Genomic DNA, 144,179 nt, shown 5'->3' with positions numbered 1-144,179 from the left:
TTCGGCAATCTCTGCTCTTCCCAGACACTGACATGAACTGAGTATGTACCATTTTTTTAAAGAACAAGTACCTGAAAGTTTTACATTAGAAAAGTTTACATTGAGGGAAAATAAAAAATTTCTCACGGATTACATTTGCTAGCTATGAAAATACATGAAGAGAAAGATGTTACAATGCTGTAGCAAGAGCGGAGGCCTGTTGCACCCATAAAGTAGAAATATATTAAACAGGATACAATTAATATTTGCTTTTCTTGAATTCAGGCATAGGTATTCTAAATTTACATAAACATACACTGTCATCGTATATAAGCATTTTGTAATACAGCTAAGTGTAATACATAACAGCAAAAGGGACAAGGAATATAGAAACACCAACAGCATGAGAGGAAAAATAGGGAAGGAAGGCTTTACCCACAATGGTTCCATCTTCCCTTGTTGAAGAGCTCAACAGCCTGATCATCTCAACCTCAGCGACTAAGACCAAGGACCATATCCATCAGCACTAACTACACAACCCTGTAGTACTACCATTAATTTCGGATAAGTTTGTTAATAAGAATTGACTGCTTTGAGGTGGTGATAACAATTAATAATGTTTAAGAACTAACCACTGGCAATATGTATTGTTACTAAATGTCAGCCTAGTACAGTTCTGTTTTGAAGCTTCAAACTGGCCTGATTTATCAGATTCTAAATACTCTCATTGCTGCAACCTCTCACTCTTATTCTCTAGCTTGCATATACTCAAATTCACTTGCAGCTAAGCAGATAAGAAAAACATTGCTGCAAAATAAACTGTGAAAATCTTGAAGATGCAGGCTTGGAAACAAATTTTTATCTTGCCAAAGTTTACAAGTTTGCATTTCTAGAATTTAGAAGGAAAATACTGATGTTTTTTACCAGCAGTTCTGTCAAGTCCCAAGCTGTCAGTAAGAGACCTTTACTGAGCTCTGATCTTCTACCTGCAATATTGGCATCAACTGAATCTATAATAGAGTGCAGCAGTGTCTCTTGTGCTTTGGGACTCCACGCAACAGCAACAGCCACAGCCCAGAGCCACAGTACTGTGCAGCCCACTAGGGTCTGTGCCCAGAGGGGCTTTGCTGGAAAACACACCCCTTTCCCATCAAACAGCCGTATCTCCTTCCTCAGGCGTTTCTCTATCACACTCCAGGGCACCTCTATCTCCCTCCACACCTCCCCCCAGAACACAGAGTCTAAAGGATTCACAATATTCAAGCATCTGTGCTGTTATTCCCCACAGGTATTGCCTTATGGCTTGGCATAAAGTGGAAATTTTATATAATAGTCCATCTTGTTTCAGGAAAGTATTAATAACATTGTGGGAACAGATTTTTTTTTTTACCAGGTGGGTCCAAGGAATTTAAAAAGAGGAAAAAGATTATTGCTGATAGGTGTGTGTTAATTTAATCTCTAAAGGTCAGGTTAAGCCTGCAGGATATAGGATATCTGCTGCCCTATACAGCAGCTTACTTTGCTGCTGAACTTCTAATAGAGCATTTACCATGAGAAAAAGGAGAATGTATGTGCATCTGTGGCAATATAGAGGAGTTTCCTTGAAGAATGAAGTTAGACCCCAGACTTGTTCTGTGTTACACCACCAGTACACACTTGCTGTAAAACTCTGGAAATAATTAGCCAGTACTGTGACCCTCGCCTCTCCGTTTCGTGAGCATGCTCCTTCAACGTACAGCAGGCATAACCCTTTCTACAGCAATCACTCAATTTGCTACAGTGGTAGCAAAACAGAGAAAGGGCAAGCTGACTTATTACTCCTGTCTTGGGCTACGCGGTACGGCTATTTGTGGCTCAGACACAGTGTTCTGACAAGGGTGGCCTCTGGATACCTCCAGCATAGTGAAGGAAGAACATATGAAGCAGTAAAGAGTTCAAGGACACAGGGCTTTAAAAAGTTTGCACTACTGCTGATGCCGGTTCCTGTGCAGCCTGTATTTGATCATGATACTGTTTACCCTCCTGTGCAAATGATATTTCAATGACAACGTTATGAATAGTAAGAGTCATCAGAAGCAGAGAGAATAAATGAGTAAAATAAATTAATGAAAAAGCAAAGCCAAGAGAGAATTTCAGTGGCGAAAAAGCAGAGCTTTCCTTACTGATGCTTTTCTTTTCTAGGTGCAGGGAGTTGCTACATCACTTAATTCATTTTTAAATGGCCCCCAAAACACTGAAGAATAAAATGTAGAAAAGCTTTACCCTGGAAATATAGTGGACTAGTTGAACAGATGATATTTATTTCTCGCACCTGCTCTTCTCTAAAATGTCTCTTACATGTAATGTACTCAATCAATGCTGTTTACAGAATGCTATTGGGTTTTTTTTTTGATAAGTCTGCAAAGAAATTCTGTTTAATCCTAATGCCAATACAGAGCTCAGCAGTTTCTGCATTCCGTATTCCTTCAGCATTAGGTTTTCTATTTGAAGCAGAGGAAAAACTGTTAAAGAGAATGCATGTTTCCTGCTTTTCGAGGTAGTCCTCCCCATGCAAGGCAGCAGCAATTAAACAACAAAACTCAAACAGGCCTAAGGAACTGTGGTTCCAATTAAAATTGCATCAGAGTGGCATTGAGAGAGAGTGAGATAGCATGGAGAGCCCAAGGATATAGGAGGTCAGCTTATACATAATTAATCTGTTAATCTTCCATGGCATTTTACTGAAATGTGTTATTTTCTCAAATACATGCAGAAGGATGACAAGCTGTCTTTTCAAGTGGTTTCATGTGCATGTGCTCTGCATTCCATATTTCGATAATAAATACAATAGGATGACAATGTTTTAACCACTTTTTAATCTCTCTCCTAGCACTCTAGGATTTGTTTACTTTGCCATATGTTACTTAGTGGCACATTTATGATCAATCAGAATGTTCAATTCCAAGAATCTAAAAATACCACATGGCATTTTTTTTCTTCACAAAGAAATCACAGGAAACTGACTCTTCAGAAGTAATTAAGTGTGATCCTTTATGTTTGATGCTACAGATATTTTCATTGTTTGGAGTTTAATTCAAAGTTCAGGGATAAGAATGCAAGTCTTTTGATTCATTTAACAGATCTGCATTTTTTGTTTTACTAATTATAAACTAAAATGTGTTCTAGGTGTGCCTTAAAATGTAAAATTCGATAATTCCTTAGCACAGCGGAGTGTTAAAACTCTTTTGTGTATTGAATACTGTAAGGGAATCATCACTTATAGTGAGACGGATTTTATGAGGAGCACTTCCATAAATGCATGCACTCCTGGACCACTTTGTTATTTTGTGTGACACCTTGCTGCATTCTATTTCCCAAAACCTCTCTGAGAAAAGAATAATTATCAAGATGCTTTAAAAAAAAAAAAAAATCTCTGAGGAAGAGCTATATCATGAAGTGGTTTTATTGAGGTTGCAAATGGTAAAACACGTGTTTAACTGAAATGATACTCCAGCACACAAGGCTCTTGGTCTGCGTGTGGTGTCACAAAAAAATCTTGCTACAAATACAAGGAGCAAAGCCAGTGCCTGACTGAATACTGTGAACAACATTAATAGGAAGAACTCGATGCTGACCTTGAACACATAAAAACATCCAGTGCTGTATGTCAGTGCTGACTAGTGGGATGATGTTGACCTACATTAACATTTGATTACCTTTTGGCACTGTTTTTAAGCTGAGCCAAGGTAACATTCTGTCATTACTGATTTCTTTATTGTGCCTGTTTAAAATAGAGCCATCCAGGTGAAAATCAGGCAAAGGAAGAAGAAATGAAATAAACAACAAAATGTGCTTAAATTTAGATTGAAGAGATATGTTAAATATTCATCACGGAGTATTTATTTATGATAATAGCACATTTTTCTATTCTCAGCTGCTGTGATCTTTTGTTATGCAAAATGTGATGTTACATAAGGTTTTTATGAAACTCCTTACCAAGTAGCTATTTTCAACACTCCCTATAGCTAATACTAGAAGATGGAGGTAGTACAATTTCATATATATATATAGTTTCAGGATCACTTAGTAAATTCCCTCCTTCCAAGGCATAACATTTTGGATTCTGAAGCATCTTTAACTGGTTTAGTAAATTACTAAATGACTTCATACCTAGCATGACAATTGCATTACTGCCAGACTGTCAAGAAAGTGAAGAGCTTCAGGAAGCCAGAAGTCAATGTCCTTAGAAGCATACAGGCATTTAAGCAAAAGAGGGAGTCTAGAGGGCATAGTCTGGCCATCATCATACTCTGAGCCTAATGGTTTCCTCAGCCTGCACTCCAACGTCAACAGCAGAAAACTGTGGTCTGGAGACTTTTCCTCCTTCCTCACTGAGCTCGCCATCAAATATTCGTATCATTCTAGACTCAGAAAACAAAGAGGAGACTCAAGGAGCAAACTAAATAATAGCGACTAGGGAAAGTATATCCACCAGACATAGAATCCTAACCTGAAACCCCAAAATACTCAACACGCAGTTTCAACAGCCAACTGTCAGCTCCCCTGTTCTTTTAGTATAGCTTTAGCCCCTTCAGTGTTGAAACCATTGTTACATTTAGGCCTGCTTATTTAGGAGATATATGGTTCCAATGCAAGAGTGGGAACTTCATCTATAAACGATACTTTATAAGCCTTTTAAAGCCTTTGTACAGAAGAAAAAGGAACAAATGCTTACAGTGAGAAACTATGTTTTGCAAATGGAAGAGACAGTTTGAAATTAAAATTATTACATCCATAAATACATGAGGAATTACAATAATAAAGCTTTACAAAGCTTCTGTGATTGATGAAGAAAACCACTACTACACTACTACAAACATATAAACATAATTGGAAGGTAATTTTTCTCTTTTTTTCCTTTTTTATCTAAAATTAACTTTATAAGCAAATGGAGTGTATTTAGAATGGAAATAGAGTAAATGTAGAACTACCTTTGCGTACCAAAGGTTTTTAGTCTTTGTTAATGAAAGAGGAAAGAAGGCAGGAGACAAGAAGAAGAGTCAGGAGAGAGAAGAGGAAAAGACTGGGTTTATGTTATAATAAATGAACTTTCAGACAAATAATTTAAGCTGATAGCTGTTGAATTTAAATATAGGCAAACACGTTGCTTGGAGCCCTATGATCAGCTTCCAAATGATATGGTAGAATGCTAGGGTGAAATAGATATCAAAAACAATGCTCGGAGAGAGAAAAATCAATTCCCCTATAAGGACAGACCTATTACTTAGAAAACTTTCTTTAAAAGCCCTAGAAAGTAAAAAACAATAGTTCTTAAATTGCTGGATAATAAAAAAAATCAACATTTCAGTAGAGAATACAGCACTTTACAAAATGTAACTATTTCGAAGCTCATTCTTTGTTTTAGTCTAGTCTTGAAATTTGTAACCAAGCTGTTCCTTTTTTCTTTTCACGGCTACAAAAATATTTAATTTGTGAGCAATAGTTTATGTTATTGTAAGGGTGCTAAGCAGCTTTTTCAGTTGGCCTTTCCTACTGATGATACCACATAAAAAGTAAATTTCAACAGTCCCCTAAGTAGACTTGAACTAGGTTGTGGAAGATTAAACAACTCTAATAAAGCAGTTTTACCTCTTATCAGATTGAAGACTATTTCTTCCAGATTTTAGAGAAAATTACCTTGTCTTTATCAGGTATTCCCTTCTCTCAAATTTACCACAGCTGCTGTGCTTGTTCAGCAATGTCAGAGGAGCTGAACCAGAGATAAAAATGGTAGCCAATGGAAAGGGAAAAAGACTGACTATGCTAGATAGCTCTCAACTGCTCACACAACTACAGGACATAAATTGTAGGAGATTTTTCTCTTCTATGAACAATGAGAAGTCTCTACCGTAAATGAAATCTCTCTGATTCTTCTTGAGCATTCCAACTGAAAACCATTCAAGGAGTAGTAATATTAGCTTCTAGAAATAATTTCTTTGGAACCATATGAGAAAGTAAGAGTAGCTAAATGTATCTATTTCAGCACAACTTTAAACACCATACTATTCATCCCAAGTTCATTCAACTCCTTTATTCCTCAACAAAGTTGAAGGATAAGACTGGAATAAAGTATGTCTTCGAAATACCATGGGGCCTTCAAATACTGAGTGGTTAAAATGACATCCTTTATTCTAATAAAGGCTGGGAAACAGTGGCATTATAGAACTTCCAAATCTGGGCAAAAGCTGCCAGGAAACCATAATCAGAGCTGTCAAAATGAAGGGATGTGCCAAGTATCCACTTACCCTGGGTCTGAACTGGCATACTGTGCCCTTTTTGGAGCAGCACAGTTTAAGACATATATATCTTGGATCCAAAATAAAATGCAAAAATTATCACTGAGAAAGTTGGATGATGACACAATCATTAGGAAAACTGTAAATAACAAAGACACAGGTTAATCAATATGAAATCATCTGCATCACAAACAAAAGGTCCTACATCTAGAAATCACAGAATAAATGCCAGGTGATGAAAAAAACTACTTATTCTGGAAAGCACAGATTTTGAAAAGAAATTGGCGTTCAGGATGAACAATCAGCTGTATAAACCATCATGCCCTGTGTCAAATGGACTAACACAGTTCTAGTATCTGCAAAAAAAGAGACTCTCATGTGGGACTAGGCAAGTCTTATTCCTCTACTACAAGCAGAAGGAGCATGTATGTACATCAAGAGAAGTGTATGTGAGAGAAAAGAGGGGCCAGTCCAAAAGTGCACTTTCCCATAATCTAATTTTCTTTTATTTTATAGATGCTAACAGGAAAGTATGTAGAAAGATCTGTATTGAGAGTTGGTTCTAGTCCAATTTACAGTAAGTTGATATTGTAAAGCAAAGTACAGTCTTGCTGTATGTAAAACCCTACGGTATGTTCTTCAAAAAGGCACACAAGGGAAGGAATAAAATTGCTTCATCAAGCAGAAAGATTCAAAAGCTTAACAACTAGCTAATGGCCATCATTCCCAGATTTTCAAATACAAGGTCAAATCCAAATTTAGCCTTTCATCTTCTTCATAAACTCTGCTTTCTATGAATTCCAACCCTCCTTCAGTAAAACACAAAACTTGAAAGCTCTGGATTACTATCAGTACCACAACACTCCAATTTGCTAGAAAAGAAGGAAATTTATAAATTATAACAAGGAGCCACAGAATGTTGGCACTAGTTCTCTAGGGAGGCAAAACAGGGTACCCTGTTCCTGCTTTCATTAACATCCTTCAGGAGCTCCATTTGCATGCTAGTTGCCAACTTCAGAGTCAAAGGTATTTGGTTTTCCTCTCCACATCAGAGTAGCAATTTTTCCTCATCATCCTACACACAGTGAAGCATCTAGCTGCTACATCTAGCAGCTTTTTAATTCATTTACTGTATTTTGAGATACCTACAAGGCTTGTTTAGTATCCACATTCTCTTCATGTAATACACTACAGTTACAATCTTTGATCTTTACTACAGTACTGGAGTTGCTATAGGGGGTTGCTTCAGAGCACGCAATGTAAGTACCCTTCGAGTCTTTTTAAACTGGTCCTCAAACTGCGCCTATGTCTACAATTTTGAGCACTGGAATTGATGCTCCCTTCAAACAAGCTCTCTTCTAGTCCTGTGTTCCTATCAAGTACAAAGAAATAACTGAATACAATAAAAACAGTGATGTATGATTTTATCCCATCCATCTTCTATCCACGTTACAACTATGATTTTATTTCTTCCTTTCAAAGTTCAAAAATTATTTTAATAATTGTAAATGACAATGGGAGAACAGTAGGAATTGGAAACAATTTGCACCCCAGAAAGTTTTCCCAGCTGAGATAATCAGTAGTCAATATTTAAATTATAGATGTATTGCATATTCAAACTAATTAAATGATCAACACAGAACTAAGTTCATAATGAAATCATGAGAAACATAGAAGTAAAAAATCAAACCAAGAGGAACAGAACAGCATTTAATAAAAAGAACATTCTTCGTACTTATCCAATGACTTTTCAAGCTCAGAGACAACTGTCCTGCCATGTATATTGTAGTTCAGAAGTCTGGTATATCAGAGGCCAAATGAGAAGGAAGACATCAAAGCATGGACACCACAGTCAGGTGCTGTGACTGGAAACTGCCAGAGACAAAAACTTGGAAATAGTTGGACAAAGCAAACGAGGCAGGGAGATACAGCAGGGGCATGGACTGAGAAATGAGGGATGATTGACAGACTTTATACACTATAGTATATATAGGAATTGCCTAGGGTGACCTCAGGTATTCCTGAACCCCACAACATTGTTCCTACAGGAAAATAAGCTGCATGGTGGTATGCACCTTGTGGAGGTCACTGTAAAGTATATAGCATCCCAGTCTTATATATGCTGGGAATAGACCTTCTTTTCCCTAAGGGCTGAGTTGCTCCAGAGCTAGTACAGAGAATGCCCCTCAAGCAAACAGCCCTGGCTTCAGGCCTGGCTTTGCATCTATACACGCTGCCATTGTAAATGACTCATCAAGGATCCAGGGAGATGGTGGGATGGGAAACCAAAGCAGACAGGGAACCTGGCGCGGAAGAAAAACTAGAACTCAGGCACTAGCAAGTGAAAGAAATGTGGTTAGCCAAGAAGACTGAGCCCAGGAATCGACAGAACTTAGGCAGCAGTCAAGGAAAGAGAATAAATCTAGGGGGTGACTGTAATTCTGGAACAATGGACTACACCTGTGGGTAGAGCTCCTATGCGAGAATGTGCAAGTCACTTAAAACAGACTGTCACATGGCTAATAACTGCATACTTTGTATATTCTGGGTATCTAAATGCCCTGTCTTGAGATCTGCAGAAGTGCCAAATTCCCACAGCTGCAACTGAAATTCATGGGAGTTATGCTTTAAGCATACTAAGTGATCATATAATAAGAAGTCTGGAAATTAAGACTCCAGACATTCAAATTAGGCACCTACAGTAAGTGAAAATTTTTTACTTTCAAATTTCTGTATTCTCTCTTCATACTTCTACAAAAATGAGGTTAACAGTGCTACCCCACTCTGCAAGCACATTGTGGAAATGTATGTATTTTTAAAGCACTCATATTTTAGTTATGAACATCATTTAGAAGCTCATAAATAAATTACTAATAAAAATGTCATGTTTAAGTAGTGTGCATGTATGTATTTGGGGGAAAAAGAGATGCCAGAAATATTAGAGAAAATATGACATAGATGTTCAGTGAGTGGTATCCATCTTGCACCTTAAACAAGAAATGTGCTCTGCAGCTGGGTAAAGGAGCATAATGGGCAGGTATATCATACAATCATACAGTTCAGGTTATGCCACTTTTGTTAAGTTAGTCAGGTAGCAATACTGACATTTCCCGACTTCTGGACACTAAATAGTTGCAGTCTTAGTCTTCTTCTAATGTAATTTCTGGGGTGTATCTGCAAATCATTCATATTACACAGTGCTTCTTCCTTATGATAAACACTACCAGTCACTTCAAGAAAGGATCTCTTCACATCCATCTCTGATACGCAGATATACCTCTCCAAAGCACTTCTAACCTCCATCATTTCCCATGATATGTAACAATTTTTAAAAATCATGTATTCAAGGAGGCACTGCCAACAGAAATGATGATTCAGAACACTGAATAACAAGAAACACAAAACTTCCCTGGAAGAGAAAATCCATACTTCTGGAGAGACTGGGGCTTTTTTTTTTAATCTATTAAACTGTAGGAATAAAAATCTAATTAATTATGCATTTCTGAATGGGTCATACAGGCAAAGAATCAAATGCCTTGTTGCTTTTCATTTCTGTAATTGTTATGAATTAGTGGGGTTAGATATCCAGCTATAAAGACAGAACTTCTTTTGCATCAATGAACTGTCTGCAGAGAAAAAAAATATACAAAGGACTATGTATTTCATTTTACAAGTTGCCCTAAACAAAACAGAAAAAAACAACCCACCACACGTTTGTCACATGAAGATATTAAGGCAATTTCTCACAGGAGAAATTTTCTACCACCATCTACCCCTACACACAACTCCATGCAAACATCCCTTATGAAGAAAGTGGTATAAGTCTGCACAAAAGCAGAACGGAGAAGTAAAAAAAAATACGCAACAGACATATATACATATTGATACGGCATTGGTTCTTCCATGTAAGACTGAATTAGCACAGCTTTAAAGAATTCATAAAGACTCTACCACGCAGTGTATCAGAAATGTCAAAGAATATCGATGACAGAAGTAAATGGAAGGAGGGTAGTTTTTGTTAGCAGGTAGAATTTTAGAAATGACCAGTAGTCAGTACCAGGAGTGTTAGCATATAGTAGTATTAGTAGCAGCGACAGCAGCAGTAGCACAATATTAGTATATAGTAGCAGACGATCTCAGTCAGATCACTAGCATTTTCATCATGGGTGGATTTCAACTTGAACTACCACATGGCAACCAAGCTAAAGAACTGTATCGCACTCAGATTCTGCAACATAAGATTTCTAGAGTAAATGATGTTCAGCACTTGCTCACACCTACTTAAATCAATGTGGAGGCTGCTATTTGCTTCTTGGCACCCTTCGGTTGACCTCTTAAGCATAATTGTGATCACTCTAATCAACAAATATAAAAAGCACTTTCAACACCTTAAAATGCATTTGTAGACATTAGGCAGAGAGCTTAGCTAGCAAGCACACAGTACGGTCCTTAAGAAACAAAGCCTTAATGTTGAAATACAGAAATGATGAAGCAGTTTTAAATTAAAAAAAAAGAATACTAAATGATAAAAAACCTACCAGAAATAATACAGCTTACTTCATTATTTAAACCCTTTCTCTAATTGCATTCAGTGTAGCAACCATATATCAGGAACTGAATTTCTTCTGCAAGATCGATCCAAAACAACTCGATATTTGACTGGAGAAGATCAAGACTTTAGTCAGGCATTACTTGCATTGTATACCAGATGCATTTTCAAAAGAATTAAATAAAAGTTCATGAATCAAAAGTGTACTTAACACTACTATAAAAAATACACATTAATTCATATGGGATCTCAGCATTTAATGGTGTATTTGGTCAATGGATACTTAGGGAAGCAGGCATAGTTGCACTGCCTAATTTTACGTACTTAAATTAGGTACCCAGTTTAGCAGCCTAGCCTCCAAAGTTCATGTATATATTTATCCAACACAAAAAGGCTCCCACAGAGGACTGTACAAAAAACACAGATTAGCACAGATTGTTATTCCTTATGCTGATTTCCACAAGTTTGCCTTTAATACAGGCCAACTTCTGATTACCCACTATAGAAGCTCCAAATCATCCACGCAGATGTCTGGATTCCTTAAAGCAATGTTACACCAAATTGTTTGCTGAAGTCCTGTGCAGGTTCCTCTTTCCATTAGTAGGTTGGGTTTTTTTCTGATCTATCAGCTGGTCTGCTTGAAGTCTGACTAGAGACTGATATTGAACCATGCTTAAGGTAGTGAAGACAAGAACAGGAAGCAGAAAACGGTACTATAAGGTCTACTATGTGAGCTACTGCTAGGTAGAATGAACAGAATTAGTAACGATTGGCTATCAGGGGCATGTATAGCTGAAAATCAACTATAGTGGCAGCTTGGGTATCTTTTATAGCTAGACTGTTTAATGTGCTGCAAGATACTGATGTCTAAGTTTTGACCAAGGGAACACACTTTGAATATATATGCCAGATAATGTGAATACCTTTTTCTCACCCTTGGCAAAAATAAGAATGTTGTTGTTATGGGAGGATTCTTACAAACACTCATAAAATATGAAGTTTTCATTACAGAGGGCAGTCAAAGATTTCTTCTTCCATCTGTCATGAATGTCAAGCATTCCAGAGTCATTATGAGAAGCAACAATATCCTGTAGAAAAGGCAGCTAGTGTGTTAATCACACCACCTCCCTCTCTCAGTGCCTCTTGATCCTTTCAGAGATACCATTCAATTAGGTTTTTTTGGTTGTGGTTTTTTTTTGGAGAGGCATTGCTGTGGCTGTTGCTGGAATAATTAAGTGTTGAGGGAAGAGCACCTGAACTCAAAAGCCATTCTTTCAGTTGAAAAGGAGGCAGCTGGTACATGGTAACTAGGTAACTAAGAATGCATGAACATTCATTTCAATGACTCCATAATTTTGGGTAACATAAAACATATTGCTTTAAAGCGAACTGTCACTGTAATCTCTTCCTTATTTCAACCTAAAAAATGTTACTACCTGAATCACTTCTGTTTAGTCATTATTTTTACATTCTCGTTGTATGTGTACTTATGATATGCTTCAGATATATTTCCTTGCAGACAAGCAGAAAAACTGTGTGATTTTTTTCATAAAAGTATATGGAAATGACTTTTAAGCTTCTCAAAAATTTATCTTAGAGCTGTCTTATATCTGGACCTCTGATTAAAATTGGTCTTGCACTTTGGGGAATAATTTTAATGATGATAAGCTGCTTTAATTTTTGCAGTATGCTCCTTCTTTGCTTGGGAACATTTTTTTCTTTCTGCAGAAGAAGAGAGATGGGGATGAAGGGAGCAACATGATTATATTTAAATAATTGTTTGTATAAAATACTGTTAATGTTTATGGAAATATGACAAAGGGGATTTTCTGAATAATTAAGCTACTCAATTAAAAATAAGTTAATGTGCTGGATTAGCAGGGTGTTGGGAAAAGACTGAAACAGTTACCTGGCAATTGATCAAGGAGCCTTGTCTTATAGAACAACACTAGCATAAAAATAGCTCATAAATCTGAAAGGCTGATTACTAAAGCTGTTGTGGGAGCTTTATTTTTTAGAAGAATATTGAACTAATGAGAAATAATACAAAGGGGGAGTTTAATTATTCTGAATAGAATAATTTTCTACCCTAACCTCTCAGGACGGGTATGATTATGTAGGTCACATATCTAAAATGACTTTTATGCATATTTCATTAAAAGCCACATCTTTTCATGAAGGATAGCAAGCAATAAGCCCTCTTCAGATAGTGCCTCTCTCTATAGTGCTTTAAATGAAAGCTGTTTCCTTTGTGGTTATGGAGCTGTTAGGATGAGCAGTCAATAAATACAAAACCAGGCGTATCTTATTTTTAGGTTATTGTTTTCACATAATAATAAGTTGTTTTCTTTCTCACTCTCTCCAAACCCCCACCATCATTTTGAATGTATAGCAATTAGACATTGGCCAGGATTCCTAGTCTGCTTGTACTTCTGGAAGGTTACTATCAAACCGCTGAGAATACTAGATAAGCATTTTTGTGTTCATGCAAACAATGAGATTTTGGTTCAGAGTTGTTTTCTAAGATTCTCAATGAAATTTTACAAATGCAAATGAAACTAAGGAACATCAATAATGAAATTATTGATCAAAGATATTGAATTTTCTTAGTCGGCACCCACTTTTGCTGTTTTCAGACAGGAAACATTTTTACATCCCGTTTTAGGTTTTTTTTGCTTTAATTTTTAACTGGATTACAGATATTTTTTTTATTACAATAAAACATTCCTCACCACATTTACACACATAAATGTTTTCAGTGAAATATGTGCTCAGTCTTTTAATCATTGTTGTCACCTTTTCTTAGCTGCAAGACTGAGATTTAGTGTATTCCACATACAAGAAACGATGAAAATGTTTGGTCCATTAAGCATCAGAAAGACTAATTACAATTTAAATGATCATTTTCTGCTTTACCTTAAAAAGCTAATGTGCATAGTGCAGGATCAGAGAGTTTGTCAGGTACTGTCATACATAATACTAAAACTTGGATCTCTCAGCTCAGTAACTGAACGTGTATAAAGTCCTAGTTTATCCAACATATTCTACTGGTGAACTGAACTGTACTTCATTGCATGTCTTCAGACCTGAAGGTCTATGTATTGACATACTATACTACCATGTCCACTTAGAGTACTAAATAATTGCTTGTAATATTTAAGTTTAGGAGAAATAAATTCCTGGACATTCCTGTACTCCTGCTTTCATATACACTCAAGCCTAGATATAAATAACAATAAAGATAAAACTGTGTTCTTGTTAAATTATGAAGACACAATTTCTATCACATTTTGGTATAAGTCTTGGCTGTGGTACTTTTGTGTCTGAAATGTTTGATGGAGCTTCTGAAGTATTCTTCCAAAATTCAAATAATATCAAAATTAATTCCATGGCTATTTCCATAGCTGAGCTCTTTTAATCTTCAGTGAGTACTACTTTAAAGAAATGGTAGTTGGGGTTAAATTGTTAGCTAGACGTGAGGAAAGAAGGACAACATGCAAAGGATATAATTTAGCTAAGCAGAAACATTATTAATTCATCGGGGAACTACTCAGCACTGCCTCATACAGCACAGATCGTTTCCCTTGGTTAGAGAATTGCCGTCAGTCCCTTTACCCACTGCTGAGACTGCACGGCCCTCCCATTGCAACCTTTTACCCAATTCCTTCCCTCAGTGTACTGACTCTACTTATCATCATCTTTAATGCCATTGTGCTCTGGCTTATCAAGGCTCCAGATCCCTTCTGACCAAAGCGTGTCAGCCATCTGTTACCTGATGAACTGTGGCATTCTAAACTATCTTCTCACCAGACAAGATAGTGCTTTGTTGCCAACCTGCACTAAACTGGCCACGAGGGGAAAAGCTTCCCATTCGCCAGAGGGGCTAACACACTTGCAGCCGACAAAAAACCAAGACACATACTAAATCAAAAGGAGAAAGGGTGGAAGCTACGCTCTTAGTGTGGGATTGAGCTCAAGCTAGAGCGTGTACAGGTTTTGTACACGCTTCATCTTGTGTATAGAAACTTACTGGCCATATCATCAATGTTATTCTGCTTCCCCACACTACCAAATCCTGCCAACTCAGAGAAAAAAAGATGGAGAAAATGTTCCTTATCTACCCTTTACATCAATGACCTTTATATTCTTCTTCCTACAGAAGCATGCTAAAATCTTCGTATGTCTGCAAGTGTAAGAGCCCCTGGGACCGGTTCCCAAGCAAGAGGTGACATGTCTTCCAAAGGACCCTGGCATCTTCCCACAAGAATACACAGAGCAAAAATAGGCAGGGTCTACAGTTGGGTCTAATACAACCAAGTGACACTGGATTCACCACTTCTCCTGACCTATTTTTTCCCATAGGAATTCATATTACTTAGCAGATCCCATACTAGCATAGCCCTACAGTGATTCATATACAACACAGCTAGAACAGGCAAGAAATATGAACTGCTTCAGAGTTGCAGGTGATTCATGAGCTAAAGCTTGGCTCTCCTAGGATCATTAAACATCTACAAGAGTGAAAAATTATATGGATTTTCACACGTCTGCTAACACAAAGATCCTAATGCTATATGCTTAAGCTTATGGATATCTTTTGTGCTTAACTTTCCATTTTGCTTGTGATTATAAGTGTCTTTTTTTTGCTTAGTTTTCATATGCTGTCTGTATTTAGGGTATTTAATCTGGCACAGAAATTACTCCTAGTCTGCACAAGACCATATGCCACGCTTAGAGAGCAGAGCAAATACAAATAAGGAGCTTTCATTTAATCTCTTCTTTAATTTACAATGATCTAGACCACTGTAATCTGAAGGAGTACCATATCAACATATAAAATCAGAAAAAGAGTGCAGAGAGCACACCTGTTACATCAACTAGATTGTGCCTGACATCACCCATATATAAATTGCGACTGGATATGATATGGGCAGCTTATCACAGGGGTCATAGGAAATTAACATTTTTCCAGCAATTAGTCCTCTGAAATGAACAGACGAAACAAAATGATACGCAGGATCTGTGCACCCCACTGTTTTTAACTGGGAAAAAATATCCCCAAGTTCTTATAAACAGTTAAACTCAGTCTCAATGTTCCCAAAATATTAGCTTGATAGCTGTTAGTCTGAGCCTAGGAGAGAAACCAGAAGACAAACTGCACTAGCTCTTACGCACACAATTAAAAATGGAGAGATAAAATCATCGGCTTGGCACCACAGGTAAAAAGTAAGAATTAAGTAAACTTTGAATTGCCCAAATAGACATGGGTGAATTGCAGCTAGTTGTACTTATTCTTTGCTACACCTAACTGAGGTTTTTGTGCAGAGCACCTGCTTCTTCAAGACATCTTCTCAGACAGCATTTGTATTCTAAAAGACAGTCTTTGTTCAATTCTGACTATGACTCAAATGCTGAGATGTAACAGGGATGACAAAAACATTAACACTGGAATATTTTCCAGTATAAGGGATACTTAATCATCATCTGAGCAATTTAACTTTTAAGATTATTGTAGATTATGCAAGGAAAAAAAAACAAAACAAAACAAAACAAAAAAACATATCCTAAAGGATTGTTTTCTTCTGCCTGAAAGTTAAGTGACATTAAAAATTTCTAAGGCTCTGTGTTACTTATACAATAGACAGATGTCTCTTAGCCATTTATGCATGTTACATATGTCATTTACACTGAACGACAGTGACTTAAATGTCAGCAATAGGTGTATGTATACACGCAAACCAAGACACTTTGGAACATCATACCACTATCAAAAGGTTCCTAAATTTCAAGTCAGCTCGCCACCTGTAATTATTAAATGCTTTTTCTGTAGAAAAGTACTATGTCTATGCAACAGGGTTATGTCACAATACAGCAAGTCCTTGCTGATTAAGAGTTGATTAGAAATATTATAAATACAATGCTATGGGAGTATTTTTGCATTTTCAGTTCTAGTCAGCTGAAACTCAAAATGTATAACATAATTCAAAATAATATAAATTTAGTAAAGCATGTGTTTTTAGGATGTGCTGAAGGTTGGGGCTTTTTAGCCTAAGTAAGTAATGCGAAGTTAAGAAAATGTTAAGTAATTGTCTTGGATTTGTTTTGTTTTCTGTATTGCTTTGACACTCAACGTTTTTGTTTTAGTCGCTTTCCCTCTTTTTATACCTCTGTTCACCGTCCTTCCCCTTCTCTTACCTTCGTTCCCCTTCCACTGCTACATGTATAATTAATAAATACCTCCAGTGTAAACATTTTCTAAGCTACCACTCCAAACTTTCAAAAAAAATCTATAACTGACCAGGTCAGAAAATATCAGGACCAATAGGAAAGATTTCCTTCTAAGTAATGTTCTCTTAATTACCAAACAAACACCATTTTTCCTCACAAAGATTGAAAACTGTTTACCAAAAGCATGAAAACTGTTCCATTTAGTCTTCTCTGTGTGTACATAAGTTCTATATATACAAAAATAAATTAATATAAACAGTTTCATATGCAACTTTTCAACCAACCTATTATTCTGAAGACTACAGTTCAAAGCTCTGAAATACAAATAGCAAAAGTTTACATAAGTGCTTCTAATATCTTCCTTTACTAGCCTGGATAGATGTGCCATCTTTACAAATCTTTGTTGTCTTATGCAAAGCTTCTTGAGAAAGCACCTACTGATATCTGTGATTTTTGTCTTATGTGAGTGCCTTTGATCCTGCTTTGATCTTCTTGTTTCAGTCAGTCTCACAGAATGAGAGACTCAAGTCACGTTAAAATCCTTACTGTGTTTTTAACAGCTATCATTTAATACTTTGGAAAAAGCAAGACTGTTAAAAAACCTTTAGCAAGATTTCTGTAGAGTTTTGATTGAAAGAGGTAGTTTTTAACTTTTAGACTAATGTCAATATATTCCAAAGAATTAATTTTCTAAATCTATTTAGGTAAAACATTTTTTCACTTTAGAAGGCTGAATAATAAAATCAAGATCTTCTAGTTCAGTGTTTTCAAACACTCAAACTATGCAGAATGCCTGGTAATTTCATTTAGGTGAAGATAATTCATTGTGAAATTGCATTTTAGAACATAGCTAACCACATTCCTATAGAATCTACCGGAGTAGGGGAATAATGTCCATATGCTAGCCCAGTCAGGCTGCTGTTTCAAAGGTAATGTTCCTCTTCTATGTGAAGCATAAGTCAAAAGTGTTTGAACACAAATACGGGTCTATAAGGTAATGAAATTTAGTACTATATTCTAATATATTTTGTCACAGACCTACATAGTATACATAAAAGCATCTATCTGTTTGAAAACTGTTAAATTCCAGATATTCTTTTTACAAGCATTTGTACATAGAAACTGGGTTATTTAACGAGGAACCATCAAACTGATGTCATCAACTCCAACTGAAGATTTTCCTACCTGGAGACAGCATAATAAAAGATTAAGAACCTTTCCCTTTCAAAGCATGCTCTCCTTGTCCACGGACTTCTCAATATCAGATGTGTAAGAGATTCCTTTGGCCCGTGACTGGTTCAGAAGTAAATATATGCTGATCACCCAGCCAGCAAGTCAAACAGAACAGTAAAATATAAGACCTTTTCTCTGAGGGCAGTGCTAATGTAGGTCTGTCCTCTGTATCACCACTAATACTTTTTTCCCCAAAGCCAGTATGAAATTAATTTTTTTGACACATCTATCCCTCTCTTAAGTTTGGATGAAATTACCCAACAACTAATTTCAAAAAAATAATGGGAAGATGAAGGAGGGAGCAAACAAACAACGTGATTGCTTTTTTCCCCCCTGTAGGAAACAGGATCAAAACAAACAACAAGCTAGTCAACCCAAAGACTTTTCAACATAGTTCATCTCCCGTCAGCCTGTTACTGTCCAAGTAGGTCTCCAAAAAGCATCATTTTTTTTTCCCTGGGCAATTATTTTCAAGTATTTAATGTTCTGTTGAACTTAAGCCTCATACCTTAACAACAAAGGTCCTATAAGTGTTCTTTGCCAGATGGAAACAGCATCTTCTCAAATAATGATTCAGGGTGTTATCTCAACCCCTGTCAGAAGTTTGTCTGGAGCTATTGTATGCCTTCTCTGTGATTTCTAGCATCCAGTTATTAAATTAAACTAATAGATGCCCACAACAAATATTTTATTAGCACAGTAAGGACTTCAGTAACTAATTCACATACAGAATTTGTAAGCCATTACAAATTTATAAGCTTTTATCATTCTCTTCCTGGTTAATCTCACAGTTCTGCCCAATCAGAAATTTTCCTTCTTTTTTATACTATGCCTAACTGCATTGAAGTGTGAAATGTCTATGCACAAAAGCTGACTATAATAATTTGGACCGTTTTGATCATTTCTATAAGGTGAACAGAATTTCCACTGCAATAGATTTATATGCAAAATATTCAGTACTATTGCCCTAGACAGTGCCAATAACCTATAATTTGATTGTAAGCATCTCAGCACAGCTGAGTGACAGCTATAATGGAATCAAATTGAAAGCTTACAGCAGTCCAAACTGTTGGTTTTCCTGGCTGAATGAATTAGCCAAAACTGATGTTTCAAGTCTGTCTGTGAAAAGACTTTAAGACTTCCTAGTCTACAGACAATTGTTTTTCTTTCTTCAAATTATTCTTCTAATGTTACATTAATATTCTGAGCTGTAATTTTACACTGGCATTTATTTTGTAACAAGCTCAAACACGAGAAAGCAAATGTTTGCCTTTAAACACAAATAAAAGAAAAATAGAAGTTGTTATGTGAATAAAGCTTTCTCTCCAGTCTTCTTTAATCAGTTAAGAAACTAATACACTTGTAGAAAGACAGGAACACTGATTTGTGCACTGTATTACCTAAATCCTGTCAAATATATCATAATAGTTTGTTCTTGACTTTTAGAGAAGATCCGTCTGAACTCACACTCCATATTAACTGCAGAAATCAATTAGTTGGGGAAAAAAAAACCATTATATCCTGTATGACAGAAGCTAAGTTCTCAAAGGATAGGTGTAGAAGGGAAGCCTCCACAATATGAAGCACAGACTGGAAACACAGTGTGATTCCTTTATGACTGTGCTGGTTTTACTGGAGGATGGCAAGACGATTAAAAAAAGAGGATGCCAGAAGGCTTGCCACCGAGCTTTGAATGTGTCTATTGCCTAGGCTTAAAAGGTAAATTGTAGAATGCTCCCATTCCTGATGTGTCATTCATCATGCATGGGTTGGTTTGGTTTTTTCTCCTCTTGGGACTAACAGTTTTGAAATTCTGTATTTCTATTTCCAAATCATTTAACAAACAATTAGCAATGCTTCCTTAGCAGTGTGGGGAATATGAAGTCAGCAGAAATTACATTCTAGGGCTGCAAAACAAAGTACCACCAGAAGCGGAGCTAGCCCTTGTAAAATTTTCAGACTACTAGCCTAAGTGCTCATTTATTACACCATTCTATCTGACCTACTCAGCCACTGTGACTTACAGTACTGTTTCTGCTGTGAGAAATGCTTTCCATCTCCACATTCACCCTCCTAATCATTTGCCTGGAATGTTTCAAATATCCATTCAGGTCAGATCAAAGATTGCTTCACAGATCAGCTATGATGCTCTAGGGCATCTACCTTTATAAATCCTCCAGCTAGATTCAGGATGGAGCTTAATTGTCTTGCAAAAGGGACACATGCAATACTGGGGCCAGGATTCAATGACCTTTCCACTCCCACATTCCTCTTGTAAACAAATACGTCACTGAAAAATTGTAATTTTCTATGTTATTAATTATTGATCTTTAAATACTCACTTTGAAAAATTTTGATTAGACTTCAGCTGTTTCACGTAACTTCAAGAACACCATACACTCTGGCTTGGGTGTCTTCTCCAGGAAATCAGAATATAAGTAATTTCCAACAGGTTTGGAGCTGAACAAAGGATCACACTAAAAGCACTAGCCAAGAGCAGTATCTAATTCCAGGCTTAGCTCTAGATACTAACCAGTAAAAAATAGTATTTAATGCATGTATGTTCATGCATTAAATGGACATCACCAGTTCTGTACAACATCCCAAGAACCTTAACTGCAGTAAGATACACTCGCAAAGCATCATTGTTGATTTCAAAACCTAGCTGAAGGTTATACACATCCCTTTGAGAAGTTCTAGTCATTTCTCCATTACAGAAGTGTAAGGTGTAAAACAGTCCCATGTTATATTGACTCTACCAAACCTGCAAATATTTTAATATGACAACAAATAAAGCTTCAGAATAAAAAAATAGTAAGTTCTCACAATATTTGTATTAGTTGATATCATTGTTCACAAAAATATGGCTGACAAAATATTCCTGCTGTTTATTTAAATGGCCTGTACATCTGCTAGAGCCAACCTAAGCATTAGACTGTCTGCTAGATAAGGAGAGATGTGAATCAATGAGCAAATTACTTGAGCCACTGCACTGCCAAACTGGAACCAAGAGTGACCAAGTGGGAAAGTACATTATAGTTGCAAATATCTTCTGCATCCATACTTAACACAAAAAATCTGCAAGATGCAGTTGACTGCCAACACAAAGATGCAGGCAGTTCATGACAAAAAATGGTTGTCTGTACTAAAAACAAAACAAAACAAGAAACAAACAAACAAAAAAAAAACCTATTTCTTTTTTGTAATACTGGGAGGAAATTCCAAAACAAAGCAATATTATATCATTATTTGAACTGCAGTAGTGCTTAGGATCCTGCCATCGTTCTAAGTAGTATAAGGTACTACAGTGTTATCCCAGTTTCTGAATCGGTGAACTCCAAATTCAGTGTGTTTATCTTTTAGAGTTGGTTGAAATATAGGGAAAAATCATATGCATTTTAAAATGCATATTCAAATGAATTATTTAGGTTGTTTTTTTTTTTTACAGTAATAATTTCCATTTTACAAACATGTTTTACTCAGAGTTTGGAGGGTACTTTTTGATTTTGTTTTGTTAGGGTTAAAAATGTCACTTAACAGAATTTCTAAATAAAAATTTTAAAATATGTCACAACTTGACTGAAATGAACAATCAAAATTATCAATACAAGAATCAAAATGTTGCACAATCTAGCAAGCCAAGATTAACAATAGAAAAACTTAAAAATATTCTGCTGACACACAAAGTAATTAATCCACTGAAAGCTTTCATTAAAATCTTTTAAGATGGAAAGTATTATTTTAATTTTTTTTTTTTTAAATAATCGTAACTCACGAAAAGGAGTGATTTTGACAAATTTCAATCAATAGTAGCTCTTTCTCTCAAGTTCAACATATATATTTCTCAAAACTTTCATAAAGAATTTTAAAATACAGTATATATCATTACTTGTACTCACACTGTCAAATTAGCCTCAAATTATTTTTTTTATATGATATTCCTTCCAAGGTCAGTATTTAAAACCATAGCATAATATAATAGCTGGTTTTTTAATCATTACAGAGAAGAACTGTTTCAGCTGTTCTTCATCTTTACACACAGAACTTTACCTGAGAAGCATTATTAAAATGACAAACTTCACTGGAAAATTAAGGAATTAAAAGGAAGTGCCTAATAATACAAATTCCATGAAAGCTATTCATCTTCAAAAATTCTCAGGAATATCAACTATAGTATAAAATTGTACCTATTTGCTGAAACATAGTTTTGAATGAAATGTTTTGCATAAATTTTGACCAATTCAGAATGAAATATATGTCAAAAATATCAATTCTCCACAAAACAGAAATTCAAAAAGTTTCAGTTTGTTCTCATGTAAATGTCAATATTTAACGCATAGTGATAGCAGCAATGCAGTAAGACACTGAGATTTTTCATAGTGCTCTCAATTGCCTTTTCTGCACTATGAGGTCACTGGCAGATCAAAAATCCACGGATTACAAAAATATCATTAAATATAATTATGTCTCCCATTTTAAAGTTGCATTTTCCGTACCAATTGCAAATACTGAAGTAGGATACAGTGTGATTTACAAAGGAGAGGATATTAAAGTTACACACACATACACAATTAGAAACTTACAAAATCAATTTATATCCTGTTCATCAGGACTTCACCATCATTGTCCACATACTTCTTCATGAACATTGCAAGAAGCAACCATGCCTCAAAACAAGAGTAAGAGAGTCATTTTGGGGTAGTATTTTCTCCTGTAACATCTATCTTCTATTTCCATACTACAGAAAAAAAGTTGAGATGAGCAAGCGAACACAAAGTGGGTGTGAAATTCAAAACATAATGTGAGTTAAAATGAAGCTCTTCAGTAAATCATTCACCTGCTACCTTACTTGTCTAACATGTTAAATTGTATTTAAGGGACATATTACTCTTTAGAGATATTTAATATTTAGAATAGGGATCTTATAGTCTGTCACCTTACACAGTTCCTCCTACATTTTGAGAGAAACCCTTACCATAGTAGGCTTGTATTTATCATCAAGATCCTTAATCTTCCGGAGAAAGCCAGTTGTCAATATAAAGATGAAGCAAGCTAAACTTAAGTAGGAACTTAGTATGAGACAGGCATGACTTTATAAAAGTGTAGAAGAGTCTAGGACTAATATAAATCAAGATGCAAACAAATACTTTTTTGTCTGAGACAAGAAAATTATTCAAAAGTGAGGGGAAAAAAGGCAATTGAAACTTGCTTTTATGTTTAAGGAAAAGAAAGTATTGTGAAATTGAAGTTTACGTGGACTATTTTTTCGTAAGGTTCCACAAACAACATAGAACTAAGTGTGTTTAAGAGTCGGAAAAAAAACAAATTAAACGAAGACCCTACTTTTCCAAAGATCTACAAACACATTTCATTTGATATGTAATAAATGCCACCACTTCACACTGATGGAAATACAGACAGACAACATTCCTACAAACTTCAGTAGATTTTATCCATGTTTATAACTATGCATATAAATCTCTCCAGGTTCAGGAACTTAGGCTGCTGCAGAAAGTGCTTAAATTGCAATGAACATTCTTTTCAGCAAATTACTGAGCAAAATTAGCATTTTCCTATATTGCCGGTTATCTGTAACTAGATAATAAGATCTAGTCACTGGGAAATTTTCACACAGTTTTCTGAACAAATTTTAGCTTTAAGATTTCTTGTGAGGTACGCAGTACTTTATATTACTTAGTAATATGCACTAATAAATTAATAGTAGCCTGTGTGATTGTTTTTTTAGATCACACGATAATGATCCTCGTTTGGTAGATGATGCAATATTTCATTAACCTTTCTTAAATAAATGTAAGATAGTAAGACACCAATTTCTCTTCACATTTACACAAATATCATTAATAGGTCTTCAAATTCAGTTTCTACAAACTCACATAAACAGAAGAAATGCTGCTTTAATAGTTAGAAAGGAATAAAAAGAAACACAAAATTGGACATAGAAAATAATGGTGAATTCCATTCTTACAATATGTTCAGCTCTAAATAAAGTGCAAATTTCCAATATTCAGCAACAATCAAAAATCTGTCACATTTTTCACCCATGTTCGCCTTAAGAGCCCTGGCCAAAATTCAGCATAGCTGAAAAATTCAGATAGCATTCTAAATTTGTCTTCAGTACCCCATTACTCCTGCTTCTGCAAGTCTGGTAAGAGCACTATGATGGAAAACACCATCCTTGCAATCTCCTGTGTAGATCAGAAAATTGAGGTTTCTTTCTACCTGACATGGCAATTTGTCTTACATGGTTATCATATGCCTTCATTGCTCATATTCAAGGGTTTGATAATATGGCATCTACACCCCATTTGATCTGATATTATACAAAAAACTGGCCAAATTCAAAGGACGTTAGTATTGCTATTGGAAAGTCACACATACATGTTTGCTTGGTCATGGCATTATTTGTTTTTATTGCATGACCTTTCATGACCTAGTCCCCAGGCCCTGATCCTGGTACCACTCAGAGATGCATGTGTAGAACTGTTAAATCTGTGCTTTAATGTTTGAAACACTGGGGTCCTGAACTGCATTCTACTGGTTTTATATGTTTTCCTTCTTCCAACACAGTTGTATTCTAGGAAGAAAGCGATATAATTCCACAATTAATTCCTACCTGCTGTGACAGTGCCCCCTCAGGGTAAAGATGATTTTTTACATTAATACACTGAAAGCTTCCACTGTGATTGACCTTAAAGACACTGACAAATTAATTACTTTGCTAGTCAATATGGCATGGCAGCTTAAAAATTTGAGCAGATACCCAGCCAGTTAACATGCATGCTGCCATCTGCTGAATATAACAGCAAGGGATTTGTACTACTCTCTCTGAAAGAAAAGCTGTGTAGAGCCTTCCAAGAAATATGTTACCAAACCCCTCATTCATAGCTTATTTCACAAGTCAGGTAAAGACTGTTCAGGTTCTATAAGAGAACTGGTAGTATATCATGTTTCTTTGCCTCACAGGTTTAAAATGAAAAAGGAGACTATCTAGAGAATTCATTAAAGCTTCGGGTTTGAGCCCACTGCTTAACAGCTGGACCTAGGGTATATTCAAAAAGATCATAAGATTTATACGAACACTCATGCAGTGCAGATGTGAGCAAGGGAGTTCATAGTTTATGTACCTCACTGTCAAGCCTCAGTGTTACCCTTATTTAAAGAGCTTTCCTCTGGCTTGAGATAAAAAAAGCAGCAATAACGTAAAAAACTGAAGTTCCTGCAAAACAATGGTCAGGGGCCAGCACAGAAGAGTGACGTTTTTTAAAAAATTAATTATGAGAAAGCTTGATACCATTCTTACAAAGACTACAGCTATCTTCTGGAAAAAAGCGGAAGCGTACCAAAACTCCATACTTTTTTTTTTTATTTTCAATAAAACCGCATCAAATTAGAAAACTGAGTAATTTCTACACTACTGTTCCTATAAATAAAAATATACATCAAACTGGTCTAAAGCTATATATACACATAAATATATATATACACACACAAAAAAAACCCTTTATAATATACATCACATGGGTCCAAAAATATATACTGACGGGAAATACAGCACCTATTTTTTCTCAGATATTGTGAGGAATAAGATAGGTGACTCCAAGTCACACATACATCAGAAGAGGCAAGCCAGCTGGGCAGATCACCACTGTTCACATTGATACAGGATCACAGGATAATTCAGGCTGGAGGAGACCTCAAACTGCTACTCAAAGCAGGGTCAGCTGTGAAGTCAGACTTGATTGCTCAGTTTTATTCAATCTGGTCTAGAAAACCTCCAAGGATATAGATTGTACTACCTTGCTGGGCAACCTGTTCTGCTACTTGACGGTCCTAATACTGAACAAGCATTTCCTTATGTCTTGAAACATGTGGTATTTATAGCTTTTACGCTTCCTGAATATCAGATATTGTAGGTATGATTCACTTTTCAGACACATTAGTTGTAAATGAGGAATACCTGTCCAAAAGACCAACAAATTTACTGGAATGCAAACCACAGTATGAGGGAAAACAAGACCTTTTGCTTCAAAGCATAGTTTTATTACAATTATTTATTACGGATGATTTAATCCAGTTATTCCCTCTAGAAGTTACAAATGGACTGATATCCTACAGAAAATTGAAGAAAACCTTTATAAATTTTCTCTCTAAAGAAGAGATACTTTGTTTACTTTGACCAAGTATCACAGCCAAAGCTATGAATGAGTGGAATTGGAATAAATGGAAACATTTCATTTGTCCCTCTGTTGCTGCTATGCAACAGGATAGGAGTAAAATCAAAACAAAACTAGAGCCAACTCTAGTTGTTACCCTCTTTGGGGTAACACTGGGCAAATGGAATATGATAAAAATACAGATAATGTGTCCCACGTGCAAGTTATAGTTTCTAAATTTTATACTGTAACAAGAAAATAGAAAACAAATGACACTGTACATTGTGGAATACAGAATTTGCTGAGCTCTTAAGTCTACCCAGTGCAACTCTCAGTCAGTACACCAATACTGCTTCAACACTTGGATGGAGCTGGTTTGGAGGTCTCTTCACTCATGACAATTAGTATATAACCTGGACAATCTCCTCATAGATTAAGAAGAGCAGATACCATTTGATAATCGTGAAGAAACACACCTACTTATTTTTTAGAAAGACTTACTTTAGAACCTAACAAATGTTGTATGAAGTAAACAGAAATACCTTTTTTAAATATATCTCTTCCTAACATTTACCTTTTAAAAAGCTGTCTCCCTACTTCAACTGATCTCAGAGATAATACTGACACATACCTTTCACAGCCACCATCCTACATCAGTATTCAAAATCGAATCCTACAGAAGCACCAGAGGAATGCCAGTAAGCATCAGCTTAGATGATTACTTTTTTTCAGATTAGATATATTCTAGCATCCAGCTGGAATTAAAATATGTGTCAACTAACAAAAAATCATCACAACCATGCCTGAGTTTATGTCACCAGCTATAACAAGCATCCTTCTTGGCCATATAGGACAGAACCATGAATATTGCAGTTGTACCACAAATAGCACCATACTACTAGGTTCTTTTAAAAACTGAAACTAATTAAAAATCAAAGCAATGAACTACTGTATTACAGAAAACACCCACCTCTTAAGCTCATCTATCTTTCTGACAAGTTCTTATGCAAACTTTTCTTTCTCCATTCCAGCAGAAGTTTCTGCACAGAAGACAGACGTGAGATGCTAGATACGCTGATTCTTCATTTGGGGAAAAATATCAGGTATGAAGGTAACATTCACAACCTTAGAATAGAACAGAACATAAAATCCATCAGAGTGTTTGCATCATAATTTATAATCATGACCTAATCTTTCTTCGAAGTACTTGTGCCCTTAAGTGATTATGACAGAGACTGGTATTGCAATTGAACTTTTACTAGTGATTCCTTCTTATTATTTTTATTATTTTGAGAGCCAGTCCTATGGGATGCTGAGCCCCGGGAACTCCCCAATGATCAATAGTTGATGATACTTTGGTCCCACAAACATCATGTTGTTACATAGGAATATTGCAAGCAGCCTCTTTGCTATGACACTCTGGTCAATAAATATCCATATATATGCTATAAGACACAAACTAGTTCCGCTTGCATATAAACATTGAGAGAATTAAAATTACTATCAAAACAAATTCATAAATGTATCATCGCACAGCATACTGTTCTGTCTTTGTTACATTTGTGGTATGTATTTGCAAAGTACGTTATGTTCTAAATTAGAAGAAAAATTTAATACTAAAACATTCTACAGATTCCTAAGACTTAGCTGGGGAATTAATTTTCTGATCAACAGGTACTTAGCTCAACTTTAACCATGAATATTTTACTGATTAAAAATTATATTATTCCTACTCACATTGAGTAATCGTACCTTATTTTCAAAATCAGCCAAACCAAATTTCTATTAAACAACTGATGAGATTTTGCTATCCGCACTAGAATTCTGAAATAAAACATATTTCAACCTTAGTTCTTCAAGTGTCACTTATTCTATGTGATCGTGCAATTTTAACAACAGAGTCCATCAAGAATGCATTTCGTGTCCTCGTGATCTTTTAAAAGAGAATCTTAATCCTTAAGTTTTATGATACTTAAAATTATAAGAGTCACACATAACCAATAACGCATTTAAAGGCCACCCTGATGGGATATGTTGTATTGTACTTGTCCATCTTGGAAGGGGAAAATATCAGAAAGATTGTGAGCAGAGTTCCATAATTTTCTAGGAAAAGCACTTTTGGTAGATAAGCATTCTTCATATATGCTGTCACTTTCATGAAGAATGCCATTCCTACATTTCAAACAGGTGTAATTTTAATTACATGTTTTCATTTCTATTTATACAGTAATTTATATTTAAATATAACTGATTTGTAAATCTCAAAAGACTATAGCCATATGGTGCTCCAAAGTAAAGAGGATGTTAACTCCTAAAAGGCCAGAAAGAGAAAAAAGATTTATTTTACTAATTTGTTTTCGATGCACAAATGAAGTCCTGAATTAAAAAAAAAAAAGCATAAATGATATCTGAAAGAAAAACAAAGTAAACTGAATCACTTTATAGAAATATTTACAAATATTGATATTCATATTAACTTTATATAAAACTTAAATTTCCACAGAGTTATGTCTTTGTTGTACTTCATATGAACTCTAAATACCTGGCAATACTTTACTAGGGCAGTTTCTTCACCAATTAAAATTAAGGTCAAACTTAAACTTCAACAAAAGTAAATTCTAAATACAGATCAGTTTTAGAGAAAGAACTGGAGATCTGAAAGAGGCGCCTAACTCACCGGTTCTCTATTAAACCTGTCCACTTCATCCAGTACCTAAATATTTCTGTACATCTGTCACATGCAACTTTGTATACTTCAGAGAAGCCAGTAACAATTATGCTGATTCACAGCTACTTGCATCTACAGTAAGCTTCACACTGGCATTGACAGCAAGCTCACTGGGAAATAATATTAGTATTGCAGTTCTTCAGAAACTTGAATTTTAACTATTTCCAGTGCACTCTGATAGAGATATATACAAAGGAACGTAATTTTCAAAGAAAAGTTCTTAAAAAAACTCTGAGCAAGAAAAATTTGTTTAAAAGATTCACTTTAAGAGAGCAGGGAATAGGAAAAACATCAACTGCTAGATTTATTTTCAATAATTACTTAGTCACCTTTCAATTTTGATAATGTACAGAAAAACAAAATACATTTTTCAGGTATTAGTAGGATTTTAAAAAATAGTCAGCGTTGACCTAATTTTACAATTCTATTTAGTAAAGTAATCATCACTAGGACAGTTGCGCTGATAAAACTTGCTTCTAAAACCTCATTTCAATATTGTAACTAATATAGCAATGTGGATTAGGAAGTGACGTTATAGTATTGACAGACTCCAAAAAAGATGACTCTCCTTACATGACGGATAACTATAAAGTATATTTCAATCTGATAGCAAAATCTAGCCAAATATAAGCAAATCTAATAATTTACAGTAGTCCTGAATTTTGTCCCATATCTGCGATATCTCTGTACTTTATTTAACATCTACATACTCTTCACTGGCTAAATTAAATGAATTAGTATTTTACTGATTTTTCTATTCACCTGTTTTAACAACACTTCAAGCATTCTGCTTCTCTCACGTTCCTTACAAATTTAATCAAATATAACATCTATCATAAAAGTTTAGCTCTATACCATTGATAGCTTAATTTTGGTTTTATCTTTTTCTCTCTTTAGTCTCATTGAAATATCAAAATCTCTTCTCTAATGAAAGACACGTTTATGCCCTCCAAGGACATTTCAGCTCCATTAAAGTCAACAAGGGCCAGTATTCAACCCGCCTTCCCAATTCCCTAAACTTTCCATTCTCATAATAAATACGGAGAACGCCTAAAATTCCAAATCTGGACCACCTTCCTAACTTAGTAGAAAATTCAACACCCATGAAATATTAGGTGTAAGAATAAGACTGATTTCATGAAAAATTTTCTTGTCTAGAAAAGATATTTGATAGCACTGCAATTAAAAACAGAGTTTTCAGATGTGACCTAGTATACATAATTTAAAGATTGTCTTTCTACAGATGCCTATGTATGCTGTCTTTTATCATAACTCCCGTCAGTACTTTCAAGCTGTCAAACTCAGATTGCAGCACTTGGAACTTATTTATATATAATTCAGTACCTACATCCAATTTATCAACTTCAGTTTCCAGCGTACCCAAGTGAACAAGTATCTGTCTTATTCCAACTGCTAGCAATACGTCTTGCAATATGGTGTGAAAAAAAAGTTGTTGTAACTTCAGCCACACACTGAGAATATCCTTCACTATCTAGACAAGCTGTATTCAGCACGCCTCCATTTTGCTAATACTCTGTCATTGATGCCTGCAGGAAAGCTTCTGACATCTCTTTTCTTCTCTCTCATGACTGAGTATTTTACCCTGACTGCAGCCATCTCCACACAAAGAATTCAAAAAGAAGTGTAATTCACATAGAATTTCATGGGGTTTAAGGATGATTAAAAGCTTTGTTAGAGAGAGATCTTCAGAATCAGGTATTCCCTTGCCACTTCGGGGCACACAGCAGAAATAAAAACTTTTCATGTGGACTTGAATTTTGTTTAATTTTTCAGACGCATTTTAACAAACCCAATTATTTCAGGTACTAATTGCTAGTGATTCTCATCCACTCTTAAGACAGTCGTTTCCAATAAAAATGACTTGTCGGGTTGCTAGAGGGTAGAAGAATAAGTCTATTAAGTATTTTCTTTTTCTTCTTAATGGATTGTTAATATCAAGTGGAATAGAATTGGGTCACTTTATGCCATCCTTTTGAAACATGTTTTGGTACCTTTTCATATATCAAACAAATTATTAGTTTGTAACACATAAAAGTATCTGAGGAGTTCAGGAGATCTGAAGTCTCACTTTTTTCAAGGGCCTGGGGAACCATTTGTTTTATTTTTAACTTGTACTCTTCAATATTGTACTGATTTCAAAGACAGATATTCCAAGCAGCATCAGGAAGTGGACAAACATACCACATTGCTGAAGCTCTTCAAAAAGTTTGCATTCTATGATTAATTTAATAGTTCAGACATTTTGTCAATTTTATCTATGATAGACTGAAGAAAGGCAGGAAACTGTGGGGAAAATAAAGGTAGGGAAAATAAAGAGAACTAGTCACTGCAGTACTCCAGAAAAGACCTAAATACCTTCATACCTGCCTTTGTGGCTTTAGAACCTTTGTTCTTTTATCATAAGAAATTGTTTCTTTTGAAAATACCATTCACTTTATCCTTTGGAGAACCTCAGATTTTCAGTGCTTTGGTACCGTTACTTTACTTATGATTGAATCCATATTAATATATGCAGCTGTCCCTTTCTATATTTTTTATCATTATTTCATAGAAAATAGAGCTTTTATTTTTTTTTACAAAGAAAAAAATTAACTAGTCTCCTTTCTGTATCTTTTAATATTTTCTTTGTAGAAAGGAATTTAATAGAGTCTGTATCAGAGCGGATTCTCTTTCCATTGTAGACCCTGGAATGTCAATGGAAGCTCATTCATAAATTCTGTAATTCTTGTTATAAGGAACCACACTTTGTAGATCTACTTTCCACAGAAATGAAAAACTATATCTTTGTAAAAGATACTGCTGACCAAAAGGGGGCTTCTCTAAGCCATCTTAGCATAAAACATAAATTTTGATTCACTCACAAAAGAAAATCTAGTTATTTTAATCCTAGAAGAAATTCAGAACTCTGTAAGAAACCACTGCAGGAAAAACTGGCATTTTTGATCCGGGAACATTATGCCACAGATATGCAAACTTTCCAGATAGCACATGGGCAGAACAGTTTCTGCTCCATTTGTCTTTCAGCAGTGGTCTTAACTCTTGAAGACAAAAGACACCAATCTTGTAGACTTGGAGAGAGTAAATTAGAAAACCACGCCCTGCCCATACTCCTCCTAACAGACACTCAATCAAAACACCCTGCCCAAGCTTGGATTTTGTTTTATTTTTTTACACTGAAGTTTTGCTTCTTTAAGGATATTTTTATCCTATTTTTCTCTTTGTCAAGATTACATAGCACCTAAAAATCCACAACAACGTTGGCCCTTCTGTGCTAGCTGCTTAAAAGTACACAACGTAGATGCCAGAGGATCTAATCAAGACAAAAAAATTGCCAACTGTCAAGCTAATGCATTTTTACCATGGAAAGCTGAAAAACTCATTTATAATAAGCTTAGTTATAATCTTATTAATAAGTTTACCCTGACTGTAGATCATGAGCTTGAGTCTTGTAAGGAAAAATAATTGAAACTTCAACGTACTTGGCCTATGCTAACAGGATAGTACTGTTGTGTGATCTACATTTGGGCCGTACTCAGCCGTGCTGAACGTGCAACCCTGAGGAAGCCAAACCGCCTCCCTGATAGCAGCTACTCCTGATAGCAGCTACAGCGTGTCCTTGGGAGGGCTCCCAAAGGACTCTTCAAGCCATGACCTCCACCAGCCTTCACCTACACAGGCCTTCCCGCCACCGCTCCGGCCGAGGCAAGGAGACACGACGGTCCCTTGCTGGCCCGTGGTCCAGCTGGAAAGCAGAGTGGCGGCTTTCCCCTCACCGGGGCTCAGCCAAGCCCTGACTTCACTTTCTAGGCGGGGGAGCGAAAGGGTGGGATCCCCCAGACGAAACCCCTCTCCTCTGACCGCCCTCTCCCTGCTGCGGCGCCCGCAGCCCCCCAGGACAGCCCGCCCTTGCCCGTTCCCACCGCCGTGGTGCCAGGTGCTCCTTGCAGGAGAGCCGCACCTACCCGCCTGCAGCCGACGGGGGAGCGGTACCGGGCTGCACGCTGCCCTCCCTCCACGGAGGATGAGCCTCCGCCAGCCACCGCCGGGGGGGGGAATAACGCAAAGTTGGGGTGCAGGGGCACGGAGAGCCGCCCCGTCAGGCGGGGCACGGCGCGCTTTGGCAGCCCGGGTCGCGCCTCGCCTCAGCCTGCGGCTGCCGGTGCCCCTCAGCAGCCCAGCCCAGCCCGGCCCGGCCCGGCCCGGCCCGGCCCGGCCCCGCATCCCCGGCCGCTCCCCGCCGCCCGCCGGCGGCCCCCTCACGGCGGCGGTGATGTCACATCCGCCGCCCGCTCCCCGCGCCCGTCCCGCCGCGCCGCCGCCGCCCGGCCCGAAGTTGGGCGGTGGGCTGGCCGGGGCGGAGGGAGGGGCGGGGAGGGACGGGGCAGCGGAGCCGCTCCGGCGGCACGGGCAGCGCCGGCCTCGCCCGCCCTCCCCGCGCCGAGGCTGCCCGCGGAATGAGCGTCCCCCGGGCGGCTGCCGCTGCCGCCTCCACTCGGGCTCCGGCGGGCGGGCAGAGAGCGCGGCTGCCGGCGCCGTCGCTGCAGCGGGAGCGGAGTGAATGACCGAGGGGAGCGGCGCCGAGAGGCAGCCCCGGGATCAGGATGCGGGCGCCCGCCGGCATCCTCAACCTCCTGCTGCTGTCCTTGCTGGCCGGCCTCGACCCCTCCAAGGTAGGAGCCGGCCGGGCGCCCCGCGGGCGGCCAAGTTCCCCCGGCCCCGCAGCGGCGAGGCAGGGCAGCGCAGGCGGTGCCGGCCCGCACACGGCGGCTGCGGCGGCGGGCGATGCGGCTCTGCCGGTGGCTGCGGGGAGAGGCGGGTGCGTGTCCTTGGTCGCCCGACCGGCAGAGTTCGTGGCGGAACCGGCGGTCCCCCGTGCCGGGATTACCGGCTTCGCCCTGCGAGGCGGGCGGGGAGCGCGGGTGCGAGCGGTCGGAGGGGCTGCGGGCACCCCCGCACCCCCAATCTCCCCACGACCCCCGGCACCCCCCCACGCTGCACGGAGCAGAGCGGGCAGCGGGACGGCCGGGCCGAGCGCGGCTCAGCGGCCGCTGTCCAGCCGAAACCAACCGCGGTTGACCCGACTGGAGGCACGGAGGCATTTATAGCGCTCGGAGGCTGCACCAGCTCCGGGGAGCGGCTGGGCGCGGGAAGCGGGGGTCGGCAGCCCCGAGCGGCGGGGCGTCTTGCCGGGAGCGGAGCCGGAGGCATCGCGTGGAGACCCCGGTGTCCGTGCCACCGCCGCGCTCCGGCCGCTGCCCGGGCTCGGTGTTGTCAGGTGTGTGCAGGTCGCCAAAAGATCACATCTGATACTGAAATAACGGTAAAAGTAAGGAAGGTGTCTTAGCCGTGCAACCTGGCTTGTGAAGGTGATTTTAGATTAAGTCATTAAAAAAATCAGGATTGCACGATACCACTTCAGAGGAACGATGACTGAAACCCCCTAGGCCTGCAGATGTCTGTAGCGCTGCGTGTCGGAGGTGTAGAACTTGTCTCGTTTGTCTTTTTATGACACGCAGTCTTGTGACTGTGAGCATTATAAAAAAGTAACGGGAGAGAGAGAACGCTCTTATAGTATTGCAGTCCATTACCAGCAGTAGTTCATACCACGTTGCCAGAATTTATGTTGTATGTTGGTGAATGTCATTTTAACGATACCGTTCAGGTACCAGACAACCATATGAGGCAATGGTCAGCTCTTCAGGCAGGTTTTTTCCTTTAAAATAAAGAAATTGGACACATAAATTAATCATATACAAATATGTACTGAATTTCCAACAATATGAAAGGGATGTTCCTCTTTAAAAATATAAAGATAGAACTTCAAAAGCAATTCAGTGGAAATCTGATTGACAGCTGCAGTATTCTGACCGCTTTTTAATCAGTAAGGTACAGTGACAACTTAAAAAAGCAGCAAGTGATACAGGATTAATAACATTAGCTAAATAATTAACAATGTTATTAAATAGGAGCTATTCGAAAGCATCAGCTAGTGCTATATCTGTAAAGAGACTCATCAGGCAATGCACAGGAGTTCCACATCTGTGTGAATAGCAGCACCTGGTCACATTATAATTACAGGTATCCACACACTCTTTTTTTTTTTTTATTTTTCTATCTTCTGTTACACTTAGCAAGATCTATTGAAGTTAAGAGACTTAAAGAGACTGCATGAAAGCAGGAAAAGCAAAATTTGTATCACTGTCGAGCCACAGAAGAGTAAAACCACTAATGAAGCAAATGAGCTTCAGCTGGTAGAATTACTCTTGTAGTTCAGGTGTCGGAGATATGCCCCAAAATAACAGTGGGAAGAAATACTCCACCCAGCACTAAAAAGCAGGATGAGCCACTGGAACAAAATGGCATAAATTAACTTTTGAAACTTTGCTTCTAGCCCTTTTTGCTGTGGTATACTGTGCAGAGGGCATAAAAATGGCCTTTTATTTGTCGCTCTGCGTGACATTTTCAGGGATACTAAAATGTTCATTGCAGGCTCTTTTAACTTTGTGTAGGGATCATGAGCCAGAATGCTCAGAAGTCCTTAAGATTGTGTAAAAATGAGAGCCTTTAATCAAAGTCTGGTGTTTATCAGAGCTAAATTGGGTTTTCAGAAATGAAAACATGAGATCAAATGGTTACTCAGATCCTTGGTTAAGATGCTACACCACATTAAGCATATAAAACATGCCACATGGCAGATAATCATTTAGTTTTGTTGACTATGAACAACAGATTTCATATTTCTGTGAAAAATTATATACGTAAAATGTTTACAGGTTTTTTTAGCAAATAAGTACAAGTTGTGATTGAAATCTCACTTTATAAATGGAAGTAGGGCTCAGTTATTTATCTTGCTTTATGAGAAATTGAAATGGAATAGTAATTTTCTGCCCTGCAGGTTGGGAAGCAAATATATCATATGAAATTAATTGTAGGAAACAAGGGAATGTTAAATTCTTTCTTTTCCAAAAAGAATTGTGCAATATGCTCGTGACTAGACAGACAACTTTTTACATGCCCTTGACACTCACAAACTATTCAGCTTATGAAAATAAATCACATCAGATGTTTCAAAGTATACACAATACATTCCTATTCATGTCCTACATAATTAATATTCAAGAGAGAACTTATTTTACTGATCAACTACTTTAAAATAATGCCTGGGAAAAAAAGCTTTGGTTTAGTACCAGGCCATCACTGACTCAAGACTGCTGTCCACAGGCACTCTTATTGTGACAGGGCTTTTATGCTAAACTTGCTAGGTTATTTACTGACTGCAAAGTGTTTAAGTATCGCCATCTTATGGTAAAATATGCAACAAAAAACATATATAGTTTATTCTTGAATCTCTGAAACGTTAAGATTTTATTTCAGCCATAGTAATTTATTGCCCATGCTTTTGTATTTCTTTTTTTTTTTTTTTTTCTGCTAAACATGATATATTGACCAGCTCTGTAAATTCTTCTTTAAGAAATGGAAGACAGCTCACTACTGGATTAATTTTAAACACTCTTAGTGCTAATTACAGAATATCAATTTTAAGAGACATTAAATGTTTGTTAATTTGATTCTAATTTTTCTCTGTATTTACATAGAAAAATACAAGAAAATATAATTATTAAGGATAATATATTTCAGTAAAGTTTTATTTCCAGCAGGGTGGCTAGATATTCAGCAGGAAGACATCTATGGGGAAAGGACTTGGAATGTAAAATCTTTCCTTTCTCCTACACTTAAGTGCAGTATCTTGAAAGAAGGAACTATTAAATATTAGGAAATTTCTAAGAGTTACTGCTAGATGGCATCTCTGTCCTGCTGTTCTACAAGCCTGGAGTTTTTCTGTAATGACCTTCATAGTATCTAAAGTGGACTTCTTTTATGAGGGTTAATTTTGCTGGCCATCATTTGATAATCACAGTAGTATAACCAAGTAAGCATTTTAGAGTGAGGTAACGCTGCTCCACATAGAAATCAAGCCCAGCAGGTTTCAAAGTCTAGGTGGCATTTTTTAAGGTTAATTTTGAAAATGTAAATAGATCTGAAAAATATGTTCACTTTTCAATGCAGTGAATGAACTTATGCCTTTAGCTTTTATAATGGCTGTATGCCCTCCATCTGTTGGGTGTTAATTACTTGAATTTGCAAAAAAATGTTTCAGAATACGACTGGCAAGTACAATCCCAAACAGAAGTTCAGTATAGTATCATTAAGGACAGTTACAGAAAGAAAGTGTTATCTATATTAATTGCTTGGGATAATAGGATGTTTGGGAATATTAACATTAAAAAATAAAAGCCAATTTGAAACCAGTCATCTATTTTCAAATACTGAATTAAACTTTGCATTTTGATCTTTGGAATGGCTCTGTTTTTAGGTTTCAAAAATCTACAATTTCCACACATAATCAGACTGCAAAACTAGCCACTAAAATCTTTCTTTTTCCCAGATTTCAAGAACTTGTCAGTAGGAAGAGTGTGCTGCTTTAATGCTGCTTCGCAATACAAATTAGTTCATCCCTATTGTGAGATTTTATAACAAGAATACTACGTACAAACAAGGGTTACCACAATACACTATTTTTGTTGGAAATATGACTCATAGTACTACAATACACTGCAAAATTAAATGGAAATCTCATTAGCTACTTGGAAATTAATTTACCCTGTTTCCTACAGTATTAGTAGTTAGTCACTATGAAAATCATATATGATTATTTAGCCTGCATGACTTAAGAATGCTCCAAATCATTAATTGCTGAACATGGTAAACTCTCGCTTGGTGTCTGCTCTCCCATTTCTGAGCAACATGATTCAAGAGCCGTTGAAGAACATCCTATTGCTATGAATATATCCTGGGCCCTCTCCCAGGTGTCATTCCAGTTAGTTACTCTCAACCTAGTAACTTCAGTCAATGAGTAAAGACCAAAGACTGTTGTTGACACTACTGGTTCTTCCTGCAGTAGTCAATACAATGCCTTCTAACCTTTCAGTCCCAGAATAAAAGATGCTTCATATATTTCCTATTCATCCACACTCAAAGACACACATCCACCATGTGTTATATAAAATCACAGAAAGGTGTTCACTACATCATTTTAAGTAACATATATGAAGATATTAGAAGAGACTATGCAAAAAACACGCATGTGAATGACATCTGTGTGACTGCTAACTCTTCTGGTGCTATCAGAATTTAAGGTCTTTAAGGACTTTCTAAAACTGTTGATGCTATGTGAAGAGACCTTTTTTTACCTCTGGCTAAAAACAGATTCCTCTGTTGTTCACTACTAATATGACTGCTACTTCTTTGAATGCAGTCATACTCTGATTATATATATTATATATAATTAAAAAAAATATATATCTATCACAGACATACGTGTATACACGTACTAAGTAATTCTTTTCTCACAGGAAACCATTATTTTCCCATTAGATGCATATTGCCTTCAGGTAACCGGGCTTCCACCTTTCTTCTATATTTGGTCAAGTCATAAGCCAACAAACGAGGAACAATTCACAAAATACGCAAAGAAGAAAAAGCTGAAGCAGAGACGGTGACTGTCAGGACTAGGAAATGCAGTATAACAGCTATTAAAACAACATCCAGCTATAGCTCTAAAAATGGTGTTTCTAGTTGGCTACAGATTTAACACAGTTATAAATTTCATGTTCTAATCCATGAAGTTCATAAGGGGCCTATTAAGAAATGAACAGGGAGTCCTCAGAGAGGCTCCAGACTATTTTGGGCACTGAAATCCCCTTTTTCAATACCATGGTATGACAAAAATGCTTCAGGGCATCACTTAGGCATTCTTACTGGATATTCACTGAAAACCAGGTAAAATTCAAAAGCCTTGTGTAAATCTTTGTAGCAGTAGTCTGGGAGGAGTCCTCTCAAAGACCATCTTTCACAAGAACAGCAATCTATCCTACTGCTTCACTCCACAAGGCAGTACATTTCCTAAGATAAAACCTAGAGAAAGTGAGGACTTTGTGTGCCTGGGTTTGAATACAGAATTCTTTTCATGAGGGAGCATTCAGGAACAAGCAGAAAACTTCTCTTACTTATAGAAATGAACTGAAAATTTGAGGAATTCTTGCATTTAAGCCTAAGTGACATAAAAACAGAAAGAAAGAACATACCTCAGAATTACAGACCAGATCTATTATTCACATATTTTTAAACCAAGATGTGTGACACAAGCACGTTTCTATCCACATGAATCACTCCACCTAAGAACCTAGCCAGCAGAATTCTTAGTCCTCCAAGCCAGTAAAAAAACAGAAATACAGTAGCAGTATATATTAGTCTTAAAAATACTTCGAACGGTCTACAGCAAAACATTCAGGAGTTAAACATTTTAATGTGTTTCAGGAATTCTGAAAGAAGATCAAAGAGCTTAAATTGTACTTGTTTAATATAAGGATACAGCGTGCACTACTTCCCACGTGGTCAGCTAATAAGGGTGCACTCAGTGCACCTGCAGAACAGAACAATTTACTGTTCACCTGATCTGACCTCATTTTTCAAAAAGGAGTTCTTTCACAAAAAAAAAAAACAGCTCCAAAGCTGTCCCTCTTCAGTATTTTTACTCACCTTTTTTTACTAAGACAAAATGATCTTAATGCATTCACAGGGAGATCTCCTAAGAACATTTAAAGCACACAGCATCAATCTTCATGTACTTCGTCCTGGCATTAATGATGTTTTTGTTGAGTTTGCTAAAAAGAAAAAACAGGCGATAAATATCTTAACCATTTCTTTATTCAGTCACTGGGAAATTTTCCTAACACTAGAAAGAAAATAATTTTCTAGAGGACACAATTACTCTTACTTCAGTACTAAGTTGTCTTTACCACCAATTCAGAAAGTTGGTTCTTTTGTTTATCATATTTGCACTGGAACATTGAATATTAACCAGAAACGACAGTACATGTTATCCAAGAAGTAAGAATATAAATGAAACAGATGTGTAAAGGTGGCTGGTTTGTAGCTGCATAGAACTCTAATCTAGAAATGGACAAAAAGTTGGAAGGAGTTACCCTCATCTCAAGATGCAGGAATCAAACATGAGTAGTTTAGTTAAGGGAGCATTTGTCTCTGTTCATGAATTTAAGTTTCGTATTACAATGTTTGGGTGATGGTGAAGCCCAACCAAAGACAATTCTGAGATTATTTCTTAATGTTGTGCACAGCACAGTGTCAAGAAATGTATCTGGAAAAAAAAAAAAAGGAGATTGAACTTGGACATAACCTCTTATGTCACTGCATTACTTCCAAGAACCAGTGACACTTCACTGCAAGCATGGACTGCAGCTTCAGATTTTTTCATTAGTGACTCCAATCTCAAAGGCAACTGAACTTCTGTCAGCAGCATAATTTATCAGAACACTTGAAACTATTTCAAAAACATTACTATTTTTATTGTCATTGTTTTATTCCTGTCATTAAAGGATTTTAAAGTCTAGACTTGGTTTTGTTTGGAATTGGAGAATTCATATTTCTGTTTGAGAGAGACACCAAGACACCAGAATGCAAAATAACAAGTCCCCATGTATGGATTATCTTATCCCCGTTCGTAAGACCATCTCATTGGGAATAGTACTAAAAGATTTTTTTTAATAAATAGGGAAATAACCTATCCTAAAGGATACCACACATAGCATATACTTTTTTTCATACTATCCTATGCCCTCTTCAACTTCATGACAGAGGTTTACTTATCAGGAAAGCAAAAGAAACAACAAGGCGTATTTTTCATAAGTCAGTAAACAATCATAAATTGGAACTTGAGTTATAGCTAAAAGTAGGTTGAATAGGAAATACCAGGCCTATGGATATGGGATTTTGGCAACTCTTATCCAGCTGCTTCTGTATCTATGTCTTTTCACAAGAAAGAAAAACATACTATGTAATTATTCACAAAATATGCACTCCTATTTATTTAAAACTTTTTTCCTCAAGAGAAATTGAAGTAATTTTCATATTCTGACCCCTTCTGAGCCTTTCTCAGACTTTTAAATCACTTAAATAACTAACCTAAAGCAGCCCCAGATAACACAAATGTAATTTTTTCATCCTGCATTCCCCTCAAGAGCAGAGTCATCTGTCTGCTGCACTGCCTTCTAACCAAATAAATCCTTGTAACTGTGAATGCAGATTTAATATTTCTATTTACTGATTTCACTAAAAAGCATGTATCAGTCAGCATAACGGTGGCTTAAGCAAATTCTGAAAGCAAGTAGCCCTCTTCACGCCTGTGGTTTTGGGAAACAGTGTTCACATCCTCCTGAAGCTGTAAAGTAACCGATAAGGGGGGAGCCAGAACAACTGGAAAAGACTCACTCAATTCAGAGGACCACAGCTTCATGAACTCTCTTATCAAATGCCAATCACAACACTGTGAATAATATTACTATTATTTTAATATTACTATTAAATTATTGGTGCATGTTATTAAAAACCAGAGTTTTATAGAGATTTTCATGGACCTCCTTTTTTAGAACCACTCCTTTAGGAAAATACTTTAAAATGTGTTTCAGTATATCCCATTCAAGGAGATAACTAAGTGCTTAAATAGTTTTCCATATGTGAAATTGTAGATGTTATTTGAGTTTGGACTTCAGTTTTAAAACTGGATTTACAGAAATATGAACTTTACAGAAATATGAACTTTAGAATACATTAATACCTGTGGTGACAGCAAATATTATTGATCTGAGATCTCATAAACACAAACCTGTCACACACTTGCTTACTCATATTAAACGGGGTTGTTCAGTCTCAGCCTCCCTACTGCAATTATATTTTTCCTATTCATTTTGTATAATCTCTTACATATTATTCTAACAAATCTACCTTATAGTAACATTCTGTGCATTTTCAATATATGGTATTGAGACTTTTCCAAGAAAATACATAGAAAACAGTGTAGTTGTAACACTAAGCTACTGTATGGAGTGACAAACAGTCCATAGAATAGATGATAGCATGAAAAATTTAGATAGAGCTGTAGATACACGCACTCTCAGTTCTCAAAGCAACTGTGTGACAGGTTTGAATTTATAATGAGCTCTCAGATCAATATTATTTGCTGTCATCAGGTATCTCTGGGCACTTGCATGAAGAATACAGAGGTGCATGTCAGGCAGAGCAGCAAATGAGCATGTTACAACAAATACGCTTTTTCTGAAGCATAAAGTAGGGAACTTTGACTATTTAGTAATTAATTCATATTTGCAGAAATCAACTACCAATTATGTCTGGTGTCTTATTACAAAAAAGTGAGATAAGCTCAGACATCATAAAAGTTCACAACTATATTAAATAAGAAAAATCGCAGAGATTAAGTAATATTCAAATTATTGCATCAATAAAATCACTGTAGAAATGAATGACAAAATACTGGTTAACGAAATCAGAATGGCTAAGTTCTTATGTTTTCTTGGAGACCTGTGGCCTCCTAAATTATTTATAATATGCCCTGCCCATATTTTACTCAGAACGACAATGAACTGAAAGCTTTTTGGAAATACCTTATTCAGAGAAAAGGTTTCTGCAAAGCAAATATAAGTCTGAAAGTTACTTCTGTCACCTCAACTTAGCCAAGGAATTATTTTAAAATATATGTTTCAAAGGATGTTCAAAATCGTGGTTGTTTGCTTCAAGGTAAAATTACACTTCCTATGGGATCAGCATCATTCAACAGATTATTTTCTTTTGAGTTAGCCTTTCTAATACACTCAGTGATTTACTTTTTAAATCAGTAGCTATTTTTCAGATACACAAAAAGCCTTGTTCAACGTGTCAGTTACAACATTATATTCACTTTATTCAGCCTGGACATAATTTCTATTCTGATAACTGATTTATCTTGAACAGCAGTTACTTAACGTACTTTCAGGAATGAATTTACTAAGAGGAGTAAAAGGCTGCGCAGACTTCCCCCACTATCTGTCTCAGTGCATTCCCAGGATCTGTTCTACAGCTCCGGCTCCCCAGTCAGGATGTCTTCATGACAACAGTACAGTGAAATCTGCCAAAATCAGAACCTTGAATAACTATTTTGGAGGTTACCCCTCCTGGTAATTATTTCAAGACACGCATATATAGAAATTAAATGGGGGAAAAAAAAAAAAAATAAGTGCAACTTAAAAAAAAAATCATAGTGAAATGTAGTGTAATAAAACTTATTTTCCTGAGAACAAACACAGGGAATATTAACCTTTCAGTCAGTCAATACCAAATTAAAATAATACTTGGTAGTTTCTCATTCGTGGAAAATGCATCCTTAAATAGATGACAAAAACCTTTTCATGAGCTCTTTAATGGTCTGAAGCTGTTTTATACAAAACAGGTCATGAAACTTTATCATCAGTGCAATCGGAGACCTGTGGAGGTCTTCTAGTCCATAACTCCAACATTTCAGAGCCCCTCGGAACAGCAGCTCTGACCTTCAGCGATTTCCACTAATTTGGTGTCATTCTGCTCCATCATCCTGAAGATGTTAAACGGTATCAACCCTTCAGCAATGCTTCTCACTACCAGCTGCAAGTTAGACTTCAAACCACCACCCTTTAGCAATCCAAACATTTTTCTGCCTGCCTTGTAATCCACCCATCCAGTTCCTAACTCCCCAGTTTGACTACAACAAGGATGCTGTAGGATACCACGTCAAAAGGCTCAGTATGTGACATCCTCTGCTTATGGCTCAGGTAATCTGAGATATCTAGTGGTTTCTTTGATTCTGTTCCTATTTTTCAATCAGGCTCTGTGGGTATGGTTAAAGTCCATTCCTAGAGGAAAAATAGATTTATCCAGTGTTTACAAAGAGTAATTGTGAGCTCATACAACTTTGTTTAGGAGTTGGCTTTCATCGGGTCCTAAAAAAAAAAAATCAGTAGATACTGGACTTTATAAAACTGTACGGCAAAAAGAAACACTGGTATTTTTATACAATGATGATTTATGTCTACATCATTTTCTATATATCTTCACAGTGCAATGTTATCCTGCATAATAGTTTTCAATTGAGAGGTTGTGATAACATAATCTTATTATTTGTTTTCTTATCTTTTTTCATTGGAAGAGGAGATACTGATTTTTCCACATCACGGTTCTTATCCTAAGGCCATTAAGACTGAACTTATATTTCTCAAATTTTTCAGCAGCAGACTAAGGGCCACAAGTATAGACTTTAGTGAAGCTCTTGGATTGGTCAATTCAAAATGACTGGAAAATTTAATTATTTCATTAGTGAAATACTGAGGTATCTCCTGGGCATTTTTTTTTCCCCATGGGAGATGTAGAAATGTTGTACAATATACTGTGATCCATCTTCTTTACCACTTTTTCCACAACAGCTTTTAGTTAACTGACAGCCATGACTCTTAGTTAAACTGAATTCTACCTAATGACAGTGGTTTTGTATTATTTTTTATATTTCAGAAATAAGTATTTATTGGTATAAATCTCTCCTTTTTTAGACATAGGATATAATATCCTTGCCAACTTGCACTACAAGTAAATTCAGTAGAATAAACAAATTTACTTTCTGTAAATAATTTATTATTCTTATACTTCTCAGTCTATCCCCTTTCTAAATAAATTTATTCTAGTTCTACTACTCTCCCAGTGCTCTAATACATTTTTCAGCAACTCTTTAGTCCTCACTGCTTGTTCTGCTTACTCCTTTTTGAGGTATTCTGAGAGAAACTCATTAGATTTTTTGAGATATACATTACATCACATAGGGAGAATTAATCATATCTTTGTCCTATGTGTATTCCTGGTCCACATGGAGGACATCTGGTTCATGGATAGGCTTGTTCTCTGACTTGCAGCAATAGTCAGTCCTGTTTGAATGTATCCTAAAAACAGCTCAAGATACAAAGATTGCCACTGACCTGTTTTCCAGCTTGTCTCTGAATACATGTGCAATTATTAAAACATTAAAAACATACATGTTAACAATCTCCCATAAGGATCAGCTTTAGCCACAGGCAAAGAATATAGTCTCCTGCATTTCTGTCTTTTCAAAGCCTCAAGCTCCCCTCTGACTCTTTAACCTAAAGGCTAGTCCTACTTCCACCTCTGCCTGCCACGTAACAGGCAGGAATTTACTGACTCCCAGACACCTCCTTGGTCCCCAACTCAAATTTTGCAAGTGCTCTCTTTTCTTTCTCTTTGTGATTAATATGTTGATATGAAAATGGTATGGACATTACCATTTAACAAGCTCAGCAATACATACGTTAGTAACGCATGCAATTAAACTAGATATGCAAAAATGCAGCGGAAAGGCACATAGAATCAAAGAATCATAGAATGGTTTGAGTTGGAAGGGACCTTAAAGATCATCTGGTTCCAACCCCCCTGCCATGGGCAGGGACACCTTCCATTAGACCAGGTTGCTCAAAGCCCCATCCAACCTGGCCTTGAACACTTCCAGCGATGGGGCATCCACAACTTCTCTGGGCAACCTGTTCCAGTGCCTCACCACCCTCATGGTGAAGAGCTTCTTCCTTATATCTAATCTAAATCTACCCTCTTTCAGTTTAAAGCTGTTACCCCTTGTCCTATCACTATGCTCCCTTGTAAAAAGTCCCTCTCCAGCTTTCTTGTAGGCCCCCTCCAGATACTGGAAGGCAGCTATAAGGTCTCCCCGGAGCCTTCTCTTCTTCAGGCTGAACAACCCCAACTCTCTCAGTCTGTCCTCATAGGAGAGGTGCTCCAGCCCTCTGATCATCTTTGTGGACCTCCTCTGGACTTGCTCCAACAGGTCCATGTTCTTCTTAAGTTGGGGGCCCCAGAGCTGAACGCAGCACTCCAGGTGGGGTCTCATGAGAGGGGAGTAGAGGGGGAGAATCACCTCTCTTGACCTGCTGGTCACGCTTCTTCTGATGCAGCCCAGGATATGGTTGGCTTTCTGGGCTGCAAGCACACATTGATGGGTCGTGTTGATTTTCTCATCAACCACCACCTCAAGTCCTTCTCCTCAGGCCTGCTCTCAATCCATTCTCCACCCAGCCTGTATTTGTGCTTGGGATTGCCCTGACCCATGTGCAGGACCTTGCACTTGGCCTCATTGAACTTCATGAGGTTCGCACGGGCCCACCTCTTTGGCCTATCAAGGTCCTCTGGATGGCATCCCTACCCTCCACCATGTCGACCACACCACACAGCTTGGTGTCATCAGCAAAGTTGCTGGAGGTGCACTCAATCCCACTGTCCTTGTTGCTGACAAAGATCTTAAACAGCACCGGTCCCAATACTGACCCCTGAGGAACACCACTCGTCACTGATCTCCACTGGGACATAGAGCCATTGACCGCAACACTTTTGAGTGCGACCATCCAGCCAATTCCTTATCTACCGAGTGGTCCATCTGTCAAATCCACGTCTCTCCAATTTAGAGACAAGGATGTTGTGTGGGACAGTGTCAAATGCTTTGTGTAAGTCCAGGTAGGTGACATCTGTTGCTCTTCCCTTATCCACCAATGCTGTCGTAGAAGGCCACCAAATTTGTCAGGCACGATTTGCTCTTAGTGAAATCATGTTGGCTGTCACCAGTCACCTCCTTATTTTCCATGTGCCTTAGCATAGTTTCCAGGAGAATGTGCTCCATGATCTTGCTGGACACAGAGGTGAGGCTGACTGGCCTGTAGTTCCCCAGATCTTCCTTTTTTCCCTTTTTAAAAATGGGGGTTATGTTTCCCCTTTTCCAGTCAGTTGGAACTTCACTCACATGAGTAAACTGGAAGGTATATTCCATACTATATCACACAAAAATTAAAGTTTCCAGTCTTACAGAAGTCCCTCCTGGCCCAGAAAAGTATACGGAAACCAGAAGCAAAGAATAAGAGAAGTTCCTCTAAGGTAGGAAGGCATACAAATAGTGAGATTGGCTGTATCTTTACCCATCTACTGAATTTGCACATAAAACTTCTGGAGTTACGTATGCACCACATATCACATTCTGTGATATTACAGGTTCGCTTACGACATCAAAAAATCCGTCAGTCATGGCTGTCACAAGGTTAAATAGCTGATTCGCATTCTAATCCTTTTTAATAAGTTTATAAAAATAATTTTTAATGCCTTTCTGCTATACTAGTCCTGCAGACACTGCTAAAATAAATACTTCTGTATTAGCAGATGGTGTAGCAATACATCTCTACCTCGTTTCCCCTCCATACTTCCTGCTATGATCAGCAATCTATGCAGCACAATTCAAGGAGTTCAAATTTCTGTGCTGCAGTCGTTGTCTTTTGCTGATCTTTCTTTGCCCTCTGGACTTGCTTTCTTATAAACCCCTGTACATATTCTGTTCAAGTCAGCGAATGTGAATATCTTGACTGCAGTGACAGAGTAAAATCAGTGTATCCAAAGTTCCAATTATTGGCCTTACATTTACATATGGTACCCTAGTGGCTTTAAACGATTGCTGTTGTCCTTATCTAGAGTGAATTGCTATTGCAATTCTCTGAGATCTTTAGAGTTTCTTTCCATTTAAACAGCTTTTAAATATTTCTCGGCACCACAGCTGGAACATTCATTCAGGTGTCTCTTACTAAATAATTTTGTATGTAAGTCATTTTGGTTAGTGCTGGTCCCATGCATTTGAATGAGAAGTACTAGAAATTACAAAATACAAAGACCCCTACTACATCATTTTCATCATAAGCTCTTCAAAGTTTCAGAAAATCTACTTTTAAAGCGAATTTCAGCATCCAGAAAAAAATTAAAACTAGATATACAACTGTTTATGCTCCCTATGATTATTTTTGTACATCTAACTTCTGCTGAAATGTTACAAATTTATTATTAATTGTAATGATCTGAGACAGTAACTTGTTGTTTTGGAGAGACAAGAAGCTTTTTACAGAGAAATGCTCATGAAAGAGTAGCATCACAAATTCTCTTTAGAAAAGATAACTATCAGCCCATGGATTGCAGTTCTTTGTAAGATTGTGATTTTATTACCAAAAAATGCAGTGACAAAAATGCTGACCCTTTCTCTGGAAAAGGCTAAATATTTACTTAAGAAAAATAAGATCTCTATCTCATTTTACATCATCCACTCTATGCCACCAATCAATCTTTTTCATAATCTCTCATTTCCAGGGACAAGTTATCTTTATTATTTCTAATGTTTATTTCCTGCTCATTTATGAAACATGTTTAATTCACTATATCTATTTTTATTGATTTAAAGATATAGCTTCCATTTTAAATATTCATTTCTTATAAAATTATTTCTGTTGGGGTGTGTGAAGGATTAAGGACTAAGGGCAGAGGAAGTGGCTGGTTTATTTTGGTTTTATAACCTTTCTATAAATTAAACCTTGAGCATTTGTATCGGTCCTTTCAGCCAGAAGTCCACTATGGGAAACATTTATTTCAGAAGTGCAGCATCCCCCGTTATGTCCACTGTGTTTGCTTTGGTGTAAACCATTGCTGAACAATAAATCATACTCACATTAGCAGCAATGTCCTGTCCTTTGTTTCAAGCAGCAAAATACAGCTTTAGCCTGAGGACATACATGCTTGTTCTTCTCCTCTTTCTCAATGAAAAAGAGGATGCATTTGAAGAAAATTTTGAATGGAAACATTGACTGAAACAGTGTTCTCAGAATGTCCCATTTATTTAGACCGTGGTGGTTATCTTTTTTACATACTAAGCACTCCCTTCTCTAAGGTGGTCTTTCTCACCTCAAGGACTCAAGAATGAAAAACTGTATTGGCTGAAACACACAATCATCGTTAAAAGCATTTCATGAAGCGATAACTTTGCTTTTGTGAGTGCCAGCAGGGACTAGATTGTGGAATTTTGGAGTGGGCAGAGAAGTACAACTCCTCCTCCCAAAATGCCTGTATTTATACTGCAGTCAGCGGTAGCTTCCCCCTCTTCCTCCTCCCGCTCTGAGCTACCAGCTCCAGAGAGCAGCACATGAGGAAGAACACACACGCTACTTACCTGCTCTTCCAGCTCCTCCAACATCGTCTGTGTGCGGAGGGATGTTCAGGCAGACGTATTCCTCTACTTGTCAGACTAGACAATGAAATTTTCCCTGATGGATATGATGCACAAGGAGAGGGAAGGTATGTGTAGGCTTAATTTGTGTTTCCTCCGGCCTGAATGAGAAGAGACACTCTTCTTCCTTTGGAGATTTCAAAACACTCTCCAAAGACAGAATGACACGGCTTCCCTGATGTCTCTGATAAGGCCACTGTACAAGAAACCACCAAGAGATACTGAGAGCCTTGAATTTTAAATTTTTTGAGAAAATGAAAGGAAAGGGATTTTGATGCAGTACTGGCAGTAGCTGTAGTATTCAAATTTGCCCAGTTCTAGATTTGTCAAGTGACAAAGCTACACTAATGGCTAAGTTCACCACTGTTGTTCATACAGAAGAAAAATTTACCCAGCTGTTACTGGCATTCATATAACATTCACTGGTGTCTGTCAGGAATAGGATAAATTGCTCTTGCTTATAGCCCTCTCCCATTTAGAAATGCCACAGAAATTAAGTAAGGTTAAGGCTGGTTAGGTCATTGAGTCCATCTCTGTACAAGGGACATGACCAGTTCATGTTTTCTCATGTGGTTCCACAAATCACTTTCTAAATGGATGGTAATAGTGATGGTAGTTATTGAAAAAAAATCCTGAAAAGCCCTAACTGCCTAGTTCTTCTGTTAAATAGAAACAAGGCTGCAATTTTTTCTCCTTCGGAATTTTCCTGAACCATGTGCAACTAGATATTGTTTAACACTTACTTTCCCCTTCTCATTAGTATTCTTGGACACATGCTTTTTGTATTTTGTGATTTTTCTGTTTTGATAGCCTCTAACACTTAAGAACAACTGATGTTATCGTTTCACTTTCTAATTATTCTGGAGCTCTACCTCCAGAAACTAATCTCTTAGGCAAATTTTTTTCATGTTAAAATACCACTCTCTTCTTATCCATTGTCATAAATGTCAATTACAGTTCTAAAGCCATACTGTATCATGTCATCATTAGTTTCCCAACATTTGCAGTTTTTAAGAAAGTAAACTAGTAAATGTGATATCTATCTTTTCTAATATTTTTGCTTCCTCTGCGGAAAATATGCTATTATTAGCTAATTTCATACCAAAGTCCTTAAGCTTCTTCTTTCTTCTCCCTCCAAAATGGTAATTGTTATTCTGTACCCGCACACTCCTTGTTTGCAATCTTGGAGTGCTTTCTGGCTAGCCACGTCTCTTACAGATCCCCTTAACTGCTAGGCATTTGCTCTTGCCATATTCAGTTGTCTTTAGAGGATGGCTTCTTTTTCCAGGAACTTTTTTGATACTTGTCAGTTTTGAGAGATTCTTAGGAGTTTTGCTAACCTTTGACAGATTCCTCCAGTCCCCTCCATGTCACTTCATAGGCTGAATTTTGTTATTTCTATTATTATTTTTAATAATAATTGAAACCAAATCCACTGAGCTACAAGTAAGTGCATTTCAAGCCAAATGCACTGTTAACCTAAGGAAAACATCCCAAGATTACAAGAATTCACATGATTATGGTTCATGCACCATATAGGTTTGATTTTACTTAAAAGTCTATAACAGACAGATCTAGTAACTTGTTCATTGGACTGGAAAGACTTTGAGCTATCCTTCCAAGGGCATATACCCAAATTCTGGAACAGTTACTCCAATTAGTATCAGTTTAGCTAAAATGTTTCATGACAGGCATTGGGGGGAAAAGAAAAAAAAAAACACACCACAGCCTAAAGGTACCCTTTTTTTGTATATTGGTTGTTTTGGGGAGGCCATTTTTTAACACAAGTCTGCTCGAACAAAGCATTGACTGTAGCGGGAGGAACTAATGATTAACATACCTACCACCATCAATTTAAACACAAGCTTAAGAAATATCTTAAATAATCTACTTGGTTATTTTAAATTTAAAAAAAAAAAATCTAGTCAGACAATTCACATTTGGAGATCAGGCCTATTATTTCAGAGTCTCTGCTTTTTCTGCTGAAGTCTTCTTTGAATTCAGAGCATTTTAAAATCAGCAACATCCTGTTAGAGACATCTTTACACTAAACAAGCACCTCCTCCCCATTTCCAGTCAATAAGGCTTTGCACTTCTGTTTCCATTAGGACCAGCGTGCTCAGACACACAGTCATTGATGCTGGGGGAATTCCTGCCTGACAAAACGACAAGGCTGATTCCACAGTATGAGTGAGTGCCATGGTGTCTATTCATTACAAGACTCTACTTGAAGATTAACTTCCTTGAAGAGTAACTGGCTGCAAGGCCAAAGATAACACTGGAAGTAATGGGAACTTCAGAATAAGCCCTTAAATGCCTACCTGTGGATATAGGCTATGCCACTTTTAAAAGTGACCTCTAAATCCAATTCAAAGCTACCTTCTAGACCACCTGCAGTGTTTACCTTGAGGCACGCCAGAGGAAAACCTCTCCAGCAAACCATTGTACAGTCATGTACCCAGTGGCAGCATGGACATTCCCATAACCAGGCAGCTTAGGTGTAGGACAGAGGGAGCCATGCAGGCTTAAGAAAAGCTGCATATATATATATATGTATTGCTGGCCTGTAGTCTTTTTTTGTTGAGAGGCAAGCACATAATCATTTTCACTGGGCCTTTCTTCTCATTAATTTTTTGCACCACTGATTCTGAAGTGAGAACCAGCACAACAGGTATAGCTTCTGGTACAGTTCCCTTACAAAATCTGTTTTCTACAAGCGAAAGATCTCTTGGTGACATAGACTGCCTCTAGACTGAGCAGTAGGTACACGCTAGGGTATGTCTGGAGGCTTGACTTGTTCATTGTCCAGTCAGGGTCAGTGGGCACTGGGACTTCTTTGCAGCTCTCCTTGGGTTTGTCTCCCATTGAAACCAAGGTACGGGGGAACCTGGTTAGATGCCCATAACTAGCCTTGTTTGGGCTTATAGCTAAAGCCTGTACCCAGAGTTAATAGTTTGCAAACACTCTCAAGAGCCCAAGCTTAGAAAATGAGAATTGAGCAGATAAATACATCCAAATGCTTTTTTTCGCTACTTCAGTTGTCACATGGCACAAAAATTGTTTCTTCTGAATTGTGTTGTTTATAACAATGCCTGTATTATAAATGCTGAATGCATGAGATATCATTCTTATAGGATAAAATACAAAATCAATCTCAAATGAACAGACTGTGATACCATGATAGCTTGTGATGGGAAGAAGGATGGCAGTAATAAGGACTTAGCGGAATGTGCTAAATAGTGGGCACATTGTGAAAAATGTACTAGGTACTTTGAAAAGTGGAAAGAATAGGCTTGGGAAGATAACAGGAAACCCAAATGATATGATGTGAGATTAAAATAAATAATTCTACTGGGAACATCCTGGAAACACTGAAAACGGAAATATCTGAAAAAAACATTATAATATCTTGAGGAGTATTTTGTCTTTCATAAAGGTACTGACCTATTAATAAAAGAGCATATTAAAAATAAGACTAACAGTACCAACGTAGATTGCGACGGAGATCTATTTCATTAAAAAATACACTGCTGTTTGCCTAAAGAAAGCCCTACGGCTATACTGCCCTCTGCCTTCCACCGAGGACAAAACCAAGAGATCTCCAAAGAAAAAGTACTGGCCACAGCAGCGAAGCTAGGTTCATATTTCCCTTGCAACATCAATCAGTTGTGAATTGGAATGTTACCATACTTGTGACTAGGTCAGCAGGCCTATGCCCATCAAAGATTCTCCCTTACTGGACAAGAACATCAGTACAAAATGCCTATGAAGAAAATGAGGATGAAGAAGATTAAATGATTGAATATTTTTCTTTCCTAATACACTGTCCTTGGTAGATAGGAAAGAAAACAGAAATAAAATCTTCCACAAATAGTCATTCCAATTTTTAAACAAACGTAGGTTAAAAATTGTTTGTACTCCTTTTCTAGCAAGCAAAATTGATGACAGAGGAGAATGTTAGGTGAATATTGTAATATATTTTTGAATATGAGTTTATAATTTCTACTTGCATTGTATAGGATAACAAATTTTGCCTACTCATTTAAGAAATACCAATATATTTTATGGCTTATCAATCCAAAGTAGCTCAAATTTTAGCATTCAGGTTTGTGAATTACTCATAAAATAGCTATACACCAGGAACTATTTATAGAAATGTTGCTGAAAATAGTACTCTGTCTGTAGACTGATTCTAGTAAAAGAGGAAGCTAATTTTGTTAAATTGTTTAGATCAAATTATCTGCTTAGCCTTATTGTTGAGTATACAGTGCAGGCTATTTTTAACTATGCGATGGGGTGCTCAGCACTTCTCAGAAGAGTGTGGTGCAGCGCAGCACATTCCACTGCTGCGTTTTTTTTTCCTCAGTTCTTCATACTCGGATTCAGTCCCTACCGTTGTTTATAACAAAACCACCCAGAGTTAAGTAACGCTTACAAAGCTTTATCTGTTTTACTGATTACTGGGGAGAAGAAATATATGCTCCTGTTGTACTTTTTAGAAAGTAATTCCATACAATTATGAAAAATTAGAGAAAATAGGTAAAGGATCTCTGACTCATTGTATAGACCCAAGGATAAAAAGAGAAAAAAAGGCATCAGTCACTGAAGACTTACAGAAGAATATTAAATACTATTCAATGGCAGTGAAGAGTAAAAGACTAAAAGATGATTGATTTTCCTTCAACATATGTCTGAGAAATGTGTCAGAAATTAAACAAAACAAGGAATAAGCTACTATATATTTGAAACAGAATCCTACACAATGTGATTTACAGCTGTTCCCAGGTTTTATCACTCTTTAGCTAGCCATCAGTCTCAAGTGGTTTGCAACAAAGAAAAAAGCTCTTTCTTACTAGTTTTATAGTTTCTTGCAACATCATTTACTAGATTTTGAAGTCATTTATTCATACGTTTAAATAATGAGCACAATTACATAAATGCATTTTAAAGGACAAGGGGGAAAATTACATGCTTGGATTTTAAAATACTTTTTCAGTTTTATTTGCTTATTTTTGCTTATTTAAACGTATAGGTCTTTCCAAGATGGCTCTATATAGATAGGTAGATGGATGCGCATGAATAGAAGTCATTTTATTAGTCATCATCATAAATGAAAATAGCAATACTATTCTAAGGTGAGATTGCATTTTCTATGCTGCTACCAAGAGAGGAAATAGCATTTCTAACTCTTAGTATTCTCTCACATTGTACTAAGACTTAAACAAATATTATCAGGATATTCCACTAAGATTAAAAAAAAAAAAAAAAAACCAACAAACAAACTAGTATCCATACTTATGCTTTCACTTTGTTCATTTTCAAGACCATTTTTGGTATTAGATTTTCAATAGCATAGATATACGTACAACTTCACAGTTGTGAGCTTAAGTGTTTTCAGAAATTCATGTTCTTAAATTCAGACAAGCATTTACACTAGAAATACTTGTCCTGTCAGGATTCAAAACTAAGCACATATGACTAATCTGACTGGTCAAAATTAACCATATAAACTGGAATGCTGGATGCTTTCAGAGACAGATTTGTAGTGAAACTTCAAGGCAAGGTTTCAGGTGGGTCAATACCACAGCTTTTTACAAAGACACTTAAGGACATCAGCCTGGTATCTGGTTACTTTGTGGTTAGACAACGAGACCATGTGATATTTTCTGCAAATGGTCCACCCAGCTCCAACAGTTGTCTTTCTGACAGGTAACAGATACAGTATACAGAGAGACCAGAAGGTGCTTTCCAGAACTTCATGAGACCCTATAGCCTTTTAGTAATGTAAAAAATGTTACTAAAACTTCTCAAGGTAACGTCCATGTTTTCTTGTCTACCTGGGAAACAAATGTTCTGTAGGCCTGCTATGAATATGTATTTATGAATGGATCCAGTGTATGGATTTGCTTTGAACTCTACTTTTCAAGTAAATCTTTCATTGTGTTCCTGGGAACTGCTAAGCCATCCTCTTCTGTTTCTGTCCAGATTTTTTTCTTTTGAGGAAATCATACAGTAGGCAGAAGAAACAACAGATAACTTCCATATGAGTAAGAGTAAGCAGAGTAAACAAGATGACTGTTATTATGGGGTTCACAAGGGATTTGTATAGCACAACCTCAATGCACAAAATTTCCTTATTCTATAGCTAGAAAAGGAATGTGCTGGAGTTAAGTTAGCCTGAGGTACAATTAAAAAGCATCAGGACACCTAGGCCAGTGTTTCTGCTCAAGGATCAATGTAGCTGCAAACAATATCTGCACTGCAGCAGGAAAACAGAGGCAAAGGCTAAGGATTGACTTATGACCAAAGAACATCAGAGGGGCATCCGATCCTAAAAGTTCTGTCTTGCAGAACTGGTTTACAGTTTTTATTTATTCATGCTGCAGAGTTATAAAGACATTTTATCAGAAAAATACAGTCAATCACACTGCACTCCAAATCAAGCCCTTGGGGAAAAGAATGATTTTTTTTTTTTTCCTATTTCAGTACTCTTTTTCTTTTACTGCCTGAAAAAAAAACAGAACCCTTTTTGAAAGTTTCCCCAAGTTTGGATTTCTTAGCTATTTTTCTATTCTTGCTCTGCCATTTCCAAAGATTCATGAAAGGGAAAAACAAACTTCTGAAGCTGAGAACTGTAAAAGCCAATGTATGAGCTGCAGGAAAGCGAGAATGGGAATTAAAGTTAATTTCTTCATTAATACCAGACAAAGTGATTGTACTTGAAGTGGACGAGCCATCCACAGCAGATCAATGCAGGCAGCGTATTGCTTGGATGATTCTGTGGACTCCAGATATTTCAAATCAACAAAACAGAATTATACTGAGGATGCCAGAACTTGTAACCCTTCTGATAAGCCCTTTTGCTTTGGCCATTCAGGTTGTATATGGTGCACAAGGACAGCATAAAATTACCTTATCTCTGGTCTCTACTTCTACCTGAGAGATGCTGCAGCCCCTGAGCACTGTCAGAAGTCAGACAGGCAGAGTTATACCAGTTGAGGATCTGACCCTAACTAAATTCTTTGTCATAATTTTGTGGTGTAACTGAGTCCTAGAGTGATCCTGCCATCCCCAAGCCAGTAATTACTGGCTATGCCTGGGACTGACAAAAAGCACTAAAAAGCTAGGGAGATAAGACAGAATCCGGCCACCATTATTTAACAACCTTGCCCCCATTTTCCTCCTTCCCTCCTCCTCACTAAAGGAATCCTAAGCTGAAATAACAAGACATTTTTTAGAGTCATTTCTGTCACCAGAGGTTCTCAGAGAGGTCAGGCTGAGTCAGGAGCTGGACCCATTCTAGTGCTAAAGAGAAGTCTTAACTGCTTTATGTACAGTGGAATCCTCAATTGCCTTTTCTCCTCTGCTTGAAAGATTTTTAACAAAGAAAGTCATGCTGCTATTTATTCCCTGATCATCATTAGCTAAGTAATACTGCTGCATAAATATTTTATTCTAGTAAGACCTTAATATTCAAATAAATCAACACACTCCGACAAACACATCCGTTATGACAGGTTGCTCCGAGTTGACCAGGCATGTACAAAGATTACACACACACACACCAGACAATAAACAGAATTATTATGCTTTGGAAAGGATAGACCATCCTGAGTGTTTTCATTCTATTTATCTGATGAACCAATGAGCATAAGCAGTGTCCAGAGAACAAAATTCTGACATCCCTCAAACTTGGGTAAACAAGGTACTATTCTGAAGACAGTCACTTCAGGTTTACTCCTAGATATCAAAAGACACAATGGGGCTCAGTGCTTTTCAAGACTACAGCTAAACTTGCATAATACGCTGACATTTAAGACTCAGAGTCACCACTAACAACCACCTTAAGGCAGGCTCAGAGTTGCATTTTGTACACAGAAAGGCCTATGGAGCTAAACATCATTTATACTTGGTAAGGATTTTGCTCATCATTTTTCTATTAGTTATCATGCAGATGCCGTTTCATTATTTGCTAACACCAGGACTGGAAATCTACAAAACATAGATATGGTAGTTTTGAATCCATGTCTTTTTTTTTTAGCTCAATTTTCAGAGACTATTTTGAGAACAGTGCAATAGCAGAGTGTGAAGAACAGAACGGTATCTTTTGTTTCTGTACACAGTGACAGACTACATGATTTCTTTTACCATGCACACTTGCAACCAAGGAATTATCCTTGGTGAACCGACAATACGGAGCAAAATCCTTAATCCTTAACCTGTCTAACTGAATAAGAATTTAGGGATTTAGCTCTGCATAACAATTGCTTCGTATTATTAATATATGATTGCCTTTACCATGTTCAATGGTGAGATAATATGTTGTTACCTAGTGTTTAGTATTTATTGTATATAATCTAGCAACAAAGTGCATTTATGTGATGTTGTCTCACGCATGCACATATATTCTTCACACATTGTGAAGTGGCATATAGACATGCTACTGAGAGTCACACAGAAGGTATATTTATATCATATATAGGATATCCTTTTTATACCAAACCTACAGCTTAGGGACTAGATTTCATCACAGGAGTATTCAACTACAATCAAGAGACGTTACATTCAGTTCTACCTCTACTGCAGTCACTCCGGGTTTTTAGGATTTTAACTGTAGTTTCCTATCCATAACAAGCACACACACTGTTCACACTGTGTGGGAGGTAACAGGATTTTAGAACTCCTCTTTTTTGCTGGGCTGGACTGACTGTGTTAAAATACTATGACATCCTTAGATTAAAGTCTCTGTCTAAATTAAAATCATTATTTTTACCAAAGAGAAATTAAGGAGCCATTTGAAAGACAATGAAATGGAAAAGAGTTCAGTCAGACTTGCTCGGTACCTAAATACTTAATGTCTTTCTGTGAATTAAAATTTGATTGAACAAAGAACCTGAGCTTGGATAACCTACAATTAACCCGTATGAAGTAGTTTTGTGGAGTCCCTCTGAGGAGCTCCTATGGCACTTGGGAGATGGCTGATTAACTGCGCTGCTGGGACAGCTTCCACCTCCGTGGAGTTTCCACAGCGTGCCTATCAGGAAACCCTCACTGCAAAATTAGTCTGCTCTTCACTGACTGAACCTGAAAAGATGAAAGTGCAGTAGAATTATTTGCCAAGTGACAGAAACTGATCCCTTGTCCTTAATGAAAATTGTGTTCCAAACCCTTCAAGCTTTTCTAGTGTAGAGAGCACAAGTCATTTCCAGGTGATCTAAGACCATTCTTCCTCTCTTTATAAGATTAAGCCTTTGGAAACTATATAGGTCGTCTACCTCCAAATTATGCCCTGGGGATACAATTCTTAATGAGCATTAGATTGTTTTACTATCACATGAACAACACAAAGAAAGAATTGTTTCCCCCTTTCCTCCCAAAGATGTTAATTATTGCTATTAACATAAGAAAGTATTTACTATTCTTGTCACACTGGCTCATTTGCAGTAGCAGATATCTTGGGAAGAGAAGAGGCAAGCTTATATCTGTTTTTGTATTCCTCCCTGCCCTGAAATTCTGTATAGCTCTCTGTGGGAAGAGCAAAGAACAGGACTCATTCTTCCGTAGTTTCCTCAGCAGTCACACAGCTGATTTCACAATATAACGCTGAGTTCATAATGCTTCCAATGTTTACCAAAATAAGGGAGAGAATGCTGTTTGTGTGTTTGACTTCAAATTATGAGAGATTTCAGGAATGTATACTCCTGCGTCAGCTGGAGGAGGGAGGGAGTGGTCCAGAGCTCAGTTTGGTTTTTAATGTGTCTTGCTCTTCCCATTCCTATTCCATCCCTGTTTACTAAAGGAATAACACAGAAAAAATACTTGTAAAGGGACACAGGAGGGACCCTTGCTTTGTTCACTCTGACACTTCCTTGGCATTTATTTTATCTCAGTTTGGCAAAATTACATTGCAGCTGTCTGGAAGTGTTATTTAGTCTGTTATGAACTCTGCATGAAGTATTTTTAAGTTTGATTTTGTTGAGCCTCCTCTGTTTTAGTAAGTTATTTATGATTCATATGAGTTACATGAACCTGAAGAGCTCCATTAACCCTCATTATGCCATCTCTGCAGTTCGTAGTCTGAGCTCACACAAAAACACAAAGATACACATCCAGCAGTGTCTTAAAAAAAAGATGAAACATTTATCAAACGAACTACTGATTTAAGGAGAAGCTAAGAGGCACAGCTAGCTTATTTATACTAAGATAGCACAGTTCTGTTTGATTAGTTTTAGTAGACCAGAGCCTAGTCTATAGTTTCTGACTTTTGTGTCTTGGTTTCTTGTCAGCTGTATCAGGAGAGCTCGCTTTCTATCACTCTGCTCCCCTCTAAGAACATAGCTCATTTTAATGGTATTTTGGGGGATTTTCCCCCCCTTCAATCGCATATGAATAGAGGAAAAGTCCCTCAGATACTTCACAAACCTTCTCCTTCCCAGTTCACTCCCTCCACCCAGAAACAAATCTTGTGCTCCCCACCTTCATCAGAACTATCACAGAATCACCGAAAATAAACTATAGACAAAAGCTCAAAAAGACATTTATTCTATTCCTCCAAAACTGAACGATTTAACATACTTGCATGATAAATTCTTGGCCCTGCATCATCTTAGAAATACAGGTGAAATTGATTGCCTTTGAGTGCTTTATGCTGACAGAGGATGTCGTAAGAACTTTTTCTTAAATGGGAAATGAACAAATTCGTCTCAAACTAACAAAGACTTCAGGCCATGCGGCTCTTCCCTTTGGCTCTAAAGTCTTCAAAAATCACTTTCTGAATTTATCATCCAAGCATTACAAAGTTCTCACTCATAACTTGTAACGATGCATTGGGCTATCTGATCAAATGTGTAGGTGGGATTGAGCAGATCTAAAATACTGTGCTATGGAAAAGAAAGGAAAAAAGTGATCAAGTCAGTGCTGTGAAAAGTGTCATAAATTATGTGTGGCCTGAAGTTCAAGAATGTTATTCTGAACATAATTGGCATGCCTTATGTTCCCCTTAGGTTTTAAGTCACTTCCAGTTCATTAATTTCTTTCTAAGTGTTGCCTCAATTACAAAAGATGATAGCTTATACTGTATTTTTTAAAAAACATCGTACAAAGCAGTGAATTTCCCTCTGTTTCCCAAGAAAAGTTTCTTTGAGTACTTATATTTCAACTGATAGGATGTTACTTGTATTAAAACAACGTCAGCCATTCTCACTGATATATCCTCCCTCCTACAGCACTGCAAGGTCTTGGTCGGAAAGTGTGGGTGGTGTTGTCCTCTGGAAGTGCTCTTCTCTTTTGCATGGGACAGGACACATTTGCCTGGAAAGGTTTACCTCAGTGCTCCTATTTCAGAAACCCACTAAAACACAATTAAATATCTTTGAAGTCAACGATATTTGATCACGTAATGTTGCAAGTACCAAAGCACTGATGGAAATGATGACACATTTTTAGAAATTCATATTATATTTTACAAAACTCTTTAAAAAGTTGCAGTACGGTTTCCTCAATTCTAAGTGTACTTTTCAATTCCTGTGAGTAACCAGTAATTTATATATTACTTCAAGAGCAAAGGCAGAACTCGTGTTCGTATTCTTGTGCATATTCCTTTAATTACAGGATATCCATGAATCTGTATCATGGGCAGGAAAAAATAAGTGCTGAAGTAACAATCAGTGATTCTGTAAGGTGAAATAAGAGGGTTTTTTTCATAATTTCACTGATGAAATAGTCAATTTGTAGCAGGAAATTCTCTCCAGTTGTTGATTGGAATGAAAGACATTTCACTGGGTACTAGTCATAGGAATTTTTATTCATAAGTACATTCCTTTGTGTTTCAGTAAAACTAAATCAGACTTGGGTAGTGTGATTACTTCATGCATGGAATAAAAACCATCAAAAAACACCACTGTATACAAGATTTTTAGTGATATACGCACACTCCTTTACTATTGATAAGGAACTCAGAAGAAACAGTAATGCACCAGTCCTTTTCCTTTAAAACCGTATCTCGGTACTAGAGCCTGGCATTTCTGCTGCAATTTCCTAAAGACTACAGGTTCGTTCTTCAGGAACCGCTGACATGTATCCAGTAAAAGACCAGAGGAGAGGGACTAACATGATCATAAATCACTTGCAGTACTGCAGTCGTGGTGTTGTCAGGAGAACCTGCTCGTCACAACATAAATCAGAGCTGACTGAAGGCTATGATGCCAGCAAGCGATTGTCTCAGAGGTCCAGGAAGACAGCAGGCAAGAGTGTCATATAACCCAGAGATCTCTTCATGCCGAGACGTCCTTTCTCAGCCAGCACACGACAGCTAGAGAGTCCCAAAGCATCCTAACAGAAACCAGAAAGTGTCCGTTTCGTGATTTTTGTCAGCCTTAGCTCTAAATATTTTAAGCCCACCAGCAATCATCAACCTCCTTATATTTAGAAGTGCCTGAAAAGAATAGGTACTTCATTGTGTTCTTGAATCATTTCTCTATGGGACATTTTGAAAGTACTGAGTGATTCAAATATGATTCAAAAAGTATAACCCTAATGTGCTTTATTCAGCTCTTTCTTGAATTATGTCAGCCTTAGTTCTTACTCTTTTACTTCATTCTCTCTGTGAAAGAGCTCAATTTTCAGCTACAGTAGTTTTCTTTTGGTAGATTGTTAGCATATTACCTAGTAGGAACACCATACTAGACTGAGGAAAAATCTTATTAAAAAGGGTCACTGTAGAATAAGGAATAAAGAGAATATTACCCCACTCAGCTTTCCATAATAATGTTCCAGACTGATCGTTGTAAACCCGAACACCCACTGCCTCTCTTGTTTCTTTACTTTGACTGCCCCTAGTCTAAGGGACATAATTATCCATTAAATCTCAGGTTATTCTGTTACTGCATACATTTCCTTCTGTTTTAATCTGTTATTTTTATTTGTATAATTCTATTTTCCTTCTTCTTCCCTACTTTGTCATTTAATCTTGTATTAGCCTATGTAGTATTTTTGCTTTTTTCCTCTTTTACAATAGATTGCAGACAACTGTTTCCGAACCCAGAAGGCTTAAATTACAGTATGAATATAGATTGTGAATTGCCTTAGATTCTTCATAATTACTAAAGACTGACTTTGTGCAGTAACATAACTGTCTGTATGAAATGCTGGAAGGCTTTTATCCTAATGGTTACATTCATAATGCATAAACCAGTATACTATGTTATAGCTACATTGCAGTTCATATGCCTTTGGCATAAGTAACGGCTTTAAGTAATACGGAATTTATCATCTGTCCTTCAACATCTGATAAACCACATTCTCCTTCAGGGCTGCTTTTCTTTTCCAAGATACTGATATTCCCAACTGTCAGCCCTTTCAATTTCTATTTCATTTTTTTCAAGGGTCTGTATGGTCATCGCAGCCACACTGTTTTCTCCAGATTGTCTCAGTGATGGTAATATGTTTGATTATCTTCTCTACAGGTATTTAATATTTAAAATTTGAAGTTTTTCACATATAGGTTGTAGGGCCAGTTTTCTCTCTTTTTCTATTTGGTAAGTTCCTGGAGAATTGTTTTGTCTAATGGAGCAGTACTTGCATTTTGTGTTCTGAAACAATGTTGTTTCCAGTTCATTACATAAGGAGAAATGAGGCATCTTGTGAAGTAAGCATTAGAATATGAAGTCAGAAAGTCTGCATTGCTAAGCCAGATTGGTCTTTGGGGAAATTGGATATTTCCACCCCACTAAAAAGCTATTATAATCACATTCTTTTGACTGCCAAGCAAGCTGCACTAGAGACTCTATTTGCTCCCTCCTTAACACATCTGACTTCTTAATACCTCACTTTTGAGTCAAAGCAAGAGATTTCACCATTGTTCTTGTGAATCTCTTGCACCTCCTGATTCTCAACCTTCATTCCCATACTTGTTTCACTAAATTCTAGCACGCTTGCCAAGTCCAGGACGATGTAAACTTGCAGCAACACAGGAATGATATCTTCTGAATTAAACACGAATTCCTCCAAGGCCCAAAGTGCACAGAGGAAGAATAAAAACAATAAATGGCATTTAGATAGTATTTGTAACCTTTATAGATTCAACCTTAGCTTTCCAGCTTTATCTCTAGAGCACAATGCAACTGAGGTAAAATCTGAGGTTTCTCATCTATGTAAACCAGTCTTTCCCTACCTCCTCCACTCTGCCTCCTTGCTCTCGTGTTCGGGGTAGAACTGTCGACGATTCCACGTTTCAGGCTTGAGAGAAGTACTCCAGTCAAGGCTGCAAGAGTCAGACATACTTTCTTCTGTACTCATGATCAAGCCACTGTTATTTTAAACCACCTGAAGCAGTTTGCCGGGGCCTTCCTTACTTTTACCTCCATTTAATTTCCTGTATGTTTCAAGTTAACAACATGCATTGAGAAAGGATAGCGTCACACAAATGAGCTCATTTATATATGATATCATGTTATGTTTTGAAAGAAATATTTATAATTCCAATGTATTCTGTTTGTCTCGGGGACTGCTGATCAGCTCAAGGGATTTATAGCCATGACATTTTCCACACATCTGGGAATTCACAGCAGGAATGAAAATCATCAAGGAACACTGCTTGGGATACTGTGTTGTGTTTTGTTATCTGTTCTACACATACTGCACAGTCCAAAATTTATTTATAGGCAATTAATCATACCTGCAAGGAACTACTAGGAAGTCCATACTAGGAGGGCTTGGACTTCAGCAAATCTAAGTCTACAGTCTGATATCTCAATTTCTTAATAGAGGTACCCTCAACCTACAACTCCTAGGAAAGTATTTGAGCCTGCAAGGAAAGATGGAAAATCTGGAGCCAGATTACAGAGTTCTTCTGAAAAGAGATCCAGATCTGGGAATCTGATTCTGAAATCCATTGTTCTAAACCCAGAAAGCAAACTGTAGCCCAGAAAACTAATACATGGTAAGGGAGTGTTCTACATTCATGTATGTACATAAGCCATGTAAAATTTTTAGGAAGAGGTCATATCATTTATGAAACCAACTGATAGAGAAAACAGTTTGCTAAGAGAAAAATTTGGCCATTTATTTCACTTAAGAAACCATAACCATGAGTTCTGAAGAATCAAAAGCACACAAGAACTGCAAACAGCTGCTTCTGCACAGCTCAGGCATGTATCTTAACAATAAACAAACATGAAAGACTGCCAGCAGCAAGACATTCGGTTAGATTTCCGGATGAAAGAAGATTGCTTGAATGTCCCCAGTTCAGTGTGGTTTTGCAGTCTGCTTTCCCAGGCTCTAGATCGTCCTCATAGGCTGTTTTGCTTTTAGAGTATGGCTATATCCAGTACCCTGTTAAACAACAAAGTAAGTATTTTTCAAGTCTCTCTCAATTTTTCAAAAGAATTAAAGTGTCTAAGCTGGTCTATATTCTAAACCCTTTGAAATGAGAATTTGTTGTTCAGCCCAAAATATCCATTCATGTTACTAATGAACCATTGAATTTATGTAAAGTGACTTGATTGACAAGTTTTCTGTGGATCAAAAAGGTATTTGCAACCTAGGGACTTGTCTCTTTAACATATTAACAATTCATTAAAAGGAAGCATTCCAAAATGTTTCATTTTGTATCAAAGTCATTTAACAAAATCTCCAGCGATAAGTTTAATATTTTAAATTAATCAGAATATTTTTAATTCATCATACTACAGATAAAAAATGTGCGCGTCACTAACTTTATCTACTGTTTCCCTTTAACTCATGAAATAATTCGTCTGCATCCTTAGTACACTGAACAATGAATCGAAAATCTCTCAGTCCAGAGCAGAGCTTAACAACGTGAGTAAAGTTAATCTATCCAAACCAAAAGAATCGTGATACATCTCTTGTGCAAATCACGCAAGTCATGCTTTGCCTTTAAACTGATTTTGATGATTTGACTATAATGAGCAAAAACCATTTGCAAAGTGACTGTCATTTAATTAAGTTTCTCCAGACCTAAAATTTAGCACTTTATTTTAAAACTCCACTTAAATTCTTCCAGGAAAACATGGTATAAATTCAAGCTGGGTTTTGTTGAAGTGCCCTTCAGGAAATGGCTTGTATTATCTGTAAAATGTGCATGTAGCAGTAAAAGAAAAAGAGCTCCCAATGCAGATAATTTAGAAAAGTATTATTAACAGTCTGCAGCCTCAAGTGGTCATCCCTTGCATCAGATTTAAGATCTGCAGAAGTCTGTTTCCTAAACAGTCTAATATAGGCGAGAAGCTGCAACAAGCTAATTATTGGTTTATTGGGTTTATTTCTATTGACAAAGCTAATGACTTTAAAATTATCTGTTACTGTCTATCCATTAGACAAGTTTTCTTGTTATTACTGACTGCACACTGCTGAAGTCATGCATTAATATTTCTACTTTCCTTGCTCCTCTGACTCTTTCCTTCCCCCTTTTGACTGCAAGAAACCTTATGAGAAATAAGAACCCAGGTAGCAGGCATCTCCCTACAGCAACCATGTTCTCAAGCTAGAGAATGTATTTTTCACCCCCCTTTTTTTCCCTGCATTATATGTTACATTAAAGAAAAAAACCACCTAATTCTTGCAAATAGCCCTATGGCATCCCATCTGGCCCCAAAAAAGACAAGTATTTTCCCTAAGCACTGGCTGAGGTGGGTTCCATTTGTCACTTTTCTCCTTATTTGTGACAGATTGACTGTGTATTATATTCATAAGAAAACAAAGAAACAATAATTTGCTAGTCCATCAAATGCAAAAAGTCAATAAAAAAGTATATGTGAAATGCAGTTTCTTCAGCTTCCCACTTGTGACCTCTGCAATATTTTCTTCAGCATCTTCCTATTTCTGTCAAACCATCTCTTTTTATATAGATTTTAAATAATTTTATTCTAGTTATAGATTTAAAACTGGTTTCCAAGGCTAAAAATGATGGACCTTAGTGCTTTCTTATTGCTATTTAATTGCCTTAACACTTTGCCACCAACACTTTGACAAATTGGCTAAGATGTATCCATTTTTTTTCCAGTTTCGTGTTAGTAGTTTTTACTGTTATGGTTTAACGTCTTTAACGTGGATTAAGATTTTCAGAGGACAGAAAAGCAGCCAGATTTTTTTTTCACATGGATTTTGCTGGAAATATTAAATACTTCTTAATTTTCTCCTCCCAGGCTCCATTTGGAAATGTAAGCTCTACTTGTTTACAGCATTTTCTACCTCTCTCTTGCTATCAAGATGCTGAAAAAGACAGTTTCACCCCTCTAAACAATGTGTCACATTGAGCACACATCGCATCCCTGATGTTTTTATTAACAAGGGCATACTGGGTTTCCAGGTGAAAAATGAAGTGTTTCTGCTCACTATGAAGACCAAAATTATGATGCTTCATTTGTTTATGACATTATTATCATTCATGATACTACATGATGGTTCACAGAAATCATACAGCAAAATATTTTCTTGATTAAAGTTCACCTTTAGCTCCAGCAATAATGACAACAAAATTTCAACAGTTTTTCTCTGTTGACAACCAAAGTATCGATATTCTTGGTTACTTTCAGTGGATGAATGGTTTGGGTGCAAGAGGGCTATATTTATGTATCTGGATCTTGAATACTATATTCTATACTATATTATAGAACCGATAGCGGATTTTTTTCCTTTTAAATTACAGAAAAATGCATACCAGATAGTCTGAAACTTAAGCTTTCATGAAACCCAAATAAGCATCTCAGGTGAACTGTGTAACTGGCTGTAGTTTTAGTCATTTCAGTTTGAAGATATGGTGATATCACAGAAATGAATTAAAACTTTTCCTCTGCAGACATTCAGGTTTCAACAGACCTGAAGAATATAGTGATTTTCTTTCAAAACGCTGTGCACTGTTTGATATTAAGTGGGGGTCTTACCCTCATGACCTTTACAGGAATTTGAATTGAAATTTCCATTTCTTGTTTTGCGATCCTTGAGATGAGTTTGTGCATGTTTTTTAAATTATCTTTTTGGGTTGAAAACACTTTTCAGGAGATCCAGCACAAGTTGTGTCTCCAAAGTTGTTATTTGCCCTTGTGCAAATAGTTCCTTCACTTTCTGCATCACTGTTAGCCAAGCTGCGGAAACGAATTACAAGATCTAGTAGAAATCTTTTATTAGATTTTGCTGTCATTTGCTAATGAGTTAGTTAAATCTCCCTGTAAAATTAATATCAATCTCAAAAGTTATGTAAATGCCTTCATTAACCAAAATCTTGGCCCTTTTTTATTCATTAGATCTAAAAGCTTATGTAAAACTTCACCAGCTTTGCCTGTGAATTTTATTCTCCACAATCCCATTGCTAAGCAGTCCTTTAAAGACTCACTGACTTGGTGATTCTTAATTGGTGAATTCCCCCTACTTCAAGCTAGAAAGAAAAATGCCTGCACTGAACATCTTGCGGACAGAAACCTTCTTCTCTGGAAATTAAATCGTTGCTTCTAAGCATTGATGCCCGCTCCTCACACATTTCATATTTTTCTCCTGTGAGATAATAGTCATCTCTACAGTTTTTAATTTTGGTATTGTAAAAAGAGGATTACAACTGTACACAAGGATTAAGTGCTGGAGACTATAAAAAATAGCCTTAGAGTCAAACTGCTGAAAAGACATTTTAAAAATATAGGTTACAGACTGTATGGAGAGTGTCAGTAAACAGAAGGCTTCTGATGTGGTACTGCCTGAGTCTTCATCATTTATACTCCTCTGTTGTCAGCTCACTAAACCCCACAAAACTGCAAAACTCCAGTCATCTCGTAAATTGGGAATGACCTCGTTTCCTTTGGTCATAAAACGCGACTGTAAAAGAACGAGTATAACGTGACATGATGTGTCCCGTTATTTTTTTAGAATACTTTGCATTTAGAAGCTGAAATGCGAGCCTTTTGTGTGGGGTAAGTCATTGATCAGTTTGATGTCAGGACTGCTTGCTGTGCTATAAAAGCTTCGTTCTCTTTCGCTGCCATCGCCTGTAGTATCGGCCATTCCACTGCATGACTGCAAAGCAACACAAAGCCCAACCATTTTCCGCTGTCTCCTCAACGTTATTAGTGGGAGACCACAGCTTCCTAACAGGATTCAGTGCCTGTTTTAGAGGCACATGAAAAATGGGGTAAAGGATAACAGATTACAGGGTGAAGAATCACAAGCATTGAAATTATTAACCTTCAAGTGGCTTGCTGGGGTTAAACCACAACAACCACTATGCAAGCCACAGCTATATTATGAACATAGCTGTTAGACTATCTCTCCAGTTTTTATCTTCCACAAGATTCAACAAATATTCTACGTTTATCTCAGTGTTCTCATTGCCTCACAATTTTCTGTGCCTAGATTTACGAGAACTTTCAAAGTACACCACTCTTTTCTAATCAAAAAACATGGCCTCTCCTGAGTTGCTAACTATTGCATATATGGATTTTTCTGAGCATTGTGCTAATGCTAAAACTCTGCGAAGTGGTACATCAATCACACCTAAGTCAAACTGCTGGTAGAAATGGAGGAAGGAAAGTCAGAATACAAATGACTTCTTTCAAAATGACATGGATATCTGTGGTTGTCCAACACACTTGCTGAGCCTGGGATCCTGGAAAATCGTAAGCTGTATGAACAACAGTAGCCTTATTTGTCCCAAAAAAGAGGCAACTTCCAATATTCCAAGAATATTAACTAGTTCAGGATTTTGTTAATTCTCAAGGATATCAGCCCTCACACAGCAAGCAGTATTCCCGAGGTGACAGAATCACCGTGCTGCAGATGGGCACACTAGCATGACAGCCACTGTCCCATGCATAAATACTAAATTTATGAAAACATGCTTTGGATTGTCTGTCTTCTAGGTGTCTTTCTTTTGTTATATTCAAGTGACAAGTTAGGAGGAAAGAGGCAGCAATCCCTAATACCTCACCACCAAGTATGTCTCAGTACTTACAGCTCCATTTTTTTTCCCTCTCTCTTCCTCCCTGCAGCTTTCTTTTCCTTTCTCCTACTAGATGTACAAAGTTATTGTAAACTTCTCATGTTCAAACTAGCTTTTACAATCTTGCTTCTCACGTATATGCAGAAATCTCAATCATCCATATCAAAACTTAGAAAATTAGCATTTTGTCATTTCAGGAAAATGAAAAATAACAAGTGTTTGCTTTCTATACCCTTATTTAAGCGTAAGATTATTTTATAGCATCTTTGATCTCAGAGCATGCTTTGTGGCATATACACGGACTATTTTACCCACTACTGAAACGCAGCCATCTCTGAGGTGAAACACAGCACCTGTTTAATTGTCTTCAAAGCACTCTACAGCATTTAGAACAGGTTACAGTATCCAGCTGAAACTGCGGGAAGCATTTTGCTAGACAGAACATAGCTAACTCTACTGGAATTTGGCCATAGCGGTCTGTCTTGCAGGAAAGATCACCTGTGGGATTGTCTCAATATTCACTTATACTCTTTATATGCTTTCATCCCTGTTTAAAAGTGAACTAGTCCTTCCAGGTTGGTGCTGAGAAATGGTATACATTAAAAATGGATTCGCTTGTAATGAAACACGTTCAAAAAACCTTATTTTTTTGAGGATTTTGCAGGAAACACATGCAGTGCTTTCTGAACAACCACATTTCTCAGTCTTTCTGCCTACTGCCTCATATCTCAGAAGGGAAATGTTAATGCCACTGTTGTTAGAAAAGCCTAACAGGAAGATGCTACAGCCTTTAAATGCCATTATCAGTGCCATGCTGGTTAAACCTACAAATTTTTGGCTAGTATCTAAATGTACTGCAGCCTTTGGGGTTCCAGACTACTGGAAGTAAGCACTCGTTTAGACTTCTGAGGAATTTTCCCTGTTTCATCCTTATAGAGGATATGACAGGGATATGTTAGCAGAGGGAATCAGTATGACATGGCAGTTTGAGAAGAGACTTGCCAAAAGACTGTATGACACATGGTGGGATGAAGGGCAAGTCAATAGGACAACCCTCCCCATTTCACTTTTTCGTTCGTCAGTTTAGAGACTCTTGACAACCATCTGCATTAGGAAATAAAAGGAGGATAAAGCCAAGTGTTTCTGTAAGGCAAAGCTGTTAGTTTACAAAGAACATACAAGGACCTGTTTGTCAGAATACAGCAGAAATCAAACAACAGTAGATGGTTCCTTTGCTCTCAGTTCCAAAGACAGCCCTTAGCCAAATGTGAATACAACCATACTACTAAACATAAAGGAGATGAACTGCTCTCTTGACCCCGAGGCACAGCTCCTTTCCACGCACCAAAACCACTCTCTTCCCCTCCTGAAATGCTGCATCCATGTCCAAACTATCTAATGCTGAATCATGCCCAGGCATAAAAGGAAAAAGTAATCACAGGGAGTGTGTTAACAAGAAACAGGATTGTTTGCTACGGGCCAGTGTCCAACCCCATGTCCCAGCCCTGTTTTATTATGTGCAGACATATTTTATATTTTATTATTTTAATATTATTAATATTCTTTTATTATTTTTTAATTTATTTTTATTATTTTAAAATTTATTGTTATAGTAATATTCTATTACTATTATTTTAATATTTTATTATGTACAGACATAGCCCATTAGTCTTTTCCCAAAGCCAAAATTCCCCTTTTACAGGAAATTTTATTTTACAAACCTTTTCTACTTTTAATTTCTGTCTTTTTCGCACTCACAAAGATTCAAGGGGATTTTAAAAACGGACTGAACAAATTTACCTGTGGCTATTAAGTGTGACAGTCCACAGGCAACCTCCAGTTTAGGGGTCTGTGACCACTGTCTGCCAAAAGCTGTAAGCGTATATTAACCGGAGGAAGGTTCGGTTATACTGGCCATTTTCACAGAGCCGAGATGGACTTCTGTTCTAAGTATCTTATGTGTCTGTTTTCTGACGCCTACTTGCAGTCAGAGCCAGCTGAAACCACTTATTTTATTAAATTACAACAGAATTCACTGATTTTCATGGCTCAAGCTCTACTCCAGGATTATATATGATCTAACTTCATGGTGAATTTCAGCTTCTAGACATCTCGGAAGAACCAAGTTACTTTTTAAATTTATGCTCAATGAAAGCCAGCTCACCTGCTTCACCCGCCCTCAACAGAATAATGTGTATTTTGAGGATGGAAAAAAGACAAAGTTACACATGGTTAAAAACCCTTAAGCATGAGGATTACTCCAGGAGGAATTATGCATAAACCCTTTTATCCAATCCCTACAGTTTTCACAAGAACATGGAAACTGCAGTCCTGTGCGATGCCCAACCAATTCCAGACCCAGGAGCACCCAACATTGCACCCTGCCATTCAGTGGATGTTCACCGCAAGAGGAGGGATCCCAGGATTCTCCAAAAGCATGCAGATTCCCAGCCTCTGTTGAAGGGAAAAGGACTCTCTGCACAATCTTTTGTCATTCTCTACTAAATAGATATCTCTCTATATTTTAGAAAAGAAGCTTTTTAAGTAAGCATGAATAACCTTGATCACCCAGAGGACAGAACAGAAAAGGGTGGTTTCACTAAACTCTTTTTCTCCCATTAGATCCATCATCATATTACACATTTGAGGGAAAAGCTTATGAGGTTTTACTGAGTATCTGATATAAATGTTACTGAAAATTAAAATGGCAGGAAATCAACTGAAGAAGTTTTTGTTTTCATTTCAGTTAGTCCTTCCCTGCCCTTTTTTTTTCCCAGCTGTTTCAATTCACTGCAAACTTTCCTAAAGCACACTGCCCAGCCTGCTTCTAGTTTCTGGCAATTCTTGTCATGAACTAAGCCCACTGTAGATACGCTACTTTTTTACTCTGTCCACTTGGGAATTGCTAACAGCAGAACACAAGAGAATAGGTGGGAGGAAAAAAAAAAAAAAAACAAACACAAAACCACCACACAAACATTAAAATGCCTTCTAAGAACAATGTCTTCCTTCATTCAGGAAGCCTGAAAAATGAACAAGCAGATAGCCAAGACCACTACAGAAAGAATGTCACCTCAACAGCACTGGTACAGAAGCATGTAAGGGACAACAGACTTTAAAAATCCTTTGCTCAATATTTTTACTATCAGTGGAGATGCCTGACTGAAGAACGTCACCTTGTAGGCACAGATGAGCCGGCAAAAGGCTGTTCTCTAGAAAGGGCACATACCTCTCAATCTGTGCTTACAAAGAACTTGGATATGACTACTCACAGGTAACACTGCAAAGCCAGAGGGTTTTGTTGAACAAAAACATAGAGTTAGATGAAGAAGCTAATGTTTTCTCAGTGAATTCAGAGAATTGGAATTGAACTGAAAAGGCAAAGGTGTACTTGGTCAGTACACCTGAGCTCTATGCATTTTAATTGCTATTCAAATTCTGAGAACTTTGCTTTATACATGCATTAACCATACGTGAATAATAATGCTCAGGAACATGACTAATGTACTAACATACATTTTTTAAATCAATGTACTACTGAGTCACCTCTAGAATACACCACATGAAGAAAAAGAACTCTAGACGCTATAGACCAACACTGTAACAAGGGAAGCTTTGACTTTTATGCATGAGCTTACTTTCTAAACCTAAGCTGTCAAAGTACAAACTTACTGAGATTTAAGATTCCTGACTTTGCTCTGCTTCAAAGGAAGCTATTTAAAAGACAGCTGAGCCATGAGTATGCAATCACTTTGATCTCTATCTGCATAAAATGCAAGGTTTTAGGCAAAGCCTTCATAGCATTTACCCATGAACACAATTTTGAATTGTAAGAAATATTTAGGAATGAGGTAACTTTTTTTTTTTTTACATACATTAAATAAACTGACATCAGGGTTAAGTGACTGCTGCTGAACTTCACCATTTCTGCTTTCTTAAAATCACTGTTTGTTGTCCTCCAGCCAGGAGGTAATTAGACATTTTTCATGCATTTATGTGTATGTGTGTGTCTGTGTGTTTGTGTTCACATATTGCTGACTCTCAGGACATTTGCTTTGTTGATATTCCTAATACTGACGCTAATCACTTTTTATAGTACAGGAATTATCATACCTTAGTTGTGATAAGATAACATTGGGCTTTATTCTCATTTACATTAGACTTTATTTAACCCATATCAAAATGTAACAGGATCTCAAAGTCAAAGTAAACATCAGAGACTAGAAGAGCCTCCAACTTCTTATATAATAGTAAATAAGGGCATTCATAGAATACCTTAATAATACCTTTAATACCCCTGATAATTTATAATATAATAATTGAATATTACAGAACTGGTATACAGTAACTCTGCTAACAACACTGAAATTGTTACAGATTCACATACTTTTACACAAGATCAAAATATGGCACCTGTAGTCATTCTGTATAAATATTTTAGCTTTTACTGACTTTAGGAGAAGGCAGCTATGAAAAGAGAAAGTTATCATACCAGGAAAAATTTCAGGGTAATAAAGAGTAACGTTCAGATTTTAGAACTGCTGTTACTTTCTAGCTCTTGTTCAGAAAACTGCTTCGCAGTAGTTTATCATAGACTAGAAACGTGAAATTGCACCTTTTTTTTTAAAAAAAAAAAAAAAAAAAAAAAGGCAAAACACAGAGCTGAAATGAAACACAGAGCATAAGGTTTTGTTTCTACTTCCTAACAAGATGAGAATAACTCTTCAGTTTTTCTGTGGTTTTTGGTAAGATCTTTCTATATGTGATTTCAGATGTGTTTCTCACAAAAATTTTCTACTCATTTTTTAAATTCTACTGCCATTTTTTAATTTACTCAAATATTTATGGCAAAATACAGCTAAAATTATTTTTAAGTTTTAGTTCCTTAACAGAGAGTTTTTATGGACATTTCTACAGTTCTGATAAGACCACGAACAAAATATAGTTCCAGTGAGTATTTCCACTGTTCAGGAAAGAAACCGTTTCAGAGCCTATGTCTGTTCCCACATATGTCTTCTCTCGCAATACTCCTCTGAAGCAACTATTTGGCAAACGGGTGCATGAAATAAGGAATGTTAGATAGACAGAATATTGACTATTACACTGAACAAGTAATGCCCCGTCTAAGGGAAAGGTGTAGCCTATGTAAACAAACCAAAGTTTAGCATTAAATTTGCAGCAGTATAGGACACAGCTGCCACATACTTACCTACAGTCCTAGAAGAGCAGTTTTGCAGCTTTCCAGTGTCAGCTATCCTACTGTCAGTCCCTGGGCTAGGGCCGCATTAGCAGACTCGCATAGACCTCTACAACCTGCCATCATCCCTGTACTGCAGTGCAAATGTGCTTTGAAGCCCTTGTGCAGTTCTAGGGGATCTAACTTCAGCACCGTGGGGAATCCAGATACCAACTAGGTAGTAATTTTAAATTATATAGCCAGCCAAGAGTGCTAGAGGATTATCTCCTGCTATGCTCTTTAAAGATGTATCTAGCAGCAATACCGTGAATCACACGTCAGCAGGTTTTCTCTTTAGCAGGTAAACTAGTTGGAAGAAAATAAAGTTCTAAACTATGTTAATGAATACTCTATCACAAGAACCAAGCAGTATGTCATCTGCTAGGAATAATCATAATAACCAAACAAACAGCATTCTTTGCAGGAGTTGACAATACACTGGTTTAAGGATAATCAGCAGTAATTATTCATCTGGACTTTAGAAAAGCCTTTTATTGTCTTTTGAATGTACTTTGTCTAAGGTTAAAACAGTCAGGAGGGGACAGATTATGTTCTTTTGTGGAACAGAAAATGTTTAAGAGAAGACAACCAAAAATCTTAACAGCTGCAGCTCAATGTAGTAAAAAAAAAAAAAAAAAAAAAATCTATCATGACTAAGGAAATGTGTTGGAACTGGGGGGAATTAATGTGCTTATTAAACTTCTGAAAGAAGACAGGAACAATAAAGGTGATAAAACTGGTGAATGACAGTCTTTTTTGTATTAGGTCTAGAGAGGATACTGAGCTACTTCAGAAGAACCCAGTAAAACTATAAAATTATGCAACACTGCCAAATATTACCTAATCCATATTGGAAGTAATCAATGGAGTTACTTGGGAAGCTGATAAATTGCCAATGAAGTGCAACAGTTCAGCAAAAAGCCTGACTCTTGATGCCATTCCGGGCTGTTCGATATGCACATCTGTTCAGAGGACAACTTTGAGCCTATCTCCACAGAAACATGAACTCTGTTTCAAAGACTCAAACACCTCCACTCACTATGCCCTTCATCATGCTGAGGCAATGCCTGACTGCCCTCTCCGTCTCAAGACACCATATCACGGGTGGCTTGCCACAGGGTCTCTGTCTTCAGAGAAATATACATAATGGCCACCATCACACGATCCAAGCTATTACGAAATTTATCTTCTCAAATACAGAAAATATGCTGAGTAAAACAGCTGCCATTACAGAACTGTGCAATGCAGGAGCGCTTCTGAAGCTCTGGATCCAGCAGCACATCCCCGTACCACCACAAGCCGATACCGGCTTGAAACATGGCACATACCAGCCATACTTGCACTCTGGTTTTCACAGTAAGGAAACCCAGATGCCTGGCTGGAGCCACGGTATTGCAGCAGTTGCTTACTCCAGACAAGCAGGAGGCCAAGGCCCTAGAACACACCCCGGGGGTAAGCACAGACACCGCTACAAAAGGTGATTTATAAAACCTAATGCTGCTATTGACTCCTTTGGAATCAGTAGAACAACAGAAAGTAGAGTCACCACTGGCTCTCAAGAGGTATCAAGAGTGTTACGAGATTTAACAAAACTGAGTTGTTTCATGGGCTTGATTACTCTATTTGCAGTATCCAAATGCACCGATGAAGGGTTTTTTTTCTATTAAGTAGCTGAAAGCAATTTGGGTTGTTGGAAGTAGATGAAGGTTATAATTTAAAAAAAAAAAAAGGTTTTTCAGTGGAAAATTGCAGACTTGGATTGAACACAGCATTTCTCAAATTTGTTTTTCACACAAGACATAATTAAACTGTGGAACTCCATGCCAGTGGATGTTGTGCCTCCTAAAAGTACAGATGAGTTTAAAAGTTACTTGAGAAATTCATGGAAGAAAGCATCATGAAAGACTGTTGAACACAAAGTTACAACCTCTGGCCCAGTAAGTACCACAGGGTGCTGGGAGGTTACACTAAGAAAAGTATTACTATATGTTTGTTCTCTTCTTACACTCTTTTAAGCATCCACTGCTGGCCGTTGCTAGAGGAAGGAACTAAATGGATCAAGGAGACTGATACAGTGAAACATTTTTTTTACTGGGATACTTTTTTGGAACTGAGCAAAAAAATCGTGTTTTCTTATTCAGACATCAGCGTCATCAACTACCAGTTCGTATTCTGAAAGCAATCCGAGTTCGCTGGAGAAAATGGCACTTGTGTGTTATTTTGTCCCAGGAGTTTTGATATCAATTAGACAAAGTATGTGAAAGAAATCAAAATGCATGCAAACAAGTCCATGCATTCAATATGCTACAGGTAAATAAAACTACATGTTTAGTGTTTAATTGATTATCATTTTCATATTTAGGTCTTTTACTGCAATGTCTATATATACAGAGAAACTAGCAAAAAGCTTATTTTTCTGTGCAGAATCTGTATATAAGCAAATAACTCCTATTCTTTCACTGTTTTCAAAAGCATCTCTTCAGTGAATTAGTTTTTTTCAGTGTTTGAAACATTTCACAGCTCACCTTACTGTGTAACTCCCAGAAAACTTGTAATACTTGCGTGCACAGAATTTCGCTGTATTCTATTGCTGGAAGACTCCTTATCAGATTATATAATAGCTCGCAATGTGTTTTTCAATTTCTATTTAAAAAATTGATTTTCCATGTGTCCTCATTAAACTGTAGAGATTTATTGAAATAATTCTAAATGAATGCTGGAAGAGAAAAGTCTAACCTGAATTTGGTGTACAAGGTCAGAGAATCTGAAAAACTGTTTGCAGGGTTTTAGTATCTTTAACAAATGCATTCGTGATCACACACTCTTACAAAAATGCATCCCTTCAGTTTCACTACAGGTTTCCTTCATACAAACCACCAAAATTCCTTAAGAAAAATATAGTCTTTTGGCAGCAGATTCAGACACAAAGTCCATAACTGCCTCTGGGAAAAATACAGTAGTCTATCTCTCTGCAAACTTTTAAGCAAGTTCTCTCTAAAATAATGGCCATTAGAACTCCTTGCTCAGCATTTCTTCTTTTTAAAATAATTCTAAAAAAGTAAAAATCCCCCAATGGCACAATGATTTCTACACTCTTTTTTTCTGGATTCTTTCCCCCCCACACACACTCGCTAATTTATGATAAATTGCTGCTGAACCTGGAGATCATCTACAGCACTAGAGAACAGTAGATTTAACAGCAGATTAGAGCCAAAAGAAGGCTCAAAATGCTACATGAGCAATCCACAATTTGTCTTCTGTTCCCATCCAAACGGCAATGAAGACATACTGAGGCTGCCAGCCCTGGATGTAATGCAATAACTCTCAGTATAAAACCTTGTAAACTAACCAGAACATTGAGAAACGTGAATCTTTACTGCCTCAATGTTCTTTCATGAACAACAAATATCTTCATAACAAGCTGTGCAAATTATAAAGTCACCGATGTTTGTAATTTATGGGAGATCAACAAATCAAGGAATGTTCAGAAAGGTTTCCAAGATTGACAGCTTTTGTGTTTCCGTGGGCAGGCTGACAGTTCTCCCCTTTCCCATCCGCTTGGACGAGGCTGGTACCGTGTTTAGGAACAGACCTGAGCATGTTTCTGCCAACGCAGTGATGGGGAGCGGGGCGTTATTTGTGTTTGGGTTTGTGATTCGGCTTTTGCATTTCAGACAGGAACACATACCACTCTGCAGGGACTGAACTAATTAAGTGCTAATTGACTCTCTAGCACCTATAAAGAGGTAATTCACCCATGCCATCTCCCACTGGAAACTGCAATGATTATTAGCGTAGAAAGGACTGCTTATTTAGTGGTCAGCATAAGATAGTCGTAAGTATTTGTTAGTAAGAGCAGAAAGACAGAGGGCAAGTAAGGATGCGAATGTTTTTAACGGACGATTACATCTGGGTAGCTCGATCTCCTTTCATGCTGTGGCTGTTGTGTGCTGCAGTCACGCCTCTCACTGCCAGCCTGCGCTGGGATGATAATCAGTCACTATGAAAACTCATTAGCTCCACAGCAATGAGTCCTCCACTGCTGAAGCTTGGTGCTGTTCTTAGTACCATGGCAATGATCTCTAACTGGATGTCCCAAACTCTCCCATCTCTGGTAGGACTAAATACCACCAGAATAACCACTTCAGATACTCTAGTAAGTAGCTGTGATGTGTTGCAAGCCATCTTAATGCTGAAGTAGTATTTAAGCGCCAGCAAAAGCTTTAGTTTGTTGCCTCTTTGTAAATCTCTTTTTAAGCTACTAATCTTCCTATCATCACTTAATGCATGCTTCTCTTTGGGCATCATAGAACTGCACATTGGTTAGCATGTTGTGGTCTTACTATGAAAGGAAAGATTTTAAAATAGCATCCTTAAATATTTAAGAACAAATGCCTGCATCTTGAGCGTGAAATGCTAAAAATAGTACAGCAATGTCATTTTATTTGTCTAGACTTTTTTTTCTATGTTTACTGCTCCAGAAAAATGTGTTGCATTGTTAAGGAAAAAAAAAAAATATCTGGCAGTAGGTTTCTTTTTGTCTGAATAATGTTATCTATTAGCTGTTCTCTACAATATGCGAGGGGTCTGGTTCTGTCCTATTTTTCCTTATCAGAGTACAGTTAAGCAAATAAATAGCTGTTAGAAATAAAATAAAATTGGTACTAGGAGGTTGGGTACCAGAATTTTAGAAAGGTTGATATGAGAATAATACAGATGACACAAATATCACTTTGTATGGCTGATGCTTATATAGAGCAACCTCTGTTAATTAAGACCTACAGAAAAGCTGTGATTAACTACTCATGAGAAGCCTAAAAATTAAAGTAATACTTTAACTGGACAAGACGGAACACTATACTGGTATTCATAAATTAAACTAGAACACCATTCTCCTAAATGTTTAGTAAAACACTCCTCTCTGTGTATCTTTTTGTGTAACTGCAATCAGATGTTTACATAATAGTATGTTATGTAAAATGTAAATTTAACTATTTGTACAGTAGTACACTATGCTCCAAACTTAGATTTAGTTGTAACTAAAAATGATGCATTTACTAATCAACGTCTAATTAATTGAATATACGCATGCAGGAAAAACGTTACTGCAGAAAATCACTGCATTTAGACTTTAAATATTACTACTTTAAAATTAATGAAATGATGTTGTTAGAAAGAATTCTGTTGTGTTTTAGAGCAGCAAGAAGGTGAGAAGACAAGGAAAAGCTCTATTTTATTTTCCTTAAATGTAACTTGTGCTCATTGAACTACAATATATATTGCTAGTTCTTGTGGCAATACATTACAAGTAATAAAGTTCCTTATCACATTTAAATCCATGTTTAAAGTTGCAACTGAGTAACTAAGAGATGCATGCTAGTTATTATAACACACACACACATATATATATCTATTTATACACACACACACATATGTGTTTATATATAGCAACGTGTCCAGATTCCACGTAGTGTAAACTGTCACGCTTCCCTTGGCTACAACAGGGCACTGCTGATATAAATGCCTCCTAAGTATTATTTCAATAATGCTCTTTGCACGCATTGGGTTGGAGTTACATGCACATTTTGTGTTTCAAGAGGGGTGGCAGGAGTGCCTGTAGAGCTGGGGACACAATCAGAGAAACCTGATTATCTGAGCTTGGCAACATCTGCCAAGCAAAAAAAAAAAAAAAAAAAAATCTCAACTTCAATCATGTGGGGTTCTTTTTGCATAAAACCAAGCACCCCAAATCTGCTACCTTTTTCTAAACTTTAGATGTTGGCTGAGAGACTTTATGCCCCTGGTGCTCACTAATACTGAGATCATCACTGACTGGTTTTTATCTGCCATCAAGACTTATCCACTGGCAGCTTGTCCAGCGAACAGCGCAGCTAGTTCTCTCCTAGCACATACACAGCTCATAAACTGTGTATATTGTAGCAGGAAAAAAACCCAAAACTTCCCAATTTCCTCCCTTCAGCCGGAAGAATTGGACAAGGAGGTGGGGTCGGGGAAAGGGCCTCCTCTTTTCAGCTCTGTTACAGTCCCAGGATTGAAATTGCAAAACAAACTGAAAAATACTGTTTATAGTTAAGCAACCATATTAAGTATATGTATTGCCATCTGCCCTGTCACTAGTAACAGTAGAGGTAACTAGAACAGTTTTATCAGAATATATAAAAGTACAAGTGAAAAAATAAATCTTCTGGAGGTAAGTGAAGTGAGTCTATAGCACAGCAGCCTGCCAAGGCAATGATCAATATTGGTCTTTGTAGGGACTCCTCTGTTTTCTCCAGATTTTCAAGAACTAGCGTAATTTATTATCGTTGCTGTTCTCCACTTGTTATTTCTTTTCTTGTTTGTTTACTAAGGCCTGTCAGCAGTAAGCCTGCATTTGAAGAGTAGATTCAGTAGCTTCTGTAAGGTTTTGATGCCTTCTAGCTCCTTCCCTGCGCGGCACAGCAGGTTGTGCTTGAGGTAGGGATTAAATGTCAAACTGAAAAAATAACAGAGAAAAAAAAGCAAAGTGCACCTACACACACATGCTTGTTTTTCTCTGTGACCACTCATATTACCCATCCTAATTCATGAAGGAACCCTAACAGCCCAAATACAGGGAACTACAGAATACCACAAAGAACTGTAGCCTGAATTTAAGGAGTAGTACGTGAGTGCTTATTTATGCATGGGCAGCCAGTAACCATGCACTCGTATTGGGCCTGACAGTCTCTCACTGTGAGAAATATTTTCCCAAATAGCAGTTACTTTTTTAAATCAAGCCATATGTTAGACACTGTAAGAAAATATCTGCTAAGTTAATCAATAAGTTTTTTTTTTTTTTCCTTAGATAAAGCCGAGAGACACACTCATGGCAACACTAGAATATATAAGTACCTTTGATAACACAGCCTGGATTACAATGGCTTTACTATAGACTGTGAATGATCCTGATCTCTCATACATTCTCCACTGTAGAATTCTTACTTGAATGCAGTAAAACCAGTTGCTACCAATCTAAATGGAGCAGGTATAAGGCTCAAACATAAACCATTTTTCATAAACTCATATTAAGTATTTCTGTCCTAAAGGAATTACAATCACAAGCTCTAGGTTCCTGAACTTCAACAAAAATTCCATTTCCTTGCTCTTGTATGACAACACTGTCTGGGCATAAGCTCTACAGAGAATCATAGAAATTGCTAGACTGAATAGATCCTACACTTCGCAAGGGTTACCGGCCTCGATAGGCTTCACTTGTTCAAGCTCGCAATTTTAGTAGCTGCTCAAAACCAATTTAAATTGCCTCTGCAGATGCAATTTTGTTGAGTTTTTATTGTTCTGCATGTCTTAAACTAGATTCCCTTTGCCCTAAAAATTAAGGCAAAGAGAACACCATAGAGGCAGTATAATTTAGCACTAAACTCTGGATATGCCTTTCTAGCAAACCCTAAGGCAAGTTCAGCTGTCCTCTTTTTACACTCATCTCTGTTATGACACTGTTTTTCCTTGCAAAACAGGGGAACGATACCATTTTGATTTTTCAATTAACTCTGCAGTAGAAGAGGTCACTGCTACCTTCAATGACTTCTTCAGAAGAGTCATTGTTGTGAACAGTCTGTGCTCTTTTCTAACCTCAGTCTACAGAGATATTGCACCTCTTCTGAGGTGAGGAACTCTGCAGCTTACCTGCACTAAGCTGCCAGCAAAGCGTCAAAGCTTGCCGGTTTAAATAATCGCTCTGTGTGCTGACGCTGAGTACAATTTTATAATATAACTAGTAATCGATTCCAACTGCGTCCAGACCAAAACTACTTCAATGGCACCCATTAGCATCTGTACTATAAAAATCAGTAGTCAACGCTATATTAGAAAAGAATAATGCATAATATTAACTTTAAATTACAGATTAAAAAGAAAGTAAAATAATTACTTTTTGTGTCCATTAGTTTTAATTCTATCACCTGAATCTTTTCAATCATCTAATTTACATTGCTTTTGCTCATTCTTATGCTGTGTATTTCTATACATCCCTTTAAATAGACAGATACCTAGTCTCACAAGGTATCACACAAACTTTAAACGCAGCGCAGTGTTAGCCTGCTCTGCAAGCAAACGTGACTTTCTGCTGTTCTTTCTCGGTGGTGGTGGTGGTTGACGTAAAAAAGAACTGGTGAGGAATTTCCAGAATTCTTCTGTCCCAGTGAAGGACGTGCAATGTCTTAATTGCTCTGTGCCGTGCTTGCCATGACCCCCATTCACCTACGCTAACCAGACACTTTTCAGCACTACCGTGCAGCAAGCCTCTCTTCCCTTTGGTGCATGGGCAGCAGAAGTCAATGGAGAACAGTCTTCTGTGTGCTGCATCTTTAAGAGCAAATCCGCTAACCCACATCCCGACCCCTTCTGAGCCAATTCCCAGTGTGAGTCTCATACGCTGTGCTCTGTCTTTGGGGTTTTATATTTGTTCTTTTCTGTCTTTGTTGTTTCCATTAGTCTAAAGTAAAAGTCATTCAGGCTGAAAGGACGCTTGGTCTCTGCTGATGAAAAACTGTAACATCTCTTTGCAAAGAATTAAATCAACTAGCTTGTGCTGAATCACAAGCAGAAAAGTGTTCTCATCCACTCTGGAAACACTGTGTGCTGGACACTTCCAGAGAACTATTACAAAGGTGTGAGATATGACAGAACTGTGCAAAACTACCAATCTAATTAGTTAAGAGAGTAATAGGTGTTGACTAGGAGAAACCTCATTGCAAACATCTACTACAAAAATAAACAAAAATATTCCAAGGTAGTGGTTTTTCAAACAACAAAAGATGACTTCAGTTCCCTTTATTTTTATTTTTCTATTGTTACAGACTCAGATTAGCCCGAAGGAAGGGTGGCAAGTTTATAGTTCAGCCCAGGACCCTGATGGCCGTTGCATTTGCACTGTTGTTGCACCTGAGCAAAACCTTTGTTCAAGAGATGCCAAAAGCAGGCAACTCAGACAACTGCTAGAGAAGGTAAGTCTTCCCAACAAATTCCTCCTTTTGATCACTAAACTTCCCATGGAAATCCGCTCCTTTCCCTCAAAGTTTAATACATAATAGAGTACTGAAGAGTTATCTAATAAATATATTTCTTCAGGGTATATCCCCTACCTGTGTTCTCACCACTGATCATTATTTGTCTATTTTCCCTATATCACACCTTTCCGAACCCAAGCCACTTATCTAGCAAACTGACGTTGCATCTTCTCTCTTGTTCACTCCTCCCAAAATTCGTCCTTACACACAGACAGGACTGATTATTCTGTGTAAAAACAGTTACAAATCCCACCTCAAACTAGCTAGTTGCTGTGGGATTTAAACTACAGCTGCTTCAACCATATGAGAGTCTTGAAGGTTATTCCATGTCTCTTATCAACAAATAGCAAGATATAGACATGACAGCGCCTGCAAAGCAGACTGTACAGAAGAGAAACAGTTCTGATTTTCTTTCATTTGTTCTTTCCTCAAAGAATATTATTTATTCATTCTCTGGTGGTGCAAATTTTCCCCAAACAACCAGATTCTTATTTCCAGTACTATTGCACGTATAGTAAAACCAGTGAAGTGTTATTGTGCATCGACAGCTGAAAAAATGCTGCAACCATGAAAACACAAACTATTGTTCTGCATTCCCTGTGTAAGTAACCAAGGCTATAGTTATTGTATCACAGCCAGTGGTACAGAACCTGAGGCTTGAGAGAGTGTTTGAACAGTACCAGAAAGCAACATAAAATATAGACTTAAAAATACATTCCTTAGCATACAATTTTCTGTATTTTTCTAGCTGTAGAAAAATCACTCCAGTGCTAATATAGTGCCAGATCCCCGCAGAGTTTCCCTCCCTAAACCTGAATGAACTTCAGCAGGGACTTAGTTTCAGGTTGTGACAGAGCCCATACCATGAGAGGGCCACCGATGACCCAGCACACACAGGAGGAGCCACCTCCCCTCATGCTGTCTGTTTACCTAACAGAGGAAGACTTCATTCCCCAGTGTCTTTGCTCTCGCCTATGTCGCAAACACTAAAATATTAATGTAAAAAAGAAAAACAAAAACCTTACTTTCTTTTGGGGTGGGGGCTGGAGAGGCGTTAAGATCTCAACATCTCAACAGCTCTTCTCTGAGCTGCCGCAGAAAAGAACCTAAATCATCAGTCTCTAAAATTTATTTTCTTATGATTAGGACTGTGGCAATTATGGGAATGTAAAGTCATATTATTACTTCACTAAGTCCATGCACAGTCATTTAATTAGAGCCTCTATGTGAATACATCTTCTGCCAAGTGGAAACACTCAAAGTTCTTCCAAGACCTGAAGGACTTTATTTGCCTGCTTTCAACAATTAGAAAGCAAAGAAAAAAGAGACATTACTTTTTTCATTAAAAATACTTTCTAAGAACCTCTAATGGCAACTGTGCCATAACTAATGTGTACTATTTTTAGGAGTATTTTAAGAGCATTTCCTGAATCCACACATTCTGTAGGTCACAATATATTAGTTCCAGACATGAATATCAGTTCAAACATTGCATACTCTTGCAAACAACAGGAATACTGCTGGGTTTGTGTTTTATTAGGAAGGTAGAATTTTTTTTTTTTTTTTGCTTGAGCCAAAATTTCAATATGGTGCCTAATGCATTTACAGCAGTCTACCTTTTTCATGTTCTGGGAAAACAAAACGCTTACTGAAATAGAATAACTGCACTTGCAAAATGTGTCATTTTTATGACTGGCAAGAGCATTGCTTTTATAACAGATACTGTTAAAAATATATATAATTTACTCTAGATGACAGCTATTCTTGCCTCATTCTGGTAAAAGTGCTCGCTATAGCTATAAAGTCACTTGCTATAGAAAAGTTACCTGAACATTCACTACTTCTCATCTGTAAAAAAATGTGGTTTTCTACCAATGAGACAATTGGATAAAATTTCTAATTTTATATCTACTTACAAAATCATGAGCAAACACCTATTCAATGATGGGCACACCCCAGCTTATCTCTGGATAGTCTCATTAATTCCTTATACTGAATTATTATATAAAAGCCTACTAGCAATAAAAATCATACTCTTGATAGTAACCAAAATCTCCAAATCTAGGTCCTGTCCCTCCCAAAGTGCTCAGGAGAAAACACATGCTACATAGCACATCCTGAAGAACAGTCAGCATCTACTACAAGTGACGAAGTAGACTCCACTGCCTAACAGCCTTTTTTGAGCCCATTGATAATGGTGCTGAAAGGATCAATCTCTCTCTGCCTCAAAGAAGCTAGCCCAAATCATTTATGGCTTCACGGTCTTGCTCCTGATAGACCTCTGTTGGCCCTGTTCCCCAATTTTTGTACTGTCATGCAGTTATGGAATTTAAAATTATACTGTGGTATAAATGTCTCACAACTAAAGCATTGATATAAGCACATTTTATTGCCTGACATTTAACTACCTAACCGGAAAAAAAAGTAAAGCGACAAAAAGTGCATTTAGAGAGTGTTCTTCTTTAACAGGTTCAGAATATGTCCCAATCTATTGAAGTTTTAAATCTACGGACTCAGAGGGATTTCCAGTATGTTTTAAAAATGGAAACACAAATGAAAGGGCTGAAGGCCAAGTTTCGGCAAATTGAAGATGATCGGAAGACATTAATGACAAAGCATTTTCAAGTAGGTTTTATTTTAACACTAACTTTGAAAGCCTGCTGGAAGCAATGTACTAAGCAGCAATGCATGGACTGCTAAGATCTCAGCTTGAAATGCTCATACAAGAGCAACATTAAAAAGAAAAGCATAATAAATCTTCCTTTATGATGATAATCTTTTGCTCTGTTCAATTTAATTGTAATAGGGAGTAACCATTAATTATTAAGTCATTAGAGAAACATCACTATAAACAGAGTCTTGTTTTTTCTGTATCAATGTGCATGTCATACTGAGAAATTTATATTCATTCAAGCTCCAGTGATAAATGGGGAGATCCAATGGAATTAATAGCAAACAACTAGAGAGTTCTGCGCTTCTGTTGCCTGACATTTACTGCAGTTGAAGGGAAGAAACCCTGTAATAAATCAGGTTATTGTAATTTTTATCCAGTACAATTAAGATCTAATTTCATGTCTGAAGATTGGCTATTTTGAATTTGGGATAGGGGAGAAGGGCAATCATTCCCAGTCACATTTGTGTGATTAAAAAAAGACTTCCAAGGAATTTTAATGACAACAAAAACCACAAGCCAATCTTTTTGTGAGGAAGGAGGGTTGCAGAGATTACAAAATAGGATCATGTATTCTGAAAAAGCTATCTGAAGTACTCTTAAGGAAAAAAATGTTACAAGAACATATGTAAGTTCTTTAAATATCAAGTCTGATGAATTGATATTTCAAGACTGCAAGACAGCAAGATAGGATCTAGAAAATACATTCTGAGGATTACATTATGTTAACCAAATATATATTTTTTAAGTGTTTATGAAAGTTCACATAAAATGGACTTAATTTTCTAATTGGTGCTAAAGTTAGATACCTAAACAATGACATAGCTAAGGGGTCTAATTTATTTTTCAGAGACACTGAATATCCAATGGGTCTTAATAATATCAGGAATTAAGTACACTAATGATCTGACTACCAAAATTTATTCTTTATGTCATCATTTTAGTTTAGATTAGAGTTTGTGCACATACTTCCAGTTATTTTCAGGTAGTAAGAAATGTCTCCTCTTTTTTTCCCTTCATCACTCATTGCTACAACACCACCACATTTGTATAATGCCATTATATATTCCGTATTCTCATTATAGTTTTCCTTGGGAACAAAATACCAAAATTTGAATGTCTGATACATAATATCAAAGGTAGCAGATTTCTGCAGTACTCTAACCTTTTAAATATTCGATATTTGTATTGGCCAGTCATTTAACTTCAGTTTGACAGTTTGCCAAAAGTAGAAAACAGATTTCCAGCCAATCAAATTATAGAGTAATTTAAAAGGTCAACATAATACAATATGCTGCTGGCTTTCTGAAATTTGATCTACTACAATTCCACTGCTTTATCTTTCCTGAGACAAAGAAACTCGTTCTGGAGATAGCATAACCCCTCATATCAGCAGGCATGAGGTGCCAGAATATGTCTACCGCCTATCTGTGTTGCAATACAAATTAGTTCTTGTACCACTCATCATAGCAACAAGCTAGGAGTGTCAGCAGAAACCAATAAAATTATTTTCTTTATCATGAAAATGCCAAAACCATCTTTATATCATTTATTGAAGTGAGATATTCTAACACTGTGGTTCCATGTTGATGACAACCAAAGAGTACAAATTTGATCCAGATCACACTTGAGCATATGGTCACACTTCAGTCAAATCAGCATTTATGCCAGGCAGGAGATACCTGATCGCCACAAAAAGTTACAGCAGTTTGCTCAAATGATACCTCATCTGGCATAAATCCTATCAGGAAGAAGTTACCTTCACTAATTCTCTTAAACACATTTTATCTTCCTGAGTTTTTACAAGCTTTGCATTTTTTTCCATCATGGTTTACCCATGATTTTTGGCAGTTCACTGCCCCACAGAACCGAAGCCTAAGTTCATCATTTCAAAATGAAGTAACAAAAACTTTGGCTTCTGGAGCTCTGCTCTCTATGTCAGAAAGCCTACTCTCCTTGTCATCAAGGAAAAAATAACTGTTCATTTTCACGGGCATAAAGTAGGCTCAAGTTAAGTTTTTAATAAAAACAGTCAAATAAAAATAGTTTTAACTGTAGACAAAAATACTCTCCACTTCTGTCTATTTCAGTAACTCTGCTACTAAAATATAATCAGAAGACCCTTTGAGAATAGACCCAATAGAACTCCTAATACTCTCAGATCCATTTATAACGACATATCTGCTTATAGTTTAAAATGTAATTTTCTAGCTATTAAGATGACCTCTGTTCAAAATATGCTTCCTAAGAACACATATAAGTCTTTATTTTGAGTAAATAATAATTCCCATATGAAAGCAATTGTTAAAACAATATGGGTATATTAGCTAGGTGATGAAGAGATACTGCAGAACTCTCAAGCTGTCTTAGAACATGTCAAGAGGCAAAAATTCAGAGGTAGATCTTCAAGCAGCTCAAATGCTGACCCTGCCTATCAGCTTCTTTCACATCTCCTTAGCAAAAATGCATGTGGCATCATCATGTTATTTATTTTGGAAATGTCCTACCCTGTTTACCGCATCCTTTAATACAAGTGATGTAACAAACTGTACGTGTGCGTCTTGGCACGCCTCAGTGACTACACTAACCTCTAACCACATTTGCTTCTGCACCTCTTCCTTGTGCTTGGGCTTCCATTTAGTTCTTTCTGCTTTCCCTTTTAACCTGCTGACTACTCCAGCTGTTCTTCAGGACTCAATTTTTAACCCCTTCAATAGCCTCTCCCTGTGTGTCCTCATCTGTTCCCAATCTCCATTACCACCTAATGCTAGTAGCTAACAAATCTTTATTTCCATCCTTTGCCTTATTTTGTCCAGGCTTACATCTCCTTGCGTCTCTCTGGCATTTGCTCATGGAAGTCCTGCTGTTTCCTCAAATCATAAAAGATATGCAAATCTCTATATACAGATCTATATACATCAGGGACAAACCTGTCTGCTTTTCAATAAAGCAAAACCTTTTGACTGCAAGGATTCTTTGAGGTTTTCTACAGAGTAATAACCAAACAAAAAACAACTTCAAACAATTAGTTTAAATTTAATAAAGCCCCTATGATTGCTGCATTTAAAAGAATAATTAAGAAATTAAAGATAAGCAGCCAGTGTACGTTACAAGCTGTGACAAATTCTCAAAGCATATGACTCAGCAAAAGTCTGAGAAAGGGGCAACCCGAGATTCCAAAGCAGAGCCTTATTTTATTTAATCAATGTTTAAGAACGGAATTGGCAACGCAACAACAACTGCGCATGGCAAAAAAATGATTTGTGATAGTCCAGAAGAGAGATCAACTGCAGAAGCGCAAAGGCACCTAGTGATAGAGCAGGATGACAAATGCAAAGCACAGTTAAGAAACATGGATTTTTTTACTTTGGAAGAAAGAGGTGTGTATCACTGTGGGCGGAAGGGAACTAAACAGTGTTCAACAGCCATTGAGAAAAACACATTAATACAGTATTTTTAAGGAGTGAAATAGATATTAACAGCTCACCCACTATGACAGCACTGTAAAACAGGTATGATCTCCCTGAATATCACTGCGTGTTCAGGCCTAATCACCTTCTCTCATGAAAGACACACTTAGCGGGGGTTTACATCCTCTGGATGTAAACCTTCAACAGGTTTGGTTCAGATCACTTGAAGGTAATTGTGTACTTTCAGTAGAAAAACTATGCATTTTATCTACTGCTTACTACCATTAAGTCTGAGGTTTCCAAGACTTTCACAATACACTAATAACAGATCTGTAACTAAAATCAATAATCATTTTCAAGTCATTTTAATAATCAGGCATAAATATTACATTAAAGGGAATTAGTGGATTGAACTCCTTTAAACCGCTCTGACGCACATTTGATTGCCTTTAACAGGAGCTGAAAGAAAAAATGGATGAGCTCCTGCCACTGATCCCAGTTCTGGAACAATACAAAACTGATGCCAAATTAATCACCCAGTTCAAGGAGGAAATTAGGAATCTGTCTACTGTCCTCACTGGGATTCAGGAAGAAATCGGTGCTTATGACTATGAGGAACTACACCAGCGCGTCCTCAGTTTAGAAACCAGGCTTCGAGACTGCATGAAAAAGCTCAGTAAGTTAACTATTTCATGGCAAATTTGGTCCCTCAGCTGTATATTTTTCGTTGTCTCTATAGAAAAACAAGGTTTTCTTTTTTTCTTGTTTGATGAAAGACTGCATTATATTCTGATCTGTGCTACCCTAATAAAAGTCAAGAGTGACTCAACCTAAGGTCAGTCATGTCATTCTAAGTTTGCACCAGTGTATCTTATATAATGATCTGCCCTACTGTATACAGAAGGAATTTAGATGGAAAATTATAACGGACAGCAACTTTAAAATCTAAGAGATTTACAACTGGTTGGAGAGCTACAAATATTCTTTCAAAAAAGCTCAGATGGGCTTTGCTACTTAGGTCACCTTTGGGATGTCAGTGTGAAAAAAAATTAGTGGGAAGTAGACTGGAATCAGTTTCGCGATGTCCACATCATAACCCTGTCATCTTGCTATGACACCTGAGAGGCCACTCTGGCTGTACTGTCTTCAGACCTGTAATAGTAGCGTTAGGAGAGATGTGCCATTCTCCAATTCGCAATACAACATAATTAAGCATTACACCTAATGTAAGGGAACAAAGCATGACTTTTGTAGGAAGCACAGCAACAATCCGTTGTGAGCACTGCACTAGATTTACATCAGGCAGCCTCCATCTTGTTTGCTCACACGCTGGCTTTAGTTAGAAAAAGTCAAGTGTTCAGCATCTCCGAAAATCAGCGCTAGCTCAGTATCATTACCAAGTGTCAGCCTTAACTTCCATTAACCAAAGAGGGATAATGAGTACCTACCTGCTTTACAATCGCAATGCAAAGTCTCCCTCCCCGCCCAACCTGTCCGTGTGTTCTGGGACTCCGGAATGGATCGCTATTGCAATCTGGATTGCTACAGTCAACAATCCAGCCCCTCTATGAGAAATAAACGCTTTGTAAGTTAACACTGAACACGAATAAACTAGAAATTCCAAGGTTCAGTCCTGTGATCGGTATCTCAGTTATCAAGTGGGGGGTGTTTACTTTTAAATGCTACACATGACATGAAATACGTCATTAACTTGATAAGCAGTGCCTCTTTATTTTTGTGAGACAATAGAATGAGAAAAATCTAGGTTAGGTTAGCCTCTTAAATTATTTATTTTCAATTTCTTTATTTTACACTAGAAATAACACAGTGATGATGGGCTAAAATACATGAAAGACTTCTTCAAACAGAAATTTCTTATGATCCTATTTTCCCCTCAGTACACAGACATAATAGCACATTACTGCATTGACAGGAGGCAGTCAGGAGAAAATGGCTGCATTGCAATACCGCAGCAAGCAAGAAAATTCATAGAAATAGACAGTATTTTCTGGTAGTGAGTGTTCCAGTAAGTTTATTAGACACCAAAAGATCGTCAACTTATCTTTAATGAGTATCTTGTTTTTCTTTTTTTTTACGGCATATGCTTGTAACATTGATTAGTGAAGTAACTACAGTACAAGATACATTTTATACATCAGAATGACTAGGTGTATTGACCGGGGTTATTTCCTTATTTTTCATCCACCTTTCCCCTATCTGTCCTGAATTCCTGCAACACATTCTATTTCTCTTGATGTACTAATGTAAAAGAAAACCTATTAAAATTATGTATATTAACAATAGAGAGAAAATTTTTGTATGAAATAGATTATTCAGCACATCCATTATTAAAAGGGGTTTGGCCTTCTCAAGCCCTAATACAGATTTGTTCATCCTTATTGGCATTATTCTCTGGTCTTAGATGCTTAAATGGCTTTTATGCTCGCCTACTAATGGACTGGCTGTATTTCTGGTCTACCTGTGTGCCTTTTAAAGTAAAAACAGCTTCAGTTAGGCTTACTGTGATTAACTCCTCAAGCTGGTACCATGTGTTCAGATCAGCAAGCATAAAAGAAAAAGAGCTTTCGTGCATACACCTTCTTCTCCCTAGCCACATTCACCACGCTGGAGATGATCCAGCTGGGACGGTCCATGCCAATCTGATGGCCAGAAGCCTGTGGCAGCAGAACGCAGACTGGCCCCAATGTGCCACAGGATCTGGCTTGAATCCTCGCAGATTTTGTTGCATTTCACAATATAATTATCTAACCAGCATGTGCAATAGCTGTTTTCCATTCTTCTCCCTAGCAGGTGTTTTTCAGCAATATAATGCATTATTCATATTGTCCTGGCCACTTAAAAGGGATCTTCCATCTGCACTGGCAACACTTTCAACACTCATTAACATACAGTAAGCAGTTGTCTTACTTTCACTGAGGTTTAATGATTACCACAGCAGTTGCGATGACTGAAACTTACTCCCTCTCTTTGGAATAAGAGAAAATTCAGGCTGAAGCTGCTGAGAAATTTGTCCACAACACTTTAAAAGGGTGCATGGAATTAAACACGTAGAAATAGAGTGCATATGATTGCACACACCACAAATTCACAGACACTTATGCATGTATGGGTCCTTTGCTGGCAGTCAGGCAAGGCATGTGCATTTATAAGAGAATGCAGGTTGCACAGTATGCTTGGGACCCTTATATTCTTGTCATAATGTGTTTATGAAATGGGAAAAAAAATATATGGGTAGCATTCATAGAAGACAATCTGCCAAATGTTGCTTACAAAATATGAAGAAATAATTAGACACATTGGATCCATTTGTAACTACAACTGATTACAATGTAGAATCTAAACAATCAACAGTAACATTTTTTATTAGAAATTCAAAAGCAGAATATTCTATGTATCCAAACAAGTGCTGTTACAACAATGGCAAAAGAGATATTGGTGCAGGCATGAGATTGCAGTGGTACTTGTACTTCCAAAGCATCCTTTCCTTTGGGATTTGAAGAACTTTACAAATATCATTTAGTACAAAACTGTGCAAGAGAGACATATATTGTTATCCCCATTTTGTAGATTAAGAAGCCAGCAGCCCAGGAGGATAAATGACTTTCCCAAAGATTACACAGCAAGTGATTGCACACATGCAGAAGAATTCAGAGGCTTCCTCTCAGCAAGCTGTAATAACTAGGCTATTGTGCTTCCTGGATTTGCATTATGTAGGACAACAGACATACACCCATTAAGTAAGAACTAATTCTTCATTCCCTGACATTACAAAGTAATGTTATGACAAATTTGATCATAAGCAGGAAAGCGCAAGTATTAAAACACTTGAAAGTCATTTGTGCAACCACTGAAAAAAATACTCGCTTCATTTTCCCCTATTTATTACCTACAATAAATAGAATAATGATGTGTATGAACACTTCAAGAGAATGTTTTGATTTTATTTCCCTTGCAAGTCCTTCTATAAATCATACACTCACTCAGTGTATATATAGCAGCTACCAATATTCATTTGTATCGCAGAGTGGGACTATCAACTACCTATTCCTAGCTAACTTCAAAACAGCTCCCATCCAATCAGTCTATCACAACCTCCTCCTGGTATTTGCTCACTTTGGAGAAGCTTTCCAGATGCATTCTGCCCCATAGACTTTCCCAGCCTACAGGGGTAGTACATCTGCTTTCTTTTTTAATGGTGACTTCATGCTCAACTTCTTCCTTAATATAAATAAATACAGGAAATCACAGACTTACTGGAGTCCACAATACAAAACTGTTACAAGAGATGAATCAAGCCATAAACACCCAGATTGTGCATGATACGATGTTCCTTCTACAGTTCAATTTAGGATGGATAAACACTCAGAGGTCTGACTTTCCAATTGATACAATCAGTCATGGTTGGGATTTTCTAATGTAGGCAGCTGCTTCTTTCAAAGTCAAGGGAAAGAGACTAATACTGAATGCATCTAAAAATCCCACTCTTTTTCTGTGTAACCCATCTGAACCTCTCAGTGGTGGGAAAACTGCCTGGAATTATCTTTTTTTTTTTCCTTAGTGTTCCTGAACTTCCTGACATTTGCTAATATGGATATATATTTGACCTGCCTTCTCACTAGCATCTGGTGCTTCTCCTGTCAGGGAATTAAAGAGCAGAGGTTTTCTATAAACCAAAACTTTTCAACCAGTAAAAAAAAAAAAAAAAAAAAAATGGGGGGGAAAAAAAAGGAAAAAAAACCTTTTTGGCCATGTTAAAAAAAAAAAAAAAAAAAAAAAAAAAAAAGAGGGCAGTTTTAGTTCTCAGCCACCTCACTGCTATGGAAAATTCATAGCCCAGAAGTGTTTCCCATTTCACATGACATTTGTCTATGTTCTATTTCCCTACATACAAAATGAGCTAAACAAAAGTCTCAACTGGAAACTAATTGGAATTTCTTTAATTTCAGACTCCCAGACTTGCCATGCCACAAAAGCGTTAAGTAAATGATCCTGCTTTTCAGTATGTTAGTATCACCATTCCCTAGCAAGAAACCTCAGCATGCAAGATCAGTTTTAATATAGCCACATCAACAATTATAAGGTTCATTCTGCAGCTAAGAATATAGGCTGGGATTAGATCAAGACATTTTACACTTAAGTAGACAAGAAGAAGCTGTTTCCAATTCTGGTGGAGAACTGAGGAGAATTTCTTGCACTGAATGCAAAGTTGGAAGTGCTTACAACCACACAGAAAATTCACCTTGCTTTGTCAGTGAATTGTTAAACATTATATTGAGCTTTACTCTTGAAAGAGTTGTCATTCATTTAACTTCTGTATCAAATGCAAGATCAGGCTTGAGCAAGCTATAAGGGAATTATCTTTATAAAGTCAGTATCGCTAATTATTTCAGTGTTAAACAGATTGATAAACTGCATATTGTAGTCACATGTCATCAAAAGGCTGTGATATTCATCTGGAATAAATTATTTAATTGTATTAGTAAGTCAATAATACTTCAGCACAGACAGCACACTTCCTACTTTATAATGAACAAGACATAAATGATCCCGTATTCTGCCAATTTTTATAGGTCTGCTGTAACAAATGGGTAAACACATTTGAAGGTAGGGCTCCAAAAGACAGAACTGGAAAAAACAACGATCTCTTTCTCTTGAAGAATGAGAAATGAGTTTTACTGTTTTCTTAATCACATTCACTTGATTCTCTTAACTTCTGATCAAATATTGGAAGCAATACTTGCATTAGAGGACTGTCTGAAGGGTTGACAGAAAAAAGTGTCAACTGAATTTCAGAGGGATTTCAATGAGAAAGGGAGAACAATTTGGCCTCAATTACTTTTTCCTAGTCTCACATTTCCCTGCATCATCAATCAGCAACAGGCTCACTGTATTCACAAGACCAGTATTTAGCAAGCCAGTTGATTTGTGGAATACTTGGGACAATTTACTTCTACAAAAGTTACTTGTGCAACCTTAAACAGTTCAAAACAGCATGAGCTGATTTATCAAGATGACCATTCAGCCAAGACTTGCTCTGGGGCCTTGTTCTGTTCTTTCAAGCAGTTATTTCTGACCTCAGAGGACTTACTGATAAGGGGTTCCAGTCCGCATGTGTCTGGAATAAACCGTTTGAGTTCTGACTACTCAAAAGAGAGGAGAGTTGACACTCATGTACTTGGCCCTGAACATTTTTCAAATTAAGAGAAGAGTGGGATCCTGAAACAATCTTCAGTTGGATTAAGGGTAAGGGTAGGCAAGCGCAAACAGTATTTCCCCGTTTTTAAAATCATGTTAATAACTTTATAGAAAGGCTGTCTGCAAGAACAGGGTAGTGGACTTACATGACTAGAATTTTGGCAGAGACTTCATATGTTAAGCTCCTGTGCCTAAGGATCTCCCAGCTATAAGGAGGCTGTGATGACAAGACAGCGGCGGGCACTGACAGCTCTGCTGCTTCCTTCTTACTGCCCACGCTGTCCCCAAGTAGGGCAACAGACCTCAGGTACTGCTGCGGTTTACAGCAGAAACCTGCTGATGGGGTATGCATTACCGCTACGATGGGAATGGCTCACCATACGTGGAAAAGATACTTGTAGTATTACTCCTTAGTTTTAAATACCAGTTCCACCAAGTTACACAAATAGGCAGATGCATGGGTTTCTGTTTAATGAACAATGAAAAGAAAAGGTGGGACATACTAGAGGGCAGGAGAAAAAAGAATCCTCATGCCTCTTACAAGATGCTCTGTTTTGTTATGCTGAAAAGAGAAGCTTTGTCACTTTTTCAGTCAGCTGCCCCTCAGCTATATAGCAACTCTCCTTTCTTCCTTTCTTGATCACTACATGCTATCTGGGAACAAAAATTTAATCACGTAAATATACCCTGACTCAAACCGCCGATCATTTAGTGGCTGAAGTACAATGTCATCTTTTTTTTCACATTGAACAGTATCTCAATACATTTTGGAAGATCATTCTCTAAAATCATCTGACTCCCGTCACAGGGGAAAGCTGTTCGGTTCATATAGTTTAAACCAAATCAAGACTGAAGAGGTTTATTAATTATTAGCAACATGTAATTAACTGGCAATCAGTGAACAATACAATCAGGATCAATACAAGTAATACAACAGATGAACCACGGTACTAGACACTTAAGAAACATTAATAAACCAACAAATTTCTGAATGCCCTTTTCTAGAAGAAACAGTGTTTCAGAATTCCAAATTCTTTCCTTATGTTTTCCTACTAATGGCAATACTGTGCTTTAAAGGCACCAATTAGTATATCCTTTAACTCATACATTCATTGTATTTTAATTATCTTAATAACTACAAATTCAGGAGTAATTAATTTTTTCCTGATTTCTTTCTACTTATTATAGTTTTCTGATAATTTTATTCCAAATTAAATATTCCAAATTCAACCCCTCTGAAGGTTTGAGTTTACCTCATGCCCATTTCTGATACTATTATTTACTAACATACAACCTAAAAATAAAAGCCTTCACCTTGATAGGATATAGTCCTCTACTTTCCAAGCTAACAGCAGTTCATTGCTGCAGAAAAACAGCACTCAGCACACATTACTAGCAGCCTATCTACAAAAAATTCCAGAATAAAAAATTATGTACTATGATAACCAGCGGTAGAAAGCCTATAAGATTCTTTAAAATGAGACATTCCAAAATATCTTTAAAAGACTGTAAGATACATAGACTGAGATATGTAAATAATAATGCCTTTGAATTGACCCAGAAAACAGACACGGCCTATCCTGCTCATTGAGGTCTCAGCATGTACTCAGTTATCTTCATTTCCATTACACCCCACTTCTCCCTGGCCCTGAACGAAATCCCCACGAGCAGCTCGAGTTGTCACCACAGCATTAACCCCTTTCTAATTGACTGAAACAGGCTTGCACAATACCTTCCTTGCCAGTTACATAAAGTAGAAAATCCAGGCTTGATGTGACCTTCTCTTTTGGACTGAATAAATTCACTTTCAACACCAGATACAGTTTGTTTTCCACATTTCCTAGATAGACAGCGTTATACAATATAGCACAACCATGTATCACAGAGAAGCACTTATTTTTAAACTAAAAAAACCACACGTGTCACTTTTTACATTTTTATGGAACATCCTTTCTTCATAAGCATGCTATTTCACGTAATCCCCTACACACCACTACGTGATATTAAGCCTCTTGGTAAACATATGAATTCCATCAGGCGCTTGTTGCTAATAGATATATTAATGTCCCCTAAAGTATAGATTTTTGGATTGTTAGGAAGGTCAGCATCCAAGATCATATCGACTCCCATTATTTCCTCCCAGACAGCCTAATATGAGACAGCCTAATGGATTAGAAGCGAGCCGATACAGCCAAGGTTGCTGAGTAATTCTCATATTCGCTTTCTTAACTTCAGACAGGCCCCTAGTACTGGAACAGCTCTGTGTGTGTAACCACAGGGCAGACAGACACAGGCATTTGTGGACAGCGATACGTTTTGTGTACAAGCTCATTTTTTCCTGTCTGCCCTTAACCTCCTTGTTACCCTGGTCAATGGAAAACCGAAACATCCATCAATCCTAGCCTTGCGCTGACCTTTCTGAAGGCAAAAGTGAGGGGGGTTTATGTCGTCTTCTCATTTATTATTAAATGTTACTCACTGCAGCTCAGAAGATATTTTACTAGGTTGTATTTTTCTTTACGCCCAGAAAATGTAACTGTGCTTTAAAATATATAAAAACAAAAATATACACAAATAAATTTTTATTTGTATATTTTTCCACATTTATATTACTGCTCGCTACGGAAAAGTTCATGTGGTGAAGATGACAATCCATCGTCAACATAAGCCTGAATCCCCTGGAGCCACTATTTAGTTTGTCTTGTGATCTGACTGATGTCAAGGAGAGTTGTGTAATTATTTGCATTAATGCATTTGTTTTTCTAATTTCAGCATGTGGCAAATTGATGAAAATTACAGGCCCCATTACAGTCAAGATATCCGGAACCCGATTTGGAGCCTGGATGACAGATCCATTAGCATCAGAGAAAAATAACCGAGTATGTTAAGGCACTGAATATCTTTGTGTCCTTCTGGAGTTTTACTTGCTTTATTTTAATCTTTAAAAAGATACTTTCCCCCTAGGAGGTTACACTCACAAACATGTTTATTCTACTTCCATCATTTTCACTGTTAAACGTCTTCAGAGAAAAAGCAACAGTGTTTGTGCAAAAATATCCAAAGACGAAAGTTAGCTAAGCACCTTTGTGACATTTCCTTCAACTGTTTCAGGGATGGCATACACCTATCTGAACCGACTGCACAATTTTTTTCTTCTTACCTTATTTAATTGAGCTTGGGTCTTCAAGAACCCAAGTAACATAACACAAACATCAACATTTTTACCCAAGAGCATAAACCATAATGCAGCACAGTCAAAATTTGCAGGATTAGGCCCAATATAAGTTGTATTCAGACCATTTGACACCTCAGATCCAAGTTATGTTCTTGTTTGGATCTCCAATAGGATCTCAAATTAGCCACAGCTTTGAGGAGGTGCTCCCTCCATCAAAGGGCTTTTGAAGTCAAAACACTAGGTTTCATTTGTATGAGACCCAGAAGGTTCATTTTTTGAATACAGAAAAAAACAAAGGCAATAGAAAAGGCAACATACAAATAGTAATAGCTAAAGATTTGCGTGCAGCTCTCCTCTGCCCACGGTGTCCGTGCAGGTTTACTACCGACCCCAGGAATCTCATTTACCTTTAGGACAGCAGCAAACTCTGCTCAGCCCCATCTTGTCCTGAGGAAGCTTCTTCTGCCACCGCACAGCACCCGTGGCTGCTCCAGAACCATCCCCACGGGCCCTCACCTCCGCCAGCACTCGCTCCCCGCTGCGGCCCCCCCTCCCCAGGCAGCTTCCACGTTCCCCCCTCCGCCACCCTCTTAGAGCAACACAAAGCCTACCCGTGTGCAAGCAAATTAGAACAAACCACATCCCCCAGAGCGTCTCAAGTGATAGGAAGATGGGGAGGCTGAACTTGCCTTTATACAAATGTTTTGTTAATGCCAGTTTTGAAATTGGCACACAAAACATCTCCAGAAATTATTATGTTCTTTTGTCAGTCAGGATTTGATTTGTCCTCTGACAAACTAAAAGGAGAAAAGGCAAAATGCATGAAGGAAAAAATGGGGGAATGGAAGCTGGCATACAGAACATTGAAAAAAAAGTATTGATTTTGTTTTCTTTTGTTTTAAGGGAAAAAATAGTTCCTAAACTTTACTGGTTTCATTGCTATTATATTTGGTTTCTTTACTAAGAATATGCTGTTTTTCACTGATTAGAGGTTCAGCTGAAGAAAATTCAACCAAATCTATTTCTAAGCATAAATCCAAGCTTAGCTCACATGCCATTTCCCATCTCCTGCTTTGATTATTAGTCTCTGGAAATATCTTTAAGCAAGCCCCATATAGCAGAGACCTAAACACTGAATAATCTAAAATTAAATTGCTCTGAAAATGTAGACACTGTAGTTAGTAACAGTCTTCTTGAGAGTTCACCCGTATAGGTAAGTTTTGATTCAGAAATTCAAGAGTTCCTCATGCTTTCGTAACAGGAATGTGGACCATACTGTACTTTGATAGCCTGCTGCACACCTAAACCATTTTTTCCTTCTTTTTCTGCAATGTATGCATCATGCCATATCATGATCACGGACCACAGATTGTGTTCCAGGTGTTTACTCCCAATCTTTGTTTTCTTTCCAGGTCTGGTACATGGATAGTTACACTAACAATAAAATTGTCCGTGAATATAAATCAATTGCAGACTTTGTCAGTGGGGCTGAATCAAGGACATACAACCTTCCATTCAAATGGGCAGGAACCAACCATGTTGTCTACAATGGCTCCCTCTATTTCAACAAGTATCAGAGCAACATCATCATCAAATACAGCTTTGACACTGGGCGGGTGCTTGCACAGCGTAGCCTTGAGTATGCTGGCTTTCACAATGTCTACCCTTACACCTGGGGTGGCTTTTCTGATATTGACCTGATGGCAGATGAAATTGGGCTATGGGCTGTGTATGCCACCAACCAGAATGCAGGCAACATTGTCATCAGCCAGCTAAACCAGGATACACTGGAGGTGCTGAAGAGCTGGAGCACAGGCTACCCAAAGAGAAGCGCTGGAGAATCCTTCATGATCTGTGGCACCTTGTACGTTACTAACTCTCACTTAACAGGAGCCAAGGTCTACTATTCTTATTCCACAAAAACCTCCACTTACGAGTATACAGACATTCCTTTCCATAATCAGTATTTTCATATATCCATGCTTGACTACAATGCAAGAGATAGAGCTCTCTATGCCTGGAATAACGGACATCAAGTCCTGTTTAACGTCACCCTTTTCCACGTCATTAAAACTGAAGATGACACATAATTTTCTTTCCCTTCCCTTTCCCTCACTTCCCTCCCTCAAAGCAGTGTCATTTGTGAAAAACTCTAAAGCATCCACCTCTCTCAGTTCCTTTTAATTTACATGTCTTTTTTCATTAAGGAAAAGCAACATTTTCTACCATATAATGCATTTCAAATATGGCTGAGCCTGTCAAAAATGACCTGATGGAAATAAAAGCATCTTAATTCACGATTCTACAAGGTCTGTCAAGACCTTGTCTTGAAAAGCACTAAAGAGGATTTAAGTGGCTAAAGACAGTTTTAAAAAGATTATGATCTGCCTTATTTTAGAGTCAGAGACTAATGGTGGCTTAAATGCATGAATGTCTTTTTTTACCTCATTTTTGTTTTTACTCTATTGCTCAACTTCAGGAAATATTTTGGTAGTGTCAGACACATATTGCACATTGTATTTTTTTATTTATTCCAAAAGAAAGATTTAGGAATTTAATTTACTTGGACATGGAGTATGATTCCTTTTGCCATCACCCAATTTCAGATGTGGTGCTGTACAGTATGTTTTTAAATCTCTTGCAGACATTTTATCGACAGTATGTATTTCTACCATTGTAACCACCATTGTGCAATTGTACCTCTTCACTTATGTGAAAGTAAACTAAGTACTATTTTTTATAAAATACATTGAAGCTTAATTGCAGTTCTGGCTATGGGTCAATTTAAAGTGGTAAAAATCTGAGAAAAGGTGGTTATTTCTGAGAAAGACCAATAGTTTCTCAGGTGCGTGATCCCTATTCTCAGCTTTGCTTGGTAGACCCCTTCTTTGTCACCATTGGTTCTTACTGGCAAATTTGCAACTTTGAAGCCTCATACCAGTCCCACTTTTACAACTGTTTGCCCTGCCCAATTTTTATCTTATATTGTTGGCTTCTCTCTCCCAACCTCTGTTTCTCCTACTCTCTTTCCTTCCACCATTTTATTTCCCTTGTTTATGCACACTCCCTGATCTGGGCTTTACAAGAGAGAATCTGAAAGTGGGCTGCTGCCCGTGCCTCCAGCTCAAATGTGTGAGTGCATCCCCTATTTGCACTGTTCTGGGGCAGTGAGGAGCAGTGTTAGAAGTCAAGTTGCTTCCCTTAGTCTGCCTGTCTTCTTACTCATAATAGAAGAGCATTTATCTCTTGACAAAGCTCTTCTCTGGGATGACACTTAATCCGGGAGAAAATACAAAGGAAAAGTTTCAAAGCCTAAATGATCAGTGTGGCACCTGGTAGCCACCATATTGCTTGCCCTTGCTAAAAAACAGCCACCACGCTGAGGCCAACCTCTTGCAAAGAGGTTTGGGGTTTGCTGGCAGTAGTATTGTTGCTTGCGGTCAAAACCGATGCCTTTAAGAAACAAATATTTCTGAAAGCTATGTGGCTTGCTACACTGTTTCATTAGAAAATTGCGGAGGGGATATTTTTGGAAAGAAGCTAACATTAAGAACTAGTATAAGACTTTTTATTAAGCTGGACTATCACATAATGCAAAAAGACAGGTTATCTGAAAATTTGTGTGAAAGCTGTGTTCCTCACAAAATCCGAGATTCTCCTCTTTAAACCCTTTGAAATTGGGCTCATAGAAAAGCAAGAACATTTACAAAAATGTTCCTGTTTAAGAACAAGAAAAAAAATTAAATGCACTGACATTTTGCCAAATCTATTTTGAAGACATTTGATTTGCTGATTCTTCCAACATACCAGCTGAGACCACCTTAAGCCTCATGAATGTTTTCATTATTATAAATATATATGTCTATATACATTTACAAGTCTGCTTTATGATATAAGCCCACATGAAGCTGAACAACAAATTGCCTTATTTTTCATACTGGTTGCAAAACAGAAAACTACTAATTCAGTTTCAAGAACTGATAAAGGGGAAAAAACCAATAAACTACATTACAACATGACCAGAGAAAAGTTACTCTCCTGCCTCCGTTTCCCCCCTCCTGCCTAGCTGAAATGATAGCTGTTATCCCTCACCATCAGTTACACAGGACTTGGAGACGCTGAGTTCAGCTAAACAGACAAATTAAACCACTTCACTCCTGTAACCGGCTTTCCTGTATTGACAACGAAACCTCCTCTGTGACATGTGAAAATATATATGACTACTCATTTAAAAAGGTATTTTATGTCATATAGGAATGTTTTATGAAGTATGTTCAGATTTTTATCAAAAGCCATAAACAAACCCTAACCTTTCCCCCACACAGAGTAACTTCAACAAAATAGAACTTTTTCACAAATACAGCACTCAAAAACATTAGTCATTAGATGGAGAAATTAAACTTCTTCCTACTCTATCATCATAAACTAGACTAACAGTCATGACATAAGGATCACTTCATCTGAAAAAAAAAAATGGTTATTACCATATTGCTTTATAAGAATTCCATACTGTGTTACTAGCATGCACACATTAGTACAAGCTGGTAACAGTTCTTACAGTAGGATTAATCTCACCTGATTTCAATGCCATTTAGCCATTTAAAGGGTAACAGACTCCTATTAGTCAAAGGAAGGAAAGAAAGAAGAGACACTACTACAGGGTGCTGGAGATGGGTGGATAAGAGGGGTAGGATAGGCGCCTCTGAAGGGTGATTTGTCTTACTGATGAAGCTACTGTGCTAAAGCATAGAAGTCAGACCTGGATAAATCCTGCTGTTCTAAATTACTAGCAATGGGTTGGATTCCAATACCTTTAAACATGAAATAACAGCTTGCACAGCATCAATACAACAAAACCTGGTGAGACATTATCAAGTAAGTAGTACTGCTTCCCGCTAAGGAGTGTTCATTTTTCTGTGAATCAGTGTTGATCACCTGTCTTTTCCAAATTGGCAATTCCAGTCATATTCCCAAAAGGCTGAAAACACCATGCCTCAATATAAGCAAATTTGTGTTACAAGCTTTGCCTTCATAATTGAGCAGCACAAGCAGAAAATCTTCATAATATAGCAGCAACCTACATATCAGCAAGTGAAGTTTTATTCTTATAGTTGAAGCATAGGCTGTTTGTTATGAGAAGGTACTGATACTATAAGGGAAAAAAAAAATCTCTCCTTAAACATTAGAAATTTAATTGTAGAGCCTATTTTAATATCTTAATGACCTCCTGCTTCAAGGGATAAACACGTAAAAGGACCACGTCATTCCTGCACCCAAAAGAGAATTCTTAAATTTCACAAAGCTGTGCTGCCAGAAGAGAGGGATGCACACAACCACAAATCCAGCGCAGGAACGCCAGCCTGCCAATCCACCAGACATGCCTCTCCTCAGGGAGCCTACGGAACGTGCACGATGCACACCACAAAGCCCACAGCTTTCTCCCTGGAACGGGCTAACCGTTCCCCACGACAAAACGGGTAGAAAAACCTCCCCAGAGAAAGCTCCCTGAAGAGTAATAATCTTTTATAGTCCCTTCTGGCACCTTTTTCCAGTGAGTAACTACCAAATCTATTGTTATGCACAGAGGCTGTTCAGCCTGCCCTATCTGTCACTGTGCGCTAAGCAGACCACCAGCAGAGTGACTCTGTGGAGCCTACTCGGCACAGTAGTCACTGCTAGCAAAAGACAGTATTCAATTTGAAAAATTAAAGGAAAATAGCTGAATAAGACAGAGTGATACAATGCTTTAATCACAGATTGCTTATATCTAAGAATATTCATTTCCAGACAAGCTCAGGGGCACTAGCTGTCACTCAGCTCAGCAGGCTGGATCCACAGCAAAGGAAGACAGGATCTTTGTTTCATGACACAGCCTGAATAAATATGTTACCTGGTAATTTGTCATAATAAACAATTGCTTAGAAAACACTAGAGTAGAGATGAACAAGCCATTCACAGCAAATTATTCATCTGGTAAAATTTTATCCTTTTCCAGTTCAAGAATTGCCAGGGAACAGTCTTGATTCATACTAACTTTTATGCTAGTCAAAACGTCTTTGGAAATCATCCAGGTGGGCGTGTATCTTCCTACAAATCATCCAAGCATTCCCTGCTGCGAATCTTGCTCTGCGTCCTTGGCATTCAAGAAGCAATGTTGAGCATTCGGGCATCTTTTCCACAAGCGGCTGACGAGGGCTGCAGCTGCAGGGCTTTGGGACAGAGCTGCGCCTCAGCCCCTTGCACTGACAAGCTCCCCTCGGCACTAATTCCGAGGAGACCGACTCCTGCTCCAGGACATCCCGTAACAACTGCATCCCACCAGAAGCTCACACTCAAAAGGACTCAAGCATGCAAAGAATAACTTCCACAGTTCATAGAGCCAAGTCCTGAAACTCACTTCCCCACCAACAGAGACCATCTTATTGCCAAAACAAAAAGCAAAGCCCATTTTCTAAGCTGAGCTTTCCTCAGTGCTTCTCCCACACACGACCATATACATGCACATCAACATACAAGCACATAAATTAACTATATGCTAATCCTAGAATAAGGTTATTCCTCCCACAGAAAACAGACCATTTAGATTATGCAAAGATCATTATTACTGGGGTTTCTACATTCGGTTACTGGGAAACTGAGGAGACGCAGAGCTACCCAGCACCAAGTTGTGGAGACTACACAAAAATTAACTTTTTGTGTAGTTTGGCTTTTGCTGGGCTCTAGAAAACGGACATACTACATTGACACAATAGCTGTGATCACAGATTCACAAAACTGAGATGTGCAGGGGTTTTCACCAAAGTGCAAACAGACCATCCACCTGATTATTCTGGTATTATGATTAATTACCTCTCTTATTATCTGTCAACTCCTGTAGACTTTCAGTTGCTGTCAATCAGTGTGTTTAGTAAGCATTTCAAGACAACTTCCAGCCTTCCACATCTCTCTCTTGTTCCTCAGAGGCCTCTCACATGAGTAGCACACACTGTGTCAGACAAGTCGCAAGGGTGATGAACACAAGGGACACATGCTTTCTGCAGCTCTCATTCAAGTCAGTGGGGATTATTCATAAATGTAGGGATTGGCCCCAGATATAAAAACTCTCTATTTCCTCTGAAGCCACCACATGGAGGAAATCCTCACTATAAAAATACAAATCATGCTGATTGATTTTATATCAACGGGAGTTGCATAAGCTTCTCATAAAAGTGTTCAGCCTCTTAAAGGCTAAGGATATTTGTCTCTATCTCTGAAATGGAGGGAGGGAAGAAAACTCACATTTTCTTTAGAATCAGAAATTTCTGCTAGACTCATAGACAGCTTGCCAGCTGAGCATCAGCAGCAGAGGCTGTGGAGTTTGCCTGTACCTACTGCTTCAGACCACTCAATTAAAATACATCGCAGAAACATTTCAGCAGTCGAAGTGAAACAAAGCTTCTTAGGATTTTGTTTTAAAAGTAGCAGAGTTTTAAACACAGCCCACTATAAATGCAGATAATATTTACATCAGCTGCATTCTGCCTCCACCTTTGAGTCCACAGTACAGAAATCCCATTTTCCCTGAAAACTGTGCAACTGATATACCATGGCAGCACAGAAAAGTATATGAAGACACATGAAAATGACAGCTAACAGGTCAGATTTGGCATCTCAAAACACAGTCCATTTTACTGTGTTTTTATACAGAAGCTTGAATTCATATTTACACAGTTCTTATGGTGAACAGGAACAGTAAGAATCCACTGGGTCAGAAATACTTTGTTTATTACTTCAGCCCGCAGTGACACAGTACAGTGCTCATATTGCTTCATGCTGTAGGCTCCGCACCCTGAGCAGATATTCCCAACATTTGCTCCCAGCAGAAAGCGCAGTCAGTACCCCCTCAGACAGCCTACATTGAAGCCAGCAGCAACTCCCCACAGCCAGTTGCATCTTTCTGAAGCTAACGAAATCTTCCTCACCAACAGTTTTTCTAAGCTTTTGCACCACCTCAGTATTTTAAGCCCTATCCATTTCACAGCAGAAATTATGTTCCTAACACGGTGCCCCTAAAGGTAACCCAAAGACTCTTCTGGCTCTGGTAATCATGCTGGGGTACACGCACTTATAGCTTTCCATTGAAAGAGTCCAAATGAGCTTACGAGGGCCTCCACATTGCTGCAACTGCTTATTTACAGACAGCTCACGTATCTTCAAGCATTCTTACACTCAAAGGTCCTACTGGCAGGTACAGTTATCTGTAGCTTTGCATGCTTTGTATCATTTAAGATTATTTTTGTTCTACGTTCAAAAGAACTCATGATACTAAAACTGCACTTACAGTGGCATTTATAAATTGATTAACGTGATTGCTGTATATTTTACTCTATACTAGGTTTGATTCCATGTCCTTTTTTTTTTTTTTCTTTAACATAAATGGTTTGGAGCCCTTTAAGATGAAAACATTTACTGTTAACACGAGACACTGAAGCATCAAAGAAGCCATTAATTTCAGACTTCTGTAAAGAGTACTTCCCAGTATTCTCCACTTCTGTCTGGTCCCTGTGGAGAGACTAGCTTCTTTAGGTTTCTAGTGAGTGCTACTACCCCAGCCAGTGCATCAGGAGATGGAGGAGAGACAGACAAGGATCCAGAACAGGATACTGGGCAACTACCTGCAGCCAGAAGGAATGGAGTACTTCCACGTTGGCAACCCATGGATGCTGCTCCCTCCTGCAGATGCACAGGCCTGAGTCCAACCTGGGCTGCTTAAGTAAGTGCAGTCAATCTGCAGCCATTCATTCCTCATCTAAGGCAATGTGATCTGGTGTACATAGATGAGAACTCTTCTACTCCAAAGAACCGTTGGCTTTGAGTCTCACTGCTTTGAGTTTCTGTGAGAATATGGATTTTTGTGCAAATAGGTGTCAATTGCTATACATGATTTATGTAGTTATACATTAAATTGGTTTGAAAGGTGACAGCATGAAAAACATTTGGAGAAGAAAATACTTATACAGCAAAGTTGTTGTTTTAAAGTAATCTGAAAGAAATGTACCATATTGTATTACTCAATTTTGTTACTCCTTTGATTTTCTTAAGCTTCCTCGAGGCATTCCCATAGTTTCCCTCACACCGTATTAGCCACATGTACAAACCACTCCAGATTACTTTTCTTCACATTTTCTCTTCTTTTGTTTGTTCTAATCTTGTTGATCTTCACCTAAACCTGCCCCAACCCCTCTCATCTTGCAGTGTGAATTTTAATGAAGGGCTGTTCAGACAGAACTCAAACTGCACAGAAGATTTGTAGCACAGCAAGCTTCATCTGGAGAAGGCCTAAATTTATTTTTCCAGTTATGTAAAATTTAGCTCTAGCATGCCCATAAAACTGCCTACAAGCACTACTGACTGTATATCATGGGTTGCTCTACAGAAATAATTTAAAACAGATTCAAGATAACTTTCTTCCCTTTTACTTATTTATTTTTAAGGATATTTTTTTTTTCATATCTGCAATGGTGAGAAATTAAATTAGAATCATCTTTGTCCAGAGCAGGTTTAGACATCCATTTCTCCCTTCTGGATCACACCCTCAAGGTGGTCAGCAACACTTCCATCTCCAGGAGATCAGGCATCACAGTAATCGAGTGTGCATCCTGTCAAAGGCACTTATGCCTTTTGAGTTAAGCTCCAAATCTGTGTCACACCATGCAGACAGGCCATTTATTTAGGCTTCCCTCATCTGGGTAAACCAGGCTTACTGTCACCTTGAAGGACATCACAGATTAATGGTTACTCAGGACCGTCACTGTCAGTGTAGCACTTCGAGACAAGTGCCTTTTGGAGTAAAGCACCCAGGAGAACTGCTTTAACTCATTCCTACAGCTCTCACAGAAGCTCATTCCTGGAGAAAGAGCACACATCACCTGACATCCCTGTAGCAGCCATCTCCTCAGGACTGCAAGGCAATTTACAGACACCAATTAACAGAGTTTCCCACACCATCAGGAAAGAAAGGAAATTTTTACAAATCTCTTTCTTCAGGCTGAGCAGTTTGGACAGAGAACAGCTCAGCTTCAGCCAGCCAGGAGCTGATGTTAGATTTCCAATATCTCAAGTCAGTGTATCATTCATTAGCTCTCCTGCAGACGCAAATATTTGTGTCCAAAAGTTCAGTCCCCACACCACTGATTCTTTAATGGCTTTTCCTGTTTTGTTTTCAGCCTAGTCAGGAGGCCTTTGTTCATTAGCAAGGTGTTATTTTTAATCCGTCTCATATATTGCAGAGGTGGCTGGTTAATTCATAATCATGGCATGCCTGTCATGGATAACTGCCTCCAATGATTTCTGAGGAAAAAAAAGTCACTTCTATAAGGAGTTACTTTGTTTCCCTTCATGAAGAAAGACTCCGAAGGGTGCAGTATGGGACTATTTTTATGCTGCCCGTATTTTGCATACCTGCAAAGGTCTACCTTTCCTACAGACTGACTTACAGTAACTCCAATACTGCTAGACTTTACTAGCTTCCCGTGGTCGTGAAGAGGAGTAGGCACAGCGCAGAGCATTTTACCCAGGCCAAGACGCTCCCATGGCAGGGCAGCGTACAGGCTGGGGCGTAACCTCGTGCACAGCCCTTCGCACAGCTCCGCACGGACCCGCAGTACCGCACATACGCATTCGGAAAGAACAGCGCGTACCCACCTAAACATATTTTAGGCTCTTGCATCTCTGGACTAGCTCTCTTCACTTCAGAGCACAAACCTCATCAAAGCATACGCAAAAGCAATTCTGTTCACCAGACCAAATGAGGGAGGAAAACATGGCAATTTTTATATGCTTTTACACTGACTTGAGAGCTGAAGTAGGACTTGGGAGATTCACAGGTCTCATCCTGGCCCTATGCCCAGGAATGAATTTCACTCTGAAAGACTAAACTGCACTCTTACGGCAAATGGTAATATGCTGTTATTCTAATAGTATGGCAATATCATGATACAGAACAGAAAAATGACACCATATACAGCAGAGCCCCTAATCTGAAAGACAATAAACACTGTAAAATATAACATATTAAAATAAAATTATCCCAATGGACTGTTTCACAGTACATCCTCTAGCTTAATAGCACTCAGTTATAGTTATTCAATACAATATACTAAATAAATAGCAACTCAGTTGATTTTATTAGTATTTACCAAATGTCAAAATATGCATGACATATGCCTAGATAATTATGAAATTCAATATTTATGTACCATATGAAAATAGATATTTGTGTCATTCGACCAGCTCACAAAAATAACCAGAAAATCCTGGAACATGGAACACTGCTTATTTGCCATATTAAAACAGAATAAGAAAATATATGGAAATAGAAATATTTTACACCACAGTGTAAGATGATACTTATATTAAAGATATAAATTAAAAATCAGTATATACAGTGCATCAAATACATCTGGATGAGAGAGCTACATAAATTTCAGTTTTATGTTCTCCTTTCCAAGTTGCACTTATAAAAAGCACAGAACTGATTTTACAGATAATATAGACAGAGATGCAGATGTAAATACAGATACATGACTGTACCTGAGTTCTACATGGTACCTATGACCATGCCTGGAGAGACTATAGCATCTCTGGACAATCGCTTACACACTGACTGAAGCAATAACATCCAGAAAAAAATCCAGCAAGATGCAACGTAAGAAAACTACCCCCTTGTTACTCAGACTCCCTGAAACAGAGATATTTCTTCTACCTGGAACAAAGCTGGTCATGCCATGCAGGGGCTGCAGCCTGCCAGAGACAGGGGGACAGCCATGGACCCCAGTGCCCAGGCAGCTACCACTGTGCAGTGCAAACAGCAATACATTCATCCTATGGAAACTGTAAAGCTCTCAGCAGATGTTCCTGAAAAATCATAATGCTTCCTTTGCTCACCTGAATAATCAAAGGAACATTTTTAATAAAGTCAAGCAAACTGTACAGTGTCACGAGCTTTGTAAGAAAACAATCTTAGTGTAAACAGCTTCCGTCTGACAGCATAAGCCCTGTTTGCCAAGTTCCATGCTACTGCCTAGCTAGTCCACTTGGTGGCACAGACTCATGAACAGGACATTTTTTTCCATGTTTGCTACCTGGCCTCCCAGGAATTAGGTGAGGGAGATGGGAGAGATTTATTACAGAAATTTTGATAAATGGGCAGACAGCTACAAGCAGGCCTAGAAAAGCTAATCAGGCTTTTTTACAACTTTTTTCTAATCTGTATTCTTTTGGGATATCTTTCTCATCTGCTACTAAATAGGGATTCTTCTGGCCTGCCGAGTAACCCATTTAAATCAGCATACATCGACATACAAATTGGCCCCACTGTCATGTTTGGATATGGTCTTGTCTGAATCCACCTATCAATATTATCAGCTGAATTATCATTCACTGATACTACTGGACCCACTCCTGTAAAGTTTTTGAGCCCTTTTACAAGGTGTTTCGCTATGTTACAGACAAGGAGCTTTAGGATTTCAAGGAATTAGATATCAGTTTAGTAAATGCTTTGTTTTCCATTTCCATTCTTACATAAGCACTACTGTCCATTAATTTTAAAAGGGGCATTAAGGAACAACTTCTAAAGAGAAAACATTTTAATATCAGTAAGAGCTGTAAAAGAACTGACTGAGGAGACTTCCGTACCCAGCGATGCTGGCTATGTGTGAACTGTCAGAAGTTACACCTCAGTCTTGCTTCAGTCAATCCCAAACTATCGGACTCAACAAGGAGCCCATGCTGGAGTCAATTTTGGAGAAGTGTAATGGTCTGTGAAATAGGAAAGGTCAGATTAGGTGATACATTATTCATTATAGCCTTAAACTCTGACTGCATGAATCTCTGACATATTTAGATCTAAAGCATTTATCAGGCCTTTTGGGTGCATTCTTCCACTCACATTTATAAAGACTGAATATACACATAGCAATGCTTCAAGAAACATAAAAAGGTCAACATTAAAACACTGTCCCATTGATTCGCACTTTCCTGCGCTTATTGAATTACTGATCTAGAAAGTCACATGTATTTATGAAAGTTGTCAGAAATAACCCTTCGTGACTTTGTGCTTTTCAAAAGCAGATAATATTAAACAATGGTTACTTTGGGCTGTCTTTTGGTAGTACATATAAGATACCAGCATTTAATAAATTTTTAACAATTTGTCCTTAACACAAATATCATTAACTTTGGGGACTTACTGGATAAGTAATTTAATTGGGAAAATTGTAGAGTGATTTCTGTTTTGTCAATGACTGTTACAGACTTGGCATGAATCTAGACTGCAAGCACAAGTTTCTACAAAGAAAATAGTTTCACATTCCACTTTCAGTAGTAGTAAATCCCATCAAAGAGCTTCCCATCTTTCTCTCCCTGTCTGTGTCCATCTCTCTGCTGCAACTCACAGCCTCTTTGAGCTGATACAACTGTTTGTGGGGTACGCTGTAAAACTGACAAATGGAATAATCTAGGGTTAAGTTAAAAAAAAAAGGGGGGGGGGGGGGATATAAACAACTAAATAGATATTCCCACATAGACTGGGAAAAATAGCCAAAAGTGTCTCATGAGGTAGAAAAATGCAGTACTCATTGATTTGAATTAGAAATTAAGTTAAAGAGAAAAGAAAGATTTAGTATCCACTATAATTTTAGAATATGATTACAAAATTGGACATTGAATTGTAACAAAATACAGACCCTTCCAGACCTCTATCTTGACTATATAGTAAAGTTAACATTGCACATGGAATATAAATGTTAAAGCAAGAAATACAGAAGCACCAACTACAAACAGCAGGATGCAGCAAACTGACTCTCCCACTTTTGGAGAAATTTTAGATAAAGTTTAAAAATTGCCTTGGTTAAAACAAAAGCATGTTACAACAGCTACAGAGAAGATCATGGTGAGCTACTGGTGGATTTGGCCGAGTAAAACTTTTTGGGTAAGGAGAGAAGTGTTAAAGGGATTGTCTGAATTCCACCAGTCCCCCACACTGGCGATTCTCCTGGCTGGCTCTGCCCTGCCGAGATGCCTATCCGACAGGAAAAACAAACCCCAGGCATACTGAGGGGATTCAGCCTGTCTCGGGATGGCTTAAAGAAACCCAAACAGTTTGGAAAAATACAAGCCAGATAATCTTGACAGATATTAGCCACCAGATAACTTGACCTTTACTTCTACATATTTATGAGTCAAGAACTGGCTGTTTATTCACTGCAGTGCATACCGTGGTGTATGTATACATGACGCTTGCAAATAACAGCCATCTTTCCTAATCGCCACCTTTTATTTTACAAATATACAAGAGTGAGTGAGACGCCTCCATATTTCCATTTAGTTTTATTACCAGAGAGAGAAGCCCAATTATTGTCATTGTACTTTCTTGCTTTTCATCCTTGAAGATGCAATAGTAGTTCTATGAGAATATTTTCTTTGTCTACTCAGCTTCCAAGTCGGTATATTAAATGCCGTGGACAGAAATATTTCTAAGAGAATATACGAAGACACCAGCCTCACCTTTCTGAGTATCTCTGAGGTATCTGAGTTCTTTCTAAAATAGCTATCATTCCTTCAGGAAGTATTTTCTAGATTAATTGATCCAGGCCCATCCACCTAACTTAGGCAGAAAAGGCTGAAATAAATACCATTCAAACTCTTTTACAAAATTACACGGAATGTAATTTAGCAGATAACCGTGAATTTACACAAAACACCTATACAAAAAGTCACGTTATTAGACAATTTTCTGGCTCAGTAAACCATCTTCAAGAATCTCCAGACCTCTACTAAGTAACCAATTGTTGCTGTTTCACTGACTCAGCTGACAGACATAGCTTTTACTGCATTAATATTCTAAAAATTCTTCCATTCTTTCCATTTTACAGAATGCATCCATCAGTATCACTTACAACAATACTGTCTGAGATGCTATCCTACCATTCAGCTATAATTTCCAGAGGTACTAAATAGGTTTTCTCAGGCTAATAATTCGTTACAGAAGCTGAAGTTGCTAGACCATATCAGTTGTGTTGTTCACAACCATTGAGGCTTTTTTGGGGGGGAAAGATGGTGCACCAGCTTCACAGCTACCTTGTGGTAGTATAAACCTATATAACTAGTCGGTTTTACGGCTAAGTTTCTATCTGCGTTGTCACACCAGGGTGCAGCAGCTGTATCAAATCTGTCACTCATGGTAAGTGGAAGACATTCTCAGGATCACTGCTGATAACAAATACACATCATACGGAGGAGGCTCCGACTGTATGAGGATGAGTGCCCAGTAGTTGATGGTTACTTCATCATTCTTTATCATTGCCCAGCTGTGGATAATTTCATTCCGTTTTACTGGGACTATATTAAGCATAAATTCAAAGACTGTATTAAACGCAGTCAATAACAAGAGAGAGAACAGACACTTCAAAGCCTTAAAAGAAATAAGCCCACAATTTATCTTCATGAGTTTAGTATGCAGCTTCTATAAAGGTCTACATTTAAATACAATAATACTTTGATGGGACTTGCTTTCTCTGCTTGAGAGCTGGATCTCTATTTTGTACACTTTAAAGTATCTAAATGCTAATAAAAATATCTTTGGGAAAGAAAATTCCCACTAGAACTTGCATATTAAATTAAGCCTTTCTACCGAGAATATTAAATCCCACTAAATCCTATTTCCATTCAGTCATCAGCAGCTCTGTGCATAAATAGATAGAAAGAATGCTATAAGGGATTATGTTTGTGAAAGAACTCTCAGCTATCATTCTTGGCTCATTCTTTAGCAACCAAATAACGACGATTGTTTAAAAATTAGTTTTAATCTCCCTAAATCAAGAGGTTACTGACAATACTATTTAAAATCACATGAGTACCTTTAAGAACTTTAGCAAGATCAAACCATGAGAAAAACTCCTGGAGATAAGCACTTTTCTTATGGTAACTTGCTATGTTAGTAGCATAATGGTCAGGAATACAGAATGAGGGATTATATCAGATTTGCCCCAAAATACTCTGAGCATTGGTGGAAAATGAGAGATGTCAATAAACACATAGAAAGATGTATGTGAAGAACCTGTATATTTTTTTTGTTAGATGGTATGAACTTACCCAACAGGGAAAGAGATTTCTTCCAAAACACTTTTTTGAAAGGAGAAGAAAGCAGATGTAAGACAAAATATTTCAATAGCTTTAAAACAATTCCAGGTCAAACTTGAAAAGACACTTTCACCCCAAACATTCTTCCACACAGAGATTTAACTTGTAGAATATTATGATACTTCTGATTAATATCTTGCTTCTGAACTACTAGTGCAAAGCTAACATATTTCAATTCATGTAAGTAAGGGAGATTTGTTTTGCCATTACAAATGAACAGGAGTTCTTAACCTTATGAAGAATGTCATTCATCCAGCAATTGCATTAGTTGGCAGAAATTAGATACAACACAAACAACTTATAGGGAATTGCACAGGAACTCGTAGACACATGTTGACAAGTGGCAAGGAGCTATCTTTCCAACTGCAAAAGTCACTGACTTAAGTGTCCGGAGGGATTCTTCCATCACGGTAAGTGGAAGAGTCCATTTCCGCACTACCAGCAACAAACTGTTGGCATCCCTTCTTACAACCCATTTGTCAGCGCTTTCTTCCAGGAGGTCTTGGTCCATTCATGTCACTCGCATGCCACTTCAGGGACCAGACACGGATTAACTCGCCTTCTGTCCCTGCTCCTCAACAATCAAACTTGGTAATAGCTCACACTAAGAGAAAGTTAAGTCCTTGAGAGTGCCTTTAAGGCACATGGGTGCCTTAAAATTATCTTCCCATAGGTCCTGCCTCTGAGCCTACACATCCTACTTTAATATTTAAACCTTAATTACTATTTCCATAGCTTCTCTCAAAGACCAGGAAAAGTGTGCCTAATCCTGGTATACTTCTCTGTCTTTAGCCAGCCAAACCTGTACTCACTCAGGACAGATCCTGAACCAAGAAAATATTCCCTGTTGGCTGTAGAAGAAAGAGAACAGATCGAGATTTACTCATCACCTCTCAGAATCAGAGGGAGGCAGACCCAATATTCAGATGTCATGAAATTTATATATATTTTGAAATATTGCATTTGTTTCATTAAGATTTGAGATCTTTAATATACTTTCACGGAAATTGCCCATCAGAATGCCAGAAAATTCTCAGAGAAAGTTCATTTACCTCACCTAGAGCAATTTTTTCTGATTCAGCTATTTTCCACTCTGATACCGGCTTCAGAACTTGTGCTCTTAACTGCATGCTACACACACTGATGATTTCAGGGGTTCTGGAAAGAAAATATTGGGTTTGCTGTTATTCTTTCTTCTTTCTAAGGATATTTGCTCACCTCAGTGGCCTTAGAAAATATTCAATTCAGTATCAATACTGAAAGAGCATTTCGTTTCCAATAATGCAGTGATGGTGGCTGCACAAACAGTCTACCTTTGCTGCATGGATAAAGACAAACATTTGGAGCCAAATACATTCCTTGTTCACAGAGACTGCAAATTAAAAACATCTCTGTGGATGTACATATAAAAACTCCAGTATAAGTCTTCAGCTTTCTGAGGAATTTCCTTATGGCATTTTCTATGTTGACTTTCCCATAGTTAAAAGTTTCATATTTTATATTTTTTTAATGTACCTTTGCAGTTTCATTTTGATAGCTGACTTTAACAGCTTTTTCCTACATACTGTAGCAATTGCAAATGCTCTGCCTTTATATATGGCTACAGTTAGCTTCAGACAAACTTTCCCAGTTTCTTCACATTTGCTAGCAACAAGTATTTTCAATTAATCTTTGGGGGATTCTTTGTTTTTAAGGCAGTATTGATAAGACAGAAATGGTGGATTTTTGTGCTTTTATGGAATTCGGATTACACATGACTGAAAACTACAATGAAAGAGAGCACTTCATACCACACAGGAACACCACGTACAGTAATAAATCAGATTATTCAAGCAGCATAGAAGCATCAGACCTGAATTTAAACCTACATTATTTGTTTAGCCTAGAAAACATAATTCAATAACGTGCTGTTGGAGCTAAAACCCTGAAGGAAATGGAGCTTTAGTCTCTAAAATACTAAATAAGAAATGAGAGAGAGATGTGCCAGCGTGTGTGATATCAAGAGCAGCCCTCTCCTTCCTGAGTTTGCCTTACACTGTTCTAGGTGGACCTGCTTCTAGACCATTTCCTTCAACAGTTTCCAAATTCATAAGACTACTAAAAAACAAAAGGGTAGCAGCTGATAAGATGATTAGGTGATAAGATACAGCAAACTGTATAGTTTACAGGCTATTTCAAAGCAAATCAATGAAGACGAGGATGCAGCAAAGAACAGAATTTGCTTTTGCCAAGTTCAATGTAAGCTGTACTTCCGAGCCCCACACCCAAGACCAGCTCCTAACGAAACAAAGTTACGTTGCCCTCAACAGGAAAACCGCAGGGAATTAACACCTTCTGATTACTGTGCATCACACATGTTGCAAAATAGCACCACATCCACGTTCGATTTAGACCTGAAAGGACCCCATGTTGGCTGTGGATAAGTTATTTTCTTGCCATACCCAACAGCCAGAAGTAACACAACATAGAATTCAGTGATGTGGGGAATCACTACCTGAACAAAACACCCACAGAGATGTAATACAGTTAAAAGCTACCAACATTTAATGCCTACCACCTTTTTCTGAATTAAAGCAATTGTCGCCATCCTTCTACCTACTCTAGTTTCTGCCAGGAAGTAATGCAGAATCTTACAACTATCAGATAAATGTTGGATATGTAGGACAAATATGTCTTAGCACTTACTCAAGCCTTTTTCAAGCATTGGAGAAGCAGAGAAATATGTCTGGTAGCTACAGGAAGCATCATAGATAGAAACATGAAAACCAGAAGCTCCATACCTTGAACAGCATTGATCATGGGGATAAATAAGACAAATAGGTTAAATGTTCACTGTAATGTCAATTATATTCATAAAATGAGAAGTCCAGTGAAGGTTAACTAATACTGAAGTCCATTCATTCACTTCAGTGCACTGTAAAATCATCAGCTGTAATTACTTTATGCATTCCATTAACATAGCTAATTTACTCTACAAGGTGTCTGGTTAAATGAAATTACTTTATCAAAAGGTATAGTTAAACTGTAATTGACAGTATTTTTGGCTGTGACTACAGCAAATCTGTATTTTTTTCACCAGTACTTAGGCTCAGATAAATGTTTATAATCCTCCCTTCCTAAAGCTGTGACATTTTTCTATTCTGACCTTTATACAGCATTTATGATGGATAAATATTGCATTGACAGTACGACCATACATAGATTTAAACTGTCACAGCATGAAGAAAAATCAACATATTAACCTGCCACCTACAGTATCCATTCTTTTCTCTTCTTGCTTTTTTTCCCTTCTTTGAACTAGAAGAGTCAGTAGCTGTATGCACTTAAAATCCCTGGCTTTCTCTAGAAGATTCCATGCAAATTATTTTGAAAAGGCAAAGTATCACTATCATTTTTCATCTATGGAAAAACAAAAGGGAAATTTACAATATCTATAGGAGTAGATAGAGAGACAAGCTGTATTCTTTACTTTTCGCTCCATGAAATACTAAATATGACTGAAAAATAATTGTTCTTTAGCTATATAATATCTGGTGATAGAGAATAAAATTATTGTACTGATCAAATTGCAAGGAGGAATATTTAGCAGTGTTTACTTTTGTTCCTTTTAATCTAGCTAGTAGTCACAGTGTTGTGTGTCAAACAAAAAACAGAATAAAACCAGACTCAATCAATGTTTTCTCTAACAACATCCCTTTCTAATTAACCAGATTTTCCTGCACTCCAGTCTGCCAGAACTAATTTGGTTTTTTTTAACTACATAGTGTCTTCCCTGCATTTCTGTGCTTTGATATAGAGTGCACAACAGACTTAGGCAGTTTAAAATTCCCTTCTGCAAAGTAACGAGAGGAGGATGAATATCTGCCTTAGCTATGGAACAAGGAGTGCTTTGCACTCATGCTCATACAGCAAACTGAAGACATCAGGCAGGTTAACATCTATTCTCCCTTCCTTCATGACCCCCAGTCTACTCTGAGTCCTGTTGGTTTTCCCTGACCATGCTTAGCCTCTCCAGGGCAGGTTTCCTTACACGCAGTGAGAAACAGTATACACGTATGCTAAATATTACAACCTGGAATTCCCATGTCATTGTAGAGAAGAAAAGAATAAGAGGATAAAAGAGGAGAAAATAAATGCTGCCTTCACTTCACTTTAATTCCCGTTTATACATCGAACCTGAGGGCTACAAAAGGCAAAACAGATCAGATAAATTAATGAACAATAGCCATCCACATATATGTGCCATGCCATACCTCCTCCCAGAGACACTGCCTCTTGCTCCCCCTGTCCCGTGAAGACAGTGCTTTGTATCATTATCTCTTCGCTCATATTTCAGTAGATCAATAAAGACTCTAAAAGACTCTTTGTTCCCTACTTCCCTACAGCTAAGCATTGATTTACAGTCACTAGAGTAGGTCTGTCAGTCTCTGTGCACATCTCTGGTTCTACATGATAAAGGCACTTTTTGTAGACGGTGAAAGATTTTATTATGCCTCATCACATGGTGTGAAGATGTTGGCAGTCTCTGTGAAACACAGCACGATGTTAAGCATGGATTAAAAATAAATACGTGGCAAACTTCAAAAATGCCTACCTGTTTTCTGGGAATTGAAATTATATTTACATTTCATAGCTGTGGCTGTACAGCATGTGTACACTTACTAACTTTTGGGATATACTACACAGATCATCTTTCATCTATAGAAACAGACCTGTGGAAATAGTTAGTTTATTGTAATTATCTGTCTCTTACAGAAGTTTTCTTGCAACAGATGGAAGTTAAAGTTATATCCCATAATAAGTCAATGGAAATTCTTTCCCTGAGTAGACTGTCAGAAAAACATTCCACTGTTAGTTTTCTAATTAAATAACTGAACATCTGATGTTCTGATTCCCTAATTGAGAAAGGAGAATAGACTTCATTCTTAATGGCAATTCACCTGTTACCTTTCATGGACCTGTATTTCAAATTCACTTACTAAACGATGACATCTCAAATGTAAATTGCAAATGTGTATTTTTGTTTATACATATGCTTATTAAGATGTAGATTGAAATTAATATCCAAGTTTTCCAAACAAAGTAATTGAGCATTACAAAAGCTCAATACTCATCCCAATTCATGTTTGAAAGATAACAGAAAAGCAGTCCATGAAAAATTAACAGAAGTTTCAATTCTGTTCCCTCCTCACCAACATTTAGAAGAAAAGGGAGAGATTGAAATATTATTTGGATAGTCTTGACTGATATCTGTTGTCTGTTTTCACAGGCATCTGAAGTGTTTTCAAAATTCAGAGCCATTAAGAATAATACCTGTAAAGTCTGTTGACAAACTCAAAAGCCAGATGTTTTCTAAAAGATCCTTCTGCATATGGTTGCATCACAGCAAGTCCTTGAGGACTTCTGCTTTTTTCCTTTCTGGCAGCACTGTACATATATGTTGCAATATCTGCATATTAGCTAAAGCATAATTTCAAGAGAAGCATGCCTTTTGTTATGCAACCGCAGTAGACCATGGGTTTTTCCTGTTAGACCATAAACTTTATGTTCGGGTGTATGCTCAAGCTACAGCATTATGAGAGCGGCTAACAGATACACTGGCCAAAAGCTACAGCACACAGAACAGCAGAGATGCTTGGAGAGAAGTATTCCATGTGAAATCTCTTAAATCCCTCGCTCTGTCTACATAAGAATCAGAGGGGAGTTTTTCAGTTGGCAAACCTTATTTCTGGAACTCAAATACCATATATTGGAAATTTCTTTCCACAAAGAAAAAAAAGTCAGTTACGTATGACTTCATAAAATAATTGTCAGATACATACAGAAACAATACAGAACTGACTCCTTAAGCTGGCATGGTTACCCTGCAAAGAAATCAGATCCATAATAAACATCTGTATAAAAAGCACTGCTTTGGTACCTCTGCAAAAGCACCTCTGTTGCTGCACATATCTGCACATATTTATGCTATTTTCCTAATCGTTCAAATCTAAGAACATACAAAGCAATATCATTAATATTCTTATAATAGATGTAAGAATTTTTGTAGAGGAAAAGTACCATATGTAAATACGCACTTTTGAATGACAGTGAGAAGCAACACTGTAACAATTTTGGAGCTAGTTTGAATGTTCTCTGGCTGTACACAAGAGCGGGAGCAGAGATGTGATAAATTTGGGCGTTTACTATTCACTTAATTATTGAAGCCAGCATTTATCCTAACGTCTGTCTAGGAGGTATTGAGTCCCTTACTGGTGAAAGAATAAATGGCACTTCATCAGGAGGTAAACCTCAGACACCACATCAAACAAGGCTTTCAGTTGTTGAAATTTTCAAATCTGACTTCTGGAAACTGCATCCAGTGTTACATCTAATTTTTGGTGATGCAGGCTGAAGTCCATGGAACACACTACGTCAAATTGGTGGGAATTAGCACAAGTCTATAGATGTCAAAGGAGCAGTATCATGATAGCGTCACTTTACCTCCCCCGAGTTCCTGAGCCTTTAATTCACAGTATGTAATCAACTGCCAAAAAAAAACCACCAAAAAAACCCCCAAAAAACCCAAAAAAAGGTTGCTAAATATCTGCTTCCAAAATGCAAATTCTAATGAAAAAATACTACCCACTGAATGCACTATGACTTTCTAAAGTTTATGTGAGTGCAAAAATTGGCCTACTAGTCATTTTCATTAGAATATTTTCAACTTCAGACAGTAACATTCACATTTCTACAGCACTCCTTTCAATTTCATCCCTCAGTAGATGAAAAGACCACATTCAAGTATTCAGCTGGTTCACCAACTATACAACAGTTCAGTCTGTACAGAACAACGATTAAGGATTCCAGTTCTCTTAATTTAACCACGTCAAAGTAGCTTCCAAGCCTTCAAGAACATCTAACAAGTAATAATTCAACAGGGTGAATACAAGGGCCCAAGGAAAGAGCTAAGGTATAAGAATAACATAGCTATTTGAAGAAACAAAACAGTCTCATGGTTTCATTAATTTAAACAGTTCATTAGCTTTTCCATAGTCAGAAAAAAAAAAATCCATTAGCATTAAGAATGCAAAGAACATTTTTAAGGGTGAGAGACAACTACAGCCACACTGTTAGCAAACTGAAAACTCTAGTTAGGGCCTTCTCAATTTTTCCCATTTGTGCCTCAAATACACATATATGCCAACAATAATTATTTCAGCAACGTACAGTGTCTCCTGTGTGCCTGATATAACACAAAATACCCATCTCATTCTTAGTCAATGTTTATTCATTTCCTCTCAGTTTGCATAGTTGAATGAAATGTTCGTTCCATGCATAACGAGAATTGTTCCAAACCTCCAGACAAACATGTTGCCTCAAGCACAAAGTAAAGGAGAATCTTTAACAAGGTATTTCAGAGATACGTCATCTCCAGTGTATTGCCCATGAAACTACTCTGCTTCTTAAATCTGCTCATTTATCACATATGCAGGTGTCATATATTTCATGGTTCATCACACAGGTATTGAGCTTTAAGAGGCCAAACTGATTCTGAGCTTGTAAGGGCAGTCCCATTGATTAGATCACAAGCGTACGAGCATAGGCTCCCTCAGGATGCAGGAGTGCAGAGGAGCACAGTCGTGCTTCTCTACAACTCCATTCAGTTTTCCGAGTCTGGAAAATCATAGGCTGACAATGAGTTAGAAAAGAATTAGAACAGTAAATCCAAGGTCCAAATCAAAGACAGGGGTATAATCAGTGTTGCAGCGTATACTGTTTCTTGGCTTAGCAACATACATGAAAGAATATGTTTAAAGCAAATAAAACCTCTAAAATTTTATATGTTCTTACACAGAATATTAGCAATCATGTGCGATGTTCCATTAAAATCTGTCCTACTACTGATATCCCATAGACAGAGTTGATGCAAATGATTTACAAGTGAATTTTTTTGAACTTAACGTTTTCAAACACCTACTGAAGTCAGTCTCCATTGACATTTCCTTGTAGACAAGTTTTAAATGAATAAAACCAGTAACATTGGCAAACTGTACTACCAAGCCATCTTAGCAATGTCTGAAGTGAATTGGACATGTACTTCCCATTCTTGTTAATACTAGCAAATCATGCATTGTGCTGAAAACAACTTCCATGTAGCACTTTTTATTTGTATCAAACATTTTTGCTGCAAAATCTTCCTATATATGTGAGGCACCTATATCTGACTTTCTGCCTTTAGGTCAAGCATAAGGTGTAGTGTAAAAATATTCCTGACCCTAGACTCCATGCATACAAATTAATTCAAAGAGTTAAAACCACTAAACGTTGCCAGATCCAAATGCAGCCTGATAGCACCTCATTAAAGTCAAACGATTTTAGCCAGTTCTGCCTAGATCCATTGCACCTCTTTAAGGACCTAACCAAAATGATTAACCTAGAAATGTGGTGATCCTAAACTGTGTATACATATCAATTCATCTAATTCCTCAGGATAACAACTTCAGGGAGCTCTAATCCTAACTTTGCTGCTGCAGTTACCTGCCTAGGGTTAGGTGGGCTTAGCTGATCTCCCATCTGCGTCAGTACAAGATTCAGGGCACATGTGTATATTCAGTCAAGGTCTCTGCCAGTGTCCGTGTTTTGTGGCTAGGCCCCCTTGAAAGGAATTGTGGAATTATTTAAAGCACCAAGGAACTGTGATGGTGAGAACTGTTCACATTCAACTCAGGACACGTGTATTTTGTTACTTATGAAAATAATACAATTATCAAAGAATAAAGGGGAAAATTACCCATAACATTTGTCTAAGGAGAAGATATAAGTGTATAATATATCACACTGTAATTTGTATTATTCCTATGAAATATACAGCAACTATTCAACAGTTGCCTGACATTGTCTGTCAATTACTAAGAACCACCGACCTTCCCTCCACCGCTTGCCATTCACCTGGTCCCAGCACCAGTCTGGGCACACAGCACCCACACCTGTTGTGCCTGAGGAACAAAACATTTCTAAGGAAGAGATCAACATTTAGATGACTCAGCTCTAGCCCCTACCTTCATTATGAAATGCTTCTTCTATTCTGCTTTCATTTCTGTTTTGTAGACACCAGACATTTATACTGCATCTCTAGAAGGAACCATGAACTTCCTTAATTCCCTATCTACAGCCCATTTAGATGCCAAAAGTAGCAGTCCCTGAACTGGCAAACACAGCAGCTGTTTATCCGTGTTAGTTGCATACCTGTACCATCCCTTCCTCTAGCAGCTCAGGTCCTGAATGCACGGTGTCATGGGGAATCAGTAGCTTTTCTGGACAACCTGATGTAGTCATCAGCTCATTTAACAGTTCCTGGACAGTCTCCTAGCAAGTGCTGGACAACTGCCTGCCACTGGCCTTACTATTTAGCCAGGATGGATTTGAAAATTAAAGGAAGTTTTCTTCCATGCTGCATTTTGAGGGTTTCCATGTGCTTGGCAGATGTTCTGTATGATTAAAAAGAAAAAATTCAGCTGGAATCAATGTTACCTTCTCAATGCCACGTCAACTTTTATTTTGCCCAGATTCACAAACCAAAGACTTGCTAAATTTTTTACTATTGCTGATAGCACAGCAGATCCAAAAAAAGGTTGGCGTACTGTTGGGAAGTGTAAAGCTCTCTTCTGATGAAGCTATTTCTGATGAAATAACATGAAAAATCTTGGAAAAAAAATTGTCTGAAATATATGCAATATAGTGCAATGAGTGTGAGTACAAAGTGCTATTTTCAGTCTGCTACGAAAATACAGGATAGCGATGACAAGTGTTCTGCAAAAAAAGAATATGGGGTTATTCTTGACCTCCAGCTGAAAGTGAAATTAAAACTCTCCTCCTGTGAAAAAAAAAAAAAATCAACTGTACTAATATGCATGTTGGTACACATCACATATAAGTAGAGGTGTTGGACGTAAATACATGAACTAAGTCTTACAAGCGCTGGAAATTCATCACATAGGCTATAATGCTGTAGCTGATTTACAGCATCCCATTCAAGAAAGATGAGAAACAACTGGACAAAGCCCTTAGAAGTTCATCAGGTCATCTGAAATCTAGAAAATATCACCTTTGCTTGAAAGATTTAGGTTTCTTTACTGTTTGGGAGAAAAAAATTGAGGATTCACCTGGTGATAGGTGATTATAAGAGACTTCTGTGAAGAAAACAGAAGTAAACTGTACTCTATGTTCATTGTGGGCAGGACAAGTAACAAGCTTAAGTTGCAGAATGAGACTTAAGTTATGTAAAATATTCTCACTAAATAGATAAGCTGCTCAAACTACTGTCTCCACCCTAATCTATTTTTCTGTTAGTTGAACATATTTAATATGTGGTCAACACTTACATATTGTGAAGTGTACAAGTTAATTAAAAAAAAAAAAAAAAAGAAAAAAAAAATGAGGCACGAAAAAGGTGCCTAGTTCACTAAAGACAGCAGCAAAAAATCCTATCAACTTTTGCAGGTTCAGGATTTTGTCCATAAGATGCAATGTTGATATGGCTTTATTTGCATTTGCTTTCCTAGTTGGGCATGTGTAAAAAGAGACAGAGTAAGAAATATTTTAGTAAGTGCATAATCTCTGCAGCAGAAATTAATGTTACTAGCAGTAGCTGCAGAATTGATTTATTTTTTTTAGCCAGTGGTACATCAAGAGGGATTCTGTAATGCTCAGAACAAATGGGATTAATTTTTTCCTAAAATTAGAACCACAGCTGTATTTTGCAACACATAAAAAGCAATTACTGTGCTGTTTAATAGATTTCATGTTGACTGCGCTACTGTTTTCAGACACCTTGGTTTCCTAATACTGGGGGGAAAAAAAAAAATCAGAACATTCAAGAAACATCAAGTGTTAAATTGACAATTTATGGTTTTTAAGGCCACTAACCATGTGCTGGCAGTGTGAGGTTTTTTTTCCTTTATGGTTCATTTTGCATAAAATCCAATCTTATTAAGTTTTCTTAACTGCCCAAAAAGCAATATCCTGGTAAGAACATTGTTGAAAACAGTAATTGAGTGAATCAGCTATGAATCCTAGCCCTGTGCTCATCTAGCAAATACACAGCATTACAGAATAATTGACTTCACTTTGCAGTTACACCAAGAGCAATATTTTACAGATAAAGGCAAAAATACAGGGTAAAAAAAACACCTTTATTTTTCAGCCTTACTTGGACAAGAGCTCAAACCATGCTCTGCGAGCTCTTAACAATTTTGCCCCCAATTTTGTACATTTACTATCAGGCAATTTCAAATCAAATCAGGCTGAAAGTTTGTATCTGGGCTATCAGTTCAAAACTGATAGGATTTTTGTTACAAAAGGTTTTCAATTACTTGTTTGTACCTGGGCTATCAGTTCAAAACTGATGGGATTTTTGTTACAAAAGGTTTTCAATTACTTGTCTTTCTGAATTTACAAAGAGAAAAAAGCTCCTCCATTTTGGGAGCAGATTTAGATGCACATTGCCAACTACAGTGCCCTGGCTTGAATTTTTTTTAATATTTTATTTTGAAAGTACAAAGAATTTTTAGATAATATATTGACTAACCTTAGGGTGGGAGGCTTTCAAAAAACCAATAACAAAGGATATTTAAATATGAACATTAGCAATTTAGTACAGAATATTTCACAGCTAAATATTTGATCAAGCACTCAAAAAAATTAGCAACATGCTGAAACCTTGTGACTACATAATGAACCGTGATGAGTGAAGCAATGGTTTCCATTGATACCTATTTTATTACATTGGTTTGAATCAAAATAGGTTGAACGGATTGTATTTCTGTATTTAATCTGCTGTAGCTATTCACAAAGCAGACATCCCAGTAAAACCAAGACAAAATTGGATTCTGACTCATCCATTCCTCCTTAAAGTTCATAAGGCAATGGTGTTGCGGTGGCTGCCGAGACAACGATCTGTTCTGAAGGCTGGGCTGCATGGAGACAATATCCAAGGGTGCCTGCGGGTCTGCTGCCCTGTGGCAACAGAGAACTGTTTCCATTACATTTTCTAACTGATCAGGTTACCTGACTCTTCTCACTCTCTCTGACAACATGTGCTCATCTATATCAATTGCTGTGAGAAGTGACATAGTGTTGTGGATTGACACTCTATTGAGGCTACCTGGCCATAACTCTACATAGGCTCTATATACACCGAACTTATTCTGAAAGTATAACGTTCCGAGTGATTGGCAGATTCTAGAGTTCAAACAAATACATGTATAAGCCTCTGCAACATTGGGGTCACAGTTTTAAGCTTGTCTCTCCACCCCAATTATCATGTTCTTAGCCCACCTTTATGTCAGGCTGCTCTATACTGCTATTTTACTGGTGAATAAGTGATGATTCTATATTATGTATTAGGATTACAAAGCGCACCTTTGAATGCTAAAACAGCACAAGCGAATGATGCTTGCAGATGTTATGTAAGCATAACAAACATCTCTCAGGTTTTCATTTAGATCTTCTCAATATTTTGTTAATTACTGCTGAGAACTAGCCCTTATCAAATTTCAGGTTAACATATGCTTCTGTCTGCTTATCTATAACAAAGTCTCTAGAAGTACATTTTCACACCTACCTCCCATTGCTTGCAATTGAAGGTTAGATTTTAAAATTCTCTTGGGGATTTTGTTCCCTCTCCCACCACTCTTCACCTGTAAAATGGGGACAGAATAATTGCCATTTCCACCCTTTTCTAAAACTTAAACTCTTTCTGCCTGTCTGAAAAGATGTGAATTTACAGAGTTTTACTGGACAGGCCTCTTCATTTTGAGAACACAAATACCGCATCTTCAACATGTCTTCAGGAAGCACTCACCTCTGTCATCGATTTCAGTGTGCTATCAATTGTATGCTGATGACGCTTGTTACAATATTTTGGGAAAGACAGTAACAAAGTTTATCATTTAAAAGAGATACCCCTCTGAAAGAAAGATTTTAGTGAATATTGCTAAAATGCATCTAACCATTCTCTTGAATTCAGGCAATAAAGAAAAAAAATTGTATACAACACTATGCACTTCATTAGGTCTTCAGTGTATTTTGTCTGCTTCTTTAATCAATAAATTATGACAACATGGGGCCAATCTGTTCAATTTATTTAAACTTGGGATCCTTTTGATTCAAAGATATTTGATTTTCTATAGTTACATATCATTCATCCAGTTCATATATAGTCTATATTCTATCTATCATCTTACTGAAGTGCTGTTTTGTTACTCTGTGTTAGAAGTAATTAATGCTGCAATAATGTTATGGCAACACACACAGACTTGACATTAATGGATTTGTTTTTATTGCTTTTGGATCTCTCTCTACATGACCTGACAGCTTTAGTCTAAATTCAGCTGAAGAATAAGAGTCAGTTCTACTACCAAGAACACAATTCATTTATTTCTAATGAGGTGTTTAATCAAAATATATTTTATATGATAGCTGAGGAAAGTAATACTGAATATAATGCAAGCACAGAGTCAAACAACAGGCCAGAAAATATCCTTGCTTTTTATCCTGAAATGTTTATGAAGCAATTGTTTCAGACCATGAATAACTTGTAATCCTGACCACGGGACTTTAAAATAGCATTTAGATAAACCATAAATTAAATGATACTACAAATAAACTGAAGTACCTGCCAGGATGTATTGCACACCCAAACAATTTTGAACCTAAAGATTAAAAGTTGCTTTAAGAACTTCAGAACTGCAGAAGCAACATGGATAAATTCCAAGATGCTAGAGCTGTGTTTGTTCTCTTAGGAAAATATTTTGTGAGTTAGTATTATGCTGGCACTACATTCTGCTTATTTATCTCCAAGGACCAAGAGCTCCCCATAATAGAGAAAGATTGTCTATTTTTAAGACAACAATGCTTTCCCTTTGCGATGAAGTGACCTGACAGCTGAGCAAAAGGCCTGTACCAGACCTGCGTGCAGACCAGCGAGTGGGAGGCAGCTGCCAGAAGCTGGATCCAGGCTGAGATGCCTTGGAGTTGTCAGCTGTGCTACTACTTACATATTCCCTTGCAGGCAGGATGAGAATTGGCAGATAACTAGCGAGAAGCCATGATGCTATAGTCTATCTCCTCTCTATTTTAATACAGTTCAAGCTGAAAGGAGGAAAGTATGAAGGAAACACAAAACTTCCATTGCAGTCTACAGAGTACATTTAAGTTCACCCTTACTGCACAAATGGTGAAAGTAAAGGAGCAGGTTGCTATGTGATTTTTACGAAGGCAGATCTCAGTCAAGAAACGGAGAATAAGAAGGATGAGAAACTCCTAATTCTGCACTCGGTTAAGTAGACAACACCGTATCTACACATACGCTAAAATAAATTACAGATTTTAAAACATCGGCAGGGCCTCTTTGGCCTTTTAGATTCCTCCCAGCGTAACAGCTAGAGATATAAGCAGGTATGAAGAATCAGATTCTGTATGTTCTCCAGATACTGACTGCTTGCAACTACCTTTAACTTCAGCAAAATTTGACTGTTATCAATATTTCTCAATGGAATGTAGCAATATGGCACTAAAATATGATTTAAAATCCTCTACAGTTTGCCCCCAAATTTCTTCATTTAGGGTCCTTTATACAACAATTTGTATAGCTAATCAAATAATGCTGAGTTCTACTTATTAAATGGCATAAGAATACTATAAAAGAAGATGATACGTTATGCTTTGCTATAGTATATGTCAAAGAAAAATGGATTCAGTTCTTAGGTGTAATATTCTGTGAATATTGTTTCCACTGTTTCCAGTATGCCTGTACAGAATGCTTCCTCGGAGACTCTGGTCATTCCTATGTCTCATTCCAGGCGAAGGAAGATGAGAGCATATGTCACCTCTTAAATACCCAACATTTTGCAAGTTCCGCACTTTTGTCTTTCTCTGGATGCCCTGCAGAAGTAGAGGGAACGAAGTTAAATAGAAACAGCAATTTCTCTAGTCATACTTTTAGCAACTATACTGTTGCACGATATATATCTCTCTGGAGCATTACAAGTGGAGGAAGGGACAAATCAAGAGTGAGCAAAGAGACCACATTATGGCCCTTAGTATTTAAAAGATAAGTCTGAAATAGTGGCTTCATTAGATTCAATGGCCCAGTTTTCAGTGGAGACCCAGAATACACCTGAGACTGTAATTGCTTGCTGGATAGCTAATTGTCCATGAATATTGCAGGCATGGAAATGGATGGAAAGGCAGGTGCAACTTGACATGAATAACAGCACTCTAATGTTGATAAAAATACTTGTTTACAAGCAAATTAAAGAAGTTGACAAAACACTTTCACACAATGTCAGCAGAAACATATAAATAACTGGTTTCTAATGTGACATTCAGCACCCTTCAGAATGATACAGAGATTAGAAAATTTTAAAATGTGCTAAACAAAGCGTGGTGCTGGCAAAAATAGAAACCGCTTGGTATGAAAATTCTGCAAGATGTTTTTAGGTACAATATTTTAAAAACAGATTAAAATAGGGATTGCAGATATGATCAGATATCCTGTCTGTTGGCTTCTTCTCCTTTCACCCCTTCTCTTGCTGGAACACAGAATAAACCAGCAATCCACATGCTATATGCTATAGCCCATACAAAATTAATAGGACTATAATCATGACTCAGCCAGCTCTCCTCTGTTACTAAATCTTCTCTTACTCAAGTGTATTTGGAAATCTCATCTGCTGAAGTCACAGGCACAGCTAAAGTTGTACTTTACTACAGATAAAATGTATCTAAGGGATAAGACATGTCAGTCCATGATTAGGTTAGAAAGTGATTAGTGACTTCATCCACCTCCACTTGTGGATGCCCAAAGCGGGAGACCTTAAAAGAAATATTGGTAGGCAGAGTTCATTCAAAGAACTTTCCAAAACCCATAGTGTATTGAAAATCAAAGAAGTCCCGGCTTGAGGATATAGACAAAACCAGAAAATATAAATGCACTATCATTTGCATAGCAAAGGAACACAATTCAGGGGCAGTTTTATCCCCTCTCTGATGCTTGTAAGTGCGCACACAATCTGAACAATTCAGGCCAGCGTTTCATTCCCTCTCTGATGCTTATAAGGACACACGCACAGAATCTGAACTGTAAAACCAAAAACCGGGTTGGTCCCAGCTGTACCTTACACTAAGGATGACCATGGTAATATACCCATTTTCCAGCTCTTCTACATGTACCATTCATGCAGTGACCTTGCAGTATTTTGTTTTGAAAAATGGAAGTGAAAGAATAATGTTTGAGGGTGGTTTCATATTTTATTTTTATAAGGAATTTTACAGTTTCTGAGACAGATTCATTATGACCAAGCCCAAAGGATTCAAATTATCATATTTTTTAAAAGGTTTTGTGCAGAGGTCAGAAAAAGTGGATTATTTTGACCCACTAACAAAAAGCCTTTCAGGGACACACTGAACATGCTTATTCTCTAATGTAAATTAGAGCAGCTTCAAAGCTACTCTAAATTCCACTTTGTCTGCAAAAGCCAGGGAAATTATGCCTGCCAGAGGCTGCTACAATACAGTATACTCTGAGAATGAAGAATCGAGCAGACAGCTAACCTGCTGCCTTTTTTCTGCATGGGGATTTATCTTACCAGTAGGCAACCTTAGCTGCCCAATTAAGAATAAGAGTCTAGAAATTGTTCTAATACATTGAATATATATAATTTAGTAGTCCCATACATGCAAATTTGTTTTTGAACAACAGCACGATAAAAGGCTATATGGTCAGTGTTTTCTTACACTGTTCTATAGAACACAGGTTGTTTAAAAGATGCCAGATCACAGTGAAAAGGAATCACTTCACCCCAGTTTCAACTGCACTAACTTCTTTGTGAAAACCCTGCCTAGCATTTGTGGCTATGTGCAGTGGTCCACAGTTCATTTCAGACTCCTGAAGAGACACTATAATAAGCCAGAAGAAATGTTTCAAAATATTCCTAGGTGCAAAAGCACCTGCAAAGAGATTGCCACAAACATTTGGTTACACAGGTTTGGACCACTTCTACAGCGTTTCATAGCAACACCAGAAATTAAGATTTATCTTGATAATCTTTGTAGAGGATTAGACGATCCTTTGTAGAGACTGCAGTCTGTGCTTCCAGGTTATCCCAGCTCCACAAATACAAAAGCAGTGACTGAGCAATGAGAGTACAGCTTCCCGGGGTTCTGCCTGGCTGAATTCCCACAGTAGGGATTAGCTATCAAAGTTGTGAAGAAGGACCTAGGAGCTTCATCTTTCTCAGTTTCTGATAGGACCCACTACAGCCCCAAGGAAGCTGGCAGGGGTAAGCCTCCAAAAGGGATGAACTGCAAGCAGTATCAGACATATTGCTCAGGATTGTTCCTTCTTAATTCACATGGGAAATATCCTTTTTTCACAAACAGTCCCCTTCACCACATCTACCGGAAAAGTTAGCACTGTAGCAATTTTAAGCACACTCTATGGAGAAGAAGTTTGAGTTCATAAAACTGTGACAAGCTTGATTATTTCTACAAAAGACTCTTTTCAAAATGCAGTCTTTGAAGTGTCCAAATAACACTTGCTGTAAAATATGCACAAGTGCTGCTTGCCACATCTCAGATGCATAATCCTAAATAAAAGCACAAAATTCCAAGCACAAAGTGGCAGGCTGAATCCTGAGACTAGTCTATCCCAGCAATCAGAAAACTCAAGCTACAGGCTTGTGAACATTCATTTTGGACCAGATTCTGATTAATTTAGTCACGTTGAGCAGTATCTTATTCCTCAAATGACTGTGTTGAAATGGAAGTATTTGTACAGTTCAACCCAAGTCTGCTGTATTTTAACACGTAGTATATATCCCCATGTACTTGTTACTGCATCTGTGCTATATATTGCTGCTAGAAACAGATGAAAAATATTTTTGGCCAGGCTTTCTTGCCATTAAAATAAATACAATTTATGATATCATTAGGTTTTGACATCACATCTTGACAAGAAGCCTAACTGTTGAGGAAAGGCTATGTTGCAGCTGCTGGATATGACTGTCCATATGTATTTCCTGCTGGCAAATTAAATCCTTCAAACTTGTCAAAGGACAAAAGTTACTGCCATTGTTTTGACAGTTTGCTGAATTTATAAGCACTAGATGTTGCAAAACCCTTGCTGCTTATTTTCAAACTACACTCGGTGGCAAAATACAGACTACTGTCCATCTTTACCACAGATTTTTCAGTAGGAAGGAAGGGAGCGAGCCTCGTGGTTGTCTTTGCCTTCAGAACAATGGCATGAGCTCAACTCCGTGGACTGCTGGTGCGTAGTGTGGAATATCACGTGTTGCGCTAGTCGGGAAAACAGTTGCCATCACACTCCCACTTCCCCCCACTCCCCAGGATCACATTTTCTCCTACATGCTATTTCACTTTTATTTCTCAACCTTTTTCGCCTGGTGATTATCTCCTGATACTTTTCACTTCCTTTTGCAATAACAATGAAGAAATAATGTAGTAGCCCTGGGGAAGACAATGCAGAGTGGCAATCAGAGAAAGCAAGATGCTTAACGACCACATAACTTACTCATTTTTATCTACACTATTCTATGACTTTGTGTTATGTATAGCTTCCCGTGATGCAAAGTAATGGAGAAAGCATGCACATAATTACTTTTAATGGATTATATTTACATGACATCTCTCTAAAATAATAAATTAGGAATGCTTTTGTGAAGGTCACCTTGTTAATGCAGTAACACAGAATATAACAGGACCAGCTGCCACCCCTTATTAATATAGAGTGGAACCACAAGCTAATGAAATTTGCAGCTCTTGGATGGAAGCCTCCCCCAGCGAACAGTCGCATTTCTATGCACAGTGTGTTTCAGCCAATAGCACAGACTCACACCTCACCACGTATCAACACAAGCCTCTAAGGACTAGATTTGGGGAAAAAAAACAGAAATCACAAGTGAATCTTCAAAAGGGCTTGTTTTAAAAAAACTGTCTGTAAGAATTATGATGGGAATTGCTGTGTGCTGGCATTTTATTTTTCATATGATAACCACTAAGAAGTATCCATGAAAACACAGACTTAGTTTTGAAAATTTGGCCCAAGTTATGGGTAAGCAGAACCTAAAAATGGGAGCTACTTTAAGAATCTGAACTTCAAATGTTAATGAAAACCTCAGAAACCAAAAGCTTTTAAAAATATGTCATTGCTTTCAGGAACCAACACTTGGAAAAATTTCCTCTGAATTGTTTTTAAAACATATTTCTTACTTGATTTGATTTATTTGGGGAAAATAGTTCATTTTGTCTGAAGTCTTCAAAAATAACAGCAGCCTAAGCTGCTCTGCAAAAAGCACCAAGTCAGGAAGCTGACTTGTATCCTGGACTTCCTTAGAATTTAACACTCATTATAAAAACAAATCTATAAAAAAATAAAACAAACCATTCATCTAAAAGGCTCAGTGGAATTTTCTGCTTTTAGGTAGATCAACTGACAATGCATACAACTGTATGCTAATAAGAATTATATCAGAGGAGATTATTTTATGTTGAATACCGTCTATGGCAGTCTTAACATCTTCAGGGAGATAATTTAAAGAGATGTTACTCAAAATATTATATTGATGCATTGCTGAGAAAGAAATTTTAATCCACACAACTCAGGAAACTTCCTAACCCAAGGCAGGTTCCCATAGCAACTCCAATTACACTACCTTCACATATGCATTATTGCCTTTTCTTACAAGGTAAGAGAACAAACAGTTTGGCAGTCTAAAACTCTACTGGGACATTGCTTTTACTACATTTGTAACTCTGATCTACAGTGTGCTACTATACTCTGAACTTTTAACGTTATTTTTGCACTCTAGAAAGAGTTACGTTTTATCTTGAAAGTCAGTAAGACTGATTCTTACCTCACTAATACCAGTATAAATCAAGACTGAAACAGTAAAACCACGGCAGTTCAAATCTCCCTTTGGCTGGGGCTGCACGGCTAGAAGGCGCGTCCCCTGGGTGGTGGATAGGGGATCCCTCTCTGGAGGGTGCACCGGATAAAACTGAAGAAGGTGCCGCGAACCAACGCAGCCTAAGGGAAGGCCACCCTGACAGAAAAACCACTGGCCCTCCAAGTCATGGGGGTTGGGCAGGAGGCCAACTACCTCCTCTCGGAAAAAAAAATAAAAAGTTGCAGAAACGACGAGCATCAACTCGGAGATGGAGAAAATCAGTAATGAAGTGAGGAGGAGGAGATGGAACTGGATCGGTCATGTCTTGAGGAAAAAACCAACAGAAGACGGTGCTGTGGCCCTTGGGACTCCAGAGCACGCAGCCGCAGACCGATCGAAGTGGAAGAACTATGTTCGCGCCTTGTGTGCCTCCTGGCACTGAGAGAATTCAGATCAGATCAGTTCAAATCTCACTGAAACACATAACACACAGTAACACATAAAGCTTGTTACATACAGTTTTTGTGAGAATAAGCTGTTGCTACCTGGTGATAGACACATTTTTTTTTTTCTTTTTTTTAATACCTATTATTTCAAGAGTTGTTATTCTGGAAATGTTAAATTCCTCAAAATCAAACAAGGCAAGGAAAAAAGCATATTTCTGTTTCTAGATGTCTGTTGGTAAAGGGAATTCTTAATAATAGAGTGAGCCAAACACTAGAGGAAAGAAAATATTTGGCTTTAAGCCCTCCAAAAAACTGTACTCTGCATATTACAGATTACCATAGAAACCTCCACTAAATAAACTGGGATTGTTAATTTTTATTTTTTTCGAATTTATTCTGAAATAATACACTTTCTTCTAAATTTAAGAATGAGTAGAATAAATCCTCACACAATTCCACCATATCTCCTTTAAATTTGGTTAGACATTGTAACCCTGAGCTAATAATTTGGCTCAGGACAAAGAACAGTTGCAACTGCTGAAATCTTGTTCAACAAAAACAAACAAACAAGCAAAAAAAAAAAAAGATATTAAGAAAAGATATTAGGATCCACCTAACATCCCATAAAATAGTATTTAAGCAATTTAAGCATAGTTATTATGCTAGAGTTTATACTCTACCTTACTGAGTTAAAAACCAATATTTTAGCACACTGAAATATACTGGGTGTCAGAGCTTTAAAGATACGTAAAGGTATACAGCTCCCACTGAAACAAGGACACATCTGAACGTCTTTGATAAACTAGGTTTATGGACTGTGAGCGTGGTCAGTGGCACTCATATACTGTCAAGAGACTATATCAGAAGGATGCTTGGTACAATAAAACTGAACTTTTTTTTCTTATTATTCAGATGTGGAAAAAACCCGAGTATTTTGGACAATAGCAAGCTAATAGAACTTTGACTATTATATCTAGAAATTGAAAACCGTGGCTAAGAGGCATTGAAGGGTCGGCCATTCCTAGAGTATGCAGAACAAATAGTCTCCACCTTCTTGTCAGAGAGGCAGAGACTATCTGTCTCCAAATCCATAGAAGATATTTACAATGCAAAGCTATGCTAGGAACCATGTCTTCAATGACCCATATTAAAATAAAATAAACTCTAAACAGGGCATGATGATGGCTATGGTATAAAGAGCAGATTATTGATGACCATTGTCCTTTACCCAAAAGTTAAAAATCAGATTTAAATTTGAGCTGACTTATGTACTTTAGATCCCATATCTGTAAATGAAAAAAAAAAATTATACTGAATTATCTTACTAGGTTACTGTGTACGCGAGCTTACCAGCGTTTACAGCGTTCAAGGAGGCTGGCTTAGAGCACTGAGCAATTGGCGTTCTGCAGACTGCTCTGTGGGCCAGCACTGCCTTCACGTGTACTGCAGTGCAGTTCAGACAACCTTGCCTTTCTGTATTAGGCACTCGGATATCATCCTCAGGGTATCCGTCTTTACTCCGCAGAGGTCTTTTCCAAACCTCGGCTAACCTCCGTTATAAAACAAACCCCCAAAAAAGCAGGTAGGATACAGTTTCAGGTGGTTTTTGTGCGTTGTTTTGGTTTGTTTTTTTTTTTAAATAGTACGAAAAATATATTTGAGGTCTAATCAGTTCTCTATCTCTTCAAGGAAAAGAGTGAAAATATATCAGGCTACCACTAAGCCGTATTAAATAGTCTGCTGCCTTGTATTTTCCCAGATACTTGCTGAACACAGAAATATCCACTCTCCCTTTCTCAGTTCCTCCCTTTGTGCATATGCCAAATGCTGGCACGCAGGCTGCCCAAAGGGAATAGTATATCATCTCCGGAAAGTTGTTAACATAAGGCCGAGCATGTACTATGCCATTATTATGACAGCTTGTTCTAAAACAGAAGAGACAAGCAGAAGGGGGGAAAAGTGCACAGCTCTTGTTTCTACCACATGTGTCTACCGTTCATTCCTAAATACTAAGCTTACTATGGTCTAGAATGCAGACAACTGAGAAAGCACAGAGCATTTCAGCAATTTAGTTTGCTGTAGCCAGTTTTGCTCATTTTTATCACTGACAATTAGCACAACCTTCTGCACAGGCTTCTGAGTGATTAACTTCAGTCAAAATACAGGTCACAAATGTCTTCCATGACACAAGAATCTCTCAGCTCTTCCTGTCCTCTGCACTGTGGGATCATTTGGATGCAACTTGCAAAGATTCCCTGTATTGCAAGAAATAGTAAGCTACAGCAAGAACCCATTCACTTTATATTGCTTGAAGTGGCCGATCAGGATCAAACACAATTAGCAAACTTTGCCATGTCATGTTATTTCTCCTTAATTCTTCTGCTTCATTATATTCCCACCTCATAGAATTAGCCTGAAAATATTTGAAAACACGTGACTTTCATAAATATTTTAAATAAAATATTAATGAATTATTGTTTCCATTAGCTTCTTGAGTTTTTTGCCCCAGAGTGCCCACTGCAGCCTTGAAATACTCAAGAACTCTTTCTGCTCTCACGTTGCCAGTTCCTATCACAGCTATTCTCTGCTGCTTTCTCAACATTACAGCAATCTCATTAGTCTCTGGTATTCCCTGCCCTCTTTCTTTCTTTAATAGGCCCCAAAGAGATTAATTTTTTATTTCCTTTCTACCTCTTGCATAATTAAACTGGAGAACCCATGTCTTCCATACTGTGATGCAATGAAACCAAGAATGGTAAAAGCACAGTGTTTCCCTCCAATCAATAGTCACGTTTATCTTCTACCTTTCAGTATTGATAGTGTTTTCAAAACTGTGTTGATGCATACATTTGATCTGGTTGGGTCAATCTGTCATTTCTCTACCATTTGCCAATTTACCAAAAAAACAACATTTGTTTGTCCTTTTCATAAATAACTTCAATGCAAGAATTTCCCTGGTTTGGGATAGAGTGCCTAGTCAGATGAGCAGAGCTAGTCTTAAAGATGGAGCAGCCAGAAAGCCCTTGTGCCCAGGACACCTGGCTTAGGTGTGAGAGAAGAACAGGTCCTTTCCCAACAGGAATCCAGGCAAATCATGGAGATAGCTGTCCCTTTGCAGGTCCCTACCCTTCATCCTAGCATTTATTTTGTGATTGCTTTCTCTCTCTCTTTTGTGTCCTTGGCACAAATGATTCTGTTTTGTTCAGAAAGAAAAATCAAGGTCAATAGCTAAATCAGAATATATTTTACTTAATGAGAGCCTTCCAGTTAGCTCACACATAAATCAAACCAGTTCCAAAAAAAGATATTTCAGACACTGCAGAAAGGTTGAGTTTAAAACATTATACTACATGGTTGGCTTTTTGTGTTTGTTTGTTAATTGAGTAGTAGTGTAGTGATAAATGGCAGAAAAAGAGTACAGCCAGATGCCAAAAGGGATCAGACTGGTATTATGTGCTTTTTTTCTTTTTTCCTTTTTCTTTTGATCTTATAGATTGCCAATAGACTATTAATATTCATAAGCTCTACAGAAGAAAAAAAAAAAAAAACTAAACCCAAGAACCTAGGAAGAGGGCTTGCTGTGATGAAGGAACCACAAGAACAGACTGAGCCAAATACCTACAGGTGTTCACATACTACTTCAGCCAATTTGGCTCCTCAATAAAGGATACTTTTTTCTTCTTGAATGACATGGGTTATACTTGTAGCACATAACCAGCTTTCTTGGGTTTTTTGTTTTTGAATGATCTTCCACCTTGAGAAGTTAAATATGGGGACATTTTCTTACTCTCTCCTTCGCATTACTCCAGTATTGAAGATGCTGAAGTATTTGTGTTGTGGTTTTATGGTATTTATCAATTCTTACTAATAGAGCTTTTTTAATATATGCTTGCACATCTTCATGAAACACTAACTTCTTTCCCTCCAAAAAAAGTGATATGATTGAACAGAAAACCCAGATGAAGCAATTAAATGATTCATCCAGAGCCACATCTGTGCCATCCTTGTCATAAACCAGATGCTAAAACCTACTACGTGAAATTAAATTCATCACCACCGGCTCCAGACTTCATTGCTAGCAAAAGTATTCCCCATATGTGAGTGAAGAACCATATATGCACGTGTATTTACATATATCTTTTAATAAATGCCTATGAACTCATCTGTATGTAAATATGCACTAGTTAATAAGGGGGAAGTCTTGGCTTATGATCAGAAGGGGAGGTTAGAGACCAAACGTGAAGGTGCTATACAGCGAGGGAATAAAGACAACACATGTATGAATTCCTGACAAATGCCAGTATGATTGAACATTACATTATACTTCTGAAAATTGCCATTTGCTTTGTCATTAGCTCTGGCTGTACTAATTTTAGCATTAGTATTATATGAGAGTAAGAGCTCATATACTTTTGATCATAACTTCAAATTATTCATAGGAAAGAGAGCTTTTGCAAAAGAATTTTCTTTAATTCACATTTTTTTAATAATATAGATAAATGTACTTCTCTAGAGTTTTTGATTAGTATTTCATTAAGATAAGAAAATTCACTAAACAAGGTGATTATTTTTAAGGTATTCATACCACTCTAAGTATTTTACTGAAACAAGAAAATTTTCTATTTCATCAAAATTTTTGTGTGACAGAACATAGCAGAATATAATAACCAGAACATCTTCACAACCCTGATCTTACTGCAGGACAGAGTTAGTATGTCCAAACTGGAGGACTACCTGTTGCCATCCTCCCCTCAAATCCTACAGGCACTACACAGTCATAAAATTCACGTGGAGACCCTTTTTACTCCAGCAGATTTCACAAGGCACAAAATATTTTGCACCCTGGATATTAACTGTTTCTTATTGCCACTGATTTTCATGCTGCCTGTACATACAGGAAAAGTGGAATTCCAGCATCATGGTTTTGTTGAGTTACTTCTTGCTACTTCACAAAAATCTTTCACGTGAAAAGTGACGTGAAAGGGAAATGGAGCACAGAGCAAAATAATATGTAATAATTCAACAGTTAAGCTTATTCAGGGTTTGGGGGTTTTTTGGTTGTTTTTTGGTTGATTGGTGGGGGTTTGTTGGTTTGGTTTGTGGGGTTTTTGTGCCTTTTTTTAAAGGAAACTTCAAAAAAATTCATTTGGCAGGTAAAATAACTGCTCTGACAGACTATTAGTCTGTAGGTATTTCTTGCCTGAGATTCAAGAACCTTCTTAACAAATTTGATTCCTTGACACCCATTTACTAAGTAACTATCAACCCCTGACATGACATGTAAAGAAAATGAGCTGAAAAGCTTGTAACAAATTAGTATTTTGCAGCAGAAATGTGACTGAGAACACCCACAATACAAATCCCTGTAGAAAGGGTACTGGTACAGATGTGCTGATGGACTTGTGCCCCCTAATATGAAGGAAAGAAACCAAATACTTAATTAGTACATGTTTCAGCAGAGTTTGTTCACTGTTTAACTTGGTTTGAGCCATTTCTAAATGAAATACTGCATGCAGGTAAAACCATGTGCTTCTTGCCCTGGTTTTGACCTTTTAATTACCTTGCACTTCTCAGAAAACAATTTTCATTGTAACAGAAACTGATTTGAAACACTGATGAAGGACTCTTTCTGCCTACAAAAAGGGTAATATTGTAACCTTGATATAAGCTTGTTGAAAAAAACAGTTTTGCACTCAAAACTAAGTGCTATATTTTGTGGAAACGAATATTAAAAAATTAGAGAAATTACGCATACATTTGTTTCTTCTTCCCTTGGAGATTATAAACACCCTGAGGCAGCTCATTTTTACAGAGTGTTTGCTGTCAAGAAGCAATGAAGTGCAAATGGAAGCCAATTGAACTTAGCAATTTGTTTACCCAGGAAGACAACAGCTGGAGAAAATGGAGTATTTTAATAATTAGCCAGTCGCATTAGATAAGGGGGAAACTGGTATATGATCTAGCATTATAATAAGGAGACTTCCTTTGGGGGATTATAGAGAATTAGTAATTATCTTCCTTGAGGATCAAGGAATTTACTTCACCTTATCTGAGGATGCTGGAAACTATGAATAGTCCAAAATATCGCTCCCTGTTTTTTTTCCAAACCCTCAGGCAGTACAGACTTTACAGTTTTTTATTTCAATGTTCATAAACCATTCTGGTATATCCACTAGTCCCTATCTTCTCCAAAAGCAAAGCTCCATAAACCAGAAATTGTTCAATGATTAGATATTATGTATCTGAAGAAATTAAAATTTGTGTTATCAAGCATGTATTGCTTTGTTACCTTCTTCCAAATTATCTCTTGGGAATTCTTAGAGTTTAAATAAAATTTTACTAATATATCACAAGTTACCCAAATAGAAGTAGTGATGAATTCTAATATGTTGTGCAGCTCAATTATCTACTACCCACTGGTACATACAAGGGACAGAAAAAAAATATACACTTATTTCTTCATTAAAATGTCTGCATAAAAATGCTTAATCCAAAACCTGCTGCAGCAAATAGAAAGCTTCCTAATGCCACCACTGGCTTTCAAATCAGACTGTCTTGCAGAACAATAACATGAACTCCTCTCATGGACAGCTCAGTAGATTTTTTTAACGTTCAGCGAGTTCAACCGAAATTTGCTCTACAAGACATTATTTTAGACCTTTGGCTAAAGTGACAAATTTTCTTGATACGCAATTAGAAAAAAAACAGAACTAGAGGCACAAAGACCTGAAAAGCATACAGAGGAAGCTGTAGAAATTACTACACGACAAACGTTCTGAAGAAAATAATTGTTTCTTACCCCTGTGTAACAATATGCTTTGCATTGATTTATCTGAGTAACAGTGACTCATCATTACTGGACAAATTAGAGAATGAGGGCCAGCTCTAGATGGAGACTATCCTTTAGTCCTCAAATTTAAGCCCACCCAATTTCTGTTCAGTTTCCTGTTTTTGCATGGTTACACAAGAGAAATAGCCCTAATAATACACTGCAATGCATTAGGCCAAAGTTACTGCTATGAAAATTTGGGTGTTCCTTAAATCAGTGTTTCCTCAGTTGCTCCATCTCCCCACCAGCCCAAGTGTTGTCCTGTTCCAAAAACCCCACAAAATTCAGCTGAAAAATCACAGGGAGGAAGAAAGCAGCAAAAATTGCTATTTCCAAGCTTGGAAAAGCTCCCAGGAAGCAAGTCTCACATTTTTGTTGAACTCACAAATAGTAGTCTACTCTGCTTTCTTCTAATATATAATTACAGTATTCCTTGTTATTACTGTTGTTGCATCTTCAGAAGTGACACTTGTACCAGCACTTTGGTTTTTATGTGAAGGTGCAGTCCTACATGTCTGACAAAGGCTAGAGAAATGCAAGGTATCTCTGAGCAGCATGCCTATTTTGCCAACCGTGAAGTGTCAGTTTGGAGGGAATAACTTAAGCAATTTTGTGTTTATAGAAAAGAAGCCAAAGATATAATATAATTCTGCCAGTCTCGGGAAGCGGTTGCATAATCTGTACTAATTAAAATCTGGTATTACACAGAAGAAGCTGTAGTTACTAGTTAGTTGCTAAGCCACCATCTCTACAATTTTATTTGTACAGTCTGTCATACAGCACATAGACAACAAGGCTTTATGACATTTACAGTTAAACTAGTTACAGCAAAACTTCTTTAAAAGCTGCCTCTGGCTTATATGCTTCATGATATAATCATCTCATTATTTTCTCCATTTTTTCATTACCAGTCTTGTTATGTATGTCTTAAAGAAAGCAGTTCAACCTTTTTCTGCTGACAAACCAGTGTCATACTTAAAACAAACTCCTATCTTTTCATCTAAAGCTAGTCAAAGGCCAACAGCCTAACCTGAAGTTTACATCAAACAACTTCCCTTGCAGTCTGAAATTCTCACCAATTACACCCGTGTTCTCTCTGTGATCATTTTCTGGGAGTAAATTGGAAAAGGGGCAGGAGCAACATTGACAATGAATTATAAATACACTAATGCAACATATCTTTGAAAGTTAATTTTGAATGTGCCATGAAAGAATTTGTACCAGAAGCCTGTTTTTATGAAGTAAATTCCCATTCCATAAGTGCTACCAGTAACAAATATATTATTAGGAAGTCTGAGAACACTGAATCCTCATTTCTCTGCAGACCAAGACCTATTTTGAAAATAATTAAAAATACAAATAAACTAACCTGTTCATGGGTAATTTGCAACTGAAAAGAGGACAAATACACAAAGTACCTTGCGTTCACCATAAAACACCAGTGTCTCTAGTTGTTATCAAACAATTCATGACCACCAAAAAAAAGATATCATTTTAACATCAATCCAAGTGTAACCTCCTGTTCCTGCAAAGAAAAAAAAAAAAAAAAAAGAGAAAAAGTGTTTCTATTCAATAAAACAGAAAATATCAAAAGGCACCAAACTAAGTTTAACAACACACCTAGGTTTCAGAATTTCTAGAATTTACTATTTAACATATTCAGAGATTCATTCTGCAGATGTGTAAATACCATCATTTTCACCTCGTTAGGACCAATTAAACCATGTTTTCGTACTTATGAAAACACAGAACCAACTTCAAAGAAAAACAACAGCCGTGTAAAGGAACTTTTTCTTTTAAGTTTGTGTAATTGATAAGTCCTCAGATTTC

At 37.5% G+C, this 144,179-nt stretch overlaps 1 protein-coding gene across 2 annotated transcripts; it reads left to right on the top strand.

Moving 5' to 3' along the window:
• Positions 1–33,788: 33,788 nt before the first annotated feature.
• Positions 33,789–101,033, top strand: OLFM3 (olfactomedin 3; the record flags this gene model as incomplete). 2 transcript variants are annotated; one of them, XM_082313948.1, is made up of 6 exons in its annotated part: positions 33,789–33,857; positions 83,262–83,408; positions 85,941–86,096; positions 90,009–90,228; positions 98,541–98,647; positions 100,356–101,033. In XM_082313948.1, 6 exons carry the CDS (start codon positions 33,789–33,791, stop codon positions 101,031–101,033), a joined length of 1,377 nt encoding a protein of 458 aa, XP_082170074.1. The 2 variants fall into 2 exon arrangements, with proteins under 2 accessions (XP_082170074.1, XP_082170075.1); XM_082313949.1 differs by lacking the exon at positions 33,789–33,857 and adding an exon at positions 78,336–78,559.
• Positions 101,034–144,179: the final 43,146 nt, after the last annotated feature.

Source organism: Platalea leucorodia (assembly GCF_965183815.1).
Source record: "Platalea leucorodia genome assembly, chromosome: 5".
In the NCBI taxonomy this organism is placed as follows: Eukaryota; Metazoa; Chordata; class Aves; order Pelecaniformes; family Threskiornithidae; genus Platalea; species Platalea leucorodia.
Note: the sequence above shows the minus strand (reverse complement) of the source record. Positions and strands in the feature narration are given on the sequence as shown.